The sequence below is a fragment of the Pseudopipra pipra genome, chromosome 5, assembly GCF_036250125.1.
Source record: "Pseudopipra pipra isolate bDixPip1 chromosome 5, bDixPip1.hap1, whole genome shotgun sequence".
NCBI classification, from domain to species: domain Eukaryota; kingdom Metazoa; phylum Chordata; class Aves; order Passeriformes; family Pipridae; genus Pseudopipra; species Pseudopipra pipra.
The window spans coordinates 49,740,121-49,884,299 of NC_087553.1; the positions used below are offsets into that span (position 1 = coordinate 49,740,121).

General features: G+C 36.7%; 1 protein-coding gene and 1 long non-coding RNA gene across 8 annotated transcripts; one reads left to right on the forward strand and one right to left on the reverse strand.

Moving 5' to 3' along the window:
* Nucleotides 1-17,250: 17,250 nt before the first annotated feature.
* On the reverse strand, nucleotides 17,251-34,105 carry LOC135414795 (uncharacterized). Of its 2 annotated transcripts, XR_010430832.1 has the most exons (5): nucleotides 33,836-34,105; nucleotides 30,734-30,774; nucleotides 23,510-23,700; nucleotides 18,482-22,735; nucleotides 17,251-17,725 (listed from the first exon to the last, which is right to left on the reverse strand). It is a non-coding gene; the product is annotated as an uncharacterized LOC135414795 (long non-coding RNA). The 2 variants fall into 2 exon arrangements; XR_010430831.1 differs by having other exon boundaries at nucleotides 17,251-22,735.
* A 39-nt stretch (nucleotides 34,106-34,144) lies between these two features.
* Nucleotides 34,145-87,399, forward strand: MDFIC (MyoD family inhibitor domain containing). Of its 6 annotated transcripts, none has more exons than XM_064656023.1 (5): nucleotides 34,148-34,245; nucleotides 36,252-36,407; nucleotides 47,776-47,907; nucleotides 71,017-71,292; nucleotides 83,786-87,399. In XM_064656023.1, the coding sequence occupies exons 2-5, from the start codon at nucleotides 36,317-36,319 to the stop codon at nucleotides 84,031-84,033; spliced, it is 747 nt and encodes a 248-aa protein (XP_064512093.1). In that variant the 5' UTR covers nucleotides 34,148-34,245; nucleotides 36,252-36,316; the 3' UTR covers nucleotides 84,034-87,399. The 6 variants fall into 6 exon arrangements, with proteins under 6 accessions (XP_064512097.1, XP_064512093.1, XP_064512094.1 ...); XM_064656024.1 differs by lacking the exon at nucleotides 34,148-34,245 and adding an exon at nucleotides 35,675-35,785; XM_064656028.1 differs by lacking the exon at nucleotides 34,148-34,245 and adding an exon at nucleotides 35,854-35,973.
* Nucleotides 87,400-144,179: the final 56,780 nt, after the last annotated feature.

Sequence of the window (144,179 nt, forward strand, 5' to 3'; positions counted from 1 at the left end):
TTTTACCTTTTTAATATGTGGCATGAAGCACACTAGAACACCTTACTGCCTGCCAGACTGTGAATTACTGACCTAATGGTTATAACAGAGATTTCAGAAAAAGGATGTCTGGTGCTTCTTCCTACTATTTTCACTGGCTTTCTGTATGACCTTAACCAGATTGTTTCTCTCCTCTTTGTTTTAATTAACTCACCATCTCTATTATAAAGATATTCATTCCTATCCATCTTGGCTAAATATCAATTATTATTATTCAGTGGTTTCATATGAATGTGCATTTATTAAGGAATATTTCATAAATAAAATTATTTTAATTACTTCCTTTTGTTTTGTGCTATGTCAGTTAGATGCTCTCTTCAAATTTGAACATGGATGACTGTCTCCTATATCTTAAATGATTCTTCTGTCTGACAATCAAAAAGAGCTGTTTCAATAATTATAAGAACCCCTCCATTTATCTCTAATAGGACCATTTTTAAGACTGGAAAAGCTGTTAGTCCAATGCAATCAAACAACCTTTATATGCCATTTTGTATGAAAAGTAGTGGTTTTCTTTATTTACTGGGTGCCCAGAATGCACCCAACATCTTTTAGTACAAGAAAGGAAGTTGTTCTGCCTTTTTCCTTCATTTTCTCTGCTTCATTCTCACTGAAGGAATGGGTGGGATATGCCCTTGTTCTCACAGAATAGGATGCTGTAGTGCCTGAACTTTTTATTCCTTTTTATTTACAGGTGATTGCATTATTTCTTCCATTCAACTAAAATGGGACAGTGCACTTAGGTTTTCATATGACCATGATATAGACTGGCAAATAAGCCACAGGATTTTTATTTTCCTTTTCCTATTTCAAAGTGATCAGATCATCAGAAACTCAGTTGGCAGATTTTGCAAGAGGGCTAAGAACATTTATCAGACTGTTTCTTCAGGAAGACAAAAGTTAACACCCATTTTTTTTGTTTTGCTGTGGGTGGCCAATTATGAAGACCTGGTTTTGGATGAAAGAAATAAGGAGAGAGAGGTACCTGCCTAATTTCATCCACTTTATGCAGAAATATTTTGCAGTGTGGATCCTCAGCTCATCTAGGTGTTCGTTAGCTGTGCAAGTACCTACGTTTCAGCCATTGAGCAGGGTGGGGTGCTGATGCCCCTGGGTGGAGACACTTAACACCTGTCTAAATACCAACAAAATTCTCTATCTTGAGTCCAAAACACAGATTCAAACTTCAGAATTGTTCTCAGACCTTACAGGAATTGGACACTGCAACAGACAATATCTGAAAGATACGTTGACTTGGCATGTGTCTCAATGCACAGGGCAGAACCTCCTTAAGATCCTGTAATTAGTGTAACTTGAAACAGGAATCTGAAGCCAAATCTTCCAAATCTAATGCCCTTAATGTTCTTACCATCAGGCTTCTTGAAAGGAAGGCAGAATTTCCTCAATATTTCCTGTTAAGGCTATTAAATGTGTTAAATGACTAAATATGGACTAGAAGAAAGGTTAAAGGGAGAGGAAGTAGTATTTTCCTGGGACATAGTAAACTTATATTTACGTACCTGTTCCAAAGAATACTTAATTATTTATATGAAATGCTGGTCACTTGGTAGAGAGACTGTAACTGTCAGTTAAACATACAGAAAATGGGAAGACTGATTAGGAGAAAAATACATTGCTGTTGTGACTTCAGACCCTGTGATATTTCATCTGCTTGTTTGGTAGGTAATTTCCTTCTGATTAAATGGTAAAAAATTAGTCTTCTTATATTACTCATTTGAGATGGAAATTATTTATCCCCAACCCCTTTTTAAAACAAAGTCGAATGTCATCCTGGTGTTGCATGGAGGGGCAGCAGGAGCCATGATCTGGTAAACTAATTTTATTTGTCTAATTTGTATTTAGCTGCAACCCCTTCTTATGGAACCAGCACTCCCAGTGAGTAATCAGGGAAAGATGGTTTACCTTTGAGTTTATACCAGTATGGCTTAGACTGAATAAATGCTAGGTGTGCAGAGTATCATTTAATTGTCTAGTTTTCCCTACGGGGGTCTACCTCTGTTAGGCAAACGCTGTGCCAGCCCAGCAATGGCTTGAACCTAACCTGGGTAATAAGTGCACATGAAATTTAGTAGCTCAGCAGAACCCAAAGCTTTTGACAATCAAATGGTTAACCCTTTCACAGATCTGTTTCTTGGGAATTGAATAAATGAGGGTATTGTAATGTAAAGAACATTTGTTGGCTGAAGGCCACCATGAGGGAGATTAGTGGGGGGTATTAAAGATGAAATTATAAAGTCTCAGTGAAAGAGATTCAGTTGAATTCAATGATAAATGACAGTGAAAGGAAGAGAGGGATATTTCTGAGATGAGCTGTATTTCCCTAAAGAAAAATACTTGTGAGATCAGATTTTTAAAGAAGGAGTATTCTTTTTTTATTATTGAAAAGGTTAGATTATATCATTTTTGAGAGCTCTGTTCTACTGAATGTAATAAAAATTGGCATGAAATGTTTTAAGTTTGTTGATAATTCCATACTATTCTGACCCACTTTATCTGAATATCATAAATTCAATTTCACTTGTAGAAGGTATTCTCATATTATCCTGCTATATAGGCTACAAAAGGCTGGTAAATCCATAGATGTTCACGACCACTCATGCAGAAATGAAATATTTAACTACAAGGGTATCTTGTATTTCAGAAGTTATTTGCTGACACTTCATTTTCTGATCCTTGTAGTCCATACAAAATGATTTGCACGTAGGAAATATAAGTAAGTGCCTTACAAATTGACTTTTTGAATATTTTCTCACTACTTCTAATAGATTTTATTAAGTGCTTTCTACTCTAAAATGTTTCAAAAGTTGGGGAGGGGTTTATCATTTGAAAGCACATTGAATGTATTAATCTTCTTAAAGGATTCTTCAGTTTTCCTCAACAAAAACAATGAGAAGATAGGGGTGTACATTCTCATAATAAGACATATGAAAGCTGATGTGTATTTATTATGTTTATTAATCTAAGTTTGTTAAAAGAAAGATTAATTATAATGATTTCATTATAGGAAAAAATCCTTACGTATTTCACCTAGGTTTAAGCAATCAGTGATTTCTAACAATCATTGATTTTTTTTGCTTAGTTTGAGTGGTTATGAATATCATCATGGCTGGGCTTCGCGAACGAAGATTTGGGAAGGCTCTATCCACATTTGCTACAGGCACGCTGGTGGCTTATGAGGCCAATCCGTGACAGACAAATCCGATTGCAAAAGGCACAGCAGAAAGACTCCTTAGATGGTGTATTCTGCAATACACGGTTCTTTCTGCGTTGCCTTTTTTCCTCGAGGGTGATCCTGCGTGCTTTCTCAAAGGCATCAGCTGCGTTATAGATGGTGTGTCTCCAGGCCTCCCGATTTGAGGCCAGAGTAGACCAGTTATGGTGATCAATATGGCCAAGGCTGAGATGTTGTTTCAGGGAGTCCTTGTATCTTTTCTTCGGGGCTCCTCTCATGCGGCAGCCAGTGGCAAGTTCACCGTAAAGCAAGATCTTAGGGAGGCGGTGGTCCTTCATCCTGGAGACATGACCTGCCCAACGCAGCTGTGTTCTCATCAGCATGGCCTCAATACTTGTGATAGCTGCTTGCTCTAGAACAGATGTGTTGGTGACATAGTCTGACCAGTGGATGTTTAGAATTGTACGGTTATGAATATAGAAATCTAACTAATCTTCCTTCTTTAACATTTAGAACAAATTACAGTGCACATTTTATCCAGGAAAAATGCAGCCTCATGTCATTCTAAATCACATTAAGAAACAGTTGAAGTTGGGGAGGTGGATGTTGAACTGTCAGATTTTAGAAAGAGTAGAAAAACTTGAGATCAGATTTTCAGCCTACAGATTCGGATGGAAGAATTTAATCAGCCACTTTCCATGTGCTTCACTGACTATCAGAAGCTCTGTCTGTCACATACAGATGTGGATGTGAGTGTCTGATGTGTGTTTGCCAGCTCTACCTAATTGGATAACTACAGAACTAGTATTAGAATAGACAGTTAATAGTCAGCACTGCAAACTGGACAACAGTCAAATTTGGAAGAGAAATTATATCTTTTCAGTGTACCTTCTGTGACAATAAACTGGAAAAAATATTTAGCAATGAGTCAGCCTTTTCACATTAGATTTTAGGATATAGTTTCTATTATAGAAAATAAGTTTTGATTGTTTGAAAGAAAAATCTTCAATTTTCGTGGTGTTAAATAGCCTTTATTTTTATTTTTACACCTTGGAATGGAAGGAGAATAGAATGACCCTTAGCAAATATTAGGAAATGCCTATCTCACTCCAAAGATTTCCATTCTTAGTCACATGCCCAGGTAATCCATAGGGAGTCCCAAAGAATTAGTAGCCACTGTCATGGGCGGAAATGTGAGCATTACAAATTTTACAACTGTAAAACATTTTCTGAGCCTGCCTCTTGTGTTATGCAAAGGCTATTACCCCATCCAACTCTGCAAACAGACTGTCCTTTACTGTGTGTGTGATAGCATTAACATCACAGACAGTGTTCATTTTCTTACCGATGCCCACTACAGCACATGAAGAAAAAAGCTTCATGATTGAGGCAGACGCTGTTCAGCAGAATTCGAGCATTGACAGAGCAGGTTAAATAGTAACATACATTTGAGACATTGTATTGTAAAATTCCTGTAACACATCTGGTCAGCGCTGTTGCTAGAAGTCATAGCCTGACTCCACCGGGCACACTGTTTTGCCTCAGTTCAGTTACTTCCATTTAAATACAGCCTAGGCAGAATGGAAAGGCAATGAGATTTTTGAATAATTTGCTGGAGGGCTTAAAATATCTTAGTAGAACAAGACGACTATCTAAAAAAAAATAATTCTCCTGGGTGGCACGTTCACGGCTTCATGACTAATTTGAGATGGCATAATTTTAGAGATACTATGACGAGGACAGAGCTGCTGCATCCTAAGACTTCAACCTACTGTCATAATGTGAGGCTATAAGGACTCCTGAAAGGGCACAATACTTGTCATTCAAATTAAAAGTGCCAGGAAGGTTGTCCTTGTTGTTGAGTTTCTGAAAAAGCAATATCTCTTGGTTTTTTTCAGATGTCACCAAAACTCATGCTATCATCAATTCAGCTATGGAGCATTTCATAGTCTCTCTGGGGAGATACATTTTAAATCAAATTGTTAAGTAAAGCAGGATATTAATTGGTTTCTGGTTCCTATTTAATTTTGAGTAGAATTTAAACTTTTTGGTTATGCAGATCTAAACAGTTTGAAAACAAATTACTTGTGAGGATATTATCTCTCTGTGAGACGTTTTGCCAAAATTGCAGTTGAAAGGATCTTTAAAAGTTTATTCATTTGAGCAGGGGCTCTGGTACATGGTATTCTCCAAAGTGGTTCTTCAAACTAATTTGTTGCCTTGGTCTGAAACAGTGCAAACAGATCAGTTTATAGGGAACACAGAAAAATCAGACCTTTGTTAGGTTCTGAGAAAGGCAAATTATGATGTGAAATGGTGCTTTAAGGTATGATGGAAAACTGGTAGGATTTTTCCCCCTTTTCCTTTTTTTTGTTTTTACCTGTTGTAGGGGAAGTATCTAAAGAATTTTTCTTTCAAGATCAAAATAAAAAAGATAAAGAAATGTGTAATTTAGGTGAGGTCCTCAAATTAATTTTTTTAGAAGTAAATTTATTAAGGGGAAGGGGAGTAAGAGGGCTGTGTGCCTTCTCCACACATTTAGTGCTCATATTCAGTGTCATGGCTGCGCCTTGAACATATTCACACTTCACTATTGTAAAACTAAACAAAGAAAGAATGAGTCTTTTTAGGAATTTCCTGGAAGCATGAAGTGTTTCAGATTCTGAACTTTGATATCATTTGAGAGTATGGTAGGTCTTATTAAACTACTGATAATACAGAGCATGTCTGAAATCTTGATACTGAGGACTTCCAAGCTGCAGCTATATTTATAGTGCAAGATAATAATAACAATAAATAAAAAAATATTAAGCAGTATTGAAATGCAACTTCTCTGGTAAACAAATCCTGGGTTTCTGTTGGATTATTACAGCTGTTCTTGAGATGAATGTATTGTTTTACTGCCTTACCAACCACCAGGACACAGCAATGCCAGATGGTTGGGGTTTATAGCCAGCAATTTTTGCATATTAAAAAATATCTAACGATACTCTAATCATGCTCATGAGTAGCCTGGATTTAGAAATAATGTCTCAGCCACCAATCACCTGCAAACAATGAATAACCCCTGAGAAAGAATGCCAGAAAAAACAAGAGAGTATGTATACTTTCCTGGAATTATGAACAGATTTCTAACTTGATGGAAATTCAAGTAATGTCAAAAGTTGTGCAAAGAAAATGTGTAGAAAGGCTATACATATAATAACCCAGAAACACAGCTATATTATATTTCAGTTTAGCATGACAAGAAGTATAAAGAAATTGAGTTGAAGTGTAGCTAGATATGGAGATAGTGTCTCATTGAAATTTTTCACCTCCTGCCTTGAAAAGGAAATTTAAATAAGAAGAAAATGACACAAATATTATAGTGCTTGAGTCACACCAGATTTAAAGATGACATTTTCATGTTTCCTGAAAGTGTTGGAGATCTTGAAAATATAAGTAAGGAGCTGAGTGCAGAGAAGTAAAGACAGCAGAGTAAGGTAAGTACATGGAACATAAGAAATTAGGCAAAAACAGTTATTAAAAAAAAAAATAAATTCTGTGTACAACCTCTTCATGCTCAAATAGAGAGAGCTCATCAGTCATTAAAACTGATTCATGGTTCCCAAAATAAGAGCCTGTTTTCTTTACTTGTAATTTTGCCAAGCCTGAAACTTCTGTTCTAAAATTTCCCATACAGACTAAATTTTTGGAAAATTTCAATCCCAACAGATATGTTTCTTCCAAGAACAAGATTAGACTGAAAAATGTGATGATTTTTCCAGGGCAACAATGGAAAATTGAAAAATATGAACTAAGCCTGCACCTTATTGGAGCACAGTGGCTCAGTCACAAGTTAGCTCTTCTTTACAAATCGACATGATATGTATGTTTCATAATTGGGTGATTTACTAAAAGTCTGCACCCCTTGAAAGAAGCACTTGCCGAAGTCATTTTGGCTTTTTTGTATTAATCTCTCCGCACTTTAAACATGTAGTCATGTGAAATTGCAAGAACATAACTAACTCTCATAACTAAGTGGTATCTCTTGGCTGCTATATGTTGCTACTTATCAGGATGTGATAATGTGGAAGCTATAAAGGAGGGAATTGATCTTGAAGGGTTTTTTTCTTCATATATTTCTCATTAATTACCATGAATAATATAAATGTGTTTTCAGTTGTGCAGTGTTGGAAAAATACAAACTGTGTCAGAACATGATGGAGCTGCAGAATTACTGCTGAGGAAGGTTTTATTTTCTTCACAGAAAGAAAGAATGGTAGTTACATCAAGAGATTTCAGTTCAGTTGTCAAAAGAGATGACTAGAGTTCACTGCTAGTAGAATTGGAGAGGAGCCCTATGCAAACCCCAAATTTAGCCACCTCTATTAGGAGGAAGCCTGGATCATGAACCTGGCTTCACACTTTGGGCCCATTTCCATAAAATTCAGAGGGGTTTAGTTCAACATACACTGTTTAAGATGCATCTAATTCAAATAGCCTTCTGTAGAGAATCTTCAGTGCATTCATTCTTCCACAAAGAGGTTCTCCATAAAAGCTCTCTCTTTCAAGCCAGATAGCTCCTGCACATGAATAACTTTCACCATAGGAACTCACTGAGGCAGCAAACCCTGATCTTAGTGTCTTTTCAGAAATAACAGGCTCTTGGAACAATATTCTCTAAGACCCCTTCGGAAGCAATTAACTGCTTCCAGTACACCTGGAGCGTATTAAGCCTGAGAGAGGCCTTAAAGCTACAGTTCACATTTCACTTCAGTCTGGTAAGAAATCAAATAAAAGAGGGAATTTAAGAAGTCAGGTAATGCTTATTCCATATTTCTGGCAAGCTAAATATTCTACAGAAGGTACTTGCTTCCTTTGGCAAGAGAAACCCTATTTCCAGCCTAGGAAGCTTCATATTGTATGAATATTTAATTTCCCTTCACCTTAACTAGACAAAATATACAATAGGACAATTTAAAGGCTTTTCTCAGTTTCCAGCTTTTTGTGATCTATACATCCACAAAAAGATCTATGGCATCTGCTGCCTGCTTTCAGAAATGACACAGGTGTAACTATGGTCATCAGCTTGTCACATATCAAGTTATTAAGTGATAATGATATTTGATTATATACATTAACTCAAACCACCAAATTAATGACACCCGTGTCTCTCTAAATATTCCCCCTTTGGCTTTGAGTCTATTCTCAGCACATGGATGATTTGCAGAAAAATATAATGAAATTATTTGGTAACCTCTGTAAAGTGCATGTACATTCTCTGCTAAAGTTTGTGTCCTCTAGACTATACCAATTCACAAAGGGTGGCCATTACCTGGATGTGAATTTCTCCTTCTCTGAGAAAGCGAAAAAAACCCAAAACCAACCAAACAAAATTCTTTGGAGAGGTGAAAAGCAATTAAAGAATACCTAGAGCTCTAGCCTTTTTTAAAAACTAGCATAAGGTGTTTGAATGTTCCAAAGTCCTGATAGCCAAACAGGACAAGAAATGGCAAGTAAGCACACATGTGTATGTGGCACTGAGCAGATAGTTTTCATATGCTGATCATACCAATCATACCCTTTAACGTTTGATCATGCTCTAGGTAAAATCTCAAAGATGTGAATGAGAAAACACTGAAAAAACTTTTTGCTTTGGTAAACTGCAGGAATCTGAGACAGCTAGAATCCATCTAATAGGGATCTAGCAGAAAAAGTAAAATACTGATTCCTAATATTAAAGAGTCATGACTTAAATGCAAGCACAATGCACTTCAGAATGAATGTGCTGACCCAATGCGATTGGCTTTATTAGCTAATATAGGCTATAGACAGCAGATCAGCTTCTTCCTGGTGAATGGATGAGAACTGATTGGCATTTCATTCTTGTTCTGTAGCTTTCCTTGCAACTGGTTAGGAGCATTTATACCTGTTTAAAGACTAGTAGGATGGTGTTTTTTTAGTTTAAAAGCTCCATGTAAGGTCCAGATGGTGTTCTGTGAAGTGGAAAATAATACATGATTGAGAAGCCAAAGACACTAAAGGACATTAAACTGGGAGAAGCTGTTGACTCCCTCAAGGGCAGAGAGGCCCTGCAGAGTAACCTCAACAAACTAGAGAGATGGGCAATCACCAACCATATGAAGCTGAACAAGGGCAAGTGCCGGATTCTGCACTTGGAATGGGGCCACTCTGGTCGCATGTACAGACAAGGTAACAAGAGGCTGGAAAGCAGTGCCACAGAAAGGGATTAGGGTTCCTGGTTGATGGCAAGTTGAAGATGAGTCAGCAGTGCCCTGGCAGCCAGGAGGACCAACCATTTCCTGGGGGGCATCAGGCAAAGCATCGCCAGCTGGTCAAAGGAGGGGATTGTCCTGCTCTGCTCTGCACTGGGGCAGCCTCACCTTGAATATTGTGTGCAGTTTTGGGCACAACAATATAAGAAAGACATTGAGCTATTAGAGAACATCTGAAGGAGGACAATCAGGATGGTGAAGGGGCTGGAGGGGAAGCTGTACAAGGAGCAGCTGAGGTCACTTGGTCTATTCACCCTGGAGGAGACTGAGAGGAGACCTCACTGCAGTTTACAACATCCTCACAAGGGGAAGCAGAGAGGCAGGTGCCAATCTCTTCACTCTCATGACCAATGATAGGACTCAAGGAAACAGCATGAAGCTGAGTCAGGGGAGGTTTAGGTTGGATATTAAAAAAAGATTCTTCCCCCAGAGGGTGGTTGGGCACTTGAACAGGCTCCCCAGGTCAAGTGGCCACAGCACCAAGCCTGACAGAGTTCAAGAAATGTTTGGACAACACTCTCAGGCCCGTGGTGTGATTGTTGGGGTGTCCTGTGTAAGGACAGAAGTTGATGTGATGATCCTGAGGGGTCCCTTCCAACTCAGCATATTCTATGATTCTCTGATACAGATATATATGAAATTTGGGTAGATGAACTTTCATCTGGAATTCCCTAATATGTAATCTTGTCTGAAAAACTGGCTATTCAACTTTAATGTTCTTTGAACATATTTTAAATAGGCACAATATAAATGATATTCCCTTCAATTGGCACTTCTCCTTGGATTTGCATGCCTTACAGCATTTTTAATAACTTACAGACATTATATGAATGTCTATTGTTCTTCCACTGGCCAAGGAACATTTTACCTTTACAAGAGTACCAGGATATTTTGTGACTCTCTCTCTCAAAAAAAAAAAAAAAAAAAAAAAAAAAAAAAAAAAAAAGCAGCTCCAGAAGGCTAAGAGTAGAAAGAAAGGTTAAAAAAACCAAATGGTATTGGTTTAATCTCAGGCAATTTTTCAGACTGGGTAAAGGGACACATCACAGTATGCACATATGTGTCAACTAAATGAAACTATCAACTTAGCTCAAAATGAGACATACCTTACCATTACCAGTAACTTTTCCAAGGTTGGCAAGAGGTTGCTCTGTGTGATTTCAGCATGCTCAGGAGAAAACAGAGTCAGTTTGGGAACATTGGGGAGAGTGAGGATGTGGGTCTCAAGGGTAAAATTGGGAGGTTATTATCTGAGCATGACTGGTAGTTTGAAGAGTAACATCAGGCTTTTATTTAAATGTTTTCTGTTCTCATCTCTTTTTCTGCCTTTTTCATAATTAGCTGAACACTGCCATAATGAAAGTGTCCTGGAAGTAATGCTCTGCTGACTCTTCAACTCAAGCCTTCTCAAAATATATTATGACCTAAATTTAGAAAGGATTTTTTTCACTCAACAATTAAATAAAAATGCATAACAATTTCAAAGGGGTTTTTTTGTTTGTTTCTGATATATTGGGTAGATAATTTTAGAGACTTCCTGTAATCTTTTTGAAGTTCATATTTATAACGTAACAGGAATACAACTAAATACTTTAAAATAGGACTGGAAAAGAGGAGTTGTGTAGGAAAAAGAATAGTATATGAACAGCACAAGACACATAAGAGAAACTAGAAGAAACTTGCAAACTCATTTCACTATGGCTTTGTGAAAAACGCATGTTTTTGTGGGATTCTGTATTTTACAACTGACACAGAAAAAGAGAGCCTATATATTTGACAATTAACTTTATCAGCTGTATATGTTTGCATTTATAACTTTGAAGAGAACTTCTCCTTTTGGAATTGTTAAACTACAATAATTGCTAGAAACTAGTTACAGAATAACTTTATGTTCAACTATAGCAATAATTTTACATTTCCCATGTAATGCTTCTTTCTTTTTGCATTAAATTTTCTGACTCATTCTCTCCCATTCCCTCAGATTAGTTTATTTCTGTTTTTTTAAAAGACTTTAGTAGAAGAGGAGAAAGTAGTTTAGATCTAGTCTCTGAGAAAGTGGTTTCATTCAGTAAGAAGTTGTCTTCTTTTAGCTTGTGTTTTTGTACTTATCCCAGTAAGGAAAAGGATGTGGTGTTAAGGTTTGAATATTATTGCTTTCGTTTTGTCTGCTTCATGTGATGTTTTGTAGCATTCTCGAAAAATCATATACAAAATAAAATTGCTTTAGCACTTATTTTGGGTACTGTTTTTATGCTTTAAGAGTGCCTAGAAGACACTTTTTCAGCACACATGGATTTTTCACCAGTTTTAAGCTTTAATGCTTCTGGAAGATGGTCTCCAGGTAAGACTTCAGGCCCTGTTTCTGTAATTAGATTCACTGGAGTGAAATCATACCAGGCTTATTCACTTTAAATAACTTGCAGGTGCCTAATATTTTCTGTCAGATCTTCAAAGTTATTGTTCTACTGCTGTTGTATGTGTTCAAGGTGCTTCCTATAAACTACTTGGACCACAACCAAACCAGGCCAAGGATTTCACAAATTTATCTTTTTTCCTCTTATATTTAATCATGTTGATAACCTCAAATTGTACTTACCATATACTTTCTTGCATGAAAAAGACCTGCAAAGAGGTTGGTTTTGTTCTCAGTTGCTCTAACAACTCCAAAGACCTGAGAGACCAAAGAGTTCCTACCTCAGAGGTAGGATTCAAGTGTGAGTCTTGTGCCGGTGAATGTTCTAGTTGAGTCTACTGCATTACTTACACTTGCTAAATTCCTACTCCTGGCTTTCTGCTGTGCCATAGGGATTAACCTGTGTTAAGTGCCTAAAAACTGAAGGGAGTTCACATCTGAAAACCTGAGGAGGGAAAAGAGTCAATCAGTGTCCAGCCAGGAGATGGGTGTTCCCTGCCTGGGAGTGCTGATAGATACCCTTACTCACATTTCCTACTTTGTGTCATTTCCCACTTTGTGTCATTTCCCTGCCTTCAGTGAATGCTATTCTCACAAGCCTCTTCCTTCAGGAGCTTCAAGGTACCAGGAGCCCATGTGCCTGTCACAGAGTTACAGATTCCACCGAGCAGCAGGGTAATTAGGTTCAACATTGCAACAATTTACTTTGAAGTCAATTACGTGGACATAGCCTTGTTAGTTTATCTCTGAAGACTGGAGAATGGAATACAGGGATAATTATCAGGAATGGTAGAAAAGACGACTCCAAGAAATAACATCAGGAAAATTAGGAGGTCTCAAAATAAAGGAATTGACCTTGTAATCTATAAATAATGACAAACAGTGGGACGAAGGTTGTGCTTTTATTTTGAAAAATGTGACAAAGGACCTGACAATACTCACAGATAAATAGAAGCATAACATCCACAGGAGCCCCAACTGTCAAAGGTCATTCTGGAGTTACATTTTACAAGTCATAGGCTTCAAGCCTTCTTTGGTAATATTTCACCAAATAAAACAAAACCGAACTTCCAAGATTTCTCACTAACCGTAGCAGCTATTCATCATTCTAAATCTCTGCCGGCACTTTCAGAGCTTTTCTGTCACAGTCACTGGAGTGGCAGGAAATTCCTGTATGGAGCTTGTCTTTTTACCCAGCAGTTCCAATTACTTCGGTCCTTGACTGCCGCTTTGACAGCATCAGTTCTGAGCCATCCAGCAGTGTGATAAAAATTAGGAAACAACAAAAACAACACGCGTCTTTTGAATAGGATATTTCTTTAAAAAGTGTTTGAATATGTGTCAGTTAATTACCATGCTCTGTGGTCATAAACCAGAGTGGATTTTACCATTTGTATTTCTTTCATCTATAGTCAAGCGTCTCTTCTTCAAGACCTGTCACAATAACTGATACAGTTTCCCTGTGTCTTCCTTGTTAAGCAGAGTTGGGTTTTTTAACTGTTATTGGAATTATCCTATACGTCATAATGAGAATAAATGGATTTTTAAAAATAAACGAGTATGGTTAGAAATTCCTTGATGTTTTCATTCATCACCACTATTACATTTTAAGTGTGAACAACTTCAAGTATATGTATAAAACTGTTTTTAAAGTATTAAAAATCTGAAATAGAAAATAATCTCATTTTCATGAGAAAATGCTGTTGCTGTTTCACCACACATGTGCCATTAATTAATAGTCTGTGTTTTGAGTGTAATCATAACCTTAGTATTCCTTGGGAACAATTTTTGCAATAATAAAATTTATTCATGTATTTGTGTCCACTGGGCTTGTAAAGACCAATTTTTAGCAGAGTCTGAATAAGACAATGACAGTCCTGCTGAATTCTGTGAAATCTTAAGACTGAGCTTCCCTTTGTTAAAAATCAAAATGTGTCAGAAATCTACTGACTCAGAATAAAATTGCAGGTTACAATTTCACCCTTGGGCTTAATCAAACATGTGGTGTAATATCAAATTTATTGTGTACTTTTGCTTTGAGCTTTGCTGACATTTCAATGCCATCAGCAGTAGAAATGTTGAAAAACGTGACTGTCTTTTTCTGCATTTGGATATGGTGCCAGAGTTCACCTTGGCTTTAACAAGTTTCATAATATTGTCCATTTTTAAGCTCATAGAGGCCATTTTAGAGATCATATTTGTGTATATAAAGAAGCTCATATCTCACTAATGTTATCATCATGAAAAACTACAACACTACTTTTCACATGCTACTACATAGTTGATTTTACAGTCCACAGTCCTTGATTACCATATTTATGAATGCAAAGATTATGTGACAGAATATGATAAATATCTAAATAATATACTGGATACTTTTTTCCTTTCAGATATTCAATTTCTACATTTTAGACCCCAAAGCACAATTTTTTTGTCTTAATCAAACAAAGAAATAAACCTGTACAAAATGTATACATTCAGTATCACGTTGCAATATACTTTGTTTTTCAAGCAGATAAAAAGCTTTCAAGTGGCTAGTACACATGCATTATGCCCATGCCTGTGTGTAATGTATATATATTGTTTTAGTGTATGAACATAAAAATAAAGCAGAGGTTTGAAATCTTATTTTCTTTCTTTATTATTTATATTGTGAAAAGCACTGTTCTTCTATATCTGGAATTAGTGTTGAGTTTATTGCTATTAATGTCTTAATTTATTCAGGAATCTCAATTTTGTGAAAAGATCTTAATAGTGAATGACATCTTTCTTGTATAAATAAAAAGTAATTCTTACTCTGCAATGCCTTTTCTTCAAGTACCTCACATGCACTGGAAGTTAATTTTTGCACACAATGCTGAATTAGGTATTATTACTGTATTTTAAAAACACAAAGAGGTGAGCCACTGTAGGACTACATTGTTAGATCCACAGATCTTGGTGTCTAACTGCATATCTGTCTTGAAAGCTCTCTCAACTCACATGCTCCCATGCTGTGGCAATTGCAGCTCTCCTGTGTATGGCAAACCTTGCTTGTCCCCACTGCCAACAGAACAAGAGACATAGGGGTGGCAACTCCTTATGATGGTTGTGTCTCTAAAGACCCTTTGTCATGAAGTCATTCCCTCATCTGCCATCTAATCAGGGTGGTGTTTGCACTCTTTCTAATAGAAACTTCCACCAGCTAAGTACATGCTTTTGCATAGGTCCAGACATGCTTGTCTCTGTGCTGTGACCTGGTGGACATACATCAGCTGCAATATCACAACTGAAAAATGGGTTCAGGCACAGTGTTAATGTAGAACTGATGCAAAATTTGCTTAAGCATGCACAGTATCTTATGCCATAATAGAGAATACCCAGGTCTCCCAAAAGCCAGAGCTAAAACTTCAGAGCTGTGGGTGTTTTTTCATATTTTGTTCCCAATGCTCTTTAGGAAATCAAATTCTTTATTTTCTTTCTGTAACTATGAAGTCCATATGAAATGCTACTTATTCAGTGTCGTGTGAATATCAGTGATTACCTCCTAACATAAGTGCAATTGAAAAGATTATTACACTCTGATTAAGGCTTGTTATTATTGTTTGTTTCTAGGCTCTTGTTTTTCTGTAGATCCTCAGCTGCTGCCTACAGAGAATGCTAGATAGAACATGAAACAGAAATGAGCTTTAAGTGACATTCACACTTCCTAATCTGAGCTATTTGCAATTATTTTCTAATCTTACAAGAGAAGTATTAACAGCTTGAGACTACAAATGGTGCAGGTAACAGCCACAAGAATGTCACTGTTGCAGGTCTGGTTGGGATCCTTCAAACTGTAAACCAAATGTTAAACATTTTCCATAACTGACTAAATTCTGAAATGCTTTTTGGCAGTCCTCCTAAATATGAAATGACTCTGTAGCAGTGAGCATTTAACACTATCACATCAAACAAACTCCTGTGTCCAAATTCTGTCTTAACTATTAGGCAAGTAAAATTTACCACTCTGTCAGGTACTACCATACTGTAGCATCCCTTAGTTTTTTTAACCTTTCTGTATAAAAGTCAGTGGCCATCTCTGTCCCATTTAACATCAGTTTTGGCAGTGTAATCCTGATTTCCTCTTTCTAGTCAGTGTTTCCTATTATATTTAGTTTAACATTTTGGGCTTTTCCACACAGTTTAATTTGTGGGGGTCATTCGTCATCCCATCTAGGGGGGGCACAGCCTCCATAAAGACTCTTTTAGGTTGAAGGATCATCTTGACATTTGGATGGCAGGTTGGCTGTGCTTGTGAAACGCCCAATACAATGGTTGTGGCCCCAACATCCTGTCCTTTATATCTTTCTAATAGCCATATTTTCTGCTCCATATGCAACCCACTGCCTCAGCAAGCAACTCTGTACAGGGACTCTGTCACTGCTCTTCACCACCACAGTGACCCAACTGCCTGAGTATATTGTGGAAAGACAATACAGATCAGAGGAAAGTGTCAAAAGTGAAGTTCTGGGGAAGAAGTGAATGTGTTGTCAAGTGAGGAAATATCTCAATGGTTGCTGTGAGGGCAATAATCATCTGTTCATCTCTGGTCCAGAGAATTGCAGACTGGTGCTGACAATAGTGCTCAGCTCAGCAATATGCATGGGACATTGTCCCACTGCCATTGGCTGGAGCTGATGTGGTCAGTTGCACTGGTTCATACCAGTTTTTGCCTACTGTCATTTTCTATTTTTGGAATGGTAAAGAATAATTTCAAATTCCAGTATGCTATCCTAGTAGCATCATACCGTGATCTCCCACCATTTCCTTCCTATGAACATGCCTTTACTATGTATATCAAGAGTTCGTTAAATTTCCTCCATATTAAAATAAAAGGCGTTAATGTAAATGTTATTGCAAGCAGAATTATAGCAGACTTTAATTTTTTATTCTTGATTTGCAGTCAACACAGGAAGCTTTGAATGACAGAGTGGTCATAATGTACCTAATTTCAAAATCACTGCCAGAAAAACAAAGCCAAAAAGCCACACTAATTTTCAAAAAAGGGAATTACAGCAGAATGAAAAAATGTCTAAAAAAGAAAAATTTGGAAAGGATAGCCTTAATATGAATTAAAGACAAACTTGCAAAAGATATAAAAAGAGATTTTTTTCAAACACATAACAAACAAGAGTCTTGCAAGAAAGAAACGAGTTTGTAGAGATGTTAGATAATCAAGGTACAAGAAAAAAGATATAGGGAAGATAAAGCTGAAAGTTAAAGAATTTTCTTGCATCTGTGTTAACTGTGGAGAAACTTGGTCCCACATCTGTAGCCCTTGAAAAACAGGTTCTGACACCAATGAATCTGATTCAACAAAAGAGTTTATGGAACAAAGTTACGAAATTAATATTAAAAGATAACTTAGCATGCAGAAAAACAAGAACTTTAGAGTAATTTTGGTATGAAGATGCCAGATTATTTACTACACTGTGCAACCTTCTGTTTAACCACTTTGCAAGCCAGGAATGAAATTTACATATATGTTGCTGTTTTAAAAAATAAATAAATTCCAAGGAGAATCAATGAACCTACTTGTTCTTGTTTGAACTAGGCAATTACAAACAGAATAGAAGGAAAGTATTAGTAGACATGTGAATAAATATGATATGTTTGAGGAGAAGCAGTGTTGTTTTTGTAAAGCAAAGTCATATCTAAAATCTTGCATACTGTTCACTGGAGGAGCCAGCAATCACACAGACAAGAACAATCCAGCTGCTGAAGTCGTCTTGCAATGCCAAAAGGCTTTTTACAATGTTCCTTGTCCTTTTTAGAATGTTCCTGTAAAACAGACTATGCTGTCATTAGATAACAGGGAAGGTCTTTGAATGGATGAATAATTGCTGAAAATTTGGAGACAAAATAAGTTTATACAGTCCATATAACACCACAAAAGTGTGTGGTAGATCTGTGCTCTTAAACACATTAGAAAATTGTAATGTCGGGGCCTAAAGGACTGGCCCTGAGCCAAAGCTGACCTATAAAATGAACTCTTCAACCTAGTATTGCATTTAGCCATATATCTGCTTATTTACCAAGATGCTATATAATCCTTAGTAATGTTTTAAGAATACACATTTATGTTTGTTACAACGGTATACTATTAATAATTAGTAAGGCTTGAGTGTGCTACAAATATGCCTTTCCTTTCCAGCCAAAATGGTAGGCCTCATATAGCCACAGATTGCTCATATTTGAGATATCAATGTAGCCATAACTTCTGTTTTTAGAGACTAGTCAAAGCCATGAGGCCATGGGGCATTGGATAGTAGCTAATCCAAATTGACCCCCTGATTTTGCCTTGGGCCCTGGCCAGGCCTAAGGGGAAAACCAGGGGCAGAATAATGCCAGATTGCTTTGCCACACCAAAGCAACCTGTGATGTAAGTTGGTTTGTTTAACACTATATAAGCTGGACCCTCTCACAGCAAAGATGGAGGCTTCACCTGAGAGTGGACACACTGTGTAGGGTTTCCCAGTTACCAGGAAGAGGTTGACCTAGCCAGCACAGGTTTAGGAAGGACAGGTTCTGTCTGACCAACTTGATCTTTTATGATGAGGTGACCTGCCTGGTGGATGAGGGGAAGGATGTGGATGTGGGCTATCTGGACTTCAACAAAGCCTTTGACACTGACTCCCATAGCATACTCCTGGAAAAGCTGGCAGCCCATGGCTTGGACAGGGGGACTCTCTGCTGGGTTAAGAACTGGCTGGAGGGCCGGGCCCAGAGAGTGGTGGGGAACAGTGCTGCGTCCAGGTGGCAGCTGATCACTAGTGGTGTCCCCCAGGGATCAGTGTTGGGCCCAGTTCTACTTTACTGATGATCTGGATGAGGGGGTTGAGTGTACCATTAGCAAATTTGCAGATGACACCAAGTCGGGGGGGAGTGTTGATTTGCCAGAAGGCAGGAGGGCTCTGCAGAGGGACCTGGACAAGCTGGAGAGAGAGTCCGATTCCAACAGGATGAGGTTCAACAAGGCCAAGTGCCGGGTCCTGCACTTTGGCCACAACAACCCCCTGCAGTGCTACAGGCTGGGGACAGAGTGTCTGGAGAGCAGCCAGGCAAAAAGGGACCTGGGAGTTTGGATTGACAGGAAGCTGAACATGAGCCAGCAGTGTGCCCAGGTGGCCAAGAAGGCCAATGGCATTCTGGCCTGGATCAGGAACAGTGTCACCAGCAGGACTAGGGAAGTGATTCTTCCCCTGTACTCAGTGCTGGTGAGGCCACACCTGGAGTGCTGTGTCCAGTTCTGGGCCCCTCAGCTCAGGAAGGATACTGAGGTGCTGGAGCAGGTCTAGAGAAGAGCAACGAGGCTGGTGAAGGGACTGAAGCACAAGTCCTGTGAGGAGAGGTTGAGGGAGCTGGGGTTGTTTAGCCTGGAGAAGAGGAGGCTCAGGGGAGACCTCATCACTCTCTACAACTCCCTGAAAGGAGGTTGTAGCCAAGCAGGCATCGGTCTCTTCTCCCAGGCAACCAGCAGTAGGACAAGACGGCATGGTCTTAAGCTGTGCCAGGGGAGGTTTAGGTTGGATATTAGGAAGAAATTTTTTACAGAGAGAGTAATTGGAAAGGGCTGTTCGGGGAGGTGGTGGAATCACTGTCCCTGGAGATATTTAAGATGAGACTGGATGTGGCACTTAGTGCCATGGTCTAGTAACCACAGCAGTGTTGGATCAAGGGTTGGACTTGATGATCTCGGAGGTTTTTTCCAAGCTGGCTGATTCTATGATTCTATTCTATGATTCTCCAAACCTTCACTGTGACCGGGGCCTTCCCAGCTGAAGTGTGATCTGGATGATGATAAATACTTAGGGTAACTGGCGATGTATCTCTCTCTTAATCATTATAAGACTTTCTTTGTAGTAATGATTAGATGCATTGCTAAGTGCATCCTTTCATACACCACTGTTTCTTTTGTAATTCTTTACTATTTTGCACTATAGTAAACTTATATACTTATTCGTTAAAATTGGTGTCTGTATTCCTTAAATCCATCCTCATTACCGGGCAGGGTGGGGGGGAGGGAGAGGGTGCAAAACAGATTGGCAAAACAAAAATGAAATGGAAAGGTAGGTGGAGAGTGAGATAATAACATTTGCTAGTATTACAAACTTACTCAGGACAAGAAGGATGAGGACCAGCTGAAAAAAGTTGTAGAACACAATACTTGGTAATAAAAAACAAGTGACATTAAATGTAAATAAATGTTAAGTGATGTTCATGGGGAAAAATAACTTCAGCTTTAACTACATATAAATCCTAACTAAACATACACAACCTCTCACTCAGGAATGAAATCTTCAAGTTATAAATAGTGGATAACTGTAGAGAAACAGTTCTATGAAAATGTCAGCTCAAAACAGAAAATATCATTACACCTCTCTGTAACTCCACAGTGTGCCCTCATCTTGAACACTGTATATACTTCTGGTTCACTTTTCTCTACTCCCTCCCCAGTCAGAAAGATACAGAGAAGACAACCAGGATGATCAAAAGCATGAAACAGTTTCAATAGAATTCTAAATTAAACATCTTAAGACTCTTCAGGCTAGAAAAAAAAAAAAAAAGACAAGTGAAGAGGAATGTAACAGCAGTTTATAAAATTGTCAAGGTTATGAAGGAGTTGAAGGATAAATAGTGGATAACTGCCTCTTCTAGTGAGAAAAAGCTATCAGATGAAATTTGAATATGGTAAGTTCAAAACAACAACAAAAAATTCTCTTCATGTAATTAAGTTATTACAGGACATTTGTGGTATTAAAAGTTGATAAACACTTGAAAAAGAATTGGAAGAAAACTGAAAAAAGCGACTGAATATCTTTTGGCTGGTGAACTGCAAATATATGTGGCCTGGAAGAGTAGACTTGGGAAGTATAACTTAAAAACTTTCTCTGCAGCTTTGCAGAGAAATACTTGTGTGATATGGTTGATGAAACACTCAACATGAGCTGGCAGTGTGCACTGTGGAGCATGGCCAGCAGGTCAAAGGAGGTGATTCTCCCACTCTACTATTCCAGACCACACCTGGAATACCACATACAATTCTGGTGTCCACAACATAAGAAGGACATGGAATTGTTGGAGCAAGTCCAGAGTAAGGTCATGAAGTTTATAAGAGGACTGGAGCACCTCTTCTATGAAGCCAGGCTGAGAAAATTGAGGTTGTTCATCCTGGAGAGGAGAATGTTGTGTAGAGACCTCATAGCAACCTTCTGGTATCTGAAGGGGGCCTACAGGGAAGCCAAAGAGGGACTCTTCATCAGGAACTGTAGTGACAGGACAAGGAGTAATGGGTACAAATTGAAAGAGGAGAAATTTAGGTTAGACACTAGGAAGAAGTTTCTTTACTGTGAGGGTGGTTAGACACAGGAACAGGTTGCCCAGGGAGGTTGTGGGTTCCCCAACACAGTTAGTGTTCAAAGCCAGGTTGGATAAGGCCTTGAGCAACCTGGTCTAGTGAGAAGCGTCACTGCATATGGTAGGGAGGTTGGGACTAAATTTTTAAGGTCCATATCAACCCTTAGCATTCTGTTATTCTATGAAATATAATTGTTCTTGTATAGGCATCTTCTCCTAGCTAACGTTTGATGATCAAACAAATGTTTGATCTTGTCCTGCCATTTTTCCTAGGCCTTCTGCAGAGCTGGATTACAACATGCCTGTATGCATTAAAGGAGATATAAAAGAGACAAGATAATGAGGTACATTGAACTTGGTCTTACCTGGTACAGAGATGAATGGTCTATTATGTTCTCTACTTATTTTATAAATTTAATTAAATAAACATTCCTTCCCTTATGTATCTCTCTAAACAGAATTAATAAGTGTTTAATTCTGCTTCATGTTGTATTTGGTATAGTTTTCGTTCTAGAAAAGTTTATTTAATTTATTAAGATATGCAAAAGTACCTCAATTTTCATGTTATGGATGGAGCACAGGATATTGTTATTGTAGACAAAAAGAATAGTGACATTTTGAGTTTGAGGTATTCATTGCAATATTTTTATTAATAATTAGCTGGTTTTGTACTAAGATCTGGCTTAAGACTGCTTATGTTTGAGGAGGCACAGATTTCTAAGTGTTTCTTTTTTTTTAAGGAGTCTATTAGCCCCACAAATTAGAATTCAATAATAAAGTGAAACATGATATATGGGCTACACCTATACAGACAAACTGATCATCCTTTGTTTTGCTTGAGGGTCAAGTTTGTCTGATTAACATCTTTGCGTATACATTAAGTTCCAACCTGAGCTAAAAGTACTTTAGACAGAGAAGCCCAGGCAGGAATGAAGTAGAAATTTATGCAAGGCTCAACACCTGACCTTCCATAAGGACATGGAAGCAGTCTGCCCAAGTGTCTTCTGGCCGTGGACCACAGGGCATTTTTCTACTGTGGATCAGAAAGAGAAGGCCATCCCTGAGACCCTTTCCTTTCTGCCCTGATTTGTTCTGTGAGCAGTGACAAAGTAAGGAGCTTAGAGTCAACAGACACCATCAGGTAGTTTGTCCTGGACAGCTTGCTAGCAGCACTCTATCTTCCACAACTGATATCTGTTACCCAGCATATATATCACATGGTACGCAAATGAATTAATCTTCAGAGCATTCCTATGCTGCAGGTAAATATTGCTCTTAAATAAAAAAAACCCAAAGAATGAGCCAACTCATCAAAAGACAGGAGACAGGCAGCAACAGGAAGGCTTCTGAAATTGCCTGGCGGCTGGGCTCACAATTCAGGAATTCTTTTCATTCCTGGTGTTGCGTAGAGGTCATCTTGCTCTTTGATGTAGCCTAGAAAATGAAATGAGCTATTAAAGTCTGGGTGCATTTCCCCATTAGATTAGAAACATTTACAAGCCCAGCATTGCACATAAAACATAGATAGCACTTCTCATGCCAAAACCATAACCAGACTTTGTTTCTTGTTCATTTTGGATAGTGTGACCTGTGGTCTCTCTTTCTCTATTTCGCTTGTGGTTTACTGCATTGCGTAATTGTTACATCCACTTAAAGGTCAGCCAAAGTAAAAGTATATTTCGTTGGAGGTGAGATGTAAACAAATGTTTGATCTTGTCCTGCCATTTTTCTTAAGCCTTCTGCAGAACTGGGTTACAACATGCCTGTATGCACTAAAGGAGATATATTTTAGAAACCAGATTGTATTGTTCATAAACACTTCAAGGTACCTGCAAACCTAGGTTAAGAGCTATCATGTCTCAGGAACTGACTAAATAGGTAGTTATTGTATACACTTATTGAGTTCTTTACAATAGAACTGTGTTCAAGAGCAAATGGACATATATGAATATTTATTTACAATGTCAATTTTCACCACTGCTTCCACATGCTAGCTTAAAAGTAATCACTTAAACAAAGACAGCAAGGAATTCTTACAAACCTTGCTGCTCTATATCTAAAATCTAAACACCAAAATGTAAATTATTGAATACTGTTTTATAAGAACTTAAGCATTTTTTCCCTGTATTTTTGCTTTAAACAGATGCTGTAGATATAGATGTAGTCTTTTTGCATTTATATAGGGCTGGTGTTATTAAGAATACCCACATGAGAGAAGGTTACAAAGATGATCCTTGTAAGAAGGTGAATCAGATGGCATATACTGTAATATAGGGTACTTGCTGTAGCTGATTGACACGTTTAGAAAAGCTGATACTTTGATGAGAAGATCAACTGTACAATATTCTCGCAGAATCTTCTCCAGAGTCTCAATGCAAACTAACATAAGGATGCAACGTCTGTGTCAAGAGAAATAAACACACACTAAACCAGACATTTATTTTCCTCAAACTAAGCTCTGAAAGCATATGCAACAAAATACTAGGAAAAGGTAGAAATGCCAACTTTACAGCAACAGTCACATTTCAGATAAAGAAAAGCTTTTATATGAAGTTGTATCCACAGTCCCTGGCATAAAATATAAATAGTTCCAGCTATAGCACTTTATAACTGAGAAGGAAGCATTCCTAGGAGCGAATAATTTGATTTAAAAAATTCTGCTGTTCAACAAGCATTTAGTATTTGTAATTAAAAATGCATATCCATCAGCTAATATGTAGGAACACTGGTGAAATATGTTTGATGATTTTATTCAGGTGCATGATCAGAGCTTAGCATAAAGACCGTCACATAAAATTGCAAAGGACTAATGTTGAGCTCATATACTGAGTCATTAATTTATCTTATTTTTAATAACTTGATCAACCTATGCTATTCCTGTTTTTCATGTGAGGAGAACTCTAGCTAAATGTTCTATTTGTTAATTCTCTTTTCTTAAAACAGTCTGGGAGGAACTGAATGGCCTTGTTCTTCCCCTCGCTGTATGCTGGAGGTCAGGGATTTTTGTTTTGCACAAGGCACCTTTGCTTTACTCTGCCTCACCTCCCTACAATGTCCAGAAGAGGTGGCAAGCTGCTTTTGATCATGTGAACCTTACTACGTTCAATGGGAAAACGGAGCTGGTTGTGGTTAGATGTGGGCATCAAGTTGTCATTTAGAAAAGAGTTCCCAACTAATGGATAAAGTATTTTTAAGCATGCTGGAATGGTTCCACAGCCAAGCTGTTATAAATGAATAGGACTTTTGTTATAAGCCTTGATCTCTTCCCTCCTTCCTCCCTTTCTACCTCCCCCCACCTCTTTGTAAGGATGAGTCAATATCCTTCTAATTGGGTGTCCTTTCTGGACTTTTTTTCCAGGTTTTAGGCATTAAGAAAGTTCAAATCCTTAAACACATAGCCCAAGTGACCAGAAACCATTTTTTTCTTTAACAGATTTATTGCTTCAAGAGGTTATTCATTTCAGAAGGTTTAAGTATTGTTATTGAATTTTTTGCTACACATAGAAAATGTAAAAGGAACTCAGTTGTGCTTCAGTGAAATGGCATTATCATCCCAAGAATGAACAAGCTGATTTGTTATGTCCTTAACAAGAAGATAGTCAACTTCTAAATAGTGTTGTGGGATTGTTCTCAAACCGTGGCCCAGTATGCTTTCACAGATAACTACCCTGGTATCTCAGTGGTAGCTCTGATTTTGTCATCACATCCTTTCTGACTGCCTAAGGAAAGCAAAAGTGCGTAAAGCCATCTCTGTCAATAATATGACAGATGAGATGGGCCAAACTTGAATGCTGATAGTCTGGCAAGATTAAAAATCTGGTAATGGAGACTTCTAATGGAGACTCCTGACAAGGTCCTGGTGAAGATCACTGACAGGTGTGTTTACTGATTTTGCAAATTTTTGTCTTAAGAGTTTTAACAAAAATTTCTGCTTGGAATTCACTGGTACCTGCCTTCCCAGGATCTCAGGCAAATATAACCTTCCTGGAAAGCAAATACTGCCATTCTTATTTCATAGATAATAAAAAGCAGGCAAGCAAAGATTAAGTGCTTTGTTTGTAGATATAGTGAAAGTTTGTGGTATATTTTAGAAGAGAGTTGAGGTTTCCTGTGTTAAAAAAAAAAAAAAAAGAAATTTATCTGGGACTCAAAATTTATATGCACTGAGACTATGTTCAGTTTAAGGTTTGAGTGCTTTTTAGAGAACAAAAATGAAATCCCTCATAATATTAGAGTGAAATTTTATACATTCCTTTGTGAAGAACAGAATGTAATGATTGAACTCTATAAGCCATTTATGTTGTAGGGATAGTCTCTTATATGGACCAAGTCTGATGTCTAGGGTAAAGAATCAGATTTGCTCTTTGCAAATTAGCATAAGATCTCGTTGTGTGTAGATGTGAAGAAATTATTCCACACTTTTATTACTGAATTCTTGCACCTATCCCTGAAATATCTGGTGTTGCCTGCTCTCTGAGACAGGCTGCTCTAGGAAAATCTATGGAGTGATTCAACACGGCAGTTCCTCAGGTCTGCCCTCTCACCATGTGAGACTGCCTATGTAATGGGAATTATAGAGCATCTGTGAGCAAAGAGAAGTGAAAATCAGTGCCCTTCTGCAATGATGTGTTCCTTGGTCTTCCTACCTCCTTCTCCCCCTTCTGAAATTACCTAGGGAGAAGAAACTAGACACTGAAATCAGACACCTAGCAACTGTAAATAAAAGTACTCTTTTGCTGTTCAGTAGTGTCCATCTCTTACCTTTGCCAGAATGCTACTAAAAAACACTATTAAATATATTCACCAATTCAGATTTCCTTCCTGTTACCTCTGTGAATCATTACTAGTGGATATGAAATGAGAACGTCAGAAAACTGAAGACAGAAAACTGTTGGGGTAAATGAGGCCTTCAATTCTTTTTCTCTGTAATGGTCAGTGAAAAGGACAAACATGCTATATTTCTTTTCTGACTAACAGTCAAGGAAGTGCTAGCTTTCCAGTGGAAGCTAAGTTATCTGCTACCTGTGTAGTCTGCTCGGACAGACCCTCCAAACCTGCCCAGCTCTTCAGCATCTTCCTTCCAATTTCCTTCCTCATTTCTATTAAATGAAAAGAAGGTTGAATTTTATGCAGATTTAGACTAATGCATATGAGTTTAGAGGAAGGGCAAAAAGGAGAATGATTATCAGAAATGTCACCAGGCATGTACAGATTGGTTTCCCCTGTTCTGGAAGTCAGCAGATTACAGACTAATATTCTTGAGTTTAAAAAAAAAAATGAGTTCCCCAAACTCTCAACTTGAACTTCCTCTCCAAGCTCTTAGGAGGGTTTTCCACCAGAATCTCCCTTCTAATTCTGCAGTGGCATTTTTCTAAGATGTCACTCCTTACTTCATCTATATCTTTAGAGGTAAAAATTAAATAGGTTTGTTCCCAAAAGACTGGAGAATTGTAACCACCCTGGACTTGATTCCAACATGTGCTAACAGGCCAGTTTCACAGATGATAATTGTTAACCTTTTACAGTAGCAATATGAAAATGAGTCATAAATCCTAACTCAAATCACATATGTTCATACTGCAGTCTCAGCCCTCAGTTTCTATACAGGTAACTCCCTCACACAATTATTTGTCCTTAGCCCTGCTCTTAGGGAGAGGAACACATTCCTTCTGAATTCTATATAAATTTTACCTATGCCTGCCCTTCATGAGACATGAGCAGGGGCTTTCAGCTGCTTTCAAACTTTCATTTATCCAGAAAAATCTGTCTTTTCAATGTTGTTTGTTAAATGTGCTTCTCTTACTGGCTGATGGGAAAAACAGTCATGTGGCTGGAATATTCCAGCAATAAATAGCTCTTGTGATTATCGAATGCCTTGGACCCATTTCAGCATTTAATCACGCTCAAAAGCCATAAATTGCCTCATATACTCCTTTACTATGAACATTGTCTCTTAATCAAACTGGACTAATAAGTTTAAAAGACATTATCCACTTACATGTGACTTTTGGTAGGTTATGAGAATAATGAGCCAGAGGTACAGGAGATGTAAAGAGCAATATAAGTTGCAAGTTCATCACTTACAGCTTATACAACCTGAGAAGGGCAGAAATATGTGATATTAGCAGAGAAAGCAAACAACAGGTTCATGTTCATTTACAGTCAACATGAAAATGTTTACATCTAGTCCTTAGCAGTGTCAAAGACAAGCTTAGACCTGTTGACAGGAGTAGGTTTCAGTATGGTCTGATACTTGGTACTGCCTATATTTTTACTTGGGAAGGTCTTTGTGTCCCAACCCAGAGATAAAACTTTGCTCCAGAAACCCTTCTTGTATTGACTTTATAGAATTGTGAAAGAGATTGCTTAAAAGGGAATTGCCATCATTGTCACTTCTGAAGTTTAAATTTATGTATCAATTTTTATTATATGTTATTTATCCATACTTAAAGCAAATAGTCCAAATAATTGCTTTTTTTACTCTATTCAGGTGCTGTAAGCATTCTTGCTGATAGCTGTCTATAAAAGTCTACTGTACACACACCTTACCACTGTTTATTAACTGCATTAGAAATTAAAGTTTTTAACTGGTTCAACTACATGGTCTATCACAAAGTGTGACATAAGCAAACCTCATCTGTGCACAGTAGTATGGAGTGTGTGTTTGTGTGTTGAATCATAAAGTTGTAATGAAAATATTTTATGGTAGGATCTTCTCAGTCCCAGCTCAAGAGCTTCAGATCTGTGACCTATGATATAGGCTCTGCTAAGCTAAATATAACACTGACTTCGTTTGATAGTGTGTGTACTTGCAAATGGAAATTAAACATCTAGATTTTGCTAGGGGATTGTAGGTATAGCCTGTGTTTTGCAAAGATAAGTGAGGTATCATAAGCTGAACAAGTGTAAATCTTCTGATTTTGCACAGAGTATAGCATAGGTGACAAGAGTACAACTTTTCGAGTTTTAATAGAGCCACGTCCCCTGTAATTGATCTAGTTATACAATCAATCTCCCAAATTGCACATGGCACGCAGAAAACTGATTCTTTCCCAATGGTGATATTTTATGAGATTGGCTGTGGATTTATAAGCAGGCAGAATATTTTAAAATGCAACCAAAATCCAAAGACAGAAAGACTTAAGCAGAAAGAACCTAGTAATAAATTAATGAAATTAAACATTCTTTATACATGAAAAAATAAGTTTTAGTATTGATTAAGGCAGTGAGAAGCACAATTCTATCTCATTGCTACCATATTATTGTCACTTCAACCTGAACTTGCAATTTTCACAAGTTTCAGCATTAATCTTTGAAACTGTCATCTGTTATGCTTAATGAAATTAAGTGACAATTGTATTTCTTTTATTACATTAGTATAATTAGAGTTTTTAGAAATGCACTTTAGGGTTAAAATAAATCATAACACTTCATTAATTATTGCACGATAAGAAGTCCATCTTGCTGATTTTTTTACTAAAATATTTTAGGTTTGCGTTACTGTTACTTTGTCTCTGTTAATAAATATTGATTAGGATTAAATACTTTATAACATATCTTTTTCCATTCATGAGTTCTGGGCATCCACCTTCACAAATGAGGATAAATGTATAATCTCATGGTCTAGTGTAGCATATCCTTTACGCATGCACATTGTGAGTGTAGTTAACTACGGATGTCTAGACAGATACTTAGACAGACATTAATGGATATGTATAGAAATCTGTTGTGTATTTCTTAAACACTAGCTTTGTTTTACCAAATTCCCAAATTGTATATTTCCCTGCAAAGTGTAGAGCAAATTAATTTAATAGTTTACAGACTGATGTATCCATGGGTCAATATTTTAATTTTGTTTGCATCAATGTGAGGCCTAAGTCATTCAATTGTTCCCAAGTTCACTCATTTGAGAAAACGAGATAAAATACTTTCTGCTTTATTTTAAAAAGTAATAATACAACTGAAAGTATTTTAAAACTAATAGTTGGTATGGTGAGTATCCTTGAAATGGCATTGGTAATTTCCTCTTGTGTCTTTCTAGTTATTTCAGCAACTCTATAGGGCGAGGAAGGGAACTGAGCAAAAGCCAAGTGCTCCTTAGCTTTTCTTTCTCTTTCTAGGGAAAACCCCATCCTAACAGTGTAGTCACAGAATTAGATCAAACCTAGACCCAAGATTTGTATTCATTTCATTTAGCAAAGTAAGAAACTGAGGCAGATGACTATTTTTCCTTCATTCCTTGTTTTAGACAAATGAAGTGTCTCCATTTTTACTTGCATGGGTTGCAAGACAGCTTGTCTGTCAATGTAGACAAACAGTAACTTTTTGATCCAAATGAAGTTTTGTAATCATGTTATTTTGTAACATTATTTTTTAATTTTAGTTCTGTTCAATGTAGAGAACTGTATGTTCCTGGCTGGTAAAAGCCCCATTATTTTAGGCAAGTATACAAACGAATAAAATCATGATAGTTAAAAATAATAGTAGAACTGACTGAGGTTTATTTTTATGTTAGTTTTTCCTATGACTTACATTTTACATGAACCATCTGAATGAGCACTTGATGATAAGACTTTAGTCCAGTCATTTATATGGATGCCAAAATGAAAAGCTAGGAGGATATATTCAGGCAATGAAAGAAAATATTGATTATGAGATAGAACAAAGAGAGGAAAAAAACCACCTCATGAAATACTTTACTTCAAGAAAACTATAATTCCCAAAATTACTGTGGTACTGATTACTTTTTTCCAGTTGTAAAGATATGAGTGAGAAATAACTGTATAAGATGGCACACTTGTGAGTGAGAAGCACAAGAAAATAAATTCTGATTCTATGTGTAGCAATGACTTTTTATCAAAGATTTGTCAAAGGTTGTGCATTCAGTATTATGGACTCATAATATGCAAATGCATTCAGCTGTTAATACACATTCACAGAATACATGTTAGTGATTCCAAAGGAGCTGTTACAATATGTGCTCTGAATATGTATTAGGAATAATACACAATATGTAAGTAAGAGTATTATGAAAATATAAGATAGAATGCACAATGTTTTTAATACTCATTCATAGTGTACTCCCTGACAGCTCAAAAGGAGCAACTGTACTCTGTATTATGAATTCATATTAAAGATGCACAAAATTAACTAAATTTTTATAGATCTCAGGATGTGTTACCATGATTTCACAAGCAATATATCACAGTCTTCTGTTCCACTGCATTATTGATTCCATTTGTAAAACATGCTTGGTTTAGTATTTATAATTTTAAAATTTTTGGGAAGGATTCACTAGGTATTCTTTTCACATAGAAATACTTTTGGTTTTTTGTAGAATTCTAGATATGGTATTTTCCTAAACATCATTTGATATTGGTGATTAGTTTGATACTGCTGAGAAAAGGTAATGTAAATTTCATGAATACTCACAATTGTAAGGAATTTGCAGAAGAAAAAGGAGCCTTGTTACCCTGGAAAAAATCAGAAATATTTGGCTTAATTTGTTTTTTTTGTAAAAAATACAGCCTCTAGGATTATTAGGACTTAATGTTTCAGGTAAATTCATTACATGATTATAAATTTATTAAGCCTCTACATAGCTCACATTAAAATATTCTGTGTTCAGCTAGCTTTTTAATCAATATTCCCTTAAAATTCCTGCCCAGTTAGCTCAAAAGATGCTGTTGTCCATTGCTTGCCTTTGCTGAGATGTTCTTTAATGTGAAGACAAGTTCCAAATAATCTTGAGTCCATTAAAAAATCAGTACCGAGTTTGAAACATTATTTTTTGCTGAATGTTAAGTTTCTTCTGAAATCCTAAATAAGCTTTTTATTAATGAAGGAACAATATTAACTGCAAAGTGAAACACTGAATAACTGAAGGAATATATGCAAATAAATAAACTGTTGCAATCCAGTACACTTAGTTGTAATTGAATACTGAATACTTCTTCTTGACTTATTTGTAGGAAGGTAATGAATTACTAGTTGACATTTTGTTATGATGAAACGTCATTTTGCATGCCTGAATATATGATCTGTTATTTTTCATGGGGTCTATTACCTGCTTGAGTGAGCTACTTGTTTGAGCTTGCTAAGTAATAGCTGAAACTACCATAAGCCATGTCGTGTGATGTGTTTCACCCTAAGCAGGACAAAGCTTGTCGAGCTGAATTAGTCTTCATGCAACTCCTAGGACTTCACTGGAGTTACATCAAAAATAATTAATCTCAGAGATTTGTTTTACTTGATCATTTATCAATTTTAATGAAATCTTTGCCACCTGTGTGAGATGTTTTACAGAAACAAAATATTTCTTACACTATTATACTTACTATAAACAGAAAAATAAAATGGAGAAAAATCCCTTTTTCTATTTTAAATTCATGTTTACACTGAGTTTAACTCACAATTGACAGCTTGACCCAGCACAAAGCAGTCATTAAGCCTCATATTCCCTTTCTCCCCACTATAGAGTCCATCCTGTGGCAGGAAAACATCAAACATGAAAAAGTAACATTTATGGTAGAAAACCCTCTTGCTCCCAGGTCAATATACAGCATTACTGGAACTAGTTGCTTCTCCAAAAGAGAATGCATTTCTTTATTCCATTTCTGGTTATGGAAGGAGTTAAGTCAGCATGTCTCTAGTTTCATTTTAGATATTCAACTATTTATTTGCTTCTATGTTTGTGCACATTGGAGGTGGATTTTTCCTTGGCCTAGAAGGGGTTGATTGCCCTGTTAGGACCAGCTGGTGTCTAAGGCACTGTCAATCCCACAGCACTTTATGCTTCATGAAGTACAAATCCTCATCTAGAACACAGCTGCAATCAACTCTGCTCTGGCACCCGAGAATTTACATCTTTAAACAGGATGTTTCGCAGAAAGGTAGCATACAAGCAAGGCCATGAACACCAGGCAGCAAAGGTACTCCAAAGCAGGCACTTTTTTTCTTTTACTGTGCTTTTATGCATATACTGCACATATTTCTGCTTTTGATCTAAATTAAAAGAAAAAAAATAATTTGTAAGCTTCACTTGTATATCTTTTAATTCACTTGTTATTTTACAATATAATTTGGTTTTAACTCCAAGTTTTTTATTTAGCCCTTTTAACTAAAGCAGTCCTCCCATTTCAGAATTTCTGGACTATAAAATATTTAGGACGGAGATCCTGCCATGATCCTAATACTGAAAAGAGCAATGAAGTTTAGAATAATACAGATATGTTAAAAATGCATATTGCAAAGTTGAAAGTCATATTCTCAGACATAGCAGATAGCTAATTTAAATTCAATAACATTATTGTCCATTTTTCAGAACTATTTAAGTGATCTAGAGTGTTAAGATGGATGGAAAATGTTTTCAGCTTCCTCTGTTCCTGCTGACAGAAGGAAATCAGCATCAGTTAAAGAGTAGCCTTAGGGAAAAAAGAGTAATGTCAAGATAGGGAGAAAATTTGGATACCTAGACCTGCATTGATCCCTAATTAATAGCTATTGATCATATTTTTTATTGGAAGAGTTATGCATTGTTGAGATGAGCATCTCTGCTATCCACAACTTCCTCCAAAACAAACTATCTGATACCCAAAAAAGCACAAAGACTAGAAGTTTGCCTTGGAAAACTCAAGCTAGAAATATAGCTCCAGATTTTAATAATGTAAGTAAACTTTGCATCAGTTAATTTTGTGATGTTGTGGGTTACTTTAAAAAAACAACTTTTGTCTTTCTAAAACACTTTTTTTGTTCAGTGACAAGTCTATTTTGATTGGAGGTAATATCTATTGCATGGTTTGTGTAGGAACTCAGGCTAGGAAATGGTGATAAACAATTTTGTCCTGAAGACATATTCTACATTTTGTGTGCTTCTAATAGAGATGTGTTTTCATTTTTTTTTAACAGAGAAAAAAAAAATGGAGGGGTTTTTGGTGGTGGTGGTGGCATGGTTTTATTGTGAGGTGTTTGTTTTTTGGTTTTGGGGGGGGATTTTTGGACATTTTTACCTGCCTACAAACTGTACTTATTTTCCATCTAGAAACCTTTTGAGTTTCTCTTCACATCCACTCCAAAATTTGCCATTACTTGCCTATAAGACCTGAATTTTATGGTCTAGCAATGGAAGACTATATTGGAATACTTATGTGCAACAGCCTATAATTCAGTTGCTATAATAAGATACAGTGTATCTCATATTTGTAGCTGACTTGAAAGACTGCTGGTGTTAATATCTGAAATGCCCACTTTCTGAGAATTTTCAATAACATTTTAGAATGATACGTATTACACAGGAAAGTAACACAACAATTATTTTAGATTAGCTGAGTATTTGTTAGAAGTATGTTGTACTGTCAGGAAGTGCTTATGCCAATGAGCTTTGCCCATCTGTGATATCTTATTAACAGTGACCGCATCTGGACCCATCTTTTTAGAATTATCACAGTCTCTGGTATGTAACATATTATGTATTGCACAATATTTTTAATGTGCTATTTCAGTGAATTGCACTTTTTGTGTATTGAATTCTCTTACCTTTTCTTAATCTGATTTTGTTTAGGATTATCTCCCAGTACATCAACTGCAATGTCTGCTGGAGATCCTGTTAATTCATCTAGTTGCTGTAAATTCTACAATTGAACCTTGGGAAGATGAGCTCATCCAGTGATCTTTTAAAAGAAGATAAACTGAAAGTCATGGAGTTTACCATATGGTTTCATAGATAAGGTTAAAAAAACCCAAATCACCAACCCTGCACAGTATCATCTTTTCACAGGCATTTATTATCCAATGAAATATTTTGAAGGCAGGGTGTGGCTGGCTAAATTATTGCTCCTCCCACTGCTCTCTGCTATGTTTCCAGTTTCAGAGGGAAAAACACAAGCTTGTATGTCGAGAGTGAGTCATAACCTCTCTTCTGCTACTGACTCACTTGGGAGTTTGAGGTAAGTCATTCTACCTTGTGTCTCAATTGCTCTGCCCTCAGGACAGCAAGGAGAGGACTATGGAAAGTTATGCAATGTTTTCACAGATGAGAAGTGTAGATATTGAAACCAATACTATTATTATTCCACAGTACAATAATAACTTTGTGTGCCCCCAAATGGATTTTTTTACACAGCTTATTTCCTACAAAAAACATTCCTTTTCCCCCCATTTTGTTATATAAAAATTTAAAGAATGACTTAGGTTACTGAAATGCTTTAAAATTATAGTATTTCTTAGAGGAAAGTGTATGCACCTTTTGTCACACTGTTCTCTTTTGCACCAACAATGTCAATAATAGTGCTATACCGATGACTTCTGAAGTCTGAGTTGGCCGTGAAGAGTGTGGAGTTACACGCAGCACTGGCTTCTAGTCAGGTATTTACATGCTGTTGTGGTTGTTTTGCAAATATGGCAGGGAAATGCTAAACTTTAAAAAGTGAACTTTTAATACCTGAGCATATTCCTTAGCATACGTGATATCAGAACAAATATCCACCAGTTCTTATCTCATATGTTAGGATGCAGATAGTCTATAACTTGGCTGTCTTCCTACTTTTGTTTCCCAATAAACATATCTATCTAAGTATCTCACAGTACTGAGATATATTAGTAAAGTATATTTACTAAACCATAACAAAAAACCTGCTTGTAAATTTAAAGGAAAATACATTTTAAACATAGACAAGCTTTGATAGCGCAAGGTGACATACTGTGACAAGCAAGGCAAAGCATGTAGGTTGGGGACACCAGCACACACATGAGCAATAATTGCAATACCCCACAGTGGGGGCAAGAACGGAGCATGAGGCTGATGATCACATCAGTCTGTGCCATGGGAAAGAAATGTATTTCCTATATGGAGAAAGTCCAGGTAACACTGCTTGGCAGATGACAGCACAGGAAGTAGTTTGCACTCTAGGGTTTTACTTTTGAAAACTGCTTGTTGTATTCTTCGTGTTCTTTGAATATTTCTGTGTGCCCGCTGTGGAGTCCTTTTTATGGATATATGTGCATGTTACCAGACAGGGGAAGGTGAGGGGTGGAAGAGCAGGCGGGGGCCTGCGGCGCTCCACGTGCTGCTCCCCGCGCCGAGGCGCAACTGGTTGCGGGCGATCACAGCGCCGCGGCCAAGTCGGGAGCAGCGCTGCGCCGTGCGCCGTGCCCCGCACCGCTACCAGTGCCGCACTGCAACCCCTGCCCGGGCGGGAAAGCCTCCCTTTCACGTTATCCTGTTTTTTTCCCTTCTTGCCTATTTCTGCCTGATGGGTTTAGGTCTCTTGGGGGAATTTCCATGGCTGGAGGCCCGGCTGGGGGCAGCGAGGCGTCCCGCGGCCGGCCGGCCCCCCAGACCCGGCCCCACGCAGCCCAGCCCAGCCCAGCCCGCGGGCCCGTCGCTGGCGGGCGGCAGGACTGCAGAACCGCCGCCAGCCGGAGTGGGATGCTTCATTGTCCGGAAATGATGGAGAAGGACTGACTGTGGCGGCGAGGGGACAGCGGGTGCGAGTGCCAGGCTGTGCGCGCCACTGGCTCGGGGGAAGGCCCGCGGGCGCGGGGCGGGAGAGGAGGCGGCAGCCGGGGCGGACGGCGCGGCGGTGGCAGCAGAGCGGGGAAGCAACGCGAAGGATCCCGCGGCCGGGGCGCGGGGGAGGGCCGGGCGGCGCGGTGGAGCGGGAGGAAATGCGGAGGTAGGGCGCGCCGCGCTGCTGGCCGCTCCGCCGCGAAGGACGGGCCCCCCCGGGCACCCCCCGCGGCCGCCCGGCTCCGGGCCCGCGGCCGCTCCCGCCCCGCGGCCGCCGCCCCCTGGCCCCACGGGCGCTCGCCGCAGGGGGCGGGGGGCGCGCCCGCAGCCGCGCCGCGAAGTTGCCGCCGCTTCCTTGCTCCCCCTCCGCAGTCCCTCGCCCCGAGCCGTGAGTTTTCTGCATAAAATACGTTAACGAGCCTTTTCATTTGCTTGTTCCTTCAGGGTCGCGTGTTAGTTTTGTTGGAGAGGGGTGCAGGCTCTCTGTTATTCGACGCGAGAGCTGGCAGATGTCCCAAGTGAGAGAACCTCTTCCTCCGGGGCCTGGAGGGCCAGCGCAAGCTCCAACTGAAAACAGCTCTTTGATCTCTCTCCCTCGAGGTAAGTTGCTTTAAAGTTTCTCTGTAATTGTTGCGCCTTTTATTTGAATGATACATTTACTGATTTGTTTTGAGAATTTTAACCCCTCTTTTCTTTCCCCTTCCCCTGCCCTCCGCTCTTTAGTGTGTCTCTGTAGCACTTTCACTTCACCTCTTTATTGTTTTAACCAGAAATTCCCATATATAAAGAAAAAAGAAGGTGCAGTGATCTCAGCACCAGTTTTCAGTACTTGAAAAACTGCAGTTGTTCAGAGGCAGATACTGCTCCTTAAAAATCCCTTTCCTGTTTCTCAGCTTTGTGTTTATGTTTAGAAGCTCTTTGCTCTTTCCTGTAGAGCTCTTCTTCCAGGTCTTGAAGTAAGTTAAAGAAGGTTGATCCAACAGCAGGAGTGTTGTTCAGGTTGGAGGTCACTTTGCTGTTTTTTTGTTAGATTACTCTGTGACGCTGCAGCTCAAGTCAGTTTCTGAGAATATAACCTGTTTCATTTCAGCTATTAAATAGATTCTTTAAAAGTACATTCATCTTAAAGAGAAATTCTTTAAGTTATATCTTATTTGCATTTGCAGAAAACATATTGGTACTCTGATCACCTTCATGTAGGGAAGTTTGACAAAGTGTACTGCAGGTTATCCTCAAAACTGGAAGTATATTTGCCTCTCAAGTCCTGGTCTGTGAAGATGAGGAGGTTTTTTTTTTATTTGTTTACAGCTACAACCTTGTTTTCCAGAATTCTACAGAAGTTTAAAAACTCTCCAAAGAACAGACAAATAAGCTTGTTGAAGAACTGTAACTTTCTTCATAACTGGTTAACTGGAGCAGAGCCTAGTAACAGTTGTGCAACTGTGGATTAAGGATGTAGTCGTGTTTTTGTAACTTGGAAAATCAATAGCTATGTGAAATCAAAGCTGGAGACTCATTTGAGAAACCAGAAAGTATCCATAGCTAAGTAAAAAATGTTTTGGCAGGGAGACATAGCAAGTTGGCTTATACTTATCTTATTGTTGGTTGTTTTTTTTTGTCCTAGAGAATGACTCATAACTTCTAAACAGTAAAAAATAATAATAAAAAAGGATTAGATACAGAAGATCAAGCATGCAGAACTGAACTGTTAGAATCATATTTTTGCCAGAACCATCAGTACCTGTGATATGTGTTTATTTTCAGTGTGTTGTTCTTATCTGTAATGTGATCAAGTGGCCACACTGGTTAAATTCTGCATATAGGCCATAGATCAAAGTTACTCAAGTTGTAAGTCAGTGTACTAACAAGCATGGAAAGTGGCCTCATTCTCACAGTGCCACTTTAAACTGAGTTTTTGCTATGAACTAAAATCTTATGTAAGATTTTCAATACATGCCTTTCTGTTTTTTTAATGAAAAGTATGTAAACAAATACTGATCTGTCCACTGACAAGTTATGTGCAAAAAGTCTGAATGACACAGTTATAGCTGACAGCTTTCTTAGGGATCGGTAAGGTACAAACAAATAATGATTCAGGTTTGCTCACTGGCCACACCTTTTAAGGCACATGCTCAATTTTAAAGCATGTGTACAATTCGCATAAAGACAAGGTTGTTTTTTAAACAAAATTCAGCATTCAAATATATAATTTTTATTCTAATGAACTTAGATTTAAGGATAACTGTGGATATTTGTTGCTTTTTTCTAGCTTAAGTCTGTTGGGGAAATGGGGGTGGAAAGAGGAAGAGGTGAGTTCATAACATTTCCAGTCTATATTCCAGCATTTCTGTTGTCAGCTTTGCAGTGTGTGGTTACAGGGTAAGGTAGTTCAGATATTCCAGGGCTGAAGATCTAAGACTAAGTCTAAGACTTTCAACAGCCCCTATCCTTTTATTTTTCCCCCAGGACACCTGATATTGTGCTTTCTCTAGAATTTGGCGATAATTTTAAAAGCTGTGATTGAAATTCATATTATTTCTGGAAATGATTCCATATATTCACAGTGAGATACTTGAAATCTGTGTCCACCTAGAAGTACAGATTCCTTTATCAGAAGAAGATGGCTTATGTTGTATGAATATTAAAGTATTAAGGGCATTCTAGTGGGAAGGAATTTTTGTTTTGTAACACTATACTTTAATGTGCTTTCTATATTTGTTAACTGGTAGAGACACCTCATATCCTGAGAACAAACTTCTCTTCTTCTCTTCTGTAGTTCTGTAAAGTATAGTCAAAAAATCCAGATATTCAGTGTTTCTTTTGCTTGCTATCATATGCATTCAGATGCTGAAGATTAATTGTATTTTTCCAGGAAAGGAAATGAAACTTCAATTGAATTTTGAATATTCAAAAATAGCTATCCCACAGCCTAATTGAAAATCAGACAAAAGTAATCAAGCTTAGGCAGATTGCGAGTATATTCATCAGGTTGTGGATGTGGTGAAAACTGTGGGTTTGAGACATAGTTTGGCCTACTGCATAGGTGTGGCATGCTCTGGCTTTCGCAATTAAAAGAATTTTTGTGTGTTAGTTTAACCAATATGCTCTCTCAATGTCTCCCCCATCACTGTTCTTCCTTGGTAGTTCATTTTTTAATGAATGCATAAATATTAGTGAGAGTATGGAACTTTTCCCCTTCATAATTAGTGTGCTGTGAGAGAGAGCAAATGGAATCAGTGTATTTTTTTGTGGCGATGTCAAAACTCAACTTCAGGCTTTAAACCATTGTCTGTGTCAGTGGAGTCTGCTGCTCTAAGATACGCACTACAGGATAAAAGGTTTAACCTAATTTCTGCAAACATGTTAATTGTTGCTACATGCCTCCAAAAGTGTAGCTCTACTCATGCACCCTTGTTCAAGATCCTGGTCATGCCCTCTCTTCTCCTGTAGCTCATTGTCCTTGGAACCAAATTGTGACTGCTTCTACCTGTGTGATATAGTCAGCAAATAGTGTCATATCTATGCTCAAACTGCTGCAGTTTGGCTGTGATCAGGTATTTTCTCAACTGGTACATACCAAAATAATGGTACTAAGGAAGGAATGTTACAATTAGTGACCATTGCACACTCTGCTCTAAGGAAAATGTTCAGTGTGTTAGAGGTTGTGGTGTGATTATTACCTGGACCGTGGGTAGACTTTTTAATTAAATCCTCTGCACTTGAATAAACCATGGAATATAAGAGAGAAATTCAGTGGACATAGAACTGCATTTAGAGAATCGGGCCACATTTTAGAAAAATTGTAAAGTATTTGGAATGCTTTTACCTTTGCTTATTGTTTACTAACTGTAACCTAGAATAACAAATGAATAATATTTAAGTTTCTAAATTCAGACAGAAAGTAAAAACAATAATAATAGTAATAATAAACAACTTATGAAATTGAGACTGATAATTGTACTTCAACTCTTTAGATGATGGAAATCCACTAGAATTTTTTATTTTAATGGAGGGTGGGGAGGAGGATGGAGATGTCTAGTAGAAATATTAAGGGTCAAGTTCTTTAAGTGACTTTTCTCTCTGGTGCAAATCATCTTGTGGTTGCTGGATACCAATGCAGTTCCGAGTTGGTGTCTGAAGAAACCATATTCACCAATACTTCCATTGAGAAAAAGTAAAAAGTACCCTTCTTCAAGAACGTGACTCAGATCTCTTTGTGTTTTCTATACTTAACTATTTTCATGATGGGGAGCACTAAAGGAACCTGCTTAGACTGGGTGACAAAAGACTTAATGTAGGGAAAGTTTGGATGTTCTTGAGGCAACAATGATTACTATCACCATAATTATTCCACTTTACCAGCAGTGTCTCAGTGTTATGAGTAATAGATTTTTATTTTAACTGTTAACCAGTGTACTCAGATTGCTCAAACTTAGCAAATACTTCCTCTATATTTGTGTTCCCACTTGCAATCTGACAAGAGTCAAGAGAATCTGTGTTAATTTGTTTCATTGCTGTGTGCCAGTACTGAGGCATTTATTGAATATTACTGACTAAAATATCTAAAACTTTGGTAAATAGGCGTCTGACTCTAGTTATAGTAGATATATATACTACTTCTGCTTTCGGTTTCACATGCATACCGTTCCAGTAAAGTGATTCATGCCCACATGGGTGTGATAGACTTTTACTTCATAGAGTTGACTGTAAAGGTTTTGCATCAAATTTGAAATACTTTTTTTCCATCTCATAGGCTAATTTTATATCACAGTAATTCTTCTTAAATTCAACTCCAGGCCCTCGGAAGTTAGATTTCTCTTTGCTTTAAGCTTTTTTTCCCCTCTAATAAGTAACATCCAGCACTGATCGTGTTATCCTAGTGTTTTTATTTGGATCAGCAATGCAGCAATGAAGTAAATCTGCTGTTCACCTCCGCTTTTGTTTATGTTGCAGAGTGATCCTAGGGAGTGACCTGGATTGAATTCCTTTTGCATAAAGTAGTCTGAAAGATGCACTGTAGGAATGTGCCTAATACACTCTGGCCACTAATAAGCCTTGAGTTTTTGAGATTAATTCTGAGACCTAGTCCAAAGTAGAAAGCCCCTGGAACATGTATAATATAGAATGTGTCCTTAAGATTAACTCTTTCACAGTACAGGTCCAGTTTTACTGGCCCATGCTGTTGCTAATACAGCCATAGCTACCAAGTATTGCTTAGCCCTTCCATGAGACTGGTTTTGTATGCATGTGAAACTTTGTTGGATGAATGACATAAATTTGTAACTGACAGCATAATTAGTGTGTTTATTTGTGAAAAAAAGTTTTCACTTATGTATTTATTTAATATTTCTAATAATGCAGAGTACCTATTTGCATATTGCTATTAAATTTTAAGTTATCATGACTGACTCAAATTTGGTCTAGGCTGTCAAATCTCTAGTACATTTGTATAACGCTGCTGCTTCCTTTGAGAATGCACGCAGGATCACTCTCGAGGAGAAAAGACAACGCAGAAAGAACTGTGTCTTGCAGAATATACCACCTAAGGAGTTTTTCTGCTGGGCCTTTTGCAATCGGATATGTCTGTCTTGTATTGGCCTTATTAGCCACCAGTGTGCTTGTAACAAATGTGGATAGAGCCTTTCCCAAATCTTCGTTCGTGAAGCCTAGCCATGAATGAATGTAGTTGCTCCATAGCTTGCACCTGGAAAATTCTGTGTAAGAGTTTTCCAAGAAGCTCAGTTAAATTGCTCTAATTTTGAGAGTCTAATTTTTTCAGTGGCATTTTTGAGGTCATTGAAATTGCAATGAGACATTTAAGTGAAAACTACTGAAATGAAATTAATCCAAATAAAGTGGGTTATGAGTTTTAAAACAATCAAACATCTAATTGGAGGCTTCCAGCTCCATAATTTATGGTTTATCAATATTAATTAGATGTTACAACCAGCCCTTAATGAAATGACATTGTTTCAGGCAAATCATGAACTGGAATAGGCATGCTGTTACAAGAACTGTTGAACTTAAAAGTTTTAGGCATTTCATGAAGTAGATGGTAAGTGTAACTGTTAATGGTTACACTGTGAAACCTGGTATTATCATGGTTCCTTTGTGTTATTTTTGCAAACAGTGGAATTTTCAGTAGGAAATAGCATCTCAGTGGTTCCTTGCCAATGAAGATATTAATGAACAAAGGAAGTGTTAGAAACTCGTCACATGCTCTTCAGGCCCTCCCAGCAATTGTAGACTTGAGACAGAGAATTGATTGTTATATTTCCTTTTGGAAACATTCTTTGACTTTTTTATTCCTCATAGATCTACTTTTGTGTTTGTGTTTTGGGGGGGGGGTTATTATTTGTTTGTTGCTTTTTTTTCCTTCTGTAATTTTGCTTTCCTTTGAAGGACAAAATTTTATTTGGGATTATTTGAGCTTTGCATATGTAGTTTTAAATCTGCATCTGCTTGTTGTAGGATAACTCAAGGCTTCTGAGGATTCATGTTTACATCCCAACAACTGGGTCAAATGTAGGTGCCTAAATAAGCTTTGTCCCATGCTTCCATCTTTCCTCTGCCCCATAACAATAAAACTGCTGGACTGTTAGTGACTCTGCATTTTTGAAGGTCACAGTGACTCCACTGTGCCAGTCTGTTTTGCTTATTCCTCTCTCCTTGAGGAGAATGATGCACCCAAGTCTCCAGAAGCCTTTCCCACAAGTTCCTTTTGCTTTACTTTGCTGATGAACAGAAAAGTAATGTGTCATAGCAGCAAAGCCTTCTGTCATTGCAGCAACAGCATTTTAAATTCATTTTATATACAAACTCCTAAATTTTATAGGCAAACTCTAAACCTGTTTCTCAAGTCCAATTTGTCATTTTACTAGTCATGCACTCTTATGGTTCACATGCCTCTAAGAAATGGCTGAATCAGTATATAGGTTTGTGTGTCATCTAGTGAACAGAAATCATCTGTCAATCACACTCTGAGGACATGCAATCCACTTAATGTGGGCACTTGTTTCCATGTGTATGTTACCTAGTTACTGATGCATTAAGATATGATACCATGTTTCAACACAGACCCATTTCTGACTAAAGAGATGTCGTGGGGCACGTGGGGGCAGCTGAGGTGGGAACATAGAAATGGACAAGCACAGAGAGTAGAAAAGTTGGTTATTTGTCAAAGACTTGAGCTCTTTGAGTCATCTTGCGAATATACATTCATTACCTATCTTTTCTGTATTTTCTGTCAGTTTTGTGTATTAATTTGACTTCCTCTCAATATGCTCTTTATTATAGCAAAAGATAGAATAAATGTAGCTCTGAAAAGCGAGATACTTCTGACCAACTTTCCAAAGGCATAGAAGACAAAATTGGAATGAATCAGGGGAGATTTCCTTGTATATCCTTTTTATTTAACTATACATAGGTCTTTCTTGAAAGTTCTGACTATTTGTAAAATTTTCTTTTTGACAGGGCTTTTGTAATAATAGTCTTATTGTTGACCCAGACTGCTGACACTGTTTTGTTGGTGGAGTCTTGTAGAATGTATTTGTCATGTTGCAAAGAACTCTGTGTAACCAGAGGCATAGTCTCCAAACTAAAACAGAAGTTAACAATCAATGTGGCAGTAGTCTCAAAGGTGAAAACAAGTTTTGATTCTATGAAATACATGTATTGCTGTGTAATTTAAAAATAAATATAATAAGATTATGGTAAAAAGCATGCATGTACTATAAAAGTGATTTATATATACTTCAGTAATTCCAAATAAAAAAAAATCCAGTAATTCCCTTTATTCACTTGCTTAATGAAGCACTAATTTTGAGATGTGTTAAAATTTTAATTTTTTTTTCACTAAGTGCCTTACCGATAGTCTGTGTCATAGTTATGATTTGGCTGTTAATCATCTCAATTCTATACTTTGCCAAGATGTCATATCTCTTGTTTATTTAAACCTTAAACTTGCATAAATCTCTTTGCACAAGTAGAGTTTTTGCCTATGCTTACCTTCAGGATAAATCGCAGTGTGTTCTGTGTGGGTGTCACTCCCTGGGGCTTTTGACTAGAAGCTCTTCAGCCCCAGCACTGCTGTTAGTTTAGGGGAAGTACATAGCCACACAGGTAGCTGGTTTGGGACTGAACTGTGGTAGGTAAGAAGTCTGTGTTGCTTTTGTGACATGGCCTAGAGTAACTTACTGTAGTTTTAAAGAGAGATTGGATTTATACTTCAGCACTGCCAGACTCAGAACGTAATGAGTCTTTTCCTTCCATTATTTGAACTGCTAAGAAGAGCATCTCTCTTTTTCTTCTCGGCTGTCAGTTTTGGAGGGTAGTTACATGAGAGTGGAAGGGTGTACTAAAGGAAAAAGAAGCTAGAGTACTAAGAAGTCTTACACAAAAAATCTTTAAGGGTAAGCTTGATTGAAACAGCAAAATGTTATAAATTTACTTGAAGATGCAGTAGAAAAACATCATACTTGTCTATGGCCAGATCCAGTCATTAATAGTTTTGTCAGCTATAGGCTTCCACAAGCATGGCACATCAAAGAAGAGTAAGATCTTTGTGTTGATTCTTCATAAACTACTGTTGTCATTATTCTTATGCACCTAACATAAAAGTAATGGCATCAACAAAAGACAGACTCAGGAATGTTCTTGAGGCTGTCTTCAGGTGTGATTGGTTATAGTGGGTATGTTGTAGTTCCACCTCTAGTATAAAAAAAAAAATTCTTATCCCTTCTTCAGCTGTTTATTATAAGGGAATAATCAATAAATTCCTTGGTACTAAAACTGAGACATGGTACACATTTAAGGAAAAGCAGCAGAATCAAGATAACAGAATGTGTCTGTTTTCAGTATTCTGATGCATCAGAAGTGATGTATGAAAAAAGCTCAGATAAAGAGAGCTTAAGGTCTCTTTCTATTTCTAAAGCCCCATTGAACTAAATTTGGCTGAGATGGAGTTAATTTTCTTCATAGCAACCCATGTTGCTATGTTTGAGATCAGTAACTCCAAAAAGGTTGATAGGACACCAATGATTTGGCTATCGCTGAGTAGTACTTGCACAGCATCAAGGATTTCTCTTTTCCACTTTTCCTCTGAAGCAACTGTACTGGGAGTGGGCATGGGGCTGGGAGGGGACACAACCCAGGCAGCTGACTCAGGTTGATGAGAGGGCTATTGCATGCCATATAACGCCATGCTCAGAATAAAAACTGAGGGGAGGAGGTTTTAGGGGAGGTAGCCATTGCTTGGAGACTACCTTTTGTCTGTTTGTGGGAGATGGTGAGTGATTGCCTTTGCATCACCAGTTTCATTTTTCCTTCCTCTTTTCTTCACTTATTAAACTGTATCTTGACCCACAAATTTCTTCCCTTGGGCTCTTTCTGTTCTCTCCTCTAGTCCTGCTGGGGGCTGGAGAAGGAAGGATTGGCTGTGTGGTCCTTAGCAGTTGCCCAGGATGAACCCACCACCCTATAGAGCAGGATCTGTAAGGATGAGGTGCTCCAGTGGGCAATTCTGGAGTGCAAAATAAGATACCAAATACTTGTTTAGTGGTGTAGGTTTCTGTTATGCGCATTCATGGGGAAGTTTTTGTGTGAATTCAATAGATCAAAAAAGAGGTACTCAATGTAATTGTTGTAAATTTTCTATAAAAATTTTTTGGTGCTTAATTGCTCCATTGTTTCTTTTTAAAAAAAAACTTTTCAATAGTTCCTCTTACTTCCTTCTTGTTAACTGCTAATATAGTTTACATGGTTTTGACTGGCCATTTACTGTATCCAGCTAGAATAATAAAAGAGCACATGAAAAATACAGATACAACCTACACAGTAAAAAAAAAAAGGGGGGGAGAAAAAAATACTGAACTGAAAATAAGCAAAGGGATGAAAACTAAATTCATATGAATAATGATGACAGATTGTATTCTGCACTCCTTTTCAGATTTCTTAGATAAAACTGTAATCTAGAACACTGAGGGCCCTATATTATTAACATTATTGTTTCCTTAGAGCCATTCATTGTTTACTACATGAAATAACAGGGCTCTGCAAAGTTGCATCCTATACAAGAGAATTGTATACAGTAACTCTGCAATTCTGTACTAGCACTGCTGGGTGCTAGTAATTGTAATTGTAATTTTGGTGTCACTACTGCAGTGAAGTAATTTAGGAGCAAGATCTCTTCAAAGAGCTCATTTAAGCTTATTTAAGTTTTTGGAAAGCAGAGTGCTTTTAAACCAGCTCTGTCCAGGACACTACTTATTTATTATTCGGTCTATTTCAGAGCACTTTTCAAACACTTTTGAAATACATTTGCACCTAGTACTTATCTTCACAAAGCAAAATCATCATGCTTCAATACAGTTGCATTTGTATTTGATAGACAGCAGGTAGAAATAATTCGTATCTGATGTGTGTCAGAGGGGTTGAAAAACTATGCTTTTTTTGTTTTTGTTAATAGGACTAGGATGAGTATCTCAGTGAGATTAAGTCATCAGGGCAAGGGCAAAACTCACTGAAGTCAAGCAATATCTTCCCAATAATTTCAATAACTATGCCAATCCCAGTGAAACAGTTCCTCTCAGGATGGGTGTGAGGAAATATTGATAAGTTGTTGAAGAAACGGTGGTTGAGGGAGGGCTGAGAGAGAAGTACGGTGGAGGTAGCTGGGTCAGACATTTCATAGGTGGAAATGGATAGAAGGGGAGCAGCAGTGCTTGAAGGCACATGCTACTATACATACGAGATAGCATATGTTATTTTGAGTGATGTCCAGTGCCTCAGCTAATAGGGTGGATAACAAAGGCAGAAAGTTAGAATTTGAAATCAAACTGCTGTGGGTTACAGGAAGAAACTAACCTTTACTATGTCACAGTAGCCATAAATGATTTTTCTCTGTCTCAGGACTGGAATAGTTGCTTTACTAAAGGATATGATATCATTACATTGTGAGAAGGGGTTTATAAACATGTTCTTGTTTGAAACAAATAAATAGAGCTCACAGACTTCTCAACAGTTGCTCATTTAAATTTACTGTAAATATACTAAAAAAAAATACATGAGACTGAAAATATTTAATGTTTTACAGCTCCCATGAGTGAGTGATATAAGCTGATAATCTGTTGCTGTGAATAATGAACAAAGTAATTCCAGATTTGAAAATGTTTCCTTGAATGTCGGCAGGAACAATCTGTAGCAATCAAGAACAAAAGGATCTATGTGTGTGAATTTGGTTATTAAAACATTAATGACAGTGAAGATGAAAACTGTCACTTGCCTTGGTTTGAGGAAATGCTGATCTGCATGTGTTAGCTGGCAAAATCATCAAAACAACAGAGTCTGTTATATTGTAAAATAAGAATCCCTCAAATAATCTTACTATGGAAATTTCCCTGAATCTTGTGTATACTTGGAGAGAAGAAATACTTTTCATTATAGGCTAAATATTGACTTTATTCATCAGTGCCTTTTAAAAAGTTTTTTTTCCAATGAAAAATAGATACTTGTGCTATAAGAAATTTTTTGAATTTCTGTACTAGTCGGTTTTGAAGTTTCAACTGTATTTGTCTTATGTTTAATTGTAAACAACAGAGAACAGACTTTTGTGAAATTCTTATAGTTTTTATATGCTAGAGCCACATGTATGTGGGCAAAAAAAATTTTATATGAAAATTTTGTTGAAGATAACTAAGTATAAAAAACCCCTCAACCATAACTTGTTACAAAAGCTGCTGAGTATTATTTACTCAATTAGATACAATATGACTAAAAGACTTTCTTAAATACAAATTATTTTGACGTAGACCTGAAACCAAATTGAAAATCAAGTTTATTAGAAATTAATTCTAAGGATCAAAATTAGATGCTAAGTTATATTTTATGCTCTCTTAATTTTCAAAAATAAGTTTTGCTCACATAGAGAAAAAATATAGAAACTAATATCTTAAAATTTCTTCTGACTTAGAAAAAGCTGACCAAGAGAATACTGTGGCCGGAGATAAAGATATAAACCAGCCTTCCAGTAACCAAAGTATACAAGCAGAGATACAAGAGCAGTCCATCTGGGGAAATCGCACTGATGGTGACCTCATCACAAGTAAGTATTTCCAGAACAAATTGGTGCCTTTTAGGCTTGCTTTTGCAGTGTAATGGGATACTGTTTGTTGACTCTGTTAAATGTGTGTAAATGCAATTGGGTTGCAACTGTAATGCACATCTACTGAATTTTTTTTCCAGATTGACTCCTGTCAGCATGCATAAGCAATGAGTACAAAGAAAGGTGTGATTCGGGTGGTGCAGTATGGTATAGACCTCTGCAGCATCTACATTTTAAAGCCTTAATGTTATATTCTTCCCTTATCATTAATAGTATAATTAGCAGGCACATGAGTTGTGGTGTGCAGCTGTGCTAGGTGTCATCACCCTCGATTTCCCAGGCTATATATTTAAGTGGCAGAGTATGATGAAAGCAGTTGTTTCCAGATGCACTGAGTACTGGTCAGGTGTAGGTTTTTTAAGAGTTTTGAATCCTAAAGTAGTTATTTCTTTCAAAACTAGAAGACTGCTGTAAGACAAGATTTTAGACTTATGCTATAGAACTGTGGAGGTTTTTAATTAGTTCTTATAGGTCCACAGTCCTAGTGTATGTTATGAATGCTTTAAAACATGTATGCAATATTATTCCCATTTTCCTGTCTTGAATTGAAGATCATATGCTGTCCAAATGCTCACCCACAATTGCACCCTCCTAAGGCAAAAATATTTCTGTCAACTGCCAGAGCTAAACTGCTTTAAAATTCTGTGAATGCTTGAATGTTAGTTGCTAAAGGGAGGGGCAGCATGAGAAACTGTTCTCTAATTATAGGGTGTATTCAGAAAGCAAATGGACTAAATGCCGAGTGGTGCTCCAGCTCTCTAAGGTCATTGTCTGATCACACACTTCAGTCTGTCTTTACACTGCACACAGACTACACTGTTCACAGGGGGATAAATTCATGTTTCTGAACTTGCTGTTCTCAAAACTGGAATTTTTGCTAGTTATCTATTTCTTTTTAGCTTTGTTTTGTTTTTTTGGGGGGAAGGAGGGTGTTTTTCTTTCTTGTTTTTCAGTCTTATTAATACACTCAGCTTCTCCTGAGCTTTGTGTTAGTATTTGAAGTTCTTTTAAAATCTTAGTTAATCCTTTTTTTTCTAAATAATGAATCCCAATAAATACTTATACCCCTAATGTATTGAATAGTTACATAGATCCTTTACAGGAAACCTACATTTAGCAATTGTCAACCTACATTGTCAATATCTGACAATTTAAAATTAATTCTCAAATGACTATAAAGAGGGAGACTTGTCCTGCACAGATTGAGAGTTTACTTAATACGAAAAGATTATTTTTTTAGACTTAACTGTCCCTGGACAAGCGATTGCTTTGCACTTATGTTGAGTATATGGAAAGGTGCGTGTGGCATCGTGTGCTTTTGGAATGGCCTCCTTCTCATTCTCTCTTTTTAGAAGCTTCCTTATTCCCAGATTCATGAGAAAGCAGATTTATTTCGTAGCAGTTAGCAGCATGCCTGAACTATGGAGGAAAGGAACAAGGACTGTAGGGTGGTGCTGTGCTTCCTCTAATCTGTTCACCACAAAGACATACTACAGTGGCTGCACTGAGGGAATGTGAGGGAATGATATGTTTTTTCAACACACAGTAGAAATGGACGCAGAGTGTGCAAACCCCTGGTAAAGTAACTTGATGATTGTGTTATATCTCTATGATGGGAGGGTTATTTGCTGCCAAATTAAAAAAAAAAGTAACAGGAAAAAGGGCAAAGATAGGATAAAATTCAGAGGTAAGGTACTGCTGCAGTGTGCACAACTGTGCTCCTCCTGGAGTCACTGGTAGTTTTACCTTTGACTTTGTGAAAAGCAAGTTTATGTGAAAGCTGTAAGTTTCTAAAACACTTAGTCTTGATAATTGTGTAGTAGAGGCTTTATTATGGTTCATATTTGATTAGATGCTATGATGCAAACCTCTCTTTTCTTCAAATTAATGATTTTTTTAACCTTTAATTTAAAGTCTTTTAGATGGAAGAAACCAAAATGATGAAATTAAAGCAACTTTTTCTTCCTTTTTTTTCTTTGATAGATGAGTTATTAGTGTGGAAGTTTGTTCTACTTTTAAAAATTGAGGTACAGTGCTTGACTCAATTACAAATACTTCTAGTTTGTAGAAGTTTTACAACTCGATATACCTAGTAACGAAAGTTTGAAAATAGAACAAGTGGAGCAAGGAGAAGCTTGTTTATGGCAAACATTGCTCAGGTATTTCACTTTAAGTAAGTATTGAAGCTCAGAATGTTCTTGATTGAACCAGATCTATTACCCCACCAGACTAAATTTTGCAAATTATTGTATATTGAAAGAAGTTTTCTTCAAATAATATTAGACAGGCCATACTTCAATTTTCTGAAGTATTAACAGCTGTTCACCACTATCCTAATGATTCAGTTTCTTTTTTTCCCATACAGATTGTTTTCCGCCCCCACAGTTGATGCATACTCCATTTGTCTTAGCATTAGTTTTTACTTTATAAATGTTTCCAGCATTTAACTTCCAAGATTTTCCTTGTTTGCAGCTGTTTTATCCTGCTATTATATGGAATTAGATTAATCAGTCAGTTTTATTGGCACACCAACAACGAAGTCCAGTGTTGGAGCCCCTGTAATGACTTCATTATGTATGATTTGTCATTTGCACTTGTGAACTCAGTTTACCAGGCAACACCAATAAACTAAAATGCTGCCCTGGTTTTCCACAGTGAGATGTTTTACGTTCACCTTGCTCTGCCCTTTCAGTCCGTTTTGCAAGGTCCCTCTTTTTAACCTCTACAGATCTCCTTCAGATTAGCCTTTCCCCCACCTCCTTTGGAGCATCCCTCCTCCCTATGAATAAAAATGTTCATAAGATGCTGGTTAATCTTATGGGAAGCTTCAACCAAGAAATTAATTGTTTTCAAAGAGAGCTTGCAAATCAAAAAGTTACTGTATAGTGATATATAAACAAGGAAGAGCTATATAAACAGGAAACGGTTGTATTAACTTTCTGTATTAATTGTTAATGTACTTGCATAACTGTTACTGGAATACTGTGTTAGTTGGAGAAGGGTCAGGGGAGAACCACAAATATCTCAGGAATGACTGGAGTAGTTGAAAACATGCCTTATTGTAGAAAACCTCCTGGAATTCAATCTGTATAGTGTTAAAAAGGGGGCTAAAGAGGGCTTTGCGTAGTCCCTGAGAAGCATACCACAACAAATAGAGATTTGGTAAGACAGTTCTTCAAGTGTAGCACACAAAGGGAGAACTAGATATAATGTCTGGAGGTTCAATTAGACTAGAAATAAGTTGTACATTTTTAATAGAATAGAGAACAGGAAGAACTGCCAAATATTTGGTGTGTTTAGGTGTGTTAAATTGGCTTTATTCATCACAAGGTGTCCATTGCTATCCATATCTTTCAATTTTAAAACCTGAGTAAAGGAGAATATTTCCATAGTAGTTCCCCCAACTGGGATGAGCTCTATCTTTTTCAGTGCAGATATTTTCAAGAAAATATTAAGACCTATTCCCTTCTCTTCACAGACACACATATATTTTCTATTTTATTTCAGGTTGTAGAGGTTCTGCTTTTCAAAAGAGCTTTCGAATAGCTCCATCTGCTATCTTCTTTTGCAGTGCATTTTAAATATCTGCAAACACCTTCCACCTCTTTTCATTGTCTGGTCTGGTGGCCTGTAATGGAGTGGTTCTGCTTCTGCTATCACTCACCACTGACAAATGAGGAAGAGCATATGTTAAAACAGCAGCAGGGGTAACCTGTGGCTGTAGGAATGAAGCCATAGCAGGTTTTGCTACTCCATATTATCAAAATGCCTTGCTTTGTTCTCTGGAAGAGGTTGGGGATTTTTTTTCCCCAAAGAAGGCTATAAAGGTGGATTTCAGAATATTTAGGGAGAATTTTTGCAAAGGGCACTAGGTTATCATCAATTTGTGCTGTTATGCAGGCAAGGGAATGTTTAGGAGGGAAGAAAATGCCAGTCTTGAACACTATTTGCTTGTGAGGGTTTAATCTCCTTTCTAGTACTCAAGTAGAACCTTAGCTATGTGATATTTAAGAAAACAAAAAACATCTACCATAGATTCAAATTTTCATGAATAATTGATTAATAATAATCCAATTCTCAAGATTAAATACCTAAAATATGCCCATGTTTTACAGATAGAAAGGTCATTGCTATCCATCATTTTCTAGCTTCAATTGCCTCTTTCTCCTCCATGGAACACCCCTCTCATAAGTGTGGTTCTTCAGAGAAAGGGATGCTTCAATCAGCTTTGTGGGGATCAAACAGTTTTACATGTTCTTGTGCCTACTACTTTATTTACTATATTCTTCTTTATTTTGTTTTGTTTTATTGCATATAAACCTAGATATTTTTCTCTTTTGGTTTTCTATATTTTTATGTTGACATTTTACTTTATTATTTATGTAATTTTAAGGTCTGGAGATTCCCTTCATTTGGCTAAGTGAGTGACTTCTGTAGTTTAAATTATGCTGTTTGGGTTTAGGACTTTTTTTTCCAACAAGAAGAAGATAATCTGCTGTTAGAACTGTTCATTTTGTTTGATATTAATCCAAATATTTTTTTTTTTTTTGCTATTTTATAGGACATGCTCATACTACAATTACTGTGATTTCAGATGATCCTGTTTATTCTGTCTATAAAATAATGCAAAGTGTTAGAGATAACATAAATGGTTCTCTTCAAAGCTAGAAATTATGATAAATACAATCTTCTTGCAGCAAAATAAAGTGTGTGAGTACAGAAATTGTGCAGAATAGATTAATGGGAATTATCCAAAATATATTGCTGAGCCTGAAAGGTGCATTCTTTTAGTTTAAGAAGTGATTTATATATAATGTTCCAAGTATACCTAGGTATAAAAAAGTGTGAACCTATGAATGAACAAAACTTAAGTCAGTTCAATACTTACATACAGCAAAACAGTATTTGATATTTCAAACCTTCTTTAAAAAAGATAAATCTTTGAGGAATCTGGCTACTCGAAGTAATAGAGGAGTAGAGGTTATCCCTGAAAGCTCCTTCCCCAGAGAGATTTTCTAATCCTCTCCCCAGCAGAGAGCTACCCTGTGTTACTTCTGTTTCTCCCCCCATCCTGACAAATCTCTTACTGCTTCTGTTCCAAAAGTCTTCATAAAACCTCTTCTCATGCCTATTGAGAGGCCTGGTGAGTTGCACAGCCGTAGCCTTTTCCTTTCGTTTTCGTTTTCACAGAATCACAATATCACAGCATATGCTGAGTTGGAAGGGACCAACCCTAAGACCTGCAATGGACCATCCCCAAGAATCACACCATGTGCCTGAGAGCATCATCCAAAGGCTTCCTGAACTCTGTCAGGCTTGGAGCCTGTTTCAGTACCCACCCACCCTCTGGTAGAGAGGGATTTTCACAGATAGCTGTACCCTTACAGTTACAGTCTTCAGAGTTTAAGGCAGGGTCCTTGGTGTTAGGCTGGAGAAGAGGAGTTTAGGGGTGACCTTATCGCTCTGTACAACCACGTGAAAGGAGGTTGTAACCAGGTGGGGGGTTGGCCTCTTCTCCCAGGCATTTAGCGATATGACAACAGGACATAGTCTCAGGCTGTGCCAGGGGAGGTTAAGGTTAGACATTAGGAGGAATTTCTTCAGAGAAAGGGTGATAAGACATTGAAATGGACTGCCCAGGGAGGTGGTGGAGTCACTCTCCTTGGAAGTGTTTAAGGAAAGACTAGATGTGGCACTTAGTGCCGTGATCTAGCTGACATGGTGGTGTTTGGACTTGATAATCTCAGAAGTCTTTTCCCATCTAATTGAGTCTGTGATTCTGTGGGATTCTGTGTTTACAGAAGTCACCTGTAAAATGAGCCAAGTGTCACTAAAATTGGTAGTCCCTTACTTATAGAGGTGCTAAGATGCAGATGTTTTCTTTGTAGCCTCTTCTCTTCACCTTTAGGTTGGATGCTCTAAGGCGATGCAGTTAATGATGGACTGAGATAGATGAGGAATTTGTATACTCTGTGGTGACTCCATGTGGAGAAATAAACTTATTACTATTGTTGGTCCATTTACAGAACACTAGTTAAACTTCAATGAGAACTTTAAACTGCTCCAGATGACCAAAAGATAGACACATGTATTCTGCATATCACTAGTAGCCAGAATTACCTGGAGCCTTTTGTTTTCAGTTTTACCTTACTTGTGACTCTCAAACTGTCATCTGAATTTATGGTCTGAGGCTGGGGAAGTTTGGATGGCGGTAATCATCACTATAAGACAAAGGTGAAATTCTTTAGTAACATTGAGGTTACTATGCTTGCTGTATTGGGGCCTGAAGTAAATTGTATCTTAATTTCAGAATATTTTTCTTTGTTGTATTGGTACTGTCATAAGAATTAATGTGCTCTTATGCCTGGATGGGAAAGAATAATGTTTCCTGATTAGTTCCACGTATAAGGGGAAAAAGTACAATATGCTCGTAGTAATTCCTTAAAGAGGAAGAGTAATAAAATTCTTGACTGCGTTCTATGTGAAATATAAGGTAGAAACCAATGAGTCAGTGTGGTTTTAGGCTCTTATTTTCAGTACAAATGGTATTCAGTTAGCCATATTTAGCAAAGAAAACACAAAATTACAAAGTGTATGAAAGTATCATCATGCAAGTTGTACTTTTATGAACCTGTCTACTGGCAAAAATGTTGAACTTAAACCATGGCAAAAGTTCTCTTTTTCTCTTTTTAGATTTAATTTTGTATTCGCAGTCATGCTTGTGAAAAGCTTGGAGTAAGTTTATGAAGCTGAAAAGTAGTACTGTGTGCTGTGTGTACATCAAAATAATTAAATGAATTCTTCAAAATTTTAAGAATCAAAATAGTTTTTAATATTTTGATTTTTTAAATTTACTGTTAAAAAAGTGAAAGATGAAGAGGGACTCATGGTCACAGCAGAAACCTTAACTAAGTAATCATGGTTAAACATTTTTCTTCTTTATATAGCTATGCAGAGGAAAGAAAGGTCTGAATACTGTTTACTTCTTCTGCATTCTGGCAATATCTCTAGTGCAAAAGTACCCACAAGTACCTTTCCCTGAAAGTATTTTTATAAAAGACAAGGAACAACAGGAGCCTCTGACCTATTTGTGTGTTGTTGTGTTGGTGGTTTTCTGTTTTCCCTTAAAAAATTCTTCATGATCCAAACCCAGAGAAGCCTTTTGAAAAACATTGAAATGTCAAACAGCTGCGGTCACTCAGGCTATTTCTAATACTGGTTTTGTTAAATCATTTTACTGTTGAGGTAGGCCTCCAGACATATTTAAGAGAATGGTGAATTTTTTGCCACCTGAGTCTTAACTATTTTTAAATTAACTGTAGTGCTCTGGCATGTGAGAAACATGTATGGAGACTGCTCTTCAACTTTGTCATTATAAACCTCAAACCTGTGCCATTCTAACACAAGAACTTTGAAATTCTGAGTTTATGTCTGGGCTCATGAATTTTAGAGTCTTAAATTTTACTTTTAAATCTCCTTCCCTCAAGTTCTGTGCAGTATCTCAATTATCGTGTTTTCACTTTGAACTATAAATATTATGACACTTGTTTAGAGAAAATTTGGCAATGCTTATGTTAATTACTGCAGAATCTCAACTAAGAGACTATTTCCTGTTGCAGAGCTTCCTCAAGCTTAAGTGAGCTTTATTGATTTGTAGCTCAGACTTTAGATTGTATAATGTTTGCATAAAATGTTATGAAGTTTGCTTTTGAGACAAGTCAAGTAGAGCAAACAGTTAGGCAAACCTATAAAAAAAGTGGCCTGTGAGTCAGATTTGACCTTCAGGGCAAGATTTTGCCACTGACAGACGCATAAACCTTTTGTCAGTCCCTTGGCTGAGCAGGGGCAAGCCTCCCTTAAAGTATGGGTAGCTCTGAAATAGATCTTCAAAAATCAAATCTCTTAGCCCATTAGAAGGCATCTACCTTTCCCATCTCCTTTCTTTATTAGGGCAGGTGCATATTTTAACTGTATTCTCTAAGTTGCAAGATGAAATAAAATTCACGTTTTGACAGAAAAGCAGTGAAAGATTGTTATGCTGACCAGAATTGGTCATAACAGCAGTGTCAAACCAGAATGAATAATTTCTAGGTCTGTACAATTCAGAAATACAGATCAGTGAAGAATACTCTTTTTGCTTGAATTTCAAAATGAAGGAAACTAAGTTTTGGTGAGGAGATTTGGGATAAGCCTGCCTGGAAAGGTTTATCTGAAGGATCGAACTCAGTTTTTCACAGACATGATATAGAAAAATATTTGGATGATGAGGTAGGATGCACAGCTAACTTTGGGTAACACACATCTAGTTTTCTTATAGGTGATTTTATGAAATGACACCATTTCATTTAGTATTTCCCAGCTTACTTTGTAACTATGACTTTGTGAAGTTTTTCCCTACCTCGAGAGATATTCTTTTTACTGTGTGATGAGTTTTTAGTGATAATGGTCACTATCATATTTATAATGTAAACTCAGTATTGATAAATATTTTTGTACGGTAATAGATCTTTCAGTGGGACTAAACACTAATCACTGTGAAGTAACTAGCAGTGTACATTAATGCATCTGAAGTAGTTATAAGGATCTTATACATGTTTCGTAAGTCTTCATTATAGCCTTCATTTCAAAGGAGGAATTCTAATAAAAGGTATCTTTTTTTTATCCCTTTCTCTTCTTGTTCCCTTCCTTTGACTGTTACTTTTTCTACTTCACCGTCCACTTGATTTTCTGATTCCCATCTATAGCAGTGTGTTATGCCTGAGGAATCTTTTCCCCACAATTTAATTGATAAACTCAATCTTAATTGTAAGTAAATTACTATTTGGTTTTGACTCTTTGTGTGTTACAGAACATCTGCTTCTCTAACTCTATGAGAAGAGCCTAACAGCAAGACCTCATTTGCTGTGCTGTGCTCCCTTGTTGAACAAGAGAAAATAACCTGGCAAAAGCTTTTGTTCGTTATCACATCCACACCAAGGACTCTGCTGGGATAGCTGAAATAGGGCAAGAAGTTCAGGTCATTAATATTTTGTTGAATATTTGTGGGACAGATCCTTATGGAAAAGAAGATTTGTTTGGTAACACAGGGAAGGTTCCCATGGAATAATACATTTTGCTTTCAAAACGTAGAGATAGAAATACATTTCGCAATGACTGTAATGGAATGGCACTTCAAAGTTTTGATTTAAAAAAAATCCTTTAGAATTTGGAGTAATTTTGGAAGAAAGTAGAGGTTATATATGAGTGATATGGTAGAGGGTGGTGGCTATCATGGTGGAGTCAAAGTTGGAAGACTCCTAAAAGTTTATTCCCATTTTTAATAAATTATTCTGCATCCTCTTCCCCGTATTTGTTTTATAAAGTAAAACCAGAAAAGACTGACCCATCCCTATTATAATTCTGGCTCCAAGCCATTTCTCTTTTCTGTTTGCATTATTTGCTCTAGTGCCCCCTTTCCCTCTTGTTTATTTGTTTGCTTGAACAGTTCTTTTTTTCTGTTTATCCACTTTTTTCTCTATTACAATGACATATTAATAAGCAATGACAGTAAGGTTATGCTTAGAGACTGAATGGAAATATTTTTAAAGTGCTTCAGTATAAAAGCCTGTTTCAGTATCTCTGTGTTAACATCAGCATTTAAGCTGTTTTGTAAGTAGCAATGAATCTTCTTATTAGAATAAATATTCTGACTATTGGAGAATTAACAGTGAATTAAACATTAGGAAAAAATACTGCGCAATTCAGGCAAAAGAACCTGAGTAAAATTTTACTACATACTATGAAACTCGGCATCTAATCATGTGATTATGTGAGATTTAAATTTTCATAAAATAAAAAAATTAACCTGGTCCTAGTTTGTAGCTACTAACAAAAGTGGAAAGTTGAAGACTGAAAATTGAGGATGCCAATAAAAAGGATGTATTTAAAAATAAAATATTGATGATTTTTGCGTATTTTGGCTTCTCAGTACTGCACTGTATAGAAACAGGAAATTTTGGCTAAATTGTCATAGTGCTAATTCAATATAAGGGGGTAGGGAAACATTCCCACTGTGAGTTGTTAGTTATATCAGCCTAAGAAAATGTTATGGCACAATAAAATGTAGCCAGTTATGCTGAAGGAATATTAAAGAAAAGGGTGCTGGAATTAACTCCAAAGGCAGCAATGCAAATAAAATGGAAGATGTGACTCTTCAGCAGAGTGGACAAGGTAGTATTGAAAACAGTGGGGTTCTGTCCTTGTAGCAGTCACTTGAGTGTTTCCTAAGCTTTTTTGTTTGATGCTGAGAAATGCACGAAGTGAGGCTGAGATGTTTCCCAAGCAGAGAACAGTTGCACAGCACGGAGGGATGGAGGCAGCAGTTTGGCTCACCCGTCACCAGCCTGGTCAAGCGGCTGCTGTTGCTGATGATGCCATGAATGCTTTTGTGGGGCTGAAGGCTTGTGTAAGCAGCAAAGGAAGGTTGTTTGTGTTTGATGTAGTTGCTGTCTTCGCTATAAGGTTGCTGCTGTATTTTGGATCTTTTTGGGTAAGAGAAGCTTGCCGACTCAGCTGTGACTTTTTAAAGCTGTAGAATTGCAAAAGGACAAAAGAAAAGTATCTAAATTCTAACGCTTTCACTTAAAATGCTGTTTCTTTTCTGTGAAATCCTTCAGCTTATTGCAAAACCTTGTAAGAAAATGTTTTTAAATGTATAAATGGACATTTTTCAGTATTGTGAATAATACCGACATAGCACGGATTTCATTGCTGTATCTGCACTCCATTAAAAGTAAATTGTGATTAATGTGCAAAAAGATTTTCTTTTTTTCTGTGAATAAAGGGAAGGAAGTATGTTTTCTAAATAAGACAAAAGAAAAGATTTTCATTAAAAAAAAAAGATCCTTGTTGAATCCAGAATTCCAAGCATGGGCTTTATTCAAATTTAAATGCCACTTAGAGGTATTTTTTAAAAAAGGGTTAATTAAATAAACTTCAGTGGGTCAAATTACATAGTTTTATAAGTTGAAAGAAATATTTTTAATATTTTTAATAGAGACTGGAAATTATATCAGGTGTAGTGCTGAATGCTTTCAAACATATTGAAGTAAAAATAGCTCCCATCTGAATATTAGAAATAAAAACTAGTATTTTACTAAAAACTAGTATTCAGTCACTTCTGCAGTTATAGGGACTTGCAGATGCTACTGGCCTCTACTATGTTAATATCATTTAGACACAACAATTTCATAAAGAATTGTATCTTCATGAACAGAGTGAAGAATCAGAATTCTTCACTCAGTTGTGGAATGAAAGAAAAATGTTTTACAGGTGATTTCATTCCATTAAGACAATTTATCTGTTACTTCAGCTAATCTGATGCTTTCTTCTTTGCATTAATGCATTTGTTTCTCTGAATTTTTGTGCTTGTAGCTGTTGGTCACTGATGTGACACTATTTTTCTAGCAGGACAGATTTGTAACTGTGTGGCTCAGATATCAGAGCTTTCTTGTGAATTTTTTGAGCTTCTGCTTTGTTTCCTTTCAGGAAACCAAGTGTATCGTTACTACAGGAAGTTTGGTCTTCCCCAGGCACTGTCAGAAGTCTGACTTCTGTGCTGCTTGAAGGGATATGCCTGTGAGCAGCAGGAAAAAGCTCATTTAGCTTTTTTTTTTTCTTCTTACTATATTGAATTCATGTAATGGAGGTTGTGTATGAAAACACAGGATGAGTGGGTTTTTCCAGCTGAGTCAGAAAGAAGTCTTCCTAGATCATTTTGGTATAATACAGTAAATAAGCAGTGAAGTAAAAAACATTTACCTTTGTGCTAAATATTGATGACAGTGATTGCATGCTAAGTGCATTCAGTTTGGAATTTAGCACACAAATCTCTTTGTTGAAAAGTGTTTATATTCTGATATATTCCTTTGCCTTTAGCATACGAAACTAGCATTCTTCAGTAAAAGAGAGTTAAACTGCCTGTGGAGTGGGGAAGGGAAAAGGCAATGAGCTGTGACACAGAAATGCAGGCTTTAGTCTTTGGTTGCTTGCGGTTTTGAATCTAGGGAAGAAAAAAGAGAATTTAGGTTTTTCAGGGACTCTGTAGTGTTTTCTCAAGAATCTTGTTTGTACAGCTTGCAAAAAACCATTTTGATCAAGGGAAGCCAGTTGATGTAATCTTTTTAGATTTCAGTACAGCTTTCAATACTGTCTCTCAAAGTATCCTTCTGGACAAACACATCATGTGGTGGGTAAGCAGTTGGTTCACAGGTCGAGCACAGAGGGTAATAGTGAATGGGGTAACATCAGACTGGTGACCTGTCACTAGTGGGGTTCCTCAGGGCTCCATCTTGGGCCCTGTGCTCTTCAACATCTTCATAAATGACTTGGACACAGGACTAGAAGGGATCCTAAGCAAGTTTGCAGATTACACAAAACTGGGAGGAGCTGTTGACTCCCTCAAAGGCAGGGAGGCCCTGCAGAGAGACCTCAACAAATCAGAGGACTGGGCAATCAACAACCGTGTGAAGTTCAACAAGTTCATCCCAGATTCTGCACCTGGGATAGGGGTTTGCACAGACTGGGGAATGAGATGCTGGAAAGCAGTGCCACACAAAGGGCCCTGGGGGTCCTGGTGGATGGCAAGTTGAAGTTGAGTCGTCAGTGCCCTGGCAGCCAGGAGGGCCAACCATGTCCTGGGTGGCATCAGACAAAGCACCACCAGCCGGTCGAGGGAGGTGATTGTCCTGCTCTGCACTGGTGCAGCCTCACCTTGAATATTGTGTGCAGTTTTGGGCACCACAACATAAAAAATATATTAAGCTCTTATAGAGTGTCCAAAGGAGGGCAATGAAGATGGTGAAGGGCCTTGAGGGGAAGCTGTATAAGGAGCAACTGAGGTCATTTGGTCTGTTCAACCTGGAGAAGAGGAGACCGAGGGGAAACTCATTGCAGTCTACAACTTCCTCACGAGGGGAAGAGGAGGGGCAGACACTGATTTCTTCTTTGGGGTGACCAATGACAGGACCTGAGGGAATCGCCTGAAATTGTGTCAAGGAAGATTTAGGTTAGATATTAGAAGGAGGTTCTTCACCCAGAGGGTATTTGGGTGCTGGAACAGACTCCCCAGGGAAGTGGTCACAGCACCAAGCCTGACAGAGTTCAAGAAGCATTTGAACAACACTTTCAGGCACATGGTGTGACTCTTGGGAATGGTCCTGTGCAGGGCCAGGACTTGGACTCAGTGATCCTTGTGGATCCCTTCCAACTTAGCATATTCTGTGATTCTGTGATTTTGGATTAGATTGTGCCATATCACTTCAAGGCACACCAAAACAGTTAGTTCAAAAGAGGAAAAAGAACTCTCGTTTCTAGGTCATCCTGATGCCAAGCTGTTGAGTTAGTAGCATAGACCAGCCCAAGAGACGGCTTTGGTGACAGTAGCTCTGCCTGGACTTTCTGTGTGTGACTCAAAATCTGGGGTTCCTGGAGTTCTTTGGGATGGGGAATCCCCACTCATCCTGCCCATGGTCATAGCAGCCATGCGGATTGGTGAGGAACATCCTGTGCCCATCTGCTAGACCTGCTTGCCATGAGAGAATTCCTGTAGCTGAAGGACATCCATATCAGAGACTAACCCTTCTCAATGTGTTTAATGTTATCTGTGCAGATACATGCTGCTTTTATTTCTCCTCACACTTTGCTTTTTCAGGATCAGGAAACAGATGGACACTTGCTGCTCTCTTTACTATGTTTCCACATCTTTTTTCTCCTACTGACAATCACTCTATAAACTATGCAGTCGGTAGTAATGAAAAGTCAGGTCATGAAGAGTTATTGGTGTGGACCTCAAGTCTTCACCCTGCTTTCTAACACAGAATTTTCATTTTCCATTATACTGCTATTGCTGAATGTGACTGATTTTTAGCCTGGGCTCCAGGAGCCTTTCTGACCTCAAGCAGAAGGGGAGCTATTGCTTCAGCACTAGATCACGGTATAAGTATGACGTGTTTATCTTTGTTATATTTCACTGCTTATCAACTAATGATTTATCATTTAATTCTTTTCTTACTTATAAAATTTGTAGCAAATACTTCAGATCTAGTGAGATTTTACTTGTGATTTTTTTGTTTCTTCTTCCATACTCTTTTGTGCCCTCATAGACTGAAGTGACTCAGCTCACTATGTATTTTTTCCCTTTGTCTCCTTCCCCTCCAGTGCTGTCTTTTTCTGGGTGGTTGCTATCTGCTCTTTTTTCTTTTGATGTTTTTGCCGTACTATTTTTTTAATAATGTAAAATCCTGAGTTTTAGACTGTTCCTCATAGTTACTGTCCATTTGCTTCTCCTGTTCCATTTTCCTTGCCGCTGTGCTTTCTTTCTTTGGTTTTCTGGAACTTGCTATCAGCTGATGCAAACTTAGCATCAGCTATAGATTGCAAGAAAGAATACCAGAGAGAAAATAAGTGCAGCAATGGAATCAGAAACTCAGTTATCAATGTATCTGTTTCTTGTTTTGTACTAATGTTCTGTGTTTTCCTGCTACCTTTTTATATTCTCTCTTTGTTGCTGTCGTGTCTTTATTTCTATTTTTGATTTCTGCATCTAGTTAGTATTGTTAATAGTAACATTGGGTATTACTTACAGTTAAAGAGATTACAAAAGATAGTGCACTGAGAGCAGGTGGTCACACTTGAAATGGAACAGTTTTTGGGATCTTCTGAAATTCTGTTACTTACGTGAGCTGAGGACTAGAAATCAAGGGAGCAGTGAACATTAAGGGAATTGCTCATTCCAAGCATTTGCCTTCATGTTCTTTTTAAAACCACAGCCAGTTTATATGCATTTTTGTATGAGTTTAGCTGAGCATTGTAATCTTGACATCTGAAAACTCAGTATATATGGTCAGTGGAAAATAAACGTGACCTCTGTATATTTTTTCACTCAGAGGCGAATGGTGAATAGGCTAGCCTTGAGAAGCTGTTTGCCTCACCATCCCACATTCTTTCCTGTAGTGAAACAGTGTCTAGTTTGTCAGTGGTTGCTGGGGTTTTGAGGAAGGGAGCAGGAGATGCTGTAGGCAAAAGGACCTGTTTGTGTACTTTCTCAAGTTATGGCTGTTAATGACATTGAGGTTATCTCTCCTGTCTGGTACATCCTGCTGTGCCGCTTATGAGGCAATACCCAGCAAGTGATATCCTGTTGTTTGTAGCTTCTCTTTGATGTTTATTATTTGATTTGGGAACAAGTAGCACGATGGTGAGGGGCATCAAAACTGTTTCAAATATTTGACTTAATGTCTTAAATTCCATGGGATACCAGTGTGTCTTTGTACAGTGGTATAACTACATGTTGTAGTAGGTACTAATTGCATAACTACTGTAATGTCATGCCAACAGCTTGGATTACCTTTTTTTTTGTGTGTGTGTGTCTAGTGGTTAATTAACCTTCCTTTTAAAATTAGAGCTCCAGAAGCAAAGCTTTCTGTTCCTCAATCAGATGGGATTGTATTGGGTTTGCACCCCTTATATCCCATATAGTTTCAGGGACTGTCTTCACATTTATGAAATTACTGATTATTTGTGTTGGAGAAATAGATCAATTTCATCACTTTAAGAATTAACAAAAAGCTAATTCTCTGATTCTTAATTAATTGATTATTTTGTTTTCAGATGCAGTTTCTGCAAGCCACTGTGCATTATAAAGCAAGATTTAACGACAAACAAAAACCCTCTCAATTAGATTAAGGTTCCTCTTAATAAATTACTTATGTAGAAAATATGTAACAAAATAACTAAGCATTTCACCTTTAATTAAAAAAAATGAAATAAGTCAAAACCCCAACAAAACCCCACAAACAACAAACTAGCTGCAGTAGTAATGAATATGCTAAACACCATAAACATGCCCTAGGAGTGTTGGAATGGTGACCATGAGTAAACCTGCAATTCCGCGTCTGTGAAACTTTAACCACTGTCATCTATAGTTGTAATGCTATGAATCGTAAGAACAAATACAATGCAATTCTTTTCCAGTCCTAGCAGAATGTATGAGAAGAAAAACGGATAAATAAATGTTGCAAGTGGAAAGCTTGCAGTAAAATTTCCCACTTCTGAACACAGCTTTATAGAGAAATTTATTCCCCAAGTTTGTGGGTGTTTGTTACCTATAATGCCCTGGTTTGTGTTTGGCTCTTGTATTTTTTTGTGGTGAATTCCTGCTGTTTGTTCTCAAGAAGTGACAAACTCTATGCTACAGCAAGAACTATATTCTACTTTATGTAGGTGTAGCTTCACAATCATTGCATTATGTGAATTATCTTTATTTCTAATTCTATTATGATCTACCAAGAATTTCCAGATCATCTGCAAAGTTTATCATAGATGCCAGTATTTTCAGTCTCAGAAAAAACATTGTTGATAACAGCAAGATATGTTTATGATAAAGAAGGAGAATTTACTGACAATCTAATGGTAATTAGAAGCCAAAGGATATTTTGATTCTGAGATAACTGTTACAAGATAGGTAGCTAAAAATGTTAGGGATTTACTCAGTTTAACAAAGATTAAAAAATTGCCGTTGCTATCGTTAAAGAAAATCAGCAGGCATTTATTCATTTTGCAAAATCACATCAGGAAAGAGGACTTGTAAATAGACAAACTCACTCCATATTTTCAGTGGGAATATCTATCAGCTTTGTAAACCTCTGGCTACCAGCCCTTTTCATGCTTCCCTGTGGTAACTAGATCTTTCTGGGCATGTCAAAGACATCTTTATATAATTCCTGCAACCCTTCAAACAGTGTGTAAGGTCCTGCAGTGCTTCCAAAGGAAGGCTTTGGTGTCTTTGCACACATTTAAGAGTACTTTTGGCACCTTCTTGTGCACTTGTGTTGCCTTCTCAACCCATAAACATGCATGCACACGTGTTTGCCATTCTTGTCCACCCTTCACCAACTGGGAGCTAATGGGATAAAATGTCTTTTCCCTTTGTCTTCTGTCAGCCTCATTGCTGTTATACCAGGTGTTCCCTGGATGTGTTCTCAGACGTACTTTAACAAAGTGTTCTCAGTGTGGGTCCTGTAAAACTCATACCAGCAATTTTACTACAGTATTTTCATTACAAAGGGCATCTTGTTTCATAATAATATGTTGTATTCATTTTGAAGATGTCCTCACATCTTACAAGAAGCAATTCTAAAAAGGTGGCTGATGCTGTTAGTTGGTACTTTGTTTTCCTTGTAAAGTCAGCATGATATAAAAAATTCAGTGTAAAAAAATGATTTTAAAAGATAGATTGTGCCTTGATGGTACCTTGTTATTTAGTTAATGTATGCCTTCTGTGATATGGTAGCTGCAGTATATGCTATTTATGTCCCAGAAAATATTCAAAAATAATTGCTGACAAAAGCTACTTCACAGGTTGACTCAGAGGTACATCGTGTAATCTGAATGTTAATATTCTGGATAGCTAGGCAGAGAAAACTATTGATGTGGTTTGAAGATTGTGTAGAGACTAGTCAGGATTTTAGTTAGAGAAGTGGGGATGGAGAGGGATTGAGATACTTGAGTTCTCCCAGCTTCACTGAAATTTTATATCTATTGAGTGTATAATTCATACAATATGTAATATTTTTGAACAGGTAAGATTTTTTGCTACTCAGTTGGAAATGTTGACTTTTATATCTCAAGAATTTATGTCTTTTCCAGAAGCAATTTAGAATCACCTTAATTTTACTCTAGAATCCAGGCAGCCCCTGGTTTTACTGTGCAATTCTTGACTATCTATCATCTGCTTTATTTTTTGCCTTAAGCTGAGGTTGGTGTTACAAAGAAGCACTGATAAAAAACAGAGGTCTGAATCTTACGTCCATTACATATGGTCTATTCCCGTGTGATCCATGCAGAGGGAGTAGGAGCAGCTACCACTGAGATCAAACAGTTTTTCCAGCTCGAATTATCATGTAGGTCTTGGCTTTAAGTTTTAATGGACTCAATCAGGACCTCTGTATTTCCAAAAAGGAGATCATCCTTTTATTGGTGTTGCAGCTGTTTTGGGACCAGAGAACTGTTGAGAATATTGACAAGTGAAATGATATGTTGTATTTTTTCAGTAATATAATTTTTACACCCAGGAGTTGAACATTTTATTCCTCCCTCATTCACCTGCAAAAATATTGATTCTGTACAGGCCTTTGTTATCATAAACTATTGTGCCATAGACAAAGGTAAACAGCATTCTTACCTCTCTGGGTGTGTAGTCAGATAACCCAGGCTGTAAACTGGAAAGTATTTTTCCTATCAGGCTCATTGGCCGGCCTAGCAAACTCCACGGGTATCTGTATCAGCTGCCTTGGAATTGCTTTTGATGTGATTAGGCTACTAATTAGCTGTCTCAATTCTTTTCTCCCTCCTGATGTTTTCTTTTGATTCACATTGACTCAGAGGAGTCTGCATTCAGTGTATGTTTGTTTTTGTGTTTTGTCTAAAATCCTTAGTGATAGCTTAGACTGTCCTCTTTTGGTTGAGAGTTTCCCTCTGTAGACATACCTTTTCTGTTAAATAGGTGCATCAGGATTTTTCTCTTAGCTGGTCCTTTGCAAGGTGTAAAAACAATATATGGTCAGGGTGCATGTATATGTGCATATTCATTTAAAGTGTGCTAAGGTTTTACAGTCTGAAAGAGAATGTGCATAGTTACTTCAAAACCATCAAAACCATAATACATGTTTACTACTCATATTCACCAAATGGTAACCTTACAATTAAATTGTTATGTAAAGTTAGTTAAATAACAGCAGAAGTTATTGTATTAAGGCCCACTTTGCAAGGAAACCAATGATAAGGAAACCATGAAACACACTAATAGATTATATGCCATAGCAATATATTGCCTTTTTATTACTTTTCCACAGGCAGCAGATTCCTGTACAGTTATTATTACCTACATTATCTGCTAGTTTTCTATCAAAAAAGCTTCAGTCTATTGAATCATTAATCTAATATTTATCATTCTTATTGAAAATCCACTAGTGTTAGCACTGTATAAAATATTGACTCAAACCACGACAACTGGTTTTGCTAAAGATTAAAAACATATTAACCTGAAAAGCACAGTATTTCCTAAGACATTTTAAAACTACTCATTGTGGATATTTGAAATGACAATTTTTCTGTGTTGTCTGAGGAATGATTTTTTCTTAAATCTTTAGCATACAGTAAGTGACCAGTCCCATCCTGATTTGAAGATGCTGAGTGTTCATCCAACACATATTTGAAATTTTGATGTGTATTGCATTAGTTACTGAATATCAAGAATAAAATTTTTGCTCATACATAGAGTGTAAAATGGGATCTTTTGTAGCAGCACACGGTCTGTTTAGAATGATATAACAGGTGCTGAATGTTCAGATATCAAACAAAATGCCATCTTTCTGTAGAAAAGAGGTGTCAAAAAGTTTCTTTGTAGCTTTAACGCATGTGATTATGTAGTACAAAATGCAGAGTTTGTAAAATTTCTTGAATATACAGGCAAAAAATGAATAATTCAAAACAACTCATAAGTTCTACATTCTATTGTATCTTTTATAACGCAGGCAGAAGATAGCATTGTGTTCCCAGTAGAGCTGAATTTGCACAAGTTACACCTCGGAAAATGCCAGATGGTCTATGGTCTACTTTTGAGAGCTGTCACATATGTAAAGATTTGAAAAAAGAAAGACAGCTGAATGAGAGCAGTGGATCATTAAAGAGAGAGTGAGAGTCCCTGGGTATCACTGTGTTTTAAGAAGCATTGTGTCGTTCCTCATATTACACCTTTTTTTTTTTTTAAGATATACACAACCTTTAAAAAATAAGGTAAAAATATTTCTGTTTTAAACTGAGGTGGTTGTGGTTTAATCTCAGAACTGTCAATTGCTTTTGTTCTTTATGCTAGAATGCGGTCATATGGTTCCTAATTGGTTTCAAGTGTGTTTTAACCATAATATTCAAGTCTCCCTAGTGCAAAATTATCAATAAAGTTAAAATAAATTTAAATTGAGATAACTAATCCATTTGGGGTTTTATTCCATTTTGATTTGACCTGCATATAACATTTGAATAGTGTAAAGCCAGTCAGCTAAAAAGTTGTATGTTAATGCTAGAAGACTCAAGTACTTTGGGAACAGGATAAGTTAATAAAAAATTAAAATTAAAAAACATAGAAAACTCCAAACCCTTAGTAAAAATAATAATAAAATCAAAACCATAACTGTTTAGATTTTCCAGGACTTTTCATTCACCCACAGTTTGACAGAAACACACCTAATTTTGCAGATTGAATTTTGGATAATTTGTCAAGTTATTGTATCATAGCAAAGACCCAAAAATACACAAACAATTGTAAGCTGCCACCACCAATTTAGCTGGCTTGGAAAAAGTCATAACTGTCAGTTTTAGAAACTGGCATCAGACACAGAATTTCAGAATAGTTCTTTAGAATAGTTTAGAATAGCTTTTGTTTATTGAGGAAGGTTAACCCCTCCCCAGTGATTCTGCTTGATTGATGCAATTGCACCACTTCACACTTGGAGATCATAGGCAGTGCAGACTGAGGAAACATCATTACATGGACCATGAAAAACACAGGTCCTTAATTATGCAATTAAATTTAAGTGGGATAATGAAAATAAACTTCCAGGGTGCTATGGACATAAACATTGAATTTTGATTTCTAATGTTGACAGATATTTTTGACTGTGGTTAGGTCTCCATTGCCTATTTTTAAAATGGAAGGAATGACTTGATTTTTAACAAAATTAATTTTGCACATACATGGAAAGGGAATCTACAAAAATCTATGTTTTTAATGATATTTATTCAGATAGGGAAAAACTCCCTAAAAATTTGGTTTGGGACCTTTATATAAGTCTGGAGAAGTTAACCAAATATATACTACAAATTGAATTTCAAAGTGAAGAAAGTGCCTTGCTTATGCTTCTGTTTGTAGGTTTTGCAAACACTAATGCAAAATTGAAGAAGCATTGTCAGAAGAAGCTTTGAAGAAGCATTTTCAGCATTGTCAATAAAGAAGTCTTTGGGCAATAATTAATTGTTCAGGTATCAGATAGTGTTGTGCTCCTACTCTGTTGGCTTGGAGGTTTGTGAGCAGTTACTGCTGGTAAAGGAAGTGAACAATCTTTGGTCTTTGTCTTCCCTGTAAAATCTTTGGGGAGGCTAAAACCTAAATGTTTCCCCCAGCCCTCTCTTTATTTCCAGCAACAGAAAATGATCATTTTGGTAAGGTAGGTTCAAGCATGGTTACTTTGACCTGGATTGATGTGGGTAATCAAGTCGATTTGCTGAAAATCTTAGTGGCGATGAGCGAAAAAATCGAATAGCAAGAAAAAAAATGAACCATTTCATATTTAAACTATTCGCCTGTGAGTAGGATGCAAAGTTTAAGATTTATATGAAGTTTAGTCTGAAAAAGTTTATGATAGTTGAAGGAAGCAATCTGAGAATGGTGTCAGTGTCCTGAATAAAAGGGAAACATTGAGGATTTGTTAGGCAAATTTAGAACTGAGAGTCTTTTTAGAGACCATGTTGGTCTATATGACCCAGTCATATTTGTCTGAAAATTTGGTAACTTGTACCTGAAGTGATCAATGGAGATGTTTCTTTTTAGAGAAAGCTAATTATAATTATCTATATGTGTTGTTACCTTGTACACAGCGTAATATGTATATGAATGTGTACTGTGAAATCATCTGAAAATGGATGTGAACCACCTGAAAAGAGAATGAACTGCAGCACTGTTTTTCTGTACCCCTGACACTAATTTCTCTTCAGTTGAGTCTCTAGTAGAATCTGGACTTTCTCCTTGACATAAAATTTATAAATTGTTGGAGATTGGACTGTCCGAAAACTTCTTTATATCCAAGCATGATGCAGTGATGTTTTGATTAGGAGAGGTGATTGAGCTTATGTTTTTTGATTGTGTAATCTTGTTGTGATACTATGTGTATAGATTAATTAGTTTTCCAACAAAGTCTGCATTTTTTCTATATAATAATTGTTAAATTGAAATGACTTTTGTATTACAAAGCTTTACATAAAAAAAAAAAATCCTACATCTTTTCTTTAGTTACAGACTTTAAATACATAGGCAGCCTCTTTTCTATGTTATTAGAATTATGCTTCTGTATGATACAGTAGCTCAACACAGAACGATAAAGTTTCATGCTTACTCATTAGAATGAGTTTATAACATGTACTCTCAGAGTCTTAACTAGGTCACTGCAGATTCTTGCCTTGACAGGTTCTGTATTTTTTTATCTTTGACCATTTCAGTATGTTGCCATTAAATTCCCAACCGGCCCATTACAGCTATTTCTAAAATTGTGATTCTGAGTTGAAGAATATGGAGGGGTGAACTCTGGCTTGCCACAACTGTTTGAATGCATGTGCCTTCTGGTTACCTCCTCCACAAAACCAGATTTTGTTTGGTTTTGTACTTCCCAGCAATCCATGATCTTTATGAATTAAGCTCAAAATGTTGTTAGTTACCTGGATACTCCTCTTCTTTAATATACTGGTCTGTGGTCGCTGTGTATCGGGGGACCCCTACTGTGTCACTAAGGTTATTTTCTGAAGACTTGGAGGTTGGCCAACCTGCAACTGAAATTCTGTTCTGCGGTCTGTATGTTCACTCCAATACCTTTTTCTCTCATTTGATTGCATTTCCCCCATTATTCACTTGGTTCCCTTAGTACAAGTTTATCTCAGTTTTGCTACTTTGTTTGCCATGCTTGACTTTTTCCTTTCTTCAAATTGCTTGTCTTATGCTTTCCGTGTAATTCACAGTCTTGCAGTGCTGAATGGGGAATCTAGGCCTCATGCATACATGATGTGCTTTTTGAATACCTACTAATTATTTTTAATTTAGAGATATTTTTTGCTCTGTTGTTTTGCTTTCTTGTCAGTCTATTATTAGATCAATAAGAGCAATGACAGTTCCATTCCCGGTCTAGCCTATAGTGTTCAGTTATCAATTTACAATTTAAATTAACCCTTTCTTTCTTTCCTTTTAAGCGCAACCTCAACGTTTGCCTCAGCCGAATACTTCAGCACTGGAAAGGGGTGAGGAAGAAAGTGGCAAAATCCAAAATGGCCACGTGGGTCTGGGTAATGGAAGTGGACTTCACAACGGGGTCAAGCACATACCTGCAGACAACAGAACACTTTCAGCTCCTGTTTCAGAAAAAATGCACAGAAAAATTCAGTCCACCTTGTCTGTCAACAGCAACGGCAGCCAAAAGAGTAAAATAAGTTCTGTGTTTTCTCAAAAGCCAGGTACTTCACCAGAAGGTAAGCTGATATTCTTAATTTTAAAACCCCAAACTGCATAAAGACCAACCAAGCACCATTCTCACCAAAAATTACACAATTAACAGAAAATAATTGAAGAGTGTGAACTCATGCTCTAGAAGCAAATGGAAACCATTATGATAAAAGACATGATTTTTTCCCAGAGGAAAATATTAAGTATTTGAAGGAAAGGAAAGCAATTGGAGAGTTCTTGCTCTCAAACATTTGATCAATATAGTCTCATAATGCGTAAGTCTCTGTAGTTAGTATCCTGAACTGACAGAAACTCCTGTCAACATTGTCACATATGCACCAGAAACAAACATTAAAGTACTACTAGTTTAAAGCATAGTAAGTATTTAAATCCAGTAATGGCAGGCTCCGTGAGGGTGGACTTTGCTTTTGAAATATTCTGTTAACATATATCCTAACTAGCCATGAAGTCTGAACACTAGATAATAAAATTTCAGTGTTTAGCATGCCTTATGCTATATTTGAGCAGTAAATAATGTGCATGAAAATGCTTCATAGTCCTTCTGCACAGCTTAAATAAGCAGAAGTAAATAATTTCCCTTATGTTTTAGCTCTGTCTCACTGCTTGCAATTACACTCATGGTCCCAGAGTTCCTGACTCTCTCCTCGATCCACTGCCTTCCCATTAGCACTAATATACTTGATGGGCTTTGCTACTGCCCCTTACGAGAAGGGTGCAGGCACGCTGTAAATTTTATTGGTTTGAGGCAGGCATAGATGTGACTGGTTAAAAAAACCCCTCCAGTGGTTTGTACCGTGGGTACAAACACAGATTCTTAGAGAAATGGGAGACAGTACTGTTCAGTGAAATGGGGAGGATTCTCGGCCTAGATGAAAGGAAGAGGGATCAGAAGGACTGCATGTAGTGGCCTGAACGAAGCCTACTGATGTCAGTGGAGTGAGTTCTCTTGACTTCAACTACTTCAGTCAAACTTACTCAGTGAATCTGTGTAGTGATATCAAGAACGGCTTCACTTAGACTATTCCATGGGCTGGTCTCCCTTGCTGTTGTTTATTTTTATATTTATCTTCAAGAACCTACTGTTATTTTTCTGTTGTACTTTCAGTCCTCTAATTTTTCTTTCCAAAATCACAACATCATACTTCCTGTATTCCCTTTTCTGTTATGTGAAATACAGTTTACCCTCCAGCCTGATATTTTTCTTATATGTTTTTCCTCAGTGCACTTTCAAAAAACTAACTTACGAGACCTAGATCTGTTCATGTGACTGTAGAAAGTCAGTCTTTAAATTCAGGCCTCTGAATTTAAGAAATTCAACCTCTAAAAAAGAAGCACCTGCAGAGTTCTAAAGAGACAGTGCCTTCCCTGTCCTTTCCCCTATACAATTAATTATGGCAAACACTTCTTTTTTTCTTCTAAAATTATATTGCAATAAATACAGCTGGTGGGATTTTTTTTGTTGTTTAATAACCATGAAAATAATTATGTCAAGTTACTGAATAGTTTAGAAAATGGATAAGATACCTTCAGATTTGGCTTTAAATTCTAATATCTGATTTTAATATCCAACACATGATTGTGTTAGTTGCCTGAAACTGCCAATATACAGTATTTTTATATACAGTCAGAAATGTTGTTATTTTTAAAGGCATATATGAGTACAATTTAGATAATTACGTAATATTGTCGCACTGTATTACTTGCATTCTTTCGAGGTACAGAAGTACAGGATAATCCTTACTGTTACACGTGGTTTCTTGAGTCACCGTAATAGCTAAAATTAAATATAGTTAATATTGTACATCTAACTTTGTACTGTTCTCATTTTGGATGTGGGAACTTGGATATATGCTCTCAATAGCTTGATCGGTGCTGCTAATGTCTGTAGCTCTAAGTTTTCTGTTAACTAATCTGAGTGAAGCACAAGTTTTATTGTGCAATGATTTAAGTATGTCTGGTGTATTGGGATATGCCAGTAAGAGAATATCTGTTTTTTAAAATAATTTTCTGGTTTTGAAATTTATTTTACTTTACAGTTCTTTGACAGACATGTTTTATATTTGTGTAACCACATCTGCATGCACACATATACAACCCTTCTGACAGTTTCTTCAGCTTTTCAGTGATGTACCCTGTGGGGGGCTTCATGGGGGAACTAAAAGCTATAAGTAATACTCTTAGCAAGCTTTTGCCTTGCAGGAACTATCATTACATACTTTATTTGTCCTATCATCTCACAGGGTTTTTTATAAGATGCACAGTCAGAGACTCTAGAAATGGTCAGTTGAAATATCTAAATATTTATACAATATATATATAAAATGATATAAATATAAATATAAAATGATTTACCCATAATTTTAAAATAATTTCGTTATTACTATAAGTCATGATATCCCCTTATGACTATTTCTGGAAGATTTGCTCTCTGGTATCTGGTTCGAAAACCTTATATACTTAGCCAGGTTATTTTTTCAAAGGAGTTTAATTTCATTTAAACCATATATTTGTGTATATATATGTTTGATGAATGCATCTAAACTGTACTAAGCCAGAAGAGTATATCAGGAAGCTCAGTGACTGAGAATTGCATAGACACTCTTTCAAAATGGTATACATAGTTTAATTTGAACATAACTTCTGTAACTTCACTGTATGATGAATCATACTTTTGTGGGCAAAGAGATGTTTTTCTGAGCCGTTGGCTCTTCTGATCTAACGTTTCTGTAGCAACTATTGAAAAGACTTACAGGAAGATGGAAAAGATAGGAAACTATTGGAAATTATTTGCAACATTGCTTAACTGATTGGCTTTGATTTAACTTGTACCATGTTAACCTCATAAGCCACTGGTTACTGCTGAAGAGCTGCTGGGTTTGAATTTCCTTGAAGGTGTGTGTTTGTGTTTGGACACATCTATATAGTAATATAACTTCTATGCAGTATCTTATGTAGCCTTATGGAGAAAGAGACAAACTATATTTGTTTTGTACTGTGAGTATCGAATAATGAATCACCTGAACTAACTCACCAACTTAGTTTACTGTAGAATCCAGAAAATTTTAGTAGAAAAAAGTATGGGTAAACTTGTACACTTCCAGATATTGAAATTAATTTTATTTTTGCTATTTCTTATGTAGTACCTTGGATTTTGTAATCTAATTAAGAGATTTTTAATAAATAATTAATAGATTTTCTAATTAATAGATTAATTAATTTCCAGGTTAAAACCTGAAAATACACATCCTGTATTTTTACTTCATCTGCTTTGTCTTCCTCCTTGAGTGTTCTGCTCTGTTGTCAGTCAGGAGAATAGCTGAAATCAAGTAAAGGAAAGTGGCCAGAGAAAAGAAATATGTTATGTCCTCGGAAGAAAAGTGAGAATTCTGAGTTTAGACTATAGAAAAGAGAAAATATTTTTCACCTTTTCTTATTCCCTCCCAAAAGCTGCATTCTTCTTGATTCTTCTTAAAAGACAAGATATGAATATTTCTGGAGCACCACAGCTATTTGTAATGCAAAGGAAGTCCAGATCTGGTACTTACTTTGCTCTAAAATATCGTACCTGTTGACAGAACAGAAAGCCTGGAAGAGCTTGAAGCAGGATCGAATCAGGAAACATTTGGGCTTGCCACCCATTCTGTGCAGGAGTTTATTTGGGCTCTTGCTTATTTAAAATGTAGCATGCTGCTTCAGATACTGCACGTTTCTCTATATGCACTAGAAAGCTAAAAGAAGTTCAGTATTACTTTACCCTGGATATCTCATCTTCCCATGAAGATCAGTAGTGCTCCTGTTGGTCTCCAAAGTACTAGACAGTCCTAATGCAAGCTGTGAAGCCCTCTGTCCCCCCAGATTTCCCCCACCATAGTTAAGAACTTTTATTAATTGTTCCAGCTGCAAAATCCACTTGTGCTGTGGGTCACATCTTGTGAGCTTTTGGAATTGAAGTTGCATTGGAAATGCTTAAAATGTAGCAGAAATTTTGGTAGCAGTAGTATAAAAACATTAAAAACTCTCTTTTTCAAATGATTCAGTAGTATATATGACCCTGGGATTAGCTCAGTTGGTTCCAGCATGGTGCTAATAAAGCCAAAGTTGTGGGTTCAGTCCCTATACAGGCCATTCACTTAAGATTTGGACTTGATGATCCTAGTGGGTCCCTTCCAACTCAGAATATTCTGTGATTCTGTGATGTGCAATTGTGTCAGCATTCCAGAATATGCTGTTTAGAAACACATCCAAGGAGACTTAGGAGGGTGTGAGTGCACTCACCAGTTCTGCTTTTCCTCTACATTTATTATTAATTCATATTGTCCCTGAAGAAATCTTACTCAGCTCCATTACTTACACTACAAAAAACCAAAGTATTTATGAAATAGTAGGAATGTCGTTCTTAAAAAGCAGTTTTTAAACACTGTTTCAGTTCTAAAGATTTTTCAAAGGTACTGGGTAGGTTTCAGTGCATAGTGGGAATTAAAAAAAAAATTAACTCAAAGAAATTTTAATAATATTTTAAATTATTGATGCCATAGGTGTCACAGTTCGTCCAAAATTCTGGTTGGTAGGCCACTAGCAAAGAGAATTGTTACTGTCTTGCACTTGTTATGAGTAGTGGAGAAAAACACCTTGGAAACATGAAAAAGCAATTGTAAATGAGTAAAAAGGAAGACAGTCTAGCTGCTGTGTTCAGAAGCATTTGTATGTGTCCAGAGCAACTTAAAGAAGAGAGGAGATCTAAAGGAGACAGAAGTGAGGCAGCAGAACAGTAGATCTTGATGTCGGGAAACGAAGAAAAATTAGTAACTGCATGCCTACATATGTGTATCAGAGTAGTGGAAGGTAAGTAATAATGACATATGCAGATTTGGAGGAGGAAAGGGAAGAAGTTGGGCAGGGGAAGGGATAAAAGAGGAATTTAATTAAGGGGGTAGAGGGGGCCAAAGTAGGTACTTATTTTTTTGTAAAAACCAAACTGAGTTTTCCTACCAATTAGGAAACTTGATGTTATGAATATTTTGAATCAAAGCAATCCTTTGAAAAATTGAGGATGGAGAGAGGGTTTAATTCAGGGTTTAATTCAGTTTTGAAATGGAGCTCTTGCTCTTGGTCAAGTTGTTGGGACCTCACAAGTTACTATGTTTCTCAGGGAAGTTCCCACACTTTGAGTGATAATTTGAGTTTAATGCAGTATTTCACATATTCAAAAGGCTTTGAGCATACACAATTGCTGTATTCGTTTGGAAACAGTAGATGGTTAAACGATGCTAAACCCATCATGAGCCTGCCTCCTCTATGTACAGTGAGATCTACTCTTTATTCCATCCCAGGCTTTTGAAACCAGAAAGACACTAGAAGGTATCTTCTTTACAATGTTTTGTTTTTCAGGACAGGTCTTTAGGAAGTGTAATAAGGCTAGATGCAGGAGTGAGGTAGATAAAGCCTGCAGCATAGAAGTGAAGCTTTGGAAAAGGACAGGCAATGCAGGCTTGCCAACACATTGAAGTTACCACTCATGCTTTTCCAGAAGAAAAGCCTGAAGCAAGCTTCCTCAGCTTTCTGGACTGTATATCTTGTGCTACTGAGCTTAGAGATATGATGAACAATTTCATCCAACGTGTGGGTTTTTTTTAAATCCAATGTTTAAAATTCAACATTTCAGGGTGCGTTTGGATGAGACTTCCCTCACCTCCTCCCTCTTCTTTTTAGTATAATGCAACTTCATCTGTTCTAGATGTTGAATGCAAGCTTGGGGTTCGTGGTCACTGTTAAACTCATGCTGCTGACTACATTAATTTATTAGAGTATCCCAAGTGATACTAATGGCTTAAGTGAAGAAAAAGCAAGTCCACCAAGTACCCTTTATGTTAAGCTAGGGTCTTAACAACCACTAGGTGCATATGCATGGAAAGTAGTGAGTAGTCCTAGCACAGTAGCAGACTTTTATTTGAACTAAGAGTGTTTTTTCTTTGGTTTATATAATTTTATATAAACAGAAAAATTGTTCTCAGTAAACTTTACTTTTGGGAACATGATTTTCAATAGGATTGGGTTGGTTTTTTTTCCTCTTGAGTGACAGAAGAGCAGCAGTAAGTTTTCTTTTATAAACTCTTTGGTCATTTGATCAGTATTATTTACTGACATTTGGTAAGAGCAATGAATAGCATAACGTTGCAGAAATATCTACTGGCCATCTCTCTCTCAGTCTTTCTTTTTTTTAAGCATACATGCACTCTGAAATCCATTCCATAGCATTAGGTAGCATTTGGGCAGCTACTTGTTAGTGTCCTGCCAATCGCTCTACTTGGGCAAAAATTTTCATTAACTTTTAGAAATTGATTGAAAGTGGATTTATATCTGAGCAGGAATTGCTAAACAGAGGGTTTTTTTGTTAGACGAGGTTGTATCAGAACACAGTTGTCAATCGGGCAGTGAGCAAATAACATTATCATACGGTCAAATGTGTGATTTTTTAAGAAGACATTTTGAAGAATGTTGTGTTTTAAGCATAGTTTACTTTTTTTTACACAGAAGTCTTGGAAGGTAATTTATATATTGTTTAAGAGCAGTGAGTGGAAAACAGGGCCTGTAACAAAAAAAAGAGGTCTTCCCATGGCATCCATTTTACAAGGTCATGGCCTAGCTAGCATCTAACTAGTCTCAGTATTTGCAGTGATGAGCAGTGGCAATGAAAGCTTCAGATTCTAAGGAAGTCTTAGGTATTGGAAATTAGGAGATTTCTTAGTATATATTTATGTTTGAAATGGATAATTTTACTCCTCCGGTTATATATGAAGAGTTTAGAATATAAGCTGTGATGAAAGTTTCCATGTGTTTTGCAGTGTGATTTGCCTGATCAGGCAACATTTTAAATTTCTTGATCAACAAAGATAGTTTTTTATTTGAAATGCTGAAATATCACATGTACTAGGCTTTGTAACTGTGTTTTCCCCTGTCTAAAAAAAAGTCGCTCTATTATCTAGAGATAACTGTACTCCTTGCAATGTGTCAGTTTATTTTTGTACCTTTCTTATTTTTCCGTGAGCATTTTCCTGGGTGCAGTGAGTTTTCTCGAAAGAAAGGTGGTGGGTAGCAGAGGCTGCACATGAACCCTGTATGCTGCAGGATCAGTGCGAGGCGTGAAGGCTGCGTGCCACTGCTCGGTAGTTTTACGCCTCACCTCTGTGCAATGCCCACTCTTAAGAAACCTGTGCCGGGGTGGTTTCTCGTTGGCTGACTGTGCTGCTCTCGCTGTCGGTTGTCTCAGCCGTTGGCGCTGTGTATTCATCCCTGCCGCTGCCAGCCCCACACTGCCAGACTGCGGGATGCCTGTAGCACCTGCTGGGGCTTCTGTTCAGGGCTCTGCAGGGGCCCGGAGTAAACCCCCGCTGAAGACCTCAGCTTCACTTTGATTGCGGGTTTGCCCTTTTTGATTCTCTCTGTGAGACAGCACAGTGCCTGGAGATTTGTTTTGAGTTGTCTGAACTTGGTGAATATAGTTAGTAAGAAGCTGACCAAGGTGACCATCCTGTAAGTGAGTTTATTTACCATTGCAGACATGAAAACCTTTTATCATATGTGACCTGCCTGCTTAGTATGAAAGCTTTTTGGGTCAGTTTGTAACAGATTGGTGTCAAACATCATAAAAGCAGGAGATATCAGCCTGCACATGCATTTCTCTGTACGTTTTTCAATTCTCCTTTTGTGTCCCTTGTATAGTTTCGATGGTCTCTTAAAAGCCTGTTTCTTAACTAGAGCCACACCTTTTCATAAAAATGAAGTGATAAAAGGGAAATTGAAATAAAAAAAAAATTTACTTCAGTATTTGAAAGCAATTGGATACCAGGGTATGCAAAGAAAGTGGTATGTGCATGCAAATATTTAAAGACATGGACAAACATAAAAATAGTTTTATTGTTGATATTGTTTCTTTTCCTTTTATGAGCGTAGCAGTTATAACTGGAGTAAGTTATAAGTGGGGCCTTCTGGGCTTTGAATAACAATGTGTAAACAGTTTGAAGGGATTTTAGGCCTATATCTTCTCTGGATATTGTCTGTGGTAACATTTATAAGCCCGTTAAAGTAGATGTTATATGTACTGTATACAATCTTTGGTTAGATCTGCACAAAGTAGCTGAATGTATGCGTACCATATAAAGCAGCAAAAACTTGGATGTGTTGGTTGTGTTTCTCTTTGTCTTGGCATTATTTAACAGTTTTGATGAAGTTTCATAACAAATCTGTAACTTTTGGGGATGTGCCAAAAGACTAAAAAACAGCTTTACTTGTTTTGGTTTTTAAAAATGCCGCATGGGATGACCCTTTTAGCATCAGGTCTAGCTTTCATCCCAGGCAAAATGAAAGAATAATTGAAGATAAGCTTGAGTGTCTGAAAGCTCATCTTTTTTTCCCAAATGTGACTTGGGAAGTATGCTATCACTGCCTACAGAACAAGTCTATTGTAATTTATGCCATTTAGCATAGTTTTTGGGAGCTTGGATCGTAGTCAACAAATGTGATAATGTACTTTGATGAAATCAAATGCATTTGATAAAGGAACTAAGGTACATATACTAGTCCAGAGTATTTATTTTTTTCTCCTTTCAAACTTTACCTCTATAAAGTGTTTGCACCCCACATTCTCACTTTTGTATAGTGACAATCTGTAGTGCAGCATTTCTCCATTAATTAGAAAAAAGTGTAATATAAGAATTGAAAAGTTATGGAAATTTGAGACTGCTCTGATGTAGTGTGGCAGTCCTAAGGAAAAGATTATCTTCATTAATGGTTGACCTATGTAATGACACTTAAATACATTCAGAGAAAAAGAAATTAGTTTAATGAAAATTCAAACCTCAAGAAACTCGAGAGTTAACTTATTACCAACAATACTGCATCCTGAACATCAAGGCTGATGGAGTTTGGTCCTCAATAAAGACATGCCGCTAATTCTTAATTGCATTAATATATCTAATGGGAAAAGAAGAATGAGAAAACCTCTAATTCTTAAAAAAAACAACCAAACAAAAACAAAAACAAAGAAATAGATAATTTTAAGATAGCACCAGCGTCATAACTGATACTACTGTATCATTTCTTCATTAGAAAAGACTAAAATATACTCGAAACCGCATTGTCAGACATTAAAGTAATCCAGTTTACAAATATATAAATTATGTTTAATTCTGGTTGGATTAAAGTGTTCCACTCCTCACTCATCTGCAAAAAAAAAAAAAAAAAAAAAATTAGGATTTTGATGTGGTAAAGTCAATGAGTGGAAGTTAAATATAGTCTTTATTCTTAACGTGTTGAAAAAGTTTTGAAATTTGGAATAATGTGTAATTTAAAATAGTCTCCTTGGTCTTGTAATCACAAAAAAAGTATTGGAGTGTCTTATGCAAGCAGTGAAATATATTGTAGTAGTCTCCAACATTGTAATGAAAAACTTGTGGTCGTCTCTTTTGGAGTGAGCTATATATATAACACCCTCATGGCTGCATTCCGCAGATCATGCCACCCAGCAACAGCAGTCAAAGGAAGTGTTTTTTAGCTGTAAAATGTTTTCTGTGGAACAGACAGGTTGCTGTAGGAATATGGGTGTTAGAAAAGGATGTTTTGTGTGGCATGTAGGTTTGTTATTACTACAAAAACACACTGTGACTATATTTTTATCCTATAATTGCATCTCTAGATAAGAAGCTAAGAAAGAGGGGTAATTTATGGAAGAAATTATTCTTCCACCCATTTTATCCAACTGTATTACAACCCTTTAGAGTCATGATTCTGAACTCAGCAAGTTAGGTAGGACTAGGTAACAGCATGCTTTGTCATGTGTTAAATAATTGCTACCTGGATAGCTATTAAAAGTCAATAACATGAAGAACATAAAAGCATGATTATTTCAGATTTGTCCTTGAAATGTGGATCAAAGTTTATGATCATTGTACAAATGAGTCATTGCAAGAATAAAGAGAGCAGTAAAGGATATCTCTACTTTATGTTAATTGTTTGTGGAGATTAAGTAAAATTGTTATATTAAGATTTTCTGAATGGAAAATTAGTTTTGCCATCTGGGGAGAAGGAAATAAAAATAAAAAGGGGGTAAAAAAATCCTTTTAGTGTTTCAGTCAGTGAAGAAGAGATGGAAAAAGAGACCCTCTAAAGAGTTTCCATAATAACACTAGTGGCCAAAATTTCTTACCGGGTCTTGGACGATTTTTGATAACTTTTACCTTTGAAATACCTTTATTTGAATCAACACAGCCTTTTCTTGTAAGTCTTGATTTGGTGGGTTTTATAGATTAGGAGGGAAAAGTTCTTTTGTGGGTCCAGAAAGTGCTTTCTGAATGTAGTCCCTTTTGTTTAACCTATGAACTCTGTCTCTTGCCCATCCACAAGTACGTATAACATCTGTGAATGTTTATTTCTTCTCCTGCAATTTTTCATATGCTGCATTAAGCAGGCAAGATTTGTTTGAGTGTTTTATTTTTTCAATACCAAAACACATAAATGTTGATTATGGTGTACTAAAACATTTGTAGAAAAACATTTGTTGTTGTATTATCTTCTTTCAGCTGTATTTTAAGGACGCAAAATAGTAAAACATCAATTCCTCAAATATGAAGGCTTCTTAGATAGAACTCTTGGCTTCTTTATCTTTTTCCTTCATATTAAAAGAAAATCTGAAAGGAGATTGTACCTGAACAAATTTAACACCATCTCCATGACAACCAGCTGATTAATCGCTATTGGTCTGGCTTTGGTCCTCTTCAGTGAACTGATACTCCCCAGTTTTTTTTTTAACATATCCTCTGTGTTTTCTATGAAGGTCATTTATTTAGTGACAGTATGACTTTGTGAAAAACAGCCTTTTAATGCAAGCAACAACTTTCTTTAAAAGCAGGTTAATCTTACCTGTGGTTTCCTCTCAGTTTTACTTCCTGCACAGTAGTAGGGAGTTTTGGAGGTTACGGGTTTTTTTCTCCATCTTGCTTTTTCTGATATTTCAGTTTTCTTTTGAGCATAAGTGTTCATTAGTACATTATGAGTGTGACTAGTTGAGGCTTAGGACCTTGTGGTACAGGTATATCCAAGCTAAGTGTTGTATCTAAGTAGTATAGTAAGCTCTGAGCCTCTGTTGCTGCATTGCTGAAGTATTCATACTTTCTGGTGTTAAGTCATCACTGCACTACCCTGCAGTCAAGAGTTTCTGCAATGTTAGAGGTATTTTGAATCAATCAAGATACTTGTCATAGCTACTGCATAATTTTTTACATTTATAAATTTGTTTAGAAGGCCTGAGAATAGTATAACTGTTGCAAGTAATTGCAAGTTTTCCTCTATGACAGAAGTAACAGCCTGTGAACTGTAAGAACATAACATCTATAGAACATAACATCTGTAGGTGATCAGACAATTGCCCATGTGGCTCAATATCCTGTCATTCCTAACAGCCTCTCACAGAAGATACCAGTGATAGACAGGGAAAGGGTGAGATTGTGCAGGATATTTTCCCCAGAACATTTTCCCAATCTTCACCTGTCTGTGGCTAAAGAGTTCAAGGTTTGCAAGCAGTAAAAAGAAGAATGAAAGCTGAGGCTAGGAAGGAAGTATTTCTCCATCTTCTGTTTTTAAGTTTTCACACGTTTGGTTCCAATCTTTGTGTTTACCTGTCATGTCTCATGGATATATTAATTGTTTGAAGTTATTCCATATATTTACTCTTTGGGCGCCATATTTTTTGCAGATGGTTTGTGGGACACCTTAATTGTCTCATATAATTTCGTAGTACTTATAAGACGTGGATATTGATGTTCAGGTGTAGTTATGAACTCTATGGAATATTAAAGTAGTACATTAAAAGGTTTGCCAATAGATTTGTATAGAAAAGAGATAGAAAAATCTGTTTTGACTGAATATTTTACATACTGTTGAAAGTAAGAAATGCCTATAACATGCTATTATGCTGCTTCTAAGGTGCGCATAAAACAATACAGAAAGTAAAAATGTTGAGGCAACTCTTTTATTTTCCTTCATAATCACCAAGTCAACAAAACAGATTTAGAAGGGTGAGATGCACTGGGAGAGGCTGAAAATAATTTTAGGTAATTTCCCTCACTAGCTGTTTTTCTAATTTTATTATTTTCAATCTGTGTAGAAGAAGTTAAAACTGAAGATAATAGATACAGATGTTTTACATAATAAATGACTAGAGAAATTTATCTAAGCAGATGTTTTGTACTTGGGATTTGCATAAAGGGAAGTGGTGACAAGAAACTTGCACCAAAACCAGTCCTGAAAAGATGGGAAACATTTTTTGTGGTGTTAGTTTATATCTAGTCTGAACAATTTTCATTCAGCTACTTATTTGACATAGTGATATATCTGGATTTACAATAACATATTAATTATTTTCTCTTTTTTCTTTCCTTTTTTTTTTTTTTTTTTTTTTGGGTATTTGTTTGTTCATGATGTGCTACTGAACTATTACATATGAAGATTGCTGTGTTCACTGTATCCTGGCTTGCTTGTTCTGTGAATTTTTCACCCTCTGTAACATTGTTCTGGGACAAGCATCCTGTGGCATCTGCACATCAGAAGCCTGCTGCTGTTGCTGTGGGGACGAGATGGGAGATGACTGTAACTGCCCGTGTGATATGGACTGTGGCATAATGGACGCATGTTGTGAATCTTCAGACTGCTTGGAGATCTGCATGGAATGCTGTGGGATCTGCTTCCCATCATGAAATATTTATCCCTTTTTATTTTATTCTCTGTAAAACTGGAGAGCTTTTCTTTAAAAGCATTTAAAGAAAGACAAGGTAAGATTTTCACACAACCAACTGGTATTGCACTGCTAATTCCCTTTATATAAATGTTTTTTTAAAAAGTAATCCTCAAATCTGTATTCTAACGCAGGTTGTATAGTTTTGTATGTGAAACTAAAGCTACATTCCAGCTTCCTTTTGTCTTTGCAAATGGAAGACTTTGTTGAAACCAATTTATAGGCCTGATACCACAGGCTGTATGAAGGCAAAATTTTCATTTGAATTGAGTGATAGGTTTTGGTCAGAGAACAGACTGCAGAGCAAAGCCTTAAGTATTTGCCTTTACCTACTTTAGTGTTTAAACACTCAAATGCCTCCATGCATAACGTGCCTTTACAGACTTTCTGAAAATCAAAACATCTTTATTTCTATCTCTTTGGGTTGAAAGCAACTTTGCTCTATTATTTTAAGCTTAATTCAAAAGCCAGCATCAGAAATCTATTGTTGGTTTTGCTACAGTGGTCAAGTTAGCAATATTTCTTTTGTTTTTAATATCTTATTGGTTTGAGAGAGAGATTCCTGGTATTTTGCATTGTCAATATTGATACTATCAAAAAAACTGTAGTCAAGTGTAAGTTTTGCGATGGACTAGAAGAGTACCAGGATTTCTTTGTTATCAATCAGGACAGAATAGAGAACTTATTTTTTACTTCAGTACTATTATTACTTGAAATGCTTCTTTTTAGAGAGAGACTTTTGAAATCTGTCTAGACATGACATATATCTTTAGAGTAACAAACTAATAGACTAACAAATCTTCAAAATTTGGTTGTAAGGGGGAAATTATTAGAAGTTAACTCAAGAATCTCAACCTGTGCATTAAGTGGCCCAGTCAGTGTTTGTGGCCTTAGAGCCAGTGTCACAAAAGTTAGTATTTATTTCTTCACTCTGTGAGAAAGATCCACAGAGGGTAGCAGAATTTAAACCAAATTAAATTAAACTCACTTGACTAAGGAATTCTGTCATTGAATGCAAAAAGCAAGTGAAAAAATGTTTATTCTCAAATACGTTTTAAGTGTTATTTTAAAATAACTGTATAAAAAAGGACATTTTAAAAATGTATGATAGCCTTTGAAAATAAAAGGACTGGGATTTAAAATGTTTGAAAAATACAGTTAGGATCTGTTGGACAACCTTTTCCCTATTATACCATCAGGGTTTTCCAAGAAATACCTCTCTTTGTAATTGTAATTGTGAAATGAATTTTTTTCAGCACATAAAAAGGTTTATCACATTCCCAGATTTAGGTAATCGAATACCCATTTTCTTTACCACCTGCTAGTTTCTTCCCTCCATGTCTGTAGCTTGTGAACTTTTCTGTGTAAACCACCTACACATCTTGATCTCACGTACTTAAACTTTCCTATCCACACTTCAGAATTCCCATTTGTAGATTGCTAGATCTCATAAATTTAGGCCTTGTTACAAGAATCATCAATAGCCAATAGCATATTTGTGTTGAGTGAATTGACCATAAATGTCTCTTTATTCTATAGTGAATTCAGTTTATGCAAATGTGACAAGCTAAAGATCACAGGAGTGTGAAGCTAAATCAACAAATTGTCTGATATTAACCAAAGCTTCTTCTTGTGAACACTGGCTAGTAGTGCCTACTACTGCAAGTTATCACTGAAGGTAACATAACCAAATCCTCAACTATACTGGGGAGCTGGGAAGTGTTACATTTTGCCTTAACATATGCAATATTGTGGTGTATTCTGATGCAATGTGGATTCACCTGCAGAGGGTGTCCTACTCTGTTTTTTATGGTTACTACAAGGATTATTTCTTATTATGGGTTTTTTTCCCATATATTGGGCCAGATTCTGATCTGCTTGGCATCAACTACGCGCATTTCCATTCATGTCAGAATTTTCCATTGGTTTAGCTCCAGTTAGAGAGCAAAAAAATATTATGGTAATAGGCAGGCTAATAAGGAATCACATAGTTAAACTGATAAATTCCCAGTGCTCAGAATCTGACCTATGGGGCTCAATTATGACTCCTAAAAGTCTGAACCACATTGGGAGGGGGGAAGAGGTGCCTTGGCTGAGTGGCATTGCCTGGAGCCGTTTTACCTTTGTAAGACATAATGCCTCTGGGGAAATTGGGGGCATCACAGTAAGCACTGGGACTCAATGCACCTTGGGAAAAGTCGAGACAGTGCTTTGTCCATTGTAGGTCTGTAGTTGACACCGTCATGGTGGGACATGTTCTCTGGGGCTAACCAGCACCATGAACTGTCTTTCCTCATGTCCTTCTGGTTGCAGAGAGGTGAATTATGGCTGTTTCTTGTCTGAATGTGCCTTTGGGGGCAGAGAACTGGTCTTCCAGACTCTTGTCCTACCCCAATATCCATGCCAGCTGGAGCAGTTCCAGTTTTGTGCTTGGAAAACTGCACATTTGTATACGATGCTTTAAAAATACTAAATCTTACTAAACGTTACTTTTACCACAGGATGATATGGTTTAAAAAAAAAAAAAAAAAAGAGAGAAAATACCAATCTAGGGAGTCCTTTTCCTGTGTAAAAGTTATCTATACAGTTTGGCCTGTACAAACCCTTGTTTCTACTTATAAGGGTTCTACTCATAAGGGTTTTTAATTTGTCAGAATTATGAAAACCTGGGAAATGTATTTTTTTTAAGCATTCACTTCCATTACTGTTAAAATACAAATAATAATTACAAAAACTTGGTTCGTGCATATATGCATATGTGTTCATACTCTGTCACTCACATGGATGCACACATGCAGACATGTCTTTTCCCACTTCATTTGTGAAATACTAGGAAGTGAAAATAGTGTTATTAAACCTCATAGTGATTAGAAGTATCAAAGTATTACAGACAATTGAAAAAAAATAAAAAATTGTGTGTTTTGTTTGACATTTAAATGCAATCTGCTACTGTTTGTCATAGAGATATTAGCACTTTTGGAAAATGTATCTTTGTAGCAGAGAATATTAGCATGTAGTTTAAGGAATTCCTTTCTATATTTATATTCTTAAATTCTGTTTTGTAGTTTTCACTCTATAAACAATCTTGTAAGCACCTTGTGTAATTAAAACAAGCAGAATTAGGAGTCAAATGTGAAAATAGAGTTTAAATAAAATTAAAATATCAGAACTTAATTGTCTATTTTATAATAGTTTTTGTAACTTGTACAGTGTTTCAGTATATAGTTCTGCAAACCGGCCCATTTGAAAAACTTGCTGTTTGTATTTTATATCAACTGGATGTGCTACTTACAAACACTATTTTGAAATAAAGATCTTTATTTTGAAACTTTGGGATATATTTTTCTTCTAATCTTGCATTGTTACTCCTCTGAACATTAATTTCATATAATTTCATGTCTATTTGTGGTTTTTCTTCCATTATGACACTTCCTCAAGGTGTTATGTTGGTCTTTGAGTGATTTACAGAGAGGGTGAACCAGTGTGCACAAGTTGTCTTACAGGTGGAGCTAAGCCAACTCAGGTTCTGAAAACAAGCTGAACCAAGAGTGTAGTCGGTTCATAGTATTGCAGAAGACATACTACGGTCTAATTGTCTATGTGGCTGGGAAACAAAGGCTTGCACACAGTACCACTGTTTTAAATTAAGGTATGTTTTTAAAATCAGTTAGTTTAAACACAGATGGAGTAGACTTCCAACTGTGATTTAACCAAAGATTTTTTTTCATGTTGTCCTAAGCTGTGTGAACATGCTTATGTTACTTTAAAACTGCAGAAACTGCATGTCTACAGTCTTTTACACTAATTTTTCTATGTCTGTTTTAAATTTATTGAAAATTCTACCATGTCTGTGTATATGTGGGCCCTTGGAGGGTGTAAAAAAATTGCTTCTCTGGGTATTGCAGAGGAAAGATGATAAAACTGACAGAAATTATGCTGGAGTGTGTATCATGAAGTCTTGCCATTGAGACCATTTGCAAAAATAATTGTTTTAGTAAGAGAAGTAATAAAAACATAGACAAATAGCATCATTTGAGAATTATTACAGGTGTTCTAGCCAGTAGCTATAAAACATAATATTTCTATTTTCTAGATTCAATATTTCTAGAAAAAAATGGCTGTTGTGAAGAAGGATCAGGATCATTCAGGAGCTTTTTGATTGACTAATTACTCTATTTCAGCCATAGTATTCAGCTTAAGAACTGTTTGTTGACTTTGATGAATCACTGTATTTATAATATTCTAACTGATAAACTTTTCTGAGCTCTTCACATATTTAGGTTTTTTTTAAATTGTCTTAATGGTTGTAATATTTGATATATGTTCTTGGAGAGCAATGCCAATTGCATCGATGTATCTCCAGATAAATCTCCTATTATCTGCACTCTTGTAACTTTCTGGAAGGCAACATACATATCATCAAATGAATCACACATCTGAAATCTTACTCTTGGCCCCAGAATTAAGCTAAACCTTAGAGAAATATCTCCCTGGTGTCTTTTCTCTGTTGTTCTCTCTGTCTTTATTTAAGTGCATACACCATCTGTTGGAAGACTCCATATAGTGTTGATGGTGACACTAGTAGCTCTAGAATCCTACAGGCATTAATAGTACTTTTTCCTCTACCTTCTAACCCTTCTGCCAGTTCTTAGCACTCCCAAAGAGAGCAGGGGGACCTTAACTCAATTTCAGTGTCAGGATATTGAAAGAAGTTTGGTAAAAATAATACTGTGCCCTCACTTCCATGATGCACTTGTTGAGTGTGCTCAGTACGCTTGAATGTGAAGTTGGTTGCTTGTACAAAACACTTGCTTATGCTATTTACCCATGGTTTCATGGCATAAAAGGATTGCTCTTCTCTTCTTTAGAAATCTTTAATATGATGAGCTACTTTTACTATAGTTGGAAAGAGAGAACTTTCTCCGAATCATCATTCTGCAAGAGTTTCATTAGGTCATCTTAATCTCTATATGGTTTTTAATAACAGATTCATAGAATGGCTTGAGTTGGAAGGGACTTTAAGCATCATCCAGTTCCAGCCCTCCTGCTGTGAGCAGGGACGCCTTAAACTTGCCATCCAAGCTGGCCTTGAACACTTCCAGGAATGGAACATTCACAACTTCTCTGGGCAACCTGTTCCAGTGCACTGCATACAATCCTGTTTTCTTCTTTTATGTATGCATGTTATAGCATTTGTTAGTACATAACCATCCGGTATTCATAAAAATGTGATGTTAGATGAAAGATTGTATAATACCTTTATACCTTTAATACTATCTTACTAATTTTTATTCTGATATGCGTGTGATATTTTAACTGACAAAATACTCCACCTTAATTGAGGCTCTTTATATCATCTCAGTAGGGTATGTGATTGGTGCCCAAGCACTACACAATCCCTCTTCAATCAGTGATGTAGGATTCAACAATTTGCCTCATCTCCAAGTTGCATGAAGTGACCACACTGTGAATAGTCTGTACTCTAACTTGCATATGTTTCACATTACAATCCTGCTTTTTTAGGCACCAAATCCACAGTGTCTACCTTAGTCTCTTTAGCTTTATCACAAGGTTGTATATTTGGCTTTGTTTTTCCTTTAAATCTTTGGGGCCTTCATTGTGGAGGTCTAGGACAATACCACAATACATGTTACATTGTAAGTTATTTCTTCATCTTTTTTACATTCAGTGCTATATGCAACTTCTAGTCAAACAGACTTGTAAAAATTATGTCTTGGGAACTCTGGACTTCATCTAAGTAACTGTAGCTCAATAGTTGTTTATGTTTAAACATATGGAAATCAAAATGTGTTGATTCTATCTTGCTCAAATAAAGAACCAAAAGTTCTGTTGAGTTGGATTCTGCAGAGTCTTGCAGACTGGCAATATTCAAAATAGTTCTGATCACAAGAATAAGACTAGTACGTTAATTTAAAATTAATATATTTTACAGTAACAGATATGTATATATGCTAGTTTTTGCATTCTGTGCTACTTTCAGTTACTGAGGACTAATAAGAAGAAACAGGGAAGAATAAATGTATTAAAAAACATGAGTTTGCTTTCCTCCCTAGGAAATGCAACTCCATTTGTCTGTTTCTTCATGTGAGGAGGAGACACCTTGATTACATATTTAATGTAGACTAATAGCAGTGATTTAGAATCTACAATAACTTCAAGGTCATTAGAAGTAGCATGTGAAGGATAAAGGGAAATGTGGTACAAGGGACTCACTTCTATTGACCACTGCTCACTCTGTATCAGTAATCTGCTTTGCAACTACCAAGCTTTCGTGGGGTTAAGTTTAAGAAAATTAAGGTATCCATGACTGAAATTTTATATTCAATCTTGTTTCTTCAGAAAGAATAATTAGACATATTTACACAATTACATTTTAGTAAACTATTATGTCAGCCTAACTGTAACACATATTCTGGTTAAAATACATTAAGCAGCAATCTAGAAGTAATTTAGCTGCTGAAGGCATTATTTTCTATCTAATTATTCACAAATTAATGAATAAAATTAAATTCCAATCACTGAAAAAATGAAGCAATGGTGAGAATCAGAACTACAGATTAGTTAAAGGTATGCAATGCATAACAGAATTAAAGCCTTCTTTTATTCAAATTCAATGCTTAAAAAAGAACAAATCCATCATCTTGAAATTTGACTTGTAGCTTGACATTAAAAATAATATGAGTAGAATTTTCAGTGGGGTAAGCACAAAACTAGTTCAAGTAGTGTCACTCTCAATTAATGTACTCAGGTGGTGTGCCCATTAAAATTCCCACTTGTGGGTTCAGCTCTCTATGCAAATGGGGTCATTACCTGGAGAATTTAATTGGGTATGACACTGGGAGTAGGAATTGTCCTTTCAAAATAAACCTTCTTGCATACATTTTCACTAGAAATTTGATTGTTACATATACTTCATATTGTTTGGCTCTATAAATATTTACCAAATTGAGAATGTCCTCACTTATTTAGTTTTTTACAGGTGATTCATAATGCATCAAAATGATTTTTAAATTGTTCCATGTATTGCATATGCAAGTCTTGTAACAAAACCTGTGGTGAAAATGTATTTTTTGGTGTTTCACATCCTTTTAAAGTTGATAGTAATTTTTATAGCATCTGAAAGCAAAACTGTAATATTTTTGTAGTATATGTACATGTAAATGAAAACAGGTTACTTCATACTGAACTCCTGTCTCACAAATTGTTTGGAAAGGACAAAAACATACTGTGTTTCTAAGTTATATTAACTTCTAACTTTTGCTGGAAATTACTTGGCATAATCATTCATATAAATAAGGCTAGTACTGAAAGAGATTAATCCCCAAATGTGCACACAAATCTTGTGGAAACACAGGAGTACATGGTTGGAAAAGACTTCTAGAGAACTTCCAGTTCAGCACTCTAAGCTGAAAGAATATCCAGAATCATGCTCTTGGAAACCTCTGATGGAGGGAATTTTGGACACTGGAGATAATTGTCACCAGTGCTACAGTTTTATAGATAGAAAGCTTTTTTCTAACACCCCATTTAATCTTATTTTCATTTCTGCAAGTAAGACTCATGTACCTATGTTCCATTCCCAGTGGATGTGTAGAACAATCACTGTTCTCTTGTATCACTTTCATATATTAACCTTTCATATAGTTTATATACTCCTATCTGGTTTTCTCTTGCCTAATCCAAAGAAATCTAGTTCCATTTTCTTCAACCTGTCTTTTTCAGTACAACATTAATCTCAGACACTAAAAACTGTATGAGCTATGCTTCTCATTTCAAACTATCACAAGACTCAGAGAGCAGGCATTTTTTTTCTGCTAATAAGAAACAGAGATGTTGGATGGTGTATTGAGATAAGAGATATATTCATCTCTATAAACATGCAAGGATTTTGGTAGCATGAAAGGTGACAATATTTCAGTTTCACCTTAACTTCTGTAAAGGGAACAGTCCAAAGAATCAACATTGTGATCTTCTACGTAAACCCTTGAAAGATTTTCATGGGGTTTGTGGAACACTTTTTAAAATTTCCAGGATGGAGACCTACAAGTACTGTCTTAGCAAATAAACTGAGAAAATGATTCTACCATGTCATTAAAGCTTATCTCCATTTGTTACTTTTGTATTTTCACTCCACCTCAGCTTTCAGCTGCTTGCCATTTCTTTTCAGCACTCAGTTTACTAATCCAGCATCCTCTGTGTTTTCACTAAAACTTCCTGTCCAGTCCTATTGATTCTCACTGCTTCTTTGATGCTTAATACATATTTATGAATTAAAAAAAAAGCTACTAAAGACTGATGTTTTTCTTATTAAATTTACCTATAACTTTGTAGTAGCCTTGCACTATGGTTTTAAGAGCATGAGTTAGTGTGGATTTTAACATAAAAAACTGTATTTCAAAAGGTTGATGCTACCTTACTACCCCTCATGTTCAAAAATGGTAATTAGAAGCTCATTTCATTCACAGGCAAAATCATTGGTAGCTTGATCTGAAAATAATGACAAATTAAACTATAGAAAAAGTACTAATGTATGTCAATATAGTTTTATGGAAAATACTTCTCAATTATTCATTAATGAGAATAAAAGTTTGTCTGATAAGAATAGTTGTATAGCCATAATGTACTTGATTTCTTAACACTTTTGACTGAGGATTTATATGACATCCTGATTTGCAATATTATACTTTAATATGTGCAGGTGATGTAGACTAAAACCAAGTAACTGATAGATCTCAAACAGTAGCTGTCAAATGAAAATATTGTTAAAAGGGTGATTTTAGAGAGGTTCTGAGGAAATTGGTACTGTGCTCTCTTCAACATTTTAATCACCGATCTGGAAACATTTCTAGCAGAATTTATAGATGAATCAATAGTTGATGGAACAGTAAATTAAATAAGTACCTTTTCACAAGGTGCTTATTTAGAGCAATCTGAACCTGGTAGGATGGACCTCTTCTGAGAAAATATTTTTCCATGCTATGAAAGGGAAAGGAAATATTTAGAATTTACTTCATAGAAAAAAAAAAGATTAATTTTCAACACTTTGAAAAGATCAGAGGGTCATGGTGAAGAAGGTACTGAACAATGGTTTTCAACTGAAATGCTGTGGCCTTTTGTGCTGACCTTTCAATATTTAAATGGATCATGCAGTAAGTGGAAGCAGGGAAGAGCATGTGCTAAGGAAATCAGTTTCAGAACTCTACTTTCTGTTCTTCACATTTTGAAAAACAGAAATAGTCCATAACAGAACAATAAAAATTACTTAGAGACATAAAATCACTTTAAAATAGAGAATTGCATAGCTTATTCTACTTAGGTTTATCCAGCAGAAGACTGAGATGTGACTTCATCACACTGTACTGGTATCTTTACAGGCACAAATTACAGTGCTTTGAACCTCTTCTTATTCTGCCAAAGAATGCAAAAGGAGCTAAAATGTAAAGCCAAAATAAAATTGATGTCCAATTTCTTACCTGAATGTAGCTGTGAAGATAGTAATGAGTTGAACAAACTATCAAATTCAGCATTTGATTATACACCTCCTGATAATCTTGGCCCACAACTGATGCTTTTCTGAAAGATATGCTTACCCTTAAAAGTCTGTGTGTGTATGCATACATACATACATACATACATACATACATACATATATATACCATATATAGAGAAAAAAATGTAGTGAATAAATGCTGAACCGGATAGAATTTTACTCTTTTTCATATTAAAGAGGTTAAATGAGATGGTGCAGTAATACCTCATGGATTTGTTTTCTAGTGGCAGGAATGGATTATCCTAACTGCAAATGGGGTTCATAGAATTCTTACTTATGTCAAACATTAAAATAAATAGAAATAAATATTTTTCAAAAAAACACCTTTATTGGTACAATATCTATGTATTTTATGTGTGTAAGGAAAGTAGTGGTATTCTGTACTTTTTATCAGCTGGGCTCAGAGAGATTATCTAATGAGGAAGTGACGTTTTCTGACCTGTGCTCTGCAAGGAAGATACATGCATCAGATGCAGTTCTCCAGGGTCCACAAGGTGGATTGCTCCTTGACTGTCTTCCCATAATAGGTTCTACAGCATCTCTGTGGGTTGGGGTTTTATTTGCTGGAATTTTTTTCTTGCTTTTCTTCTTTACCCTTGCTGGTGGGAGCATGAGAAGTACCAATATCTAATATTGTAGTACCACAGTCTAATCTAATAAAGTGGACTTTAAATGGTGCTGGGTTTTTTTTGCCACTGCAGGATTTCCACAACACAGATATGTATGTCCTCTCTCACAGAAGCTGTCTGGGATAATGTGGTGGTCACAGATGATTAGATGATTCCCATACCAACATTCAAATATAGTGAATGTAGGTTATAATTCTGGACTAATAATTCAAATAAAGATTAATTTCTATTGCAAAAATGTAAAACACATTAAATGTTAATTTCAAGGGCAAAATGAAATTGAAGTCCCTAAGAAAATACCTTAAATTGGATGAATTACCTGTAAAACAAACATCATAGATAAAAAGCGAATTTACTTAATATAAAAAAGGTTAATAAAATGGGCTGTGAAAGGAAGATAAGCACCAGTGCTAAGATAAATAGTCCACTCACACTGAAATAAAGCATGAAAGTTCATCTATGCTATAAAAGTTTATGGAAAATTTACAAGATAAAGTGTATTCCGGTGTATTAAACAAAGGGCCAATGGGATTTGTGTGTTGTGAGCTGCCAGTAGGCTCATCATAACTGTTACAAATCTACTCTGAAATGTTAAAAGAGCAAAAATACAGAGCTAGAAGGTCTAATTCCTCTGGGCTGGGGAAAGGAAGTGGGTACTGACTCTTTTCTTTGTACACTATCCTTCCACACGTTGCAATGCAGGAAATTATAGAGCAGGTGGAGAGGTCAGATGTGTGTAGAGACTTAACTGCATATTTCACTTCCCTACTCCTTAGTTAGAGGTTAATATAATGCTGTGTTACATTGATTCAGCAATACTTTTGCATTCCCCTACTCCAGGAGAAATTTAACTCACAAACTATACCATTAGGTTTATTTATTTATTTATTTCCCTCAGGTTTCCTTGGTCCCGGGTTATCCTTAAGGGAGTCAAATGATAAAATGAAAATTGACCCCTATGGAAATTATTAGTAGTTTGTTAGACTGTGTTATGAGACATACGGGGATTTCTCCAATGACCAAAATGAATTTTACACTTTTCTTATCCTGGTTTCCAGAGAGAAAAGGGCTAAATAATCCACTGTGATGTGTATGCTTGCATCTGTGTTTAGCCAATTTTTTATTCAGTACTAATAACTTGGAAGCCTGTTGGTCCCATTTAAACCAAGTGTAAGGTGAGAGCAATTGAAAAAAAAAAAACAAACCCCAAAAAACAAAGGAGAATGGCCTTATTCTTACTCCACTGAGAGGACACTTGCAGAATTCGATCAGCTCTTATAAGCCATCAGGGAATCCATGGAAGGGAGACTTACTAAAAATGTTTAATTGTGGAAAAACCTACAGCTGAAATTCACATTTTATTAAATGCACAGGAGTCAAACTGAGTGACTGAAATCACACAAATGAAAAGTAATTCTGCTGCTCATGGAACAAGCCGCTTTGCATAGTTTAAGCTTGACTCTCGTAAATATAAATTGTGTAAATTACTTTCAAAATAATTCCTACTTCTTTGTCTCCGGTTTTCTAACATTTACTTTTGGAAAAGTTATGGTATTCCCCTTTAATGATTCAGGTTCCCCCCGGGCGCTCTCCTGTGCAAATAGCTTTCTAAATCCATTGTTCGAGGGTAGTCTTCAGGAATAAAACTAGAAATTACTGAAAAAAAAATTTGGTAGTGGCTAAGAAAAAAAGCCCAAAGGATTGAAAAAGAAACTTTGTTGTTATTAACACATTTGCTTGTTTATTTTCTTTTTACCAATAACAGTTTTTGACTCAAGACTAAATTTATAAAATTTTTGATCCACATAACATGCTGAAGCAAGTTTTTGAATTATACGTCTTCTACTTAAAACAATAAATAATATACTGCGTAATTGTGCTCACAGTTAGCATTAATAAAATATATGTGTAATTTTTACGACTAGAAGTATCGCTGTGGTTGTCATATTTTACTGTACACATAGCTTGATTGTTGCAGAGTAGACATCTGCCAGAAACATTTCAGTTTAGCATGATGAATTTACTGTAACCCTGTCAAAAATCACATTGCAATGCCAAAGTATCGCTTTGAATATAGGTTGAAAAACAGAAATAAGTGTGTGGAGGAAGGTTTTCAAATTCTCTCAGAATCCAGTTATTACTGCTGTTATGGCTGGGCACGTAGGAACACTATTGCTCCATGGGGGATTCCTGGGAAGTGAGCATTCCTTACTTAATCAGGTTAGTGCAAAGCAAGGTCCTGTTGACTGTAGATGCCCTGCATAGTCTATCAGCACTCCAGCAAGGATGCTGGTGCACAAAGGGCAGGCAATTTGCAAAAAAGTGTAAAGACTTTTTGAGGTCTTTTGTGAAAATTTAAATGGAAAGGGCACAATTGTTTGTGATATCTTCTGTGCTGATTGCATTTCAGATACTTTATTTTTTTACTAATTATGTATGAAACACTTTATCCAGTGCTGTTTGGGTTAATATGCGTGTTAAACTCTTGTGTTTGAATTATTTGGGCCCAGTTCTGAGCTCAGATAAGCAACAGAAGAGACTAAGAAAAAAGCTGACTGGAAGCTTAATGGAAATTCTCTAGGATCCTGACATTTCAAGAAATAGTGTATCAAGAAAGGTAAGTACCTCTGCATCTTTGATAAAAGATGCTTCAGTGTTGTATGTGGTTTAAATAAATGCAGGATAGCTCATTTTTTTTCTCAGGTTAGATCTTTTTGTATTTTCAATAGAGGCCAAAGGTGTTCTAGCAAGTTTCAAATAGAAGCTAAGATATGATCCTGGGATGTAGCTCAAACACCACATTTGTATATTTTATAAAACTATTATTTATGAAAGGGAATTATAAATCTGCATCTGCGTAGGCCCACTGTCTGCCTACCTGTATGAATATTACCATAGCCTTCAGGCTTGAATTAAGGGGATCATGCCAATATATAATCTTCTTTAATGGACTTTTAAACCATGGACAGCAGAACTGATTGCTCACATGCAGATACAATTAGTGTAAATGACTATTTCCTGACATTAATATACTAAACAATAGACATGCATTGTTTTCTTTATTATAATTTTCTATTGTTAAGCTGATTTCAAACACTGAATATAAAGGTCTGATGGCAGAGTAGCATGGGGAACTTCGTATAAAAAAAGCTTCACAGTTGAAACTAACATTAAATGGAGGAACCTGTATTTTCCTCTTACCTTTCCTTTCTCAGAAATGTGCCTCAGGGTGCTGGGACAGATGGAGCCAGGCAACTGGAGAGCAAAAAACCCCAAAATCCAAACCAAAGTGAAATGGAAACCAAAACCTCCTGAGAGGTAATAGCCTGGAAAACTGAAAACCGTGCTCAAAAACAGCCAAAGAGAAAATTTCTTTGTTCCTTCAAAGTGCTTTGGTGAGGTATGTGGGAAAGTGCCTGTCTGTAAACTTTCCTTTCAATATCTACAATCACTGTATTTATGTCTATACAATGTATTGCTATGTGCCTGTAAATGTTAATATTTATACTCATGTACATATACATGAGTTCCTCTCTAACTAAATATTCTTGCTTGGACTGTTTATGGCTCACATCCTACTCTGCCTTGCTCCTGTGAATAACCAGCCCAATGTACTGACAGACTGACAAGACACCCTATTCTGCTACAGCTGAATTAGGGCTAATACACATTACGCACAGTGCTGCCTGACAAATTGAATCAGCTGCTCTAAGTGATTTTGCCTGTTTCAGAGTACTGGGAAACTCAAAGGGCATCAAGTCAAATTACACATTGATCGCTGTTTGCCCTGTAGCTTTTGCACACAGAAGGAATCACATACAACACTTAGAAGATTAGTGGAAGAGACTGCATCAGGGGAATATCCCATGTAAGCGTGTACAAGTTGGACTTCTCTGGTTGGTAGTAACATTGCAAGTCTAGCCATCCAGGAAAGAGCAAAATTGATGTTAATGTGTGCCTCCCATTTGACACAGACATAGACTTCATCATCCCTTCTGCAGAGTTTCTAATTTCCAACTTAACCATACAATAATTTGTGTTTGTTTTAGGGTTATTTTTCCTTCTTCAAATAAACAAAATGTCAGAGTATCACAAATTAGAGGTGTGTCTAGATTTTTTTTTTAATGTAGAAATACAAATCCATATGTATTAATGTTTATGAGCTGCTCTATATTAGAATATCTTTAAAAACAGACATCACTGATCTACAACTGTATGATTTATAATTATACAGAGTCTGGGTGACAGCCTAGTAGTCAGATGCTTGAGAACACAACTTTTATTTTCAGTCTTTTCTTTGGAACAGCAGAGGCTAAATGGTTCCTTAAAAAGCAGTAGCAAAAAAAGAAAAAGTCTCATATGAAAGGAAGTTGTAGCAAAATGGGGGTCGGCCTCTTCTCCCAGGCAATTAGCAACAGGACAAGAGTATGTAGTCTTAAGCTGTGCCAGGGTGGTTTAGGTTAGACATTAGAAAGGAATTCTTCGCAGTAAGGCTGATTAGATAGTGGAATGGGCTGTCCAGGGAGATGGTGGAGCCACTACCCCTGCAGGTCTTTAAGGAAAGACTGAACACGGAACTTAGTGCCATGATCTAGTCGATATGGTGATGTTCAGTAAAAGGTTGGACTCCAAGATCTCAAAGGCCTTTACCGACCTAATTGATTCTGTGATTCTGTGAACTATTTATTCCAATAGCTGACATTTAAAAGAAACCACTAAACCACATCACCCAGCGCCAGATCCAGGCGTCTCTCAAACAAAACCAACTCACAGCATGTTTCTCAGAGGAGTTTCATAAATATTAATAAAATAATTTAAATAAGCCTCTGTGTACTGGATCTCAGTTTACTGATTTGTTGTTTATGTAGAGTAGGATAAAGTTCACCATGAATCTATTTGTTTCAGCTTTTCTGAATGGTCTTCCAAGCATTTAGTCCACTAAATGATCATGAAGTTTCTAATTTCTGTCTATTGCTGTGTAAATATTTGTTCTAGTTTTCTTACAGTTAGTTATTAAAAGCACTAACACAATTTCTCTAGAATTTCATTTCTATTTCTAAGAAATGAGTCACTTAATTTCTATTCTTGCTGTACTTTCTTGCAGTCATAGACTTGGTAAACATATCAAGAAAACATGTTCTATCCCTGCTTCTATGAACTGAGGTTGCCAGTCAATGAGAGGTGACAGCAAATGAAGCTGAAGTGTATGTATACACTTCGGGGTTGCTTCCTATCACGTTCTGTGTTTTGGACACATCCTTTACTTCTTTCACCTAATGCTTGCTACTCAGTCATGATCAATATTTTAGGAAGAATATGCTGCTCAGAACTCTTCCTAACGCAATTTCTGTTTGTTTGCTTAGGTTGAAAGCTTTTTTGTTTGGTTTGTTGTTTCAGTGAATTCCTTCCACAGAAGGAAAGGAAACTTTCATTTTCAGTAGCGTTCTTCACTAGATATGAAGTGGTTTGGATCCAAGGACTAATAGTCTTTTGACTTGACTTAAAAATCTACTGTATCTGTTGTTTAAGGTCAAATGTCTCAATAAAACCTTCCATAGAAGTGACTCGTTATCTTGTACTTTTGTCAGGTCCCTTCTGCAGTTTTTGCCCCAGCTTTCTTGATTTCAAAAATGACAATGATGGTATTTGAGTTTTCTGGAAATGTCTGCACTGTGATGCATGTTGTGAACAGAGGTGGTTTTTTTCTAGTTCTGCTTCTGGGCTTCCTCTGATCTTTTTAATGTACAGTGCAGCGCTGTCTTCCCTAGGCAGTTCTCTTATCATTTTCTTAACTTGTTCTGTTCCTCATGCAGAGGTAGCTTGTGGAGCTATGTAAAGGAATCATTCACAATAGTAGCTAAACTGCAGAAAAACATTTCTAAGGATTCAACAAAAATGAAGAATTATGAACATTTGTCCTTTTTTAAGTTCAAAATGAGGAAAAGTGAAGGTCCCACAAGCCTCCAAAAAGCCCTGCACCTTGACCTGTCAAGCCAACAAAAGTTTTATCCATTATAAATGCAGCATTCTTCTCTAGGAATTGCTTTGCTTAGGATTGTATTAAGGTCATAACGAGTAAACAAAAAGACTTGGACCAAAGCTAAACCTTTGTTGATAAACACATATTTTAAAAACTTAAACACCTTTTCTTTCCTCCCCCTCCCTGCATGCACCAGCAAATCACCATCTTTCTTACAAAGCTAATACACAACAGGAGTAGATTGATGTTCTCTCTAGAACATAAGATATTTAATTTTTGAATAAAAATCCAATTGTAGGGGTTTAAATCTGTTTTTCAGTTATTGGTACTATATGAATTGCTGAACTTGATCTTCTTGATTTAAGTTTGGGGTTTTGCTCCCTGCCTTAAATCACAGTTGTGGGTGCTAGAGCTCCTGTGGGCCAGACAACCTGCCTCCTCGTGGGGCTTGCAGCATACATCCTGCCAGCTGGCACTGAGAGAAAATCTACTTTTTATCTTCCCCCCATTTTGGCTTCCCTGGTACATGTGTTGTAAATATTTACTTTTTTGTGTTGATTTGATTTCTTGTTGTAGCTACTTTGGTCTTGAACCAGTGTTCACTAGCAAAGCAAGAAAGAGATGTTCAAAGAGATTATCAAATAGATAATATTTCATCTTGAAAAGTAGCCAGTGCTTATCCTGAAGTATTTGAATCATATGCTTGAGCCCACAAAAGACCTTGATCGAGCAGCTTATAGTCCTACATCTGTGTGCAGGTCTGTCCCCATAAGCTTGATCATGCACTAATTGTTCAATTTGTTTTCTGCTTAATACGAAGTGTTTCTTACTTATCATGAAATTATTAGACCCTTAAACTGAACCTGCAGCTTTTTTATTTCTGATTTTTTTCTTATAATGCTGTGTGTATATATTAGCTGTCTCAATTTGGTAGGACCAAACTAACTGATACTTAAAGAAGCATTTTTAACCTGCTACCTGGTGTTTTGTTATGCCTCAAGATGGAGATTTACGATATAAAATTTCCAGAAGAGGCAGCCAAACTAAGAATCCTCTTAGAACTGGGAAATTGTCTCAGTTGTCCTTTTATTCTACTGGTGATTTTAACAGGAACATTGGTGCTATTTGGAAATCAGAGAAATTACAGCACTTGTGTAGCAACTGACTACACCTTTCTCCATCATACAAAAAGCATGTTTTCCCACAGATGGTTCAACAGTGATTTGGGATTTGCTTTTTCCAGTGTAACTTTGCTGTGTTTATTTATCTTAATCTTAAATGTCTTTATTTATTTATTTTTCTTTCCACGTTATTCCACTGTGAAGTGTTTAGGCCTTTTTCATGGCTGTTCATGACAGTCTTTTGTCTATTTTCTGCCCTTATTCTTTTTATCGCACCATGGCCAGTCAGCCAGTCTCTCAGAAAGGAGTTAACTGGAACTTGAGTACTTTTCCAGTCAAAGGACAAAACTATTCTTCCTGCAGCCTGTATTTCAACAGTGAGTAAAGTGAAGTTTTGTGGTCAACATTAAATAAAAACACATGGTTTCCTGCAGTTGGATTCTTCCCACAGCTGGTGCTGCAAGTGGCAACTTTTAAACACTGGTGGTACTGCAGCCCATGGTTTTGCAATTGCAAAACTCTCCTTTTGGTTAAATTTGAGTTTATGGCAATCATTACAAAACTATCAAAATAGAAAGCACTTTTGCAGCTTCTTGCTTTTGGAATCGCTGCTGGGAAATCAGTGGAGCCCAGTCTTGTTATTTTATATGTACAGAAGGCAGAAAACCACTCGACATTATTTAGCAGCACTGCTCTCCATTTCACTAGACCTCCCATCCCCCTGTCCTGGGATATCTTCCTTTCTGAAATTAGCACTATTAGTTCTCTAATAGTGGAGTTGTATAGCTTGTAGAAATTATGCTATTCTTGTTGTTTTAACAGCTGCATGTGTTAGTGTTCACTTCCTATGTTGATTTTGCAGAAGGTGCCATAATCTTAAACCCTCATCTGAAAATGTTATGAGCTTGTCACTTTTTTTTCTCTTGACTCACATTTCAAAGAGATTTGCTTCTTTTTATCATCCTGTCTGCCTTCCCATTACAATTTTACATTATGATATTGAAGCAGTCTTTGATCGTTTTGTAGTTTGTGTAGGTCCTTGTGTAATATGTTCACTTGCTTGTCTAGTAGCATGTTCACTTGGCAGTCTAGAAGGCTGCATGTCAGTGACACAACCTGCACAAGCATAATCTCATCTGCCCCGGTTTTCTGAATAGCTGGTGTATTTTGTCTGATGTGCTATATAAATTGTCTGAGTGTTTGGCTGAGCCCCTTTTGATAATTAATATATTATTCACCTGGGATTTTTATAAATAAATTTACTCCACCTTCCCCTACTTTTCCTGAATAATAAGAATTGGATATGCACAGAGTACTGTCACTATATCTTCCCATTTTCTTCCCACCCCCTACACTGACATGATTTTACCACAATGATAGAAAAATTGGTGTTTGTTATGCTACTGGTAGTTAGCATATGATTGTTTACTGTTTTCAACAATGTTCACTCTCTTCAAGCACTTGTGTTAAGTTTCAGCATCCCTGTACAGGGACTGTTCTCTTAGAGATCTTTTGAAACAGAAAATGTGCTTGTTATATTGGTAGAGGTCAATTACATTTAAGTTATACATTTGACTGAAATGAAGAAGGTTAGTGAGTGAGGAACAAGTGTGACTGTGAATCTGTGTGACAGAATCTGTTTCACTGGGCAAATACTGTTTTATGGGCAAATGCCACAGACTGTCTTCCCATTGCACCCATTAGACTGAGTTTTGGAGGTTGTTGATTTGTAAAGTTTATTTCTAGTACCACAGAGTGATGATTTTGGGACTCATTTTTTATCAGGAATATGTCTGAATTTATGTGTATTTGCAGGTGTATTCAGAATGAATTTAAGAGTAATATAAATAAGACAGTTCTGCAAGCTTCCATGAAAATGTTTGGGGTTTATTTTATTTTATTTTATTTTATTTTATTTTATTTTATTTGTTATATTTGGGGAGGGGGGTTTTAAGGGAGCAGGTGGATCCTTTTGGGGGGAGGAGGTTTGGGGGAGGTTTTTTTGTTTGTTTTATGGTATTGCCTTACAGAAGAAAGGGTATAATTTCTGGTTGCTGTGTAATACTTTGGACTAGTCATGGGAAACAGGGAACAGCCAGCAAAGTTCCTCTAGGGAGAGGAAGGGGAAGGAAAGGGACCTAAACTTTCAGTTTGGCTGCATTCTACATAGCTTGAAGGCCTCAGGGAAACTTCCAAGTGTTATGGTAGGTAGGCTACAAAGTACTGATCCAGTCGGAAGATAACCAAAGTACAGCTGAGGGTGGGGAGTCTTGAAACTGATTAAAAGTAATCACAGCCCTATGGCCTGAGGCATGCAGAAAACAGAACCATTAATGCTATTCGGGAATCCATATAATGTCCTACATAGCAATTGCCAGTAAAAGGAAGAATAAATTTCTCTAGCACTTCTTGAAGCCAGGGAATTTCTTATTTCTGCCGGTGTGGTGAATGAGAGAATTATCCTGAAGTGTCTCGAGTGTCAGCCCTGATGCTGGTAGGGAGGTTAGAGCTCTGTCGCTCAGAGTGAGCATTCCAGATCCAAGGGGTGCCTTGACTTTTTGTGTTTCCTAATTTACAATCCAATTTATATCCATCTTAATTCGTAATCCAAGTTATACTGAGAGATACCAGCATCTTATTTTGTGCTCAATGTATTGTCATATATAGAATAACAGTGGGAGGAAATTGCTGAAAAATAGTTGCAATAAGATATTTCAATAATGGCTTGTACAGAACCTGCTGGGAATACCCATATACTGTTGATTTCAATAAGAATATTTACTGTAATAAACACAGTAGAGCTCTATTTTTAATTTGATATAAAGATTTGTGGGGGAAAAAAGATTAATTACGTTACTCCATTCTATCTCTTGAATTATCTTAACCCTATGTGGTTGCTCTTAGAATGAACCAATTTATTATTTTCTAAAGAGCAGCTGGGGAACTATTACATATATATAAAACTGAAAGCAATGTAATTACAAACAGAGGGGCAGAAGTAATATTGTATAGCCACAGTTTAGAAACTGAGCCTTGAGTATCTTAATATATGCCTACATAAATGATTAGTATTAGTTTGTTTCAGCATTTATCTCAATGGGATGTTTTTGCCATAGCACATTTATTCCACCTGTTGGTAAACCTATAAATCACTTCATTCATATTTCTTCTGTGATTTTTTCCTTCTAATATGTACCAGTTTTCATGCCTGCATGAAAATAAGTTCCTTATTTTCATGAACACATAAAAATAGAGCAAATCACAAAGGACGTCAAGAGCACTTGGAATAGATTTTATGAAATGTAATTATTAAAAAAACCAAAGATGACATTTTAGGAGTTTTTTCAAGCTCATGTTTTTATGTATGCATTTGAAATGTAAAACTAAGTTAGTCTTTGTGAAATATGTTTCAGCACTGAAAGATGTACATATGTACCCTCTGAATAACTCTATGATTTTTGTGCTTGGTACACAAAGTAATTATGTGTGTGTTGGATAATGATGCAACCATTGCCACTGGGTCTAATTAACCTACACAGATGCCATATACAGTATCTGCCCATGTATTTTTAAAGGTTAAAATTATAGAGAATTGTATTTTTTTACTGCAGATGACCACTATCTTTAAAAATAATGGTCATAGTTTTAGAAATCAGGGTATATTCACACTTCTTAGCAGAAATAATTCTGTACAAGTGTCATAAATTGTTACTCTTTTGCATTATTTAGGGTAGCTCAGATAGAGTGCTTTGAACTAGAGGATTTTTTTTTTCACTTTAATAAAAATACTGAATTTTCCTTATTTTTCCAGTGTCATACATTTTATAGTGCTTCCTTATTAATGCCTTTGTTTTAAAAATGGGGCAGACAGACTCCTGATCTCAGCAAATATCTTAGTGAGTATACTTTTGCTTTGGGGCAAGCACAACTTAATATTCATAAATCTTGAAATGCAGAGGCAAAACGTGAAGAGAATCAACGTAGATTCTCAAGCAGGTATTGGGGCTAAATATCTGATGTGAACAACTTATCAGAGGATTGGCAACATTATTAAAGCATCATGTAAGAACCAAGCTATTTCTAAGTTTCAAAAAAACTGTGGAAAGCTCCCTAGTACTAGTTGACATTTCAATAAAATATGGCTAAGAAGAAAATACCTCATATAAAAAGATCTCAACAGACTAACATAAAATGAAACAACAGAGTAGAAACCAGTGCAATAAAGTAAAAATAGTTCCTTGTAATGAAGCTTGAAATCTGAAAATCAATTAAAGCTGTTTTTTAAATCGGCAAGCAAATAGTTCATATCATAAAAGATATCAAATCATATGTTGTATGTATAGTTTGAAAATGTTTATTTCTGATTGACGAAAAAGTCTCAATAGGTGCCCATATTATGTGGTACTTGCTCCATAGCCATGTTAACATTATAAGTCATTGTCTCAATTTGTACTATGGATAAAAATTTGAAGGCAAGTATAATAGAAAATAGTCCATAACAAATATCCATCCCTCTAACTGAAGCTCAGAGTTGCGCTAAAGATGACCCAAGCGAAAAGCAGGCTTTGTTACATACTGATGACTAGGAAGTCAAGACTGTGACAGATCAATGGCAAAAGCCAGTTCCCATGTCAACATACCTTTGGAAAAAGCATTCTGCCAGCAGTTCTCTCTCTTTGATACTAAGGGGAGTCTGCATTCTGCATTACAGAATCACAGAATATGCCAAGTTGAAAGGGACCCACAAGGATCATCAAATCCAGCTCCTAGCCCTGCACAGGACCATCCCCAGGAGTCATACCATGTTCCCAAGAGTAATTTGTGGATTATAAGGACACAAGATAGTATGGAGACGGTGGGGGGCAGCATAGATACCAAAGTCTTATCTAGAATTGTGCATAGGACACTTGATTATGGGGTTGTCTCAGCTGCTTCAGAATCAGTGGGATTCTGGTTGGAAAAGTTCTGTGATTACCCCTAAGTGACTTTGGGAATATGAGCTGTTTTTCAGTGCGCGATGTGTGTCCCCTTCTACATTTGATTTAGGGAAAATATGTATTGCATCCAAGTCATTTATGAGGCACTTGTCCTGCAAACCTATTTGCAGGCACAGAATCCTGCTTCTTTAGCACAGTTCATGCCTGGGAACTTCCACATTTAATGACCTATGTCAACTAGACATTTTTTCACTGTCACTTTAAAGAATTCTATTGAGGATGAACAGGAAGGAATGGCATCCATCTTTCTCAGCTGTGATGGTTTTGCAGGTCTAGCTGCAATAAAAACATGAAAACTTTTTTTTCCTTAGTGAAGTCAGCAGGTCCTGCTCAGAATGCTCAGAAGGACTGGCTCTGTGAAATAAAATCGTGCTCAGAAATGGTAGCACTTCAGAATAGAAGAGAAGAAAAAAACTTGAGAAGTGCAGGACTACTTCATTTTACCTGTGGCTCACTGATGTTAGTTAGTGTAGTTAGTCAAATTCCTACTCCTTTGGTGATCACTAGTGATATTTTCTGGAACATACGGCTTTAATATCTGTTCTGTGTGTAGATATTTCCTTTTATTTTAAATTTATTTGAACTTCATAGAATAGTATTTGAGTAGGTTGATACCAAATGATTAACTAATTACACTAGTGAAAGCTGTAAATCTCTGAAAGCAGATAAGTGAAACATGACACTGAGATGTGCATAGAGAGAGCCATTTTACAACTCTGGTAAAGGTCTCTTTGTATTTATCTTATAACAGGGAAGGCAAAACCTACAAAGTTTATGTCCTCATAGGACAGCTAATGGTACCAGAACTATGACTTTGTAATGTTTTTGCAGCACTCTAGGAGTATGACCATCCCAATAAAGACTGAAATTACTTTAATATTACTACTGTTACTTATTATTATTATTATTATTATTCCTTCTTAGAAGCTACAGCTATCTGTATATGTGAGCAGAATTTTGCAAGATTTTTCAGTGTTAATTTTGGAGCTGTGAAGATTTTATTTTTTTATTTATTTTGAGCAACAGAGATTTGAAATGATCTCTGTTATGTGTGCTGTGAAAAACACCATGATCTAGTAGATAAAAGATTTTTGTGCCTCATATTTCCTCTAGATATTTTTTATAGTTTGTTTAAACTTTTGGGGTGCACTAGTGTGGTTTGGCCTACCAGCAAAATTCACAGCTTAATTTGTGAAAATATGCTTTAAGTAATTCCCTGGCATTTCAGCATCAGTAAGGCAAGTTTATGAAAAACATTAATCTTATTCTTGGCAAAAAATATTTTTGTCCTTAAATCCCCAGGGATGAATGTATGTTATTTAGCATATAGGAAAGTGTAGAAGCCTTTCAGAACAGAGTTAGGCAGACAAGTACTGTAACAAGGAAAGCTTTTGGCCTGGGGAGTGCAGAAGAACATGAAGACCTGTCAGTCAACTGCGGACTGCCACCTGGTGCTGGCAGGGGTAGGATCTGCCTGCTTGGGCTCTTCCTAGCCCTCACCTTCCAAATTAAGTCAGCAAGACAGTTTGCCCATTTCCTTAATTGTTCATAACTTTAGAACTGCATGATCTGAATTAATACATTTCTTAGCAATGTAATAATGTAAAATGACAAACTTTGTTAAGATTAAATTGTATCTTTAAATTATTTAGAGGTCTTAATTGTCCCTTAAAAAAATCACTTTCATAAAACACATAATTGTGTTTTTATAGAAGAAAATATATATATTCTGACTGTTGCAACATTGTAAAAGTTTATCTAATTAACTGTTTATGGACAATTCTTTCAAAAAAATATATGTGGGCATGATTTTACTTGGCATGAGTTGTCTCAGATTGCTTCTACAAAAAGAAGTTATCTGAGACAACTCATACTACTGAGGCAACTCGGATTACAGCTCAGATTCAAAAAGAATGGCCGAATACAACAAATCCTGTAAATATTCAAGATGATTCTTTAAGTGTGTCAGAATCCTATGGGTTGGATGGATACATCACATTTTACTCTTCATATAACTTGGGGTTCATGTTGTTTAACTTCAGCCATTACAGTGAGGCAGCTGGGCTCCTTCTATGATCTGCAGAAGCCGAGGGCCACTTCCAGAAGGCAATGCATCTTACATGAAATTGGTCTCCTAAGACAGAAGAAAGATGGAATCAACTCTAGAAATGGCCATTTCTCCCATTGACTATAGCCCTAGAAGTCAGATTAGAAAAGTAAAGTTAATGAGAGGAATTTCGCTTAGTCTATCTTAGTTGGAAAATTGTACTTTTTGATACAAAGAGCGTATCTCAGCTATGAGCCATGACTGGATGATGCTACACATTAATTTTCAATAGATTTCTCTCCATGCTGTGAAATAATAATTTAATAAAGCTTTCAGGGGCAGTGTGAACCTTAGTAATATAGCTTTAATAGATCTGTTGCCTGGGAACTTAAATCAAGGCTTATGTCCAATGCCAGTATTAAGATAAAGACTCCCATAGGCAGCCTTTTCCCTTGTGTAGGTCTTAGACAATATGAACCAGTTTTGGTCATATTTTTGTCAGGGGAAATGTTTACAACAGTGCTCAGTGCAGACCTGTGATGGAGGAAAAAAACAACATCTCAGTTTAGAAGATATATAAAAGTACCAAATAATATTTCCACTGATGAAATCCATCTTGTATGATCTGATTACAAACCTTAAGAGGAATTATTGTGATGCCTAAAGGAGCTGAGGAAAAAAATATTGTGTTACTTCTGCTCCTCATGTTGCTTAACAATTTTGAAAGTGGTATGTTTTAATGCAGGAAATACTAAAGCGCTTTTATGACCTTGTTATGTGAATTACTGGTAAGTAAGTTATGACTTTCTTGCAGTTTTTAGCCAGGGAACCAGATCTTCCTATCAAAAGGGGCTGGAGACAGGTCACTCCATTGGAGCTTTAGAGAATACAGCATGAAAACAGCTGTATAAAAGCACCATACTAGGTGTTGATACAATGTTTTTTCTACTCTCTACTTACCTAGTTCTAAGAGCTGTACTGGAGAGAACTTTTACATCACCTCTTCTCTGTTTAGAGACAAGAAAAATAGTTGTGTCTTTGGGCTCCATGAACGTCAGCAGTCCCTTTGTGATGAGATTTTGTGCAAGGTCTGCAAATAGATTAGTAAGATGCATATGAGAATTATTACATGTTTTCTAGCACTTCTGCTGTGGAAAGTGGTAGCCAAAAGGTTCATCACAAATTCTTGATGAAATAGGTTCTCTCATAATGAGGCTTTGAATCAGTGACTGGATCCACCTCTGCTTAAAATAATATTTTGTATTACAAGGTGGTAATCATCTTTAAAATCTTCAGGTAATACATGTTTTTTAATTATGTTCTGTGTAATGTAAATAATAAAAATTCCATGAGCATTTTTAAGACGGTTAAATTATGATTGGATGAGACTTCATTCTTATTATGTATAAACAACATACATATGAAACTATAAAAGCTTACAAAACTTTACTATTGTCATTTTTAATAGTATATTTAAAAATACCTGGACAGAACATTGCCTAGTCATACACAACACTAGATTTGAGCATGTAAACAGATGAAGGTTCAGCACGGTGTCTAGAATCCCCAGTCTGAGACTAACGTATAATTAACATAATTAGTGTTTTATTGTTCTTGTATCAAAACAAATTCAATAGAAGTGGTTGGAAAATTGTAAAATTTGAAAGCAGTTTCCAACAGGATAAATTTAAGATTTGATGATGACATCTTAAAAGACTGTACAATTAGAGGATTAGAGGTGTAGGACTGTCTCATAGTTGACAGCCCATCAATTAGCAAATGCTTTAATGACACTTTAATCAATAACAAATAAATTTTTAAAATCCCTATGACTTTATTGGTCTTTCAGATCTTGGGGGGGAAAAAGAACTAATCTCAATCCTTGATTTCCCTTTTGGCAGCTTCTGCAAGTGAGCTGGAAAGTGTCTGTTAAAAAGGAATATTTCAACTGAAACAAATTCCTCTTGCTTTTGTCTCCAAGTGAACTGCACTGTGAAAGGACATGAAATGTGAATGCACTGCCTGAGAGGTTTACTGTAAAAGATAATGTACAATCTGAGGGTAACTATTAACATCTCCAGTGTAGAACAAATACTCAGAATGGTAAAAGGTTGTTGTTCAAGAAACAAGAAGTAAAACAGAGCTTTAGTGTTTTTTAAAGGTTCTCTGTAGGTATCTAAATTTTTCATGTGAGTTGTCTTTGTTGTCCTGTTAAGAGCTGTTATTAGAGCTGCATGAAGAAACTCTTAGTCATTCAGGTGTATGAAGTTATATGCACCAAAATATGTGAGAAGAGAGGAAAATGCCCCTACATTCGTTAGTGACTATATTAATTAATATATTCTGATTTTTAAAATTATGCTTCAATTTAGTAAGAGAAATTTTCTTCTAACACTTTTGCTGATTTGAGTTTGCGTACGGACCAAACTTTCAGAAAAAAAAATTTAAAGTAGTCAAATTTGTATGAAGCATTGTATGTTTACATTTGTGCATGTAATTTTTCCACAAGAGGGTCCGGATAGGAGGTTACTTCAAAGTTCATGGTAAAGTAATCCACATTGATTTCAGTGGATTAGTCCAGGCCTTATATGCACATATAGATAATTGCTAACAGAAATTTGAACATACAAACACTGAGGTAACTAGTATTTCATTTGCCTTTATATATCTGGGCTCCTAGACTGGACTCCTGAAAAATATCAAAAATCTGACTTTCTTGATACCTTCATGTTGTGAGAGGCAAAAAAGAAAACTGTATTGTGTATCCTAGTTAATCTCCTAAGCGCTGACCCTTCCTTTGGGATAGAGGATGAACTGAATAATCTCTCCAGATCGTCATAGTTGTTTTCTATTATTTTAGTTGTATAGGTGTAAGAATAGTTGATTAGTGGTGTTGCAAGGATGTAAAATATATGTGCTAATTTATGCTTTTTAAGTTTGATTCATTCATCCATCTCTTTTTTATGAATTTTGGTGGCAAAGTAACCATAAATTCTTTCATTAAGATAGCAGTTTAAAGAAAAAAATTCAAAGTTCAAAAGTGGATTTTTGCAGCAAATTTTTATGCAATCGGTGTAATGTGCCATAAAGTATGATTACAGATGGAGTCCTACTAGGAGAAAGTTAGGGTCACAGAGTAGACTGTTGTCATTTACTCTGGACTGAGTCCACTGACTTTGAAGAAGTCCATGTAAATTTAAAATATTGTACTTGATGTGTGATTACAGACCACAGACTAGCATTTCTTGAAACTGTTATTTCAAAAATATGAATATGGTTAAATTAAGTAGAATTACAGAAATATATCAAAAGATACATACTATATTTTATTATTTACTTCACTGAACAGAACAGGGAAATGAAACCAAAACCCCTATTCAGAACAAGGATGTTTTGTTTTCTTTTACAAAACATAAGTGTAGCTTTGATTGCTGAAATTTTGTGTGAGGTACATGGAAGTAGAAAGAAGAGATGGGACTGAAAATTTCTGTTTCACCACTCTTCATGGTGTGGTGTCTCCTAAAATAGATCCGTGAAATAGCAACAAGGCCTGGACAAAAAGAGCACAGAAGAGATAGAAAAAGTAACTTCCTAATCCAAGGAAAGTCTTTTTTCCATTTCTTTTCTCTCCTGCTAGAACAGTGTGTGGCTGAAGACCAGAGCCAGGACAGATAGCACCTAGTGCTGTAGATCCGTATCTGAATGAGTTACCCCAGCAATTTTGGGAGTCCATAGAGAGAAATAGGCACTTTGGGTGAAATTTATGTGTCCTGTTTTAGCAGAATTGTTGCTCGTAAGTGACTGCTGCTCCCAATATGAAGACATCATGAAGACACATGAAGAGAGTCTTGGGTCAGACGAGTGTGAGAAGTTCTATTTCACTATTTGTTTTTGTTTTCAATGGCCAGCTGAGATAGTGTCCTAAACCCATTTCTTCATTCATGGAAGAGATCTGGGTTTTGTATTAAAAAAAAAAAGTAAGAATCATGTGTCAGAAAGCTGGAATGCTGCTACTCCAGTGCTTTTAGTACGGAGATTAGAAGGGCGGTAGGTCATCTTCCCTGTCTCTCTACTAATAAATGGATAGCTGCATTGCCTAGCTATATCACGTCTTCTGGGGATTTTCTTCAGTCATTTTAGCTAAGAAAGGCTACTATTGTATGTATAATGTCTTGATCATGCAACACTCTCCCAACAAAGGAGACTTGGAGGACAACTCTTGTCAGACAGTACGGCAGGATTTCCATATGAAAATATTTCCACTTCTTACATTTTGTTTCCTATTTGAAATTTTCTGCAGGATACATTTTCTGACTAATTCTGACTACAAATATATTTCAATGAATTTGTTACAGTATTCTAGCCTGTATCCCAATCTCAATGGGGAAAATAGGAGTTGTCCAAAATAACCATGATGAATGGAACTTCAGGCCTAATTAGGATATTAAAAATGCTAAATTCAGCCAATATAAATTATTTTATTTTAAACACTGATTGTTTTGTACAATTTTTTATTCAATAAAAACAACTGATATAAGTAAAACTGAATATACTTACTGAAAACTCATTTGATGGAAAAAGCAAAGCATTGTTTAGGTAACTTTATTTTCTGCTTGATAGACAAAGTTTTGACTTCATTTGACAACCAGGATATTTTAACGGAAATTGTTCTCCCCAGGGATGAGAAACATTTCCCACTTGTATGTAAATTTCTATATTCTAAATAAGAAAACAACCACTGTACAGCTTGTAAGAACTGTGAAACAGTTTCATTCTTTTCTAACCCACTGCAGATTTCACTACTGGAAAAGTAAGTAGTTTATTACATTAAGTTAATTTAGATTAATCAGAATATTTTAAAGTTAAAGCTGTAGAACATATTATGTATCTTAATTACACCTCCTAGTAACAAATTTGAAATTATTAGGTCTCCCAAGAAGTGTCATCTCCCCAACTTACCACCTCGGAAGAACAGCAGGATGTGAATGTTACACACATTCATAACTTGAGGGGATACTTCTGGCTTGAGTTACCTTATTTCTACTGACTGCTCTCCTTCACAACCTTCTTGGGCCATCAGGCCGTGTTTCACCATAAACATGTTGTAGGCTGAAGGTGTTTAGAGGCCTTGTGCTGCTCAAGTTAGCACACACTGCACTTTCAGTTCATCAGTAAAGTGCCTACTGTACTGCAGCACTGAAAAAGCGGGCAATGATAAACCCACAAATTGCAGTGTTCTCAGGGAGGAAGGAAAAAGGTGGATCTGTAGTATAAGAATGAAGGATACACTGGAAATATACAAAAGACATGCTCCAAGAAATATGAGAACAATGAGAAAATAACCATGGATTTCAGTTTCTTTTGGATATGGCTCGGGAAGATAACACAAAATTAATACTATGTAGAACATGATTTATTGCAATAAACATGTACTTTAATATAGAGAACATAAAAGTAAAAATGTGTATCATTGACTGACTTTGGTTTAGTTTTTGTTGTTTTTTTTTCTTTGGATGACAGCAGTATTGCTTTTTTTCCCTTAAAGCTGACTTCTAATCACTAACGCGTATGTATTTTAAACAGAACTGAAGTACATATCAAATCTAGTTACACGTGAAATGTAAAAATCTTAGGTAGTATTTTGAGCATGAGGGTAGAGTTTGTGGGAACTTGCTATTGTCAAAGAAGTGTGCAAGCAAACACAATTGTTCAAAAAAGCCTTTGAATAAAAATGCTATAGATAATGCTTTAAATTTTTAAATAGTTTGGGGTGGTATTTTTCTGTGCTAGTTCTATTCTTTTTGATGTTAGTGATAACATACATTCTATTGATCTGCCTCCCCAATGAACTATTGAAGTTTGGTGGTATATCTATTAAAATGTTGCTTAAGTTCATCTACCTTGTTTTTTCTACACTAAGTTATATCCCTTCACAAATTATCCCATGTCGAGAGGCAGCAGGAAAAAAACCCAATATTTTCCACTGGTCTTGAAAAATCAATTAAGAAATGTTCCATTTATTCTTCCAAAGCCAATGTTTACCTGTTTGGATATTTTTTATTATTTTTTCTCTCAAATAGTATTGTTCAGTTTTGCTTATTGCTTTTAAAGTATTTCTATGCTCGCTTGTGTTAGATATTTGTCATTTCCAGTGAATGATAGATTATACATGAGATTGAGACAAATTGCTGGAAAAAAGAGAGGAAAAATCAGGATCTGCAGCATCATTCACATTTTCATACTATGTCATCTATTTTTTAAGACATTCTTCTGAGAAAAATACATCTATGAAATTACATTATTCTTTAAAAAGTTAAAGTATTATGAAACATTTTTTTCTGAAATCAATTAAATAGTTTAGGATAAATTTGCATAATCATTAAAGGAAAAGGAGTACAGTCTTCATTGCATTTTTATTGTATATTTAATTGTGCTGCAGTAGGTCATAAACCTCCAAATCTTTTTCAAAAAAATGTTCTAAAATACCTACAAATTGTTTCATTTTGCACTGTTTACCCTGAATACACAACCACTTACTCTCACTATGTGATATTCAGATAGATTTTTGCACGCTGTACTCAGATTTATACAAAGTGAACATATTTGTTGTACTGCGAAAGAAAAATCTCATTGAAGGTTAATCAACACTGGAAACATGGTAAAGATTCATTGAATGAAAAAATTAATTTCTACTGTAATTTAGGCATGAGCATTTACATTTTAAATTATACTTATGTAGGTGTGAATTAACAGTTGTATAAAATCTTTTGGTACGGATGTATTGCAATAGAAAATATTATAAAGCTTTAGTTACAGACTGTGTGAAGTCGATATTTCTTAGAAATTAAGATTATTAAAAAAACCCCCAAACATAAAATGCATACATAAGAAACCTTTAGTATTATAAGCATTATAATAACTAAATTCTGGAAATTCAAAGTCTCAAACAGTTCTATAACTCATCCTATCAAACCTAATGCAGCACAATGCAATTTTTACAGTGCCCTTTGTGCTAGTATCCTGGAGCATTTTAAAATGAATAAAGTTAAAATTAGCAATGTAGCACTCGATTTCCTAAAGGAGTTACTTTAGAAAAACTAAGTAAAATTAATGCCTTAAATGTTTGGATTTAAAACACTGCCAATTGAAGCTCTTTTTATTTCAAGCAAAGTATTTCAAATCTCCTGAACAAAATGTCTGAAGGCTCTACAGGTTTAGGATATCAAAAAAAGTCTTTAAGAATTGTAAAACCATCATCTATTAATCTCTGAGTGCATACATTCCATAGGCATGGAAAGTACATGTAATGGCTAGGTAGATCTATGCAGCAGTCTCTGCATCAAATAGTAAGCTAGTAGTTTATTTGCATTTCTATCACACATTTCACCTGAAGACCTCAAACTGGTCCCTCTGTTAATTCCAGCAGAACAGTATAAAACACTTAAAAAATACCACAGTTAACTGCAGTAGTATGCTGGAAGAAGGAGTTTTGTATGAGCAGCAGGTGAGGTGCAACCCTCCAATAGACCACAGGGTCAATTGCACATCAGGTGGCATCACTTGTGTAATGGGCCTCTTTGTAAATGTTTTTATTGAACTATAGTTCTGAAGATGATTATTGCAGGTCCTGTATTTACATATAGAACCATCATTTACAAGAAATGGTTTTTTGGAAAGTTGCTGCTACAATCGCAGTTGTAGCAGCAAGCCTTTCTTAATTTGTTGGGTGATGAAAGACCACTAAAATTTTGGCACTCTGAAAAGGTAAATATGAAAACCTTTGCTGATGGATCTTAGTCAGGGAGGTGGCAGGAGGGCCTGGGAGGGAAAAGAAGTCAGACAAAGACTTTTCAGGAGAAAGAAGTTGTCTTTGCATTGGAAAGAAATGGAGTGTCAGAACATTTCATGTGTCAGGAGGAATGAAATACATTGGTGTTGCGAAAGTTACAGATCCAGAAATTATAATCTGCAGATATTTTGTGTAACAAGAGGCTGCAGATGAACTCTTGGGCTGTTGAAGTTCATAGCAGCCTTGCCACTTGCTGCTGTGTGACTCAAGGTTTTCATAAACTTCTGAGGTACAAAAAGGTGTCTGAAATTCGATTTCTTTTGTCATATTCTGAATGACCAGAAAATAACCCAAGGAAATATCTAGCAGAAACTCAGCTGCCTCTATAGCAAGAAGAGGATTTTAAAGAGGGGCCCTTATTAGATGGTGCAACCAGGAAGAAGCACAAGGAAAGTACAATACCCTTCTTCCCTACCTTCCTTGTGCAGCTGGGCTCTACAGGAAGGTGGCCTGGAAGAGGAAGGAGCAAGCATAGTCTCTGTTACAAATGGAGTGTCTAACGAGTATCTTGTTCCTTATCTCCAGACTTCCCTCTCCAAGGGTATTTTGGTATTGTGCTCTTTTTAAAAAAAGTTTCTGTATTAGGTTAAAATAACACAAAAGTTAGCTTATAACTTTCTGCTACATCTAGCAGAAGCACACATATTAGCTTAACAAGAGAGTAAACATGGGCACTTTAATTCCAACTTCCCCAACAGGGAATTCCAAATCTTGTTTTAATGTTTTAGGCTTTTTCCCATTCTCTCTATCCACAGTGTGGCATCTTTCAAATGCAGGCCCTCTGTCACCTGTTCTATATCATTAGTGTTTAAGTGAGAACACAGCTGCGATGGGCAGGGCACGTCTCCAGGATGAAGGACCACCGCCTCCCTAAGATCTTGCTTTATGGTGAACTTGCCACCGGCTGCCGCATGAGAGGAGCCCCGAAGAAAAGATACAAGGACTCCCTGAAACAACATCTCAGCCTTGGCCATATTGACCACCATAACTGGTCTACTCTGGCCTCCAATCGGGAGGCCTGGAGACACACCATTTTAAACACAGCTGTCTCCTTTGAGAACACATGCAGGATCACTCTCGAGGAGAAAAGGCAATGCAGAAAGAACCATGTCTTGCAGAATATACCACCTAAGGAGTCTTTCTGCTGTGCCTTTTGCAATCAGATATGTCTGTCTCATATTGGCCTCATAAGCCACCAGCGTGCCTGTAACAAATGTGGATAGAGCCTTCCCAAATCTTCGTTCACGAAGCCTAGCCATTAATGAGTGTCTAAGATGATTTTATGTATCCGGTTGTATGGGTTTTGGCTCATGAGAAGAGGCTATTTACACTTCTCCATATAGGCAAAGATGTAATGTAGTCATAGGAGAAAAGGATTGACAGATGGAAAAATTATGAATATTTTGAGGCAAGTGGGCTTTCAAAAGTGAAATATTTGCTGACAGGAATAATTTTCTGACATTGTCATAAGGTCTTTTCTTCCAATTCTTGAAATTTCTGTATTGATTGCTGCTCTTTTACGTAGTTCACCCCTTTTTCTGAACCATTCATAAAACAGCCATCGTGTTTTCATGGTATGGTTGGCCATATGTGCTTCTACCCTTGGAAGGTGTGCACATACTCCATTCCTTGGCTGGCATGTCCTGGTAATGCAATCTGAAAATAAAGCTTCTAGTTAAGAGCAAAACTCAGTCATTATCTCCACTGACTTTGGTGGGATTTAAGACATGCTTAACATTTAAGTGCGGGCTTTATATTTTCCAGAGTGGAGAAGTCAAGGAAGAAAATGAAGAAAACAATTTCAAATTCTAAATGCCATAAACAAGTAAAGAACTGTTTTCCAAGAAACAAGGACTGGATAATTAGATATTTGATGTACTTTTGTGTGCTTGCTAGGAAGGAAGAGGTTGAAAAACAGTGGTAGAAAACTGTGAAGTACTTGACAGATGCTTTTTAGGTGATAATAATATCTACAGTAAGGATAAGATTGTATATTGCTCAGGGACGTTTACTGAACTACCAAGTATTCATTTGGCTATAGGCAAACACAGATCAATGGCAACTGACTGAAAAGGAGTAGGGGTAATATATTTTTTCTCACCAGTTCTTCTAAAATAAGTCTCTTTAAATTTGTGACACAGTCGGTCATGTGCATCATATTATGGCAGGTTACATCACATGATTTTATGTAGCCTGCTGGTAACATCACTTTGCATTATACATTTAAAGAAATATCACTTCACATAGGGTAGAAGACAGTAATCAACTGACAAGTATTCTCCCGCTACCCATGAGAAGAAGCCAAGTATCAGATCTAATACTTTCTACCCCCAACAAATAATTTTCTGTAAATGCTTGTGCATGACAAAATGCCAGCAGATAGTGGGTATTTCACAGCTGGTGACTCTCTTATTGTTTAACTGGGATGTCTGCATCTTATCACTCTGTGCAAATTATTTAGCAACTGCCGTATTATTTATAGGTATGAATTGCAAAAATTAATCTCATAAATAATTCATTTTTTTGCTCCGAATTAACATTCTGCCACAGTTAAAAATATGGGTTTTTTTTAAAATAGTATGAATTTCTACAGGTATGTTGTGATTTTTCAAGCCAATGGATTTTGAAAAACAAGTTTCAGTGAAAAGAAGAAGTGTTTTTTTCTTGAACTTTACAAACACTTGGCAGAATCTTTCAGGTTGTGAAAAGTACCACCATGTTTTTTAATAAGAATTATGTCATGTTCAGGCATTTACAGGAAGAGGAAAACTATTGGATTTCATCCTAACTGTATGTCAGTCTTTCATGACGTGACACCAATTTGTAAACAAAAAACTAGCTTAAATGAATAATGATCCATTTTTAAAACTGAAACAAAAAAAGAACACTGTTTTTCTTTCCCCAGTAAGACATAAGAATGTCATTGTGAACCTAACGGAAAGACAGTCGCAAGTTTGTTTGCTAGTAGACTCCTAGGGAGCTGAACACAAAAATCCAATAAATAATTAGCTCTCATGTGACAGGCTTCTGAATTACTGTGATACATTAATTGGACAAAATTAGCATGAATTAAGGCAAATAAGTATAACATGTAATTTATTACTTACTAAGCACGGTGCTGCGGTGGAAGCCTCAGATTTCCCTTAAGATTGCTTTAACAGCTATAATGCATTCCTTAATTTACTCTGTGGAAAATCAATTTTTTCAGAGTTCATTAAGCACCAATATGTTACAATGCAAGTCCCTAGAGCATAGCACTACAATACGTTATGCAAATTCATACCAGTGTGTTACCAATATGTAAATAGCAATAATACTATTGTCAGCTTTCTATTGATAGACATACTGAAAAGGATAATGCTTAAAACTTCTTCAACTCTTTTGACTGGTTTCTGATATTAATTGCTACTCCTTTTAAATGCTATTTCTTAGGAGAGCTATTGTTTTAAAAAAATCTGTTTCATTTATGGTTCATTAATGAAAGTGTTCTGAAGTCTCTGTTTGCAAAAAGTGGCACATAAAGCTATTTTACATGTTCATAAGCATCAGCCTTTCTTTAATGAGAACTCAATATTTCCAGTAGATGCATAAATGGGCAATGCTGGCTGATAGTTATGGATATACTATACAATAAATGTAAGAGAAGGCATTCCTAAACTACAAGCTCTATAAATAAATAAATTTATTTAAGCCTTTTTCTTCCCTTTTTTAAGACAAAAAATGAATATAAAATCACACATAGTAATAATTCCAACTCTTGTGGTTTAACCTAGCAGGTAGCTAAACATCACATAGACACTTCCTCCCCCTACCTCTACTAAGCATGATGTCATATGGTCTGAAATATCCCTTTGGCCAGTTTGGGTCATCTGTCTCAGTTTTGTCCCCTCCCAGCTTCTTGTGCCCCGCAGCCTCCTTACTGGTGGGGTGGCGTGAGAAGCTGAAAAGTCCTTGACTCAGTGTAAAGATTGCTTAGCAACCACTAAAACATCAGTGTGTTATCAAAATTAGTCTCATCCTAAATCCAAAACACAGCTCTGTACCAGCTACTAGGAAGTAAATTAATTCTACCCCACCTGAAACCAGGACACCAGACAGTCAAATGTGAGCCGCAGGAACTGACATTAAGAAAATTAAGTCCCAGACTGTTCGATATTCACCTAATCATATGACAGACTCCAAAGCAATAACTGCCTCCGGAGCTCTTTGGGGAGACAGATGTCACCAGTGGAAGGATGATTTCCATGTCTTGGCACTCTGCAATTGTCAAACTGAGGGAGGGAAAAGGAGAGGAGGATTCTACAAGGGAGGATGCATCATTTGTGGAAGGAGGAGCCAAGTCTCATTCCTGTCATTCTCCCTTTTATCAGATTTGTTTTGAATAAAATAATTTCTGGCTAAGTCTCACTCTGAGAAGTGAGGAATGACTTTGTCCTAAACTATAAACACCTGTATTTAAATCCACAATTTGGCCCTGACTGGTAACAATCAGGGCCAGGTCAGAAGAGCTGGCTTAAAGCTTTGGACCTGTGAGGGCAGGGGGTTTCTTTTGAGTATATAAAACTGATCCTTTGAGTTATGGTGAGACTGGTAGAAGAACAAGACATTTGGTCATGATTTTTTCAGCCTCAGATGAATCAGCAACTGATAAACCAATTTAGCTTCTAACTATTTCAGAATTTAGCCCCCAGAAGAACTTGTTATTATTGTCTAGGTCTAAAGAAACATAAAAGATTTAATTTGTTAGAGGATCCTTTTTTATGAAAACAACAAAGTCCATGTAAGGTGAGGTTCGTATGTAATTTTGTTTACTACAATTTTTGTAGGTTTTTTTACTATAAATACAGGAAATACTGTACTGGAGATATTGTGTAATAAATGTCCAATAATACACAGTGGTAAAATATATTCAGGGCTTTATTCAGTCCAACATTTCATACACCGTGATTATGGCACCCCACACCTCGCAACTGTAATCAGAACGATCACACAACCACAGAATATGCTAAGTTGGAAGGGACCCACAAGGATCATCGAGTCCAACTCCTGTCCCTGCACAGGACCATCCCCAAGAGTCACACCATGTGCCTGAGAGTATCATGCAAATGCTTCTTGAACTCAGTCAGCCTTGGTGCAGTGACCACATCTCTGAAGAGGCTGTTCCAGTACCAGTTCGAGTACCTGTTCCAGTACCCAACTACCCTCTGGGTGAAGAATCTCTTTCTGATATCTAACCTAAACCTCCTCTGACACAACTTCAGGCCGTTCCCTCAGGTCCTGTCACTAGTCATCACAGAGAAGAGATCAGTGTCTGCCTCTCTTCATCCCCTCGTGAGGATGTTGTAGACTGCGATGAGGTCTCCTCTTAGACTCCTCTTCTCCAGGATGAACAGACCAAGTGACCCCAGTTGCTCCTTGTATGGCTTCCCCTCAAGGCCCTTCACCATCTTCCTTGTCCTCCTTTGGATGCTCTATAGGAGCTTAATATCTTGCTTATATTGTGGTACCCAAAAATGCACACAAGATTCAAGGTGAGGCCACACCAGTGCAGAGCAAAGTGGGACCCTCAACTGGTTGGTGATGCTTTGCCTGATGCCCCCCAGGACACAGTTGGCCCTCCTGTCTGCCAGGGCACTGATGACTCATCTTCAACTTGCCATCCACCAGGACCCCCAGGTCCCTCTCCGTGGCACTGCTTTCCAACATCTCATTCCCCAGTCTGTGCAAACATCCAGAGTTGCCCCATCCCAGGTGCAGAATCTGGTACTTTCCCTTGTTGAACTTCACATGGTTGGTGATTACCCAGTCCTCTGATTTGTTGAGGTCTGTCTGCAGGGCCTCCCTGCCTTTGAGGGAGTCAACAGTTCCTCCCAGTTTTGTATCATCTACAAACTTGCTTAGGATCCCTTCCAGTGCTGTGTCCAAGTCATTTATGAAGATGTTGAAGAGCACAGGGCCTAATATGGAGCCCTGAGGAACCCCACTAGTGACAGGTCACCAGTCTGATGTTACCCCATTCACTATTACCCTCTGTGCTCCACCCGTGAGCCAATTGCTCACCCACCACATGTTGTGTTTATCCAGCTGTGTGCTGGACAGTTTGTCCAGAAGGGTACTGTGAGAGACAGTACTGAAAGCTTTACTGAAATCCAAAAAGATTACATTGATTGGCTTCCCTTGATCATCTAGGTGGGTTACTTTGTCACAGAAGGAAATCAAGTCTGATAAGCAGGACTTTCCTCTCATGTAGCTATGCTGGCTGTGACCAATCACTGTGTTGTGTTTCAAGTGTTTTTTAATACTTCCCAGAATAATCTTTTCCATAACTTTACAGGCACTGAAATGAGACTGACAGCTCTGTAGTTTCCAGGGTCCTCCTTCTTGCCTTTCTTGAAAATTGGGACAACATTCACCAGCTTCCAGTCAGTGGGGACCTCTCTGAATTCCCAAGACCACTCAAAAATCATCAAGATAGGTTTTGCAATGACATCAGCCAGCTCTTTGAGGATTCTGGGACCATCAGGCCCCATAGATTTGTAGGGTTCTAGTTGGAGCAAAAAATCCACAATTTCAGGGTTGAATGGGAGTTGATCATTCTCGCAGTCATGGTCTTCCAGCTCAGGGCACTGAGACACCCTTGGTCTGTTATCTGTGTTGAAGACAGAGGCAAAGGAAGTGTTAAACACCTCTGCCTTGTCTCTCTCTCTGTTTGGAGGTGAGCATCCTTATCCTGGAACAGGCCATTAATACTTCTATACTGCCTATTGCCATTAATATATATGAAAATACTTTTTTTATGTCCCCCACATTTCTGGCCAGCTTCAACTCCAGCTGAGCTGTGGCCGCACAAAGTTTCTCCCTACAGTGGCAAGCAGCATCTCTGTATTCTTTCCATGTCACTTGACCTTGCTTCCACTGGGCATGCACCTTCCTTTTTTGCCTTATTTCCAAGAGAGGATCCCTGCTCAGCCAAGCCAGCCTTCTACCTCCCCTGCTTGACTTCCAACATTTGGCAATTGCCTGCTTCTGTGCTCTTAGGAGGTGGTGTTTGAAAAGTGACCAGCACTGATGGATCCAAGAACCTGGAAAAACATCTTCTCCAGGTATCTTACAGGCCTGAAGTCTGCTCTCCTCAGTTGAGGTTTTGCTGTCATTTCTACCCCTGTCGACAGAGATTTTAAACTCAATTCCTTCGTGGTCACTGTGGCCAAGGTGACCACCAATCTGCACTTTGCTCACGAGATCCAATTATGTTGACAAGTGGCAGACCTAAGAGGGCATTTTTTTGAGCGGCTCCCTTAGGACCTGTTCCACAAAATTGTCATCATACCCGTGCATTGAAGAGCACTACTGTATTCTTCAGAAGACAGATAAAGCAAAACCAATGCATCCTAAATGTTTTCATATGTGTATGTACTCTGGAATAATTTTTAAAATAAATATATATTTGAACCTGAGCTTATAGCAGAGATGAACTCAGTCTGCCAATTGAGATTTGCTTCAAACTTAAATCTTACCCTTTGATATCCCCAACCATTCAACATATTTCAGTGCTGGTACTTGATGCTATAGTTCGATTCTAGCAGAGACTGGGTCCCTCTGGAACTGAATCAGGTGCTTGCAGACTCTGACCCCTAAGGACAGAAGGGGAATGGAATAATCTGAAAATATTTACCTTTTTCTTATGTTAATGACAACTTTAAATAAGGAGCAGAGAGCATCTCTGGCTCCATCTATGCAAGGATTGCACACAAAAGACATTCTGAATTTGTGCTTTCAAAATCCCTGTGATCATTCGCAACGGTATCATATATGTTCTGGTAAAAAATAATTTTCAAATAACTGTATGTACCAAAGCAGGTGGACAGTTAAAATCAGATCAAGATTGTATTTTCTATGGACTATTAAATATCATGCTTTAAATTAGTCTCTCAGAGGCTCTTAAAGAATCTGGAATGGGTATGAAAGGTGAAAAAGCTGTGGAAATCCTAATATCCTTATTGTCCATGTAAACTGAGTAGCAGAGAACACATGCAGAGAAATTTTGTGGTCCATATATGCCACATGTACATATCTGTTTCACTTTCTTTTCAACTGAGATGGTGTACAGTATTGTAAGACAACTTAAAAAAAAGCCTGATGAAGAAAAATGTGTGTTTAAAAAAGAATACAAGAACAATAGTTTTTTTCTAATCTGAAAAAATATGGGGGTTTTTTTGTGGATTTTTTTTCCTTTAAAAAAGAACCTACTAAATGCACAGGGCACATGTGTTTACAGATAGCATGAGAAAGAGCAGCAGCTGCAGTGTGTGCTGGCTCCAAATCAGACCAAGTTACAGTGACAGAAGTGTGAGAGTTTAAACCTCTGAGGCTTCTCTTGCCTTGCTGCTGTACTTCACCACTAGTTTCAAGTCTCCCGGAGGCCTGCCCTAACTCACTGCCGGGTGCTGAGGAGTGGAGCAGTCATGTTTGTGACATTTTCTGATTGGGTTTGGAAGTTCGTTGTTTTAACACATTGGATAGGGGCAGCAGTGGCTCAAAAATAATGTGCGTCAAGGATTATTACTGCTGTACTGACTGTGAATCTGTGCAAAGTCTTCCACATTTTACTTACAATGCCACAATTGATGCTGGAAATATTTCTGTCAAAACTAGCTTTCAGATGTCATGGTGTTTTTCTATTCTGTTCATTCTTTACCTCCACATTCTTGTCTACAGTTGAGAGTAAAGGCATTTTTTTGCCATCCCACTGTTTATCAATTGAAAATAATAATAAAAAATAATGTACAGATAGCCTACTGAAATTTTATCTAATTTTATGCAATTTAAAAACTTTTAATTACCAAATACTATGAATTTATAATGCAATCAAACTAATTTTTCAGAATAATTTGTCCCAAACTCTGGGCATTAATATGTCACGTGAAGTTTTTTATCATCACTTATGACTCAATAATGGAGAAACAAAATGTCAGTTTGACTAATTTTCTAATCATATATGTTTCTTTTTGTCATCTTCCATCTTGCAGAATATTGAAAGCTACAAGAATGAACATTAATTTTTCTATCTTTATCCACCGTATGTTTCACAATTAAATTTTAAAAAGTGTTACAAATGGCTAGATAGTGGACTCTATCTATCTATACATAGGTGGACCTATCTCCACCTATCCACAGACTTCAAAGTTAGACGCTCAGTTCTGTATTGTGTTTTGACTTCAAGATTTTTACTCTTTTGACTGCACAGTGGCCCAGTCTGGAAAGAAAGGTTAGAGAGAATCTTCTCATTAGCCTCTTTTACTCTTTGCAGTTAGCTCTAGTTTGATTGTAAGGCACTCTTGTTGGGTATAGCATTTTGGGGATCAAATCTCCTTAAGCTGAGGAGAACCTGGAACACAGGTATCTCTTCTCTGAGTGCTCTGGTCACTACGATGTTTTGCAAAATGCCCATGCTTAGTCATGTGTCGGGTCTGGGGCTGGAGCCTGAAGGCAGAGCCACAGCTGAGCTTTTGCAAGAGGCCAAAGTTCAGACACAGCCAACTCTAGCCAACCTTGGGGTTTTTGATCTTTCTTCGAAGTAGTTTCACTCTGTTGATTGTAGAACATGTTGTATGTTGGTGCCAGGTAACGCATTCTGGATGTCCTGATTGGGATCAGTTACTTAATTTTTGTAGCACTTTAAGTGGTTTAATATTATAATTAAGTCACTGTGATCTGGATTAATCCAGCTCTTATTGGTTACATAGAAGCTGTGTGAAGAGAATACAAAAATACTACAATACTTCCTTTTCACATAAGACTCATTTGTCACTTCTCTTGTTGAACTCAAGTATTTAATAACTGGCTACGGTGATAGGAAATTTGACAGAACTGTGCCAGGAATTTATTCAGTGTATGGCTTCATGTGGAAATCAAAAGAGGGGTATGGGGTGTAGAAGGTTTGATTTTTTTTGCTCCCTGTTGGAATTACAGGTCATTATTTTCCTGCTTTCTTTTAGCATTGAGAGAATAGTGACACATACTTGATTTTATTCTTTAATTTCCAATCACATTCTCTCCAAATGTAACAATTCCCTTCTGATCTTTGTTGTTACTAAAATTGCTATAATATGTCTGCCCATATGTGTACCTAGTGGTCCCTCACTTAACCCACATCTCTAACAATGGCTTACCAATATATGTTTGTGTAAAGAGATAAATGTCACCTGCATTCTTCTCAACAAAGTCAAAACCAGTGAGAGATAAGGCAAACAATTCAAATGCTACTGAACAGTGGGGGAAGCTGGCTACCCACGGGTATGGCAGGGTAATTATCTATCTGCCCACAATCTGTCCACAGCTGGAAATTGAGTTAATTTTATTTACTCTTCCAAAGAAAAATTGAAACCCCAAGAACAGAAGATTCTCATAAACCTCTCCAAATAATTAAAGTTAAGTTCCTGCTTCAGGGTTCTCTGTCTTTATTATGCAGTATACTCTTCTGCATCTAACTCGTTAGATCAAGATTATTTACATTTGCAAGGGAAATAATCAAGTCCAGAGTCATCAGCCCAATCTCTGAAACCTGTCTTTTTCTTTAACAACTCCACCTGAAGGTATTTTGATAGAGTTAAATAAGAGGAATAAAAATATTAAAGAAATCTTATGTTGGTGGTTGTGTTTAGGAAAGTGTTTACCTGGTACTTTTGGTGAGAAAATATTTTTTGAATCTTTGAGAATATTTCAGGTGTCTCATTGTAGACATCAAGTGCCATTTGACAAATTCTAAAACAATCTGTTTGACTTCATGGTTTGGAGTCTTCTGCCAGAAGAAGATATATTATCCGAGATATTCTAATGCATTGTATTATCTAATTTTCATTATCTAATTGTAGTATTTAGGGTACTGAAGTTGCCTTTAATGTTTTGTTTCAGTTGTTTATGTTTTCTACCTTTGCATGCTGAAAAGATGCATTGGATGAATTAAGCAAAATGAATAGATGGTCCTTATATTACTTTGTCACTCTAGTACATATGCTTGCCATGCTGTGATATTCACTAAGCTCCCTTTGACTCCACCCTCCAAAATTTTCATATTTCCCTTAGGCCTATGTAATTCTGCTTCCATTAAGTTATTGTCATTAATGTATATTTGGCCATTTTTCCTGTTCTACTGATGAATTTAGCATTCATACCACACTTCACCACTGTTGTGGAGTACTTTTGGCTTGGCAAAGCACTACCATCTCTTCCTTTGCAGTAAGATACCTACAAGAAATCTGTATGAGGAGAGGCAGCTGAAAGTTGTTTCTGTACAAGACTAACACTTGAACTTTGTGTAGTTAGACCTCTTCAAAAATTGGTACTGTTTTGATTTGCAGATGATTTTTAAGTTTAAGGAAGAAAACAAGATGCAAACCATTGCATAATCATATCCAAACATATTTTAAATTGGTAAGACACACACCTATGTTTTGTCTTTGTTGTTAAACTTTTAATCATTGCCAGGAATGTTTTGTTTCTGAATAAATTTTATTGTGTCACTTGATCCTGCCTTTGGCCAAACTCATTTTGGCATCCATTCCTTTTTGTAGCCAATAAACCCTTTTGCATGCTTGCCCTGCCTGGAGCCTGATAGGCAGATGGTGACAAGCTCTAAAGAAGTAGGGAGAATGTTATCTGCTCAACACTATCAATCCATTTACTTTCAGATATTATTCCCCTTGTTTCTAATAATTGCCTTTGAATCTTTCTTTCTGATTACTGTTTGTGCTTATTTTCCTTCTGTTGGATACTAAACACTTTTGAGAAAGGATTTTGGGTTTTGGTGCTCTGTACTCCATTTCTTCCTTTTAGGTACAACTGTAATGTAGAAAATATCTCTAAGGCTGCCAACAAGGTTTGCAAGTTCTGAATGTCGGTTGCTTTCATTCTTTTTTTTTTTTTTAAATGGGGTATTTCTATTCCAAATAGAGTATCATTACAAAAGTAACTTTAAGGCTTCATAAAGCCGAAACACTCTTCTTTGCCTTCTCTGCATGGTTTCCAATATCAAAAGCTTCCTTTCTTGTATTTTTGTCCCCAAAAGGTCTTTAAGAATGAGACCTCACTGGATCCCACATGAATTTCTTTTTTCAACACCCAGAGTTGGTTAATAACCTGGTCAAGTCTTTCTTTTGTGACTACTGTTTATTTGTTCCCACATATTCTATATATTGATGGGAACCTCAATATAATTCAGGCTGTGCAGAATATGATTGTAACAGATTGGTTTTCACTCCCAGAAAGCTGCACATCAAAGCAGACACAGATCAATAACGCTTTTCCCTTCCTATCTGTGGATAGTGTTGCAGGTTTCTGTTCAATAGCCATAAGAAAATGCCTACAAAAATCCAGACAGTGATCACTAAGTAGTAAATACAGAATCAAACAACTGGCACAGTACCTGGCACATGAAGTATCACCTGAAGTGCAAGTTGTTGGTTCTTAGTAAAAGAAACTTGAAGTGTATATCGTTAAGAGCCTTTTTTCCCCCATCTTATTTCTTCGCTTTTACTTAGCCTCCTTCACACAGTGCTATTCTCCCTTTTTATACCACAGCTCTGAAAGTAAATGCTTCCAGTCCCAGCTAGTCATCACAGGATGCAAACATTAAATGAAAACTTTTTCAATTAAATTTTATGTTGGTTGATCAGCCAGAAGTGGGAAATGTTTAGGTGAATGTGAGTAGTGGGTATCTGGATGGCAATTAGTGTCAACTTCCAATACCCTGAGGCAGGGACTCATATTTCACCTGTGGAGGAGGGGGTCAGGGCTTTTTCATCCATTCTTTTCTTTTTCTTTTAATTCCCTAACTCCCATAATCTGGCAATGTATTATGCAGCACAGACCAGGAAGGTGGGCTGCAGTAAATGCTGCTTTATGGATCAAGCAGTAGGAAGTGCTATACTCTTCCCCCCAGAGATTGAAAGCTTTACATCAATCAGCATACTGACAATGACTGCTTTTGAACTTACCTGTAGTATAGCAGTGTGGAAAATCATTATCCAGCATTCAATTTTTTTAAAGAACACACATAATTTGAACACTGAAGCACCATACGGCCATTTTGTCTGACTCTGAGCACCTTTTTGATTGATCACCTCTCTCTGTGCCACAAGGAGGAGACAGGATATATTCTTTGCCTTTTGCGTGTGGTGTCCAAACAATTTTGCATACTATAAAGAAGTGTGAGAAAATTTGTGCCATCAACATTTCTGTAAATTTATATATAGCACGAGATGTTCCAATTCTTATTAAGCACGAAAAGTGAAGTTGGGAGCTCTGTCCCACACAAACTCAATGGGTGGCAAATAAAAAATGTAGTGCTGTGGTATAAATTCAAATCTTAATCTTATTTTGCTGTGCATGATGGGATGGGATATGGTCTTGGGAATGATGCAAGGGTACAAATATGGAACCTAGTGCTTATTAATCAGGATCTTTCATAACAGATATTTAGTTGCAGATCCAAGAATGTTTTCTGTCTATGTCTGAATCATTTCATCGCAGGATCAAGACTGTCATAAATAGGATCAATAGCATAGAGAGCTCTGTTTAGCTTCAGTTTCTTCATGTGAAATAATACTGCATGGACTTAAAACAGTGGCAAGAATCCAAAGGCAATTACACACTGATCTGATCAGAGAAAATCCAGCTTCAATCTTCATGGCAAGTAGGCAGCTTCTTCTTCTTTGAAAACCAGATTATTTCACATCTACTTTTTTAAATAGATTCTCTCTTGCTAGCTATTGGATCTGTATTTGAGATAATGACAGTGTTGGCTGTAGTCACCCTTGATCCTCATCCAGACCAAGATAAGAGGCTCTTAATTTCCTATCTTCTTTTCTGGATGTGGTGGGTTAACCTTGGCTGGACACCAGGTGGCCACGTAGCTGCTCTATCACTCCCCTTCCCAGCCGGACAGGGGAGAGAGTAAGATGGAAAACAGCTCGTGGGTTGGGATAAGGCAGTTTATTAAAGCAGAAGCAAAGCAAAAGCTGGCATGCGCAGCATGCGCAAAAGCAAAGCAAAAGATAGCATGGTTTATTCTCTACTTCCCATCAGCAGTGATGGTCAGCCACTTCCAAGAAGCAGGGCTTCAGCACCTGTAACAGTTCCTCAGCCATTGGAGACAATGAATGCCTGCCTTCCCACTCCTTGCCTTAGCTCTTATATCTGAGCTGATGTCACATGGTATGGAATATCCCTTTGGTCAGTTTGGGCCAGCTGGCCTACTTGTGCCCCCTCACAGGATCTTGCCCTCAACTGAGGAAGGAGTGTTACAGTGCTGATGCTGTGCTCAGCAATAGCCAAAACACCAGTGTTACCAACACCCTTCTGGCTACCAATGCAAAAACACAGCACTGTGAGGGCTACTATGGGGAAATGAACTCCATCTCAGCCAGACCCAATACACAGGGACAGTCATTGTATTTCTTCTTCTATTTTTTTTGTTTGTTTGTTTGTTTGAAAGCATCTGTTGACATGGCTCTATATTGTTGAATTTCTCTATGTTTCCTTAGTTAATTCAGTGCTCAGGTCCTGCAACATTTGACTTTTCATCGCTGGACTTAAATGTGAAGAGAGAAGAAATGCTAATGTTTAGATTTAAAAAATAAAATACAACCTGGAAGCATGTTTTCTTTATTAATTTCATTTATTTCTGTGGTTGGAGTTAATGTTTTTTTCCAACAACCTCACTCTAATAGTCCAGGACTATGCCTTCCTCTCAGTATTTTGTATCTCTGGTCTAAAGCTGTGCTTTAAACAAGACATCATTTCTGAGACAAATCTTCTAGTGGCAAATCTTCTAGTGGTCTGCATTGTTCTTTGAACTTCACCTAGGCAACTGTTCAGATCAAACTGCAAAGCCTACCTCATTACTGATACTTGCTCCACTCATCTTGTAATTATTTCTTGGTTCTGCTAGAAATAGGAAGGCTGAGGGAAAAAACTGAAAAGGAAGGAAAGAAAGGTTGAAATATTTCAGAGCAGTGAGTTGTGAATCATTTGTATCTTAGAAGGCAATTTCTGTAAGTTTTAAGTTTTTGCATTGTATTTCAATCCGACAGTTTCATAGGCTAAGATTTCCCCAATTCAGAAGAGGCTCCTGGAGGAATCAGTTCCATACAGTCCTGAAAACACCCTTAAAGGTATACTACTCAGTAACCCTCCTTTTGACTGAGGAGACCTTAAAATTACTATTATGCAGTTGTCTGTCAACATTGTTTTGTGTTTCAGCCAGAAGGCATCATCCCAGAATGACAATAGACTTTGTCCATTTGCGGTCTTCTTCTATTGTCTTCTTTGAAGGCAGTGGCAGCACTGTCTGCCTAAGGACTACAAAATTTTGCATTCCTGAAGTCTGTGAGCATTAGTGAGTTTTGATTGTCTTTATCACATTAAATCAAAACTTTGATCAAATGCAAAGTGCCAAAAAATATCAGAGGTTTTCTACATATAAGACTCTTGGTTGACATATAAAAATTAGGTCTTACTTCTTTCTGTTCTCACTGTAATGCTTTTTACCTCAGAGCTGAATGTGTGGACAGATGACATCAGTATGTATCTTATTCTGTCCTGGCAGAATAATGACAATGGTTTTATTTAGTGCCTTTCACTTTGTGCTCAGCAATGCTGAGAATCTAAAATAACAGAAATTTGTTAACAAGTGCCTTTCTGTAAAACGTCAGACACAACTCTTTCCACTTCATTTTGCTGGGAAGAATACCAACCTTTTACAAGGTATGTGTGTTCTGTGTGTGTTGCTTTGTGGCTTAACATTGTTTGGCTTCATTTGAATGTGTGAGCACTGAAGCTGTAGGAAATAGAAGAAAGACTATTCTGTCCTCAATCTTCTTTTTTTTTTTTTTTTTAGTACAAGTAGCAGGACATCTAATTGTTTCTTGAAGGACCTGCAAGCTCTTTGTGGAATGAGATTGTTGTCTTCTGTGTATAGAAGAGCATCCACACTCTATTCATTCATTATAACTTGATTATAGGTTGCATGTAATAATTTGGAGACAGTCAATGAATTTGCTTCACATGCAAGTCACCTCAAGACTCTGGGAAATAGATGCACGTGTTCATTTATTGTAAAATACTCAGATTAACTATTTCATCTGATATTTGTACTTGTAAACTGCCAGTTAAAGCTGAGGACAGAGAATGAGCCACAGATGACATATGTTAGTTATTGTCTAATATTGTACTGAAGGTGTTTTGATAGTATGTGAGTGGAAGCTGTGTAGAATAGTTAGAATTAAAGCCCATTTTATGCTTGCCAGTTATTGTGTTCCTCTCTTCCGTGATATGTTAAGCTGTTTTTCTTGGAGATGCTTTTGGTCACAAGTGATAATATACACTCTATAGTATTTCTCTGTTGCTCTTCCCTATAACTGTAGTTTGGTGAGATAGAAGAGATATGTTGGTGTCTGTAGAACTGTTGCATTTCATTTCAGAAGTATGTATTGTCTCACTTGATATTTTCTGTAAAAAGCATGATTCTCTCCACATTTTTATGAATTATTAGTAATGTAATCCTGCTCCACTAGAAGCAGTCAGGAATGTGTTACTGCTTTCCATAGGTGCAATCTTGCCTTCATATAAAATGACTATGTTATGGAGTAGTGTAGGGTCTGTTGAAGAGCCCTTTTTCTTCTGAGTATTTGTAGTGCTTGAAATTACTGGAGGCTGGGCTGGTTGTTAGTTTTTAACAGTTGTTTTATTTGTGGATTATGTAAGAGTTGTACATGGTTTATATATTATTTAGTCTGCAAAGAATATTAAATTTAAGTATCTCTTTAGTGGCTCTTTAAATGCAATTTGATTACTTTTTGAAACTCAAAGTAATGTTTAATAACTGTTAGTTTTCTTTTAGAGAGTTCTTACCAAAGAAACAGGAGTTCTTACAGCTACATGGATAATTAACTTGAAGCTTGTCTGCCTCTTGGGGAACATCAGATATGTAAATGAGGAATTTAAATCTGAACAGGACATGCCAGGGAATCACTAGAAGTTTTATTGCACTAAAACATTGATATTAAAGTCCTAAATGTTATAATATACTATTGTAAACCACTGCATTTTAAAAAGCAAATATGTGTGGGTTTTTTTTTTTTTAAATTTGCTCTATAAAATTATAAAGTATGTAGCTCTCATTTTTTTAGGAGATTCAGTAAAATTTTGAAACCTTTAGTAGAAAGCATGTACTGTTATGGAAGAAATTATAGAGTATAATAATACTTTCAGTATCAAAATTTTAAAGAAATAAATATATACAACAAACAGTGATCTCCCTCCCCTATTCCAAAACTGAAGCTGGTTGTACTTCAATGTGTCATGCCACATAATGTGTCGTGCCATACTGAGAACTATCCCTGATAAGGAAACTTTCCACGTGATTGCCCTGCTGAGAACAAAATGGAGGCTATTATTAGTCAGAGAAGTTGTTGATGCCCTTTCCAAAGTTACTTATTTATTAACAAACCAATTCAACATCCATCTAACAAAAGCATAAGGAACTTCACTGATTAAGCTTTTGCAAAAAACCACATTTCCATAGAATCTGGTAGTGTTTCTTGGGGTTAAGCAGTAAGTGGATATAAAGATCATCTGGCCTTCCACCTCTTGAGAGGTGGTATCTTTTTTTTGGACTGCTGGTATGAAGAACTACTATGGGTGTTATTTCTACAGTATCCTTTCTAGAAATAGGGAGCATCCACTTTGAATGACTCAAGTGTAATGTCTCTTGTACATGCAATTCATAAATCCCACATATTCCAGATCTTAGGTAGGTTATTGCCTACTATTAATAGGTTGTTTTCTTTTTGGTGACCTAGATGATCTATGTGCCTGCAATACAACTGTGTAATTCAAGCATACAAACAGTATTATTTTTTTAGCAGGGCTATTTGTGTGTTTAAAGAGATGTGCTGCAATGCTTATTTGAACTAAGCCCAGTGCAGCAAGGAAGCAAATGTTCTAGTGGTGAAGTCATCACTCCTGTCTACTGATTCACCACCACTCCTTAAATCTGCAGTGAATGAAAGATTCAAAATCAAATGAAATTTAAAAAAAGGTTCTGAATTTTCATGTATTGTATTTATTTTCATTTCATCCTATTTTCCTATCAGGCTTTATCTTCATTCAGATTAAAGCGACCATGTCTGCTTTCTACATGACATTGTAATTCAACCTATCTCTACTACAAATGCAGGCATAATTTTTTTTTAAATTTGGCTTAATGGGCTACCTTTCACCTTTTTACCAAGTAGTACTTAATTATTTTTTTTCTTGTTTGTTATTATTTATTCCAACAAATGTAGTTCAATAAGATTATAGGGCATGTTAATTTCACGTACTAGAGACCTATAAACACTAGGAAATCTTCACATTCAACTGCATTTAAATTCATTGGGAAGAAAGAAAATGATTACATGTTTGACTGTTCTAGTTTGGACTAAGATTTGGATCAGGTTTGCATGTGTCACTTTCTGACTAGCTCTCTAACACTTTTATTCTATAATTTGTCTGGAAACATTAGGTCCATTTAAGAAAATTATGCCCAGTGAGTTTGGGAACCCTTGAAGTGAAACATGCAATAGTAGATCATAAATTGTTTGCAATATTGGTGAATTCCAGGCATGCTCTGTGTAAAATGTGAATAAATTTCTTTACACAGTGTGTGAATTTTGCCAGTGGAGTTCAAGAAAGTAAAAGTATTTGTTACATGACAAAGTACATACTAAACATAGATTTGTATAGGGTTGCAATGCAAGATGCAAGAGCCATAATGTCTGTAATTTATTTAATCTTGTATTCAATTAATTTATATCAGCTTTCTCCAAACATGAAAAACATTGTAACAAGTAAAATAGAAATGAACTCAAGCAACTGATTTATTTTTTATCCCTCTTGTTTGTAAAGCTTTCAATTAAAAATATTAATAAAGTAAAATGTTTAAATAGTGTTAATAATATTAATAATAAACTAAGAAAAATCAAGTGCAGGGCTATTTATTACTTTTATGCTTACTGGTAATTTGTAAAATATATTTATGATACATATTTTTAATCATATAAGTTGTTCTAATGTAGTGTGACTTAACTCTGTGTTCTTTAAATTTTGTTTTAAAGCTTGTTTTTTTTTCTTTTTGTGAGAACGATCTACCTTTGATTTAATTTTTTCTGACACTGTGCCCACTGCACAGTAGAAAAAAAAAGTGTAATTGTAGTTTTGTCCTTTACAGCACAGGACAAATAAATGTCAAAATCAAATGGTGGTGTCCCCCAAGGGAAAATATACTTCAGTTATGAAATATTCTTCCCCAGCTCCCATTGCTATTCCTATGAACACCTAGGTGAAGCTGCCTCAGGACCTAATCAGATGGTGATCATTTGCATATAATGAAAAATTGTGCAATGAGGTTTTAGCCCATTCTGAGAAAAAGTGCATAATACCTCTTTAAAAACTGGTGCAATTCTGGTTCTGAATGAGCGGTTTGAATGGGATAGACCTGATGAGAAATGAACATCTGCTTTATTGTTTGTGTCTTGTCAGCTTAGCACTGTATTTAGTAAATCTGTTTGGAAGTGGCATGGTGGTATTTGTTGATATGAATCAAAATATAATAAATATTGAAAAGGCGGTGATATTGATAAATTACCAGGCTGTCTCAGGAATGATAATAATAATCAAATATACAAAAAATCATTAAGATATCTTGAAGATGAGACAATTTTAGGATAAAGACTCTTCTTGGGCATTATTACCGCTCTTAATTATGTTATTACTCAGAACAAGTGAAATCCATCACTGTAGGTTTACAAATATATTGTGCTCCCTTGTGATACAAAAGTCCTGAACAGCTCGAAGTTGTGAACTTCAACTACTTTTAAATTCAGGAGACTTGATAATCCCTGGAGTTGAATAAAATAGCGATTGGGGTAAAATTAGACTGGTGACCTGTCACTAGTGGGGTTCCTCAGGGCTCCATCATAGACCCTGTGCTCTTCAACTTCTTCATAAATGACTTGGATGCAGGACTGGAAGGGATACTAAGCAAGTTTGAAGATAAGAAAATATTGGGAGGAGCTGTTGACTACCTCGAGGTCAGGGAGGCCCTGCAGAGAGACCTCGACAAATCAGAAGACTGAGCAATCACCAATCATATGAGGTTCAACAAAGGGGAGTGCCAGATTCTGCACCTGGGATGGGGCAACCATGGATGCTTGTACAGACTGGGGAACAAGATGTTGGAAAGCAGTGCCATGGAGAGGGACCTGGGGGTCCTGGTGGATGGCAAGTTGAAAATGAGTCATCAGTGCCCTGGCAGACAGGAGGGCCAACTGTGTCCTAGGGGGCATCAGGTAAAGCATCACCAACCAGTTGAGGGAGGGGATTGTCCCACTCTGCTCTGCACTGGTGAGGCCTCACCTTGAATATTGTGTGCAGCTTTGGGCACTGCAATATAAGCTGTTATGGAGCTTAATATTATTTAATTAGTAATTAGATAATATTAAGTTCTATAGATTAATTATCTAAATAATCTAATTATCTAATTAGCGCTTATATTAAGCTCTATAAGATATTATAGCTTTTATGGAGCACCCAAAGGAGGGCAGTGAAGATGGTGAAGGGCCTTGAGGGTAAGCCACATGAGGAGCAACTGAGGTCACTTGGTCTGTTCATCCTGGAGAAGAGGGGACTGAGAGGAGACCTCATTGCAGTCTCCAGCTTCCTCACGAGGGGAAGAAGAGAGGCAGACACTGATCTCTTCTCTGTGGTGACCATTGACAGGACCCAAGGGAATGACCTGAAGTTGCACTAGGGGAGGTTTAGGGTGGCTATTAGGAAAAGTTCTTCACCCAGAGGGTATTTGGGTGCTGGAACACTCCCCAGGGAAGTGGTCACAGCATGAAGACTGACAGAGTTCAAGAAACATTTGGACGATACTCTCAGGCACATGGTGTGACTCTTGGGGATGGTTCTGTGAAGGGCTAAGAGTTGGACTCGATGATCCTTGTTGGTCCCTTCCAGCTCAGCATATTCTGTGATTCTGTGTAACCTTTTCAGTTTATCACAAAACTATTGGTGTGATACACAGCCAGTTTGAATTTCATTTCACATTTACTTTTATTAGGAAAGTAAATGTTGAGAAAGCGTGTTGGCCAAATCAAAACAAAGATGGAAAGACAAATAAACAGACAGCCCAACATGTAGAGAGACAGACAGACAAAAACTTTCATAATGTCATCATAAATTTTAGGTAATTTTCTTATGAGAAGACAGGCCTACAGGGAGGGAAAAGAAAACTTTTTGAAATGGTGGAGCTCCCTTTTTTCTCTTTGTCAATTAACAAATTATTTACTTTCAAGCAGTTTTGTTTTGAAATTTAATTTGGTTTTCTACAGAAATAGATATAAATTTAACCAAAAATATATTTAGAATTATTTAAAACTATTACAACATATTTTTTTAATGATACTTAAGAGAGAAAATTGAAAGCTCTTTTTTTCTGACTCAGTTTTCATAGGTGTTTTGTTCGGTTGGTTTTTTTGGTTTTTTTTTTTGTTTGTTTTTTTTTAATATCTCAAATGCCATCATTTTACTGGCATGTGAAATCTGTTTTCTAACCACCTCTAATTCTAAAATTAAGGCATTCTCAAAATTGCATCTGCCTACATATTTTGCCCTTGAGAATTTTGTGTGTGAATGGTTTGAGTAGACAGAGCCTGAGTAAATGTCCAGGAGAAGAGGTTAATTCTCTTTCTGCAAAAACTCAAGCTGTGTGTGGTGGAGCTTCTGGAAAAGATGGAATGGGAGAATGTTGTATTGAGATGAAGAACCAAGACTAATCTTTCAGCTCCTTTGGGAATCTAATTGTACTCTCTCGACCTTTCTTGTCCTACTGCTCTATTTGTAGCCCATGTGCTGTCTTCGGGGGAGGAGACCATACACTTTTACCCAGGAGGCTGCTGAGAAACTCTTCTGAGAGGCAGCTAAACCCAACAGTTCAGCTCCTGCATAACTGTCAAGCATTTTACACTTCTCGTTCTTTACCCTTCTGCTCCCAAATTGTATCTATTTGTTATATAGATAGAGAAATATGAGAGGACTTGGATCTAATGATCTTTTGCCATGGTTTCTCCTACCTGACAGAGACTACTTTTAGTACTGATTGAGCAGGAAGCCTCATCTCCCTCCCTTGAAGCCTCATCTCCCTCCCTTGCCGTACTAACTCCTGCTGTACTGACTTGCTGCCAAGACGGTGCACCAGGGAAAAAGACAGAAAGTTGTGAGGAGAAAAGAGGTGGAAGAAGGTCCAGCAACCCTAGTTCTCTGCTCCCATGAGACTCTTGTGGAAGTGTAAAGACTATCATAGGTGTAGTTATGTGTCAGCACATAACAGTAGGCATTCAGGCTCTGGGATCCCATTACAGCCAGCCAGGGTAAAAAAAACCCAAACCCCACAGAATCTGATGTTGATACTGCATACAGCAATGCCACTTCACAAATCCACTCTTGCTGAATTGAGCATTCCTTCTACAGGTATAGCTGAAGTTATCTTTTCTTTTGGGTGAACTTCCTCCTACCCTTTCAGATGTCTGTTTATTGAAAATATTTGTCAGAAATAGCTGATTTCCACAAGCACCATTTAAAAAATATAGTTTGGATATTAAGTGAATATTCGTAGAAGAAGCTACAATTAGAAAGAGATGTTTCAAACTAATGTGCTTATCTAAACTATTTTAAATTTATTATTTTGAGATGTAAATTTATGGCTACCGTTTGTCCTCATTATAATATTTCCTAATCCTGTCATTCCATTATCTTTTTTTAATGTATCATTAATTTCTTATTTGCTCCTCATGCATTACATAAACAGTAGCATTTCTGCAATACTATTTTTTCCCCTTTTTCCAGTATTGTATCTCTTCTGCTACCCATTATAACCTATGAGGGCTTAATTCACACTTTCTTCCTCGTGTATTTGAATGTTCACCAAAACACATAACGTTAAGTTTTAAAGTGACATCATTAGGTTTTAATATCAACATTGGAGTAGATTAATAAGAGAAGTAGTTGCTGCCTTCCCAAGCCAACAGTTTTCCATCTGTTTTCAGCCTTAGGCATTGCATCCATTTACAGTCTGTTAGCATTTGCAGGTCTTCTTCACAACTATGAAAAAAAGAAACAATATTTTTCTTTTCACAGAAAAGATTTTATATGAAAGTTTAGAATATGCAGAATCTCATTGTAACATATGGGTTACAGAAGGACATGAAGCAAATCAATTTGGCCTATTGCCTTAAAGCACAACTGGTCCTTTGACACCATCGGACCACTAGAAGTGGTGTAAATCAGAAAATCTGCATGCAATTGAGTCATCATCTGTAATATATCTTAAATGAGAAATTTATGATAAAAATGAGGTAAAGTTTGATTATGTACTTCTAAGATCACCATTTTCTTCACTTAAAGGGTGGTCAGGCATTGGAACAAGCTCCTCAAGTGGAATCACTGTCCCTGGAGGTGTTCAAAAAATGTCTAGATGTGACACTTGGGGATGTGGTTTAGTGGTGAAGATTGCAGTGTTAAGTTAACAGTTGAACTCGGTGATCTTATAGGTCTTTTCCAACCCTAAAAGTTTCACAATATTATGGTTTGTTTAGTTGCTGAAGGTATGGCAAAAATGGATGAAAACCTTGCTCCTGAAAAGGAGCATATTCTGAATAGGCATGCCCCTCAACACAGTGGGGTAAAATAATTCAAGGGCTGATAAACCACAGAAAAATAGTAGAGACGGGATTGCATAAGTGATTATATTGCCTTTGCATTGTTTTCTACATTTTCTGCAACTTATTACTACCACAAGTTTTCTGATTTTCCTATTGTTGATCTGATAGAAGGAAGGTTACATTCGCTGTTGTTGCTGAGAAGATATATATACCCAGAAGGAAGTTAAAGCTTGCTTGGAGGAGACACCAGGCATTACCACACTTACAGGTTTTTATCCATATCTCAGGTAGGTAAGCCACAGATGCAGTGGCTGAATCTTTCAGCCTTCCATGTTTCAGCTCCTGTGGTACCACTGCAAGAAAGGCAGATAGTATTGTGCCTTTTTTACAGTGCAGACAGGACCATGTGAAAACAGGTATTCGTCTGCCTCAGTTCAGGTAGGCACAGCTGAAGTGAGTTGGGACTGTCTTGATTCACAGCAATAGCAATAGCTCATGTATGGGACACAGGCTACTAGTTTCACTATCTGCCCAGTATCTTCTTACACAGACTGCTCCCTCACTGCAGACTACAAAGTCAGGTATATAGCCTAGAAAAGATCTAATGCTGAAGTGAATATACTCAAATCCAAGATTAATTCAGTTCTATGGGGTGAGTTCTCTTTCCTGAAGGGTAATTTTCTGCTATGTAATTATTCTTGTTAATTCCATTTTTAATGAGAGGAACATTGGAGGGGCAGATTTTCAGATGTTGCAGATGGTCTTTTTTCCTTTGTCCTCTGTGGACCAGCAAGAGCGAAAACTTGCTGAAAAACTGTCCCTGATTAATGAGCGCATAGTCTTGGTTGTGGTGATGCTAACTCCCAATACTCCTGCTCTATAGGATTGATTTCAGAGCTAATCCTTGCATCTGTGTGGGCCAGCTGCCCAGCTGTGGAGAGGGGTCAGGACTTTCCCCCACAAGTTTAGTGCTGTTTGCTTGCAGTGAGTAATCACTGAGCCCTTCAGTAACGACTGTTATGCTTTGGCAACAATTATCATTGTTCCTATCTCCTGTACTTAAGAGGTGAATAAAATCATGCCTGTTTTACTTAGTAATGTTTAGGAAATGTTTCCATAAATGAAGAGTGCATTGGAAAAACAAGTGCATGTGGTCTGACTTTGTCACATGCAGGCTCATTTCTCAAATGTGTTGCTATAATGGTGAGGAGCTGAAAAAGGCAGATTTATTGAAAGTTATACACATAAATTCTAGGTCAGTTCTTTTCATGAGCAGAAACTATGTGGTTCTCTGCCTCCTGAAAAATCCATTTTTTTCTGAAAGCTTCTATTGTGCTAGATGAAATAGAGATTAAAAACACTGGCTGCCTTATTCAAAACATGTTTGCCTTAAATTACAAGAAGTTACTTAACAGCCAGACATCTGAAAGCCATGTGCTAAATAAACTGTACATTATGTAGAGAAGGGTGTTAAAAATCCCCTGAAGTTGTAGAAATATGAGAGGCAAAGAAGAATATGATTTTGGCAATTGTAGTCAATACACTGAGGCTGAACTGAGCTTTGCTTATGTGGTTCTTCTAACAAGAAAGACATATGTCTTGAATGTCGTTCAAGTATATTGCAAACACAAGCTGCTTAAGGAGGTCACTGGTGTTGGCAGACTGTTGTGGAACTGGGCATGAGTTCCATATAGGGAGCTGAAGTCTGCTTACCATATAGGCACATATGTTCTGGTGCATTTTAAAATCATCTAACTGCCTAGCCTTAGAGGTTCCTCTGGCAACTCCATAGAGATATGCTGGAAGTAGCAAATGACAGTCACTTTACCCATTTTGCTCCAGTGAATTCTGCTAAAAGCACTTTGTCAAAACCTGCACAGGTATAGGGCAAGGCTGTTACTGTTGAAACAATAAGCTGGCATCATAAAATTGAAGCACATTTCTTTCGTTAACATCCTAGCTGATTAATATTTATATTAATTCAATTAATATGGCTGATGTTTACAACTGTATTATTTATCCTGGAAATACAGAGCTCCACCATCAGCCCGAGTGAAATGACTTTTACTACACAAAACAATGCTACAAGGTGGTGCAAATGTTTAAAGAAACAGTGTGGCATGACCAATTATGCACAGAGTACTCTAATTTCTAAAAAGGGTCTAGATTTTCAAGCACTTTACTTGAACAAGAAGATTTAATTTATTTGTTATTTTATGAAGCATTTTTATGTGTAGAAAAAGTGCTACTTGTTTGCACATGCTGGTTATATGGCATTCTTACATGATTTCATGCTTTGCTGATGGAAAATTAGACCCTTGTGTATTATAAAAGAATAGAAGATAGCTATAGAATCAGGATGCGATTGCCTCAGGACATTCTGTTGACAGCTAGAAATATATACAGACAAAGCAATGTCACTGGATGCTAATGTGAACTATACAAGTTGATGAGTACTGTAAATCCCTGTAAAAAGAAATCTATACCCTTTTATTTTGCAGGTATTTGCCTTTAAAATTACCACGAATAACACTTATGTAATTTTTTTATAAATAATCACTATTAAGATTTTATAATTTTGGACATGATAAAGCATAGATATATGTTTTTGATAATATATCTATATGCAGAAGGAAAAAAACCCACCTATCCTTGTTTACTAAACCTTTGCGTCACATTTAGTTGAAGCTGTTATTAATTTAAGGGGGAAATTTGAATGCATAAGGAATGGTAGACTGAACCTATATTTAGAGAAATATTGCTCAGTTTTGAAACTAAAGCAAGATACATCAAATTAGCCCTTCCTGGCCTTTTGATGTTTTCTGCAGTATCCCCTACAATAAGCCTAGATGTTCCAAATAGATGAGATCTCAGTAAAAAGTAGGAATTTGTTTCTGCTGATCCTACTTCCATCGGATAGATTGCAATATTGTATTATTTCCAAGGTTTGACTATTTGGTATACTGCTTCCATTTTCTGAAAGGCTCTCTTAACAACTCAGCTCAAGTAAAGCTGTTTTGATAGTGCCTGCTTCTGTCCATCTTTCTTATTTGTTTAATCTTTAAAAATATAGCAGAGGTATAAAAAGACTGCAACAATGCACTACATATGTACAAATCTCTGTCTTCCCCACCTATATTAGTATGATAGCACTTTGGACATCAAATATTTATCCTAATTAAAATTCTGCTCCAATCTGAATATATTTTATATGTCAGCGACACTGTCTGAGAGAAGGAAAAAAATATTTTGCTGTCAGACACATTGCTGGTGAGGCAGAGTGACTCTGGACTCTGTCCCTGGGAGCAATAGTGGGCAAGAGTGGGCTCTAACCATACAGTTTTCATTCAAACTAGTAAACTGAATTTACTTATATGTTTATTATTTGTTTGTTTAATTGTTCATGAATCCAGTATTTGTTTACTGGATAAGTATTTACTCATCCTAGCCATTTTATTCCAACTACTTTTGTTCCATATGTGGAACCAGTTGTCTGCCCTTACAGAAAGTGTGACACCTGTTAATACCTTTAAGACCTGAAGCATATGTGTGAATGCCATGCCCTGTATTTGGAGGAATCCTTTAAGGCTGGAAAGAGTTTGAATATGAACTGGCCAAATGGCTAGCACTTATATTGTCTCCTATTTTTTTAGGAAAAAATTATGGCACTAAAATCTGAAATGCATCAAATGTTATATTTGTGTTCAGAAAAAGAATTAAAGGACAGTAAAAGCTCCATGAGCTTAATTGGTTGACACAATGCAGAAAAGAGTAATAAAGTCACTGGAAGATAGTAAGCAGGGTCTAGTAGGGCAAGCTTTACAAAGCCACTCATAGATTTTTCAATAGGAGAACAAATTTTTATATTTTAAATTTTGAATTTAAAAAGACTTTTACAATCCTTCCTTGAGGTAGGATATTAAAGTATCAAAGGGGTTGTTGGATGACAGACAAGAATTGTTTTAGTAAAAATGTCTTCAAGACAAGGAAAAGGAATAGGAAGAAATTATTTCTTTTTCCATAAGAAAGGCTAGCAGTAGATTAATGGATTAATCTGTGGTCCTGTATTATGTAATATAGTTATTAATAAATCACATTTGAGAATATATTATAAATGAACAGAAGATTGCTATAGAATCAGGTTGTGATTGC

Bases quoted from the DNA above. Each gene is read 5' to 3' on its own strand.
- MDFIC (XM_064656023.1), top strand. From the start codon at position 36,317: ATGTCCCAAGTGAGAGAACCTCTTCCTCCGGGGCCTGGAGGGCCAGCG. The intron at 47,908-71,016 runs GTAAGTATTTCC...TTTCCTTTTAAG, and splicing joins TGATGGTGACCTCATCACAA to CGCAACCTCAACGTTTGCCT. The intron at 71,293-83,785 runs GTAAGCTGATAT...TTACATATGAAG, and splicing joins GCCAGGTACTTCACCAGAAG to ATTGCTGTGTTCACTGTATC.